The sequence below is a fragment of the Peromyscus maniculatus genome, chromosome 6, assembly GCF_049852395.1.
Source record: "Peromyscus maniculatus bairdii isolate BWxNUB_F1_BW_parent chromosome 6, HU_Pman_BW_mat_3.1, whole genome shotgun sequence".
NCBI lineage: Eukaryota > Metazoa > Chordata > Mammalia > Rodentia > Cricetidae > Peromyscus > Peromyscus maniculatus.
In genome coordinates, this window is record NC_134857.1 from 96,616,011 (window position 1) to 96,760,189 (window position 144,179).

The 144,179-nt window shown below is 43.0% G+C and overlaps 2 protein-coding genes and 1 pseudogene across 2 annotated transcripts; 1 reads left to right on the forward strand and 2 right to left on the reverse strand.

Moving 5' to 3' along the window:
* The first annotated feature begins 10,073 nt into the window (after positions 1-10,073).
* On the forward strand, positions 10,074-56,179 carry Frrs1 (ferric chelate reductase 1). Its single transcript, XM_042279805.2, has 16 exons — positions 10,074-10,200; positions 19,856-20,073; positions 21,697-21,833; positions 23,263-23,357; positions 24,810-24,957; positions 27,631-27,813; positions 35,150-35,248; positions 37,436-37,583; positions 40,864-40,977; positions 42,577-42,692; positions 50,453-50,539; positions 51,928-52,025; positions 52,282-52,340; positions 53,761-53,904; positions 54,383-54,444; positions 54,522-56,179. The coding sequence occupies exons 2-16, from the start codon at positions 19,878-19,880 to the stop codon at positions 54,612-54,614; spliced, it is 1,779 nt and encodes a 592-aa protein (XP_042135739.1). The 5' UTR covers positions 10,074-10,200; positions 19,856-19,877; the 3' UTR covers positions 54,615-56,179.
* Positions 56,180-69,843: 13,664 nt separating this feature from the next.
* Positions 69,844-118,295, reverse strand: Palmd (palmdelphin). Its single transcript, XM_006977834.4, has 8 exons — positions 117,877-118,295; positions 103,221-103,301; positions 98,693-98,817; positions 78,509-78,623; positions 78,341-78,374; positions 78,110-78,223; positions 74,702-75,799; positions 69,844-70,201 (listed from the first exon to the last, which is right to left on the reverse strand). Exons 1-8 carry the CDS (start codon positions 117,919-117,921, stop codon positions 70,158-70,160), a joined length of 1,656 nt encoding a protein of 551 aa, XP_006977896.2. The 5' UTR covers positions 117,922-118,295; the 3' UTR covers positions 69,844-70,157.
* Positions 107,355-107,445, reverse strand: LOC121830682 (small nucleolar RNA U3; annotated as a pseudogene).
* Positions 118,296-144,179: the final 25,884 nt, after the last annotated feature.

Below are 144,179 nucleotides of genomic sequence, written 5' to 3' on the forward strand. Positions count from 1 at the left end.
GGGAACCACGTGGTTGCTGTTTAAAGCTCATTTTTCTAAACAGTAATTACTTGCACACATACACACAGTTGGATCCAAGTTACACACATACATACATACAGTTAAAGCTTGCTTTCATTTTCAAGTCACATACCTGTATACATACACACATAAGCAGTTTGCAGAATCATTAGCCATTTTTAAGATGAAAACCAATAAGAATTAACGTTCAAATTCAGTATTTGCAGGTATAAGAAACCATAACAAACAGTTTACATCACATCCCCTCTGACCTTCTACGACCTTCCATGTACCCTCAGTCCGTTCCTTTGTTCCCTCAGCCATTTACTCCAGACAAATTGCGCTTTTTCTTTTCCTTTAAAACAGAAACTCTTACCAAAGTCTTTCTTGTGATTTCCCTCAGTACTCTAGAATATACTGTAAAGTTACAATATTTAAAACAAGAACAGAAATACATGCACATACCATAACAAGAATAACTCAATTTGCATCAGCACTGTACCACAGACAAACGGTTGGTGACATTTCATTCTTGGAGCCAGACCTTGATCAGGTTTTAGCCCCAGGGCAGGTCTTGGGAGCCCCACCCAACAGCATGGAAGAGGAGGACGGGGAAAGCATGCACCATGGAGACAAAAGATGACTCCACGCCCTGGCTGGGCCCACAGACCTGTAGGCCACTCCTCAGCTGTGACCCTGGAGGGGCAGTTAGTTCTCCACCAGCCCCCACACTGAGCTCCTTGAGGCTCATGCTGGCTCCTGCCAGCTCTGCCCCATGTCCACACAGGAGCCCAGCCAGAACCTGCCCGCCATATCTGAGCACCACAGTGCTCACAGCCCGTTCTAGCACAAAGCCATGCCTACTTCCCAAGCAGCCAAGCCTCTACTCCACAGCTTTTTGAGCGAGCTGGGGCCCGAACCCGCTGCATCTAGGCCCCGTGATGCTCACGGGCCGCCTAGCCCTCTCAGCGGCGCCCTGGGTCCCCGAAGTAGCAGCTGTGCAGCCGCAAGCTTTCTGCTGCCTGCTGCCTGCTGCCTGTGCTCTGGTCAGAGAGCAAGGAAGCAATGTTAGGTTAGTCTGTGCCAGTTCAACCACCGAAGGGGTCTCCATCCCTTCGGCTAGCAATTCGGCCCACAAGTCCCAATGCACACACAAGCTCAGGCATAAAACACTCACACATGTGGCCACAGTTCTCACACATTTATACATTTATGAAGGTATAACAAATAACACTGACAAACAAGATAGGCAGACAAAAAGGAAGAACAAGGGCCCTACAGATGGTCCAGGCAGACGAGAGTCCGGAGAGGGAGCCTCGATAATGCCAAAGACCTACAGATGGGACAGGGACAATTAGTCTCCCGATCCCCAGATGGATCCAAACAGACGGACCCCTCATGGGCATCTCCCGATCCCCAGACGGATCCAAACAGACGGACCCCTCACGGGCATCCTAACAGACGGACCCCTCTCGGGCGTCCTATGACGGGGGGACCTGTAAGGACCCCCGCGTCCTGATGAGGGGTTGGAACGTCTTCCAACTCCTCCAGCGTCACCTTACAGGCGCGTCCGCCAAGGTGAGCCTGTCAGATTCAACCGCCGGCTTCGGATAAGAGAATGAAAGTAACAGGAAAACACAGACAAGAAAATGGAGCGCTCTTACCGATCGGTGCAGATGGACCTCCGGAGCTCTTAGGTGTCCCGGCGGGGGGGTCTCTGGGGATCCCGGAGAGCCCCCAAATGTTGTGCCCAGATCGTGACCCCCAGAGAGACCCACCAAAGACGAGCATGCCGGAATGCAAAAGCAAGGTTTAATTCTGGATATCCAAAAGCAATACAAGCCTAGGCAGGGACTTCGTCCAATACATCCAACGCAGTGGAGGCTGGAGGAAGCGCCCACCTGTCTGCAAGCTCAGTTTTTAAAGGGAAAAGTCACAAGGTTACATCATTTAGGGGTGCTAGTACAGGTACAATTCTGATTGGCTCGCTTCTAGGGACTTCTAGAAATTACTTCTAAGGGAGTGGTTGCCCGCCACCATTTCTCATTGGCTGCCCTCAGGTGGAGGCATTTCTGTGATCAGTTACCCTGGAAACCAGGGAGAGGACATTCCATAGTCTGGCAGGCATTACCTCGTGACTATCTTGTGGCTCTGTACTTTTACACTTCCTGGTTTCTGGAATCTGAACTGACTGGTCTCAGTAACTTCTGGCCTGTTCCAGTAACTTATGGCCTGTAGCTAAAAGGAGCAGTCTTAGGCCTTTAGTTTTGGGGTGAGAGCATTTTGGTCTTATTTTGGTTCCTCACCTGGAGGGATCATGGAATTCCTCCAGAGGAAGCCAAATCCCAAGGAGTTTTTGATGTTACTTGGCTTGTTATATATCAGCTGTCTTCTGTTATGAAAATCATGTGTGCCTTCATAGTTTTCCCAATTGACTTTTCCCTAAGAAGGGCTAACAGTGTAGACTGATCACTCTCTGGACATACACATTCCAGGTATTTGGAGAACAGCCTCAGGAAAGGCTTTCTCTGGAATCAGATTATCTATCTCCCTTGGCCACTTTCAAGGACTACAGGAAACACCACCCAGGTGGGCGCCCATTGTTAGTCCCAGGTGGACTAACAATGGTAACAGCCCACGTGCAGGTCTCCTGACTTACGGTAAGTTCCACAAGGGGACACAGCCTAGGAGAGGTGGACGTTAATAGCTTTACACAATTTAGCTCGGACCCTCCCTTTTATATACTGGGACTTCCAGGGCACAAGAGGAGAAGAGAAAAGAGAATGGAAGAACTAGATGGGTAAGAACTTGAGAGGAACAAACTGAGATGGGGAAGAAGTAGATTGAAGTGCTATAGGAGAGTACTAGAGGAACGAGATGGAAGATGAGAAAGAGCCAGATGGGGAAGAACAAGATGAAGTAGAACGAGAAGAGGAGAGAGGAGACGGGAGGGGAGATGATATGGGAAGGAACAAAGTGGATGAGAACCTAGAAGGGGCAGAACTAGATGAAGGAATTAAGATAGAACCTAGAGGGGATCGCAGACAAGTGTAGAGAGAAATCAGGCTAAAGATGACCTAAATATGAGAGCAGAATATAAGCTTGTAACTGACACAGAATAATAAAGTATATGGACTAAGGAGTTTCGTGTACATAGATTCATTTCTTCTCATCAAAGATTAATTATCAGCTGGTTGTAGATTCTTCCCAGACCCTGGGAGGGGACTATTGAGGGGCTGGATCCCCATAGTCCTCAATAATTCCTTTTATATGAAAGTCAGCGTAGTTGAATCAACCGCATCTCAAAGCCGGAAGCTGGAAAGGGGCAGTGGATGGGTGCAAACGAGTCACAGGGATTTTGATTATGCAAATTAAGAGTACAAGAATGTATGTGGCTTTGCTGCTAAGGCAACAAATGGACACTTCGATGGGTTTTAGTCTCTGAGACAATAGGCAGGCAAGTCCATGGATGTCCTGCAATGTCTGGAAGTGTTGCAGGTATCATTAGATTTGAAAATGAAAACAATCTGAATTCTAGCCACTGTTGAGGCACACTCACGTAGCCCAGACGGTGTGAGCATTTCACGTAGTTAGTATTCAGTCAGTGCCTCACATGAGGATACTGGAGCTCTTTCTCTCTCTCTAGCCCTTTTTTCTCATATTCTTCTACTCCACTATTTGCGGGATTCTACTCTGAGAGCTAATTCCATTTGGTGCCTCTGCAAGATCAAGCTTGGGAGCAATGGTCTTGACATTGGTTTCTTCCAGTTCTTCCAGCCGTGGACAGAACAGGTGGCATCGCAACCTGTATTTCAGTGGGAGCACCAGGATTGAAAGGTTCACGTAGAGAAGCTGAGGCTTGGCACCATGTGGTATCATCACAGCACCTGAAGGGAGCCCGGGAGAGGCTATGGGTAAAGGCAAAGCCCAGGTACAATGGTGGCACTGGAGTATTGGAGATGCCAGGACTGTGGGATGACCATAAAGACAACAGCAGCTGTGGAGAGGAGCTGGCCTGAGCATAGGAGACATGTTAGGTGTGCTGTGGAGGGCAGAGCCAGAGAAGTGGAGCTGCCCAGGCCCGTTGGAGCCCGGAGATTGCAAGTGAATCCCGGATGTCCCAAACTGAACTTTTTACATTGTTAGATTTTGTTGCCCTGACTCTTCCCTCTTGGAATAAGAAAGAATTAAACTTGTTTTAATTTTATAAGGGCCCGCACTGAGAGACCTTGAACTTTTGAAGAGACTTTGGATATTTTAAAGAGGCTAAACTTTCAGAGTATTTGAATTTTAAAGACTGTGGGATTTTTAACAGTTAGAGTATTTTTTTTTTAAATTGTGATATTGACATTAATATGAGATCCTGGGGATAAACAAGAAAGTATATGTTCTTGTTTAATAGTGTTGTATTGTAAATAGCCTGTAAGATTCTGGCACACTTGACATAAACCAGGGTAATCCAGGAAAAGGGAACTTGAATTGAGAAAATGCCTCCATTAGATTGGCCATGGGCAAGTCTTTGGGAGCATTTTCCCGATTGATGTTTGATGTGGGAGGGCCTATCCCACTGTGAGCCCTGCAGCCCCAGGGAGGTGGTCCTGAGTTGTATAAGAAGCAGGCTGAGCAAGCCATAGGAAGCAAGTCAGTAAGCAGCACCCCCATGGCCTCTGCTTCTGTTCCCAGCTCCCAGTTCCTGCCTTGACTTAGTTCTTGTTCTGTTCCCCAAGTTATTCACATCGTCACTTCTAACCCAGTCGTTAATACCTCACTCCTGCTGCTCTTGAACTTTCTTATTTGGTTTCTTGCTTTAACCCACATTTCCTGACTGGGTGCTTTGATACAGGCAGCATAGATCTGAACTCCTTGGTTTGATACCCTGTGAGGGTCCCACATTTATATCTGCAGTTAAGTGTTATGCAGTTAGACACTTTTGGGGAAAGGCCTTTTGCTCTGTATTCAAGTCTAGGACACAGAGGGTAGAAGAACAATTGCTTTCTCTTCTGGGGTTGAGGAGCAGGAATCACCGTCCATTCTATATATCAGTGAGACACAAGGCCTCCCCCATCCCACGCTTTCTGTCTAGGATGCCTTTCTTCCTAACCACTGGGAAATTCCTTATTTTTCCTTCTCAGGGGAAGACTAACACAAGCACTAGGACTTTCTTTCTTGGCTTCCACACCTTTATATGGAAGTTTCTATAACAAAGAAGCAATCATTTACACTGATTAATACATTCCTGTCTATCACACTGAATGGGGCAGGGGCGGGGGTTTCCTGGGAATTGAGAGCTTGTCTTACCTCTGTGCTTACCATTAGTCACATTTAAAATTCTATAACTTTGAAGGTTTACTTAATTGAGGAGGAAAAGATTATTACAGAAATGGCTAAATGTGCTGCCAGAGCTTTAGTTATAAATGTTGCCTTGATTATGTAATGTTTTGGCTTAAAACAAATGACACTTTGCTCAACTGATAAACCTATTACTTCTTGCTCTTACTGTAAACGTGTGTAGTCTTTTTCCAGTATTGGAGACCACTTTACATTTTTATATATTAAAGACCCTCAAAATGAGATGAGTCATCTCATAAATAAATGACCTTTTTCACATAGTTCAAGAACCACTAAACAAAGTTCTGTAGTAAATCATACCATTCTTGTATTGTTATAATTTGGTAAGTAAAAAAAAAATGAGATTAATCCTGATTAGATTTAAATTCCATTTTACTTTATTAATTTTTTGGTTTCTTTTTTACATTTGCTTTAGCAGATTTATTAATAATAGGACAGAAATTTTAGCCCAGTGTAACTCTAATTCATAGGAAATAGAAGAGGCCACAGACTATAATCACCAAGATTTTTTGCTTTGTGTCATGTCTATAGATAATCAACCGAGATTTTATTATCTTCTTGGTGAAGCTGACTCAACTTTAATATTGCACTTTGGTCAGCAGTACCATGCCTGTAGCATTTCGTTACAGAATGTTCACATTGTCTGCCACTAAATTAAAATGGCAAAAGAGAAAACTGCACAATTAAAGAGGTTGAAAAATGTCTACTGTGCTTTCATCATGCTCGATAACACCAGCCTTCAAATGAACTGAAATTCAAAGTGAATGGGCGCGGGGAGCAAAACAAGAGGCTGCCTGTCTTCCTACTACTTAATTAAAGGAAGACCTATGTTTAGTGTCTGCGTTTTGTTTTGTTCCTAGAAATGAGACGTAAAAGTAATGATATAGTCCCTGCTGCAGGGGTTTCTTCTGATGAGTGTAAACTTCCATCCATTGGTGTTGACTCCCTGGGGTCATGTGCTGAGAAGTGTTCTGAAGCTATGTTAAGTAAGGTCTTGTGGCAGAAACACTGATGCCTCCTCTCAGTTCTAGTCCCACCTTCAGGATTGGCTTCCAAGCAAGGGCGAGAGGTGACAGGAAGCCAGGAACCAGAACTCTCTTCTGGCATTCCAAGGACAGCCTTGTCACATGCTGCTCACCTGAGTAGTTTCTATTTCCTCTTCTCAGGACTAATAGATTTTCTGTACCCTGATAATAGGTTTCTCAGCCAATGCAGTAAGCCAGATCAAGCCGAGTTGAAAAAGTATAAGAACAGGTTTATTTGAGCAAAGCAACTCCTGGGCAGGTTCTCTAGTCCCAGAGATCGAGGCTGGAGAAGTCACAGGCTCGAACTAAAGCAGGGAGCTTTTTATATAGCTTGTAGGTGAGGGGGTGATAAAGTGTCCTCCACAAGTTGGGTTAATGCCCAAGCATGGTCAAAAGCTGAATGCTTTATTTAGGTGGGCACCTGGCACCTTCAGGGGAGGAGCTGGGGCCATTGTCGCCAAGAGTTCGGAACTGGGGATTTTGGTGTCTTCCCTTTGTTCAGAGATTCTCTGAGTGGGTGGGGTTTGGAGAGACAGGAATGGAGCTATCTGGTTCATGCAGGGGCAAGCTGAAGGTTCTAACCGAACATTCAGGTCCTTGGATTGAACTCAGGTCATCAGGCTTGGCTGCCTTTTACCAACTGAGCCATTTTAGTGGCCTGTTTTCATTTTCTCTACCAAAGTACTGATGGATGTTGCCCAATAAGCAAATGTGTCTTTGAGGTTGTTACCAGATTTAGGGTCACAGGCTCTGCCTCACGCAAAGCCAGATTTGCCCATTCACCTTCAACATGTCAATTAGAAGAGCCAATTTAATAGTGAACAATAGAAAGATTTATTCAATGTGGCAATGCTGGGAAGAGGAGCGGAGAGACTCAGGGATCTCTCCAAGGGCATCTTTGGGGTCCTGGCAGGAGGGTTTTATAAATTAGTTCAGGGTTGCAAAGAAACAGACCACTATTCCAACTGAAGTGTCTGGACAAGGCAGACTTTTCTCTTTGATCTTCCGAAGGCACACACCTAGACAGAAAGTTTCGTTTTTTATTTGTGTTTAGTTTTTATTCTAACTCAGGTGGTGGCTGCGTATTTTCCCCATTGTCTGAGGTCTGAACTCACAATCTTATTCAATTGACTGGTTTGAAAACAATTGGCACACAGGAAATGAGGGAGTAAAGGGAAAGGTGGTGGTGAAAATCACTGCTCCAAGGAGAAAAAGTCACTTCTCCAGGCCACATAGAGCAGTGGGTTTTGTGTAAACAAAGGTTTTACTGGGTGGAAAGGATTACAATGTCTACATAAAAGTCTTACAAGGTGGGAGAAATAAGAAGATTTTATCATGGTCCTAAGTAAAAGTTGTATAGCATTTGATAAAAAAGACTCCTATTTGATATTTTTTACAAAGGGAGAGTTTACACTGAAGTCAAGAGATACGCATAACTAAGCGGCGTGGTCTTCTTCCATTCTGTCCTGTAAGGGGACAAGGACTAGTAAATATCTCCGGAGACTTGTTTCTTTTCTGGCTGCCCCCACCACTCCAGCCTTTTCCTTTCGCTTGAGGAGTTTCCTGGGAGAACTGATTTCTTGGGGTCCTTTGTCTCGGTAGTCAAGGGATGTAAGGCAGGCTAAGAGTTATAGAGGGCCCCTGACGGTGGATTAGGAAGTGCTGATTTGGAGCCTGTGTGGGGCCCTAGTAGAGAGAGTACTTCCAGGGTCTCGAATTTCAGGCTCCACTGGACATTTGAAATGAACTTGGCCTCTTTTGAAACAACTGATAAGAAGCTGAAGAAGGAACAGACTCTTGAGGGGAACAGCTGGGAGTGGGTGATAAGAGCAATCCAGATGTGGACTTGGAGGGAAGTGATAGGCCTGGGAAGGGTGTCTTTGGAAAGGGCTAGCCTCTTCACTCAGTTCCCGCAACAACTTCCATAAAGCGCTTTGCTACGTAAGAGTGCAGCAAGTTAATGAAAGTATTATTTGTTTTATAGACTTTTAGCATATTGCTGGCGTGCAAAGTGAACAAGGCAGGTCTAATTACAGCTGTAGCTAGCTAAGCCACTGCCTTGCAGCAACCAGTCTCTCTGCCCCGGATGAATAAACCTAAGGACATTTGTGCTCCTCCCTTTGGAGATCAAACTGCTGAAATTAGAATCTCTCCAGGAATATCCTGAAGGGAGCTGAGACAGTTGGAGCTCTGGGTGTCTTCAGAGGAGGAATTTGTCTCCAGAGAGAGATTAGGAACTTTACAGATGACCTTGTCAGAGAGATCTGGAGCTGAGAGACAGTGGTGGGTCGGGAACCACACTTTGACCCAACTGCTTTCTTTCTATTTGAACCCTATCCTTTTGTCCAACAGGGAAGACGAACATGTGTGTGTGTGTGTGTGTGTGTGTGTGTGTGTGTGTGTGAGCAGACTGCCTTGTTCCTCTTCCCTATGTAGTCAAGTACATTAAATAAATCTTGCCTTTTGCTCTTCATTATTAGTTCATCTTTTTAAACTGGCTTATGGAGGAAGGGTGGCCGAATGTGGCTTGTTGGGGCATGAGTTGGACCCCAAGCCTGTGGCTTTGAACTGAACATCAGCTGACTTAGTTGAAAAGTTTTAGTGTCCCGAGCTGCTGCCTTAAGTTGGAAAACAAGATCTGGACTCTCTTTAACTTAAAGCCTCTCTTTAATCTCCTTGGGGCGGTGGCTGGAGTGAGGGTGGGGGTGGGGGTGGGATAGGGGGTGGAGTGTTGGCTAATTGTTACTAGTTCTTGTTAGACAGTTCAGAGGTGGGTGTTCTTTCCTATCTCTTCTCTCTTCAATGGATTTAGAAGATGTACTGGTGTTGAGCAATGGGTATCCACAGGTCAAAGCATGCCTCATGATCTTTTCCCCCAGTCGGCACCAGTTAGCCAAGGTTGGAAAGAGGCGTGATTGACATTTTCAAATACAGTTCTTTTCCTTAGCCCTGAACATTTTCTTCTGCAATATAATGCAAGACACAGAGTAAAGGCTTAAGAGAAAATGGAATGAAACAAATCCCATGCATTTCAGGTAGCACTTTACAAAGTGAAGAAGTTCTGTCACATCTTAAAATTCGTGCACTCCTACTCCTTCACAATTTTTTATAGGTGACTGAACAGTTTGTGGAGTGCTGCTAGAGTTTTTTAAAAAAAGGTGTGGGAATGGGGTGGGGGAGTGGTGACAGGTCTTTAATCCCAGAGGCAGAGGCAGGCAGATTTCTGTGAGTTTGAGGTCAGCCTGGTCTACAGAGAGAGTTCCAGGACAGCCAGGGCTACACAGAGAAGAAACCCAGGGCTAACTGTAAATTCTCACGGTAAATTTGAATTCCATATTTAACCAATCATTCACACACACACACACACACACACACACACACACACACACACACACACACACTTTTTAGCATGTCTCTGATACCGCATAGTTTATACTACTCCCGCTGCAAAAATGATATCCCAGCGCAACCGGGTATCCTATTTTTTTTCTGAAATTGGCTACCTCGCTTAGACATAAGCAGGTGCCTTTTGTCTTAAGTGTTATAGGCAACAGGTAAGAAAAACAAGCAAACAAACAAACAAGTGAAATTTCTCCAGTGCAACAATTATTAGTGAGTATAAACCTAAAGAGCATTTTTCTTTTCTTTTTCTTTTTTAGAGACAACCCTTTTCCAAGCTGTCCAGTGCTTGGAAATCAGGTTGCGCAGCCTGGGTCACCAGCCAGCCTTCCCAGTGGGTTACTCAGTAAACTGGCTCCGCCCAGTTGGGGCTCGGCGGTGCCCGCGGGAGCCAAGGCGGAAGTCGCTCAGGCAGCCTCTGCTCAAGGTAAGAGTCCCGCTCTGTTTAGTTTTCGGTGTCAAGATTCTTGGCAAAGCTTATAAAAATCGAAGTCAGCTGGGCGACAGCGGCGAGCATCGGCACCTGCGCCGGCAGGGGCAGTCAGGAGGCGCGACGGGGGCTGCGCTCGCCAGCAGGGTTCTCCTGATCGCCCTTAGGATTTAGGTTCCTACGCCTTGTGACTCTGAGCGACGAACCCCAATCCCGAGAAAGGGGTAGTTACAAGGACTGATAAGTAGGGGGGCCTGCAGAGTACTGACTTTATTTGTGCACCGTAAGAGACATTAAACCACGGCAACTTGGCTTTTACATTGAAACTTAATGTCTTAATTGCCCATGTGAAGGTTACGTGCTGTGTGTGTGTGTGCGTGTGCGTGTGTGTGCGCTTGTGCGTGTGTGTCTGTGTGTGTGTCCCGGTCGCCTCGTTTTTTGTTTTTGTTTTTTCTTTCCCCCATTTTTGTTATGATGCCTAAAGTCAAAGGGAAATTTTCAACTTAGTAAATGTGGTATCTGGAATTTTTCTTAAGACAGCTAAACTTTAAACTTTCAGTTCAGCTACATTCTTCCTTTCCTGAATGAAGTAAGAGAAGAAAAAAAGTAGAGCGAGTGAGTTATACTTTGCTAATGCAGAGGTGGGATTTATCTGTTGGATTATTGTTGACAGAGCTGGAATTTGTAGAGGCAGGTTTTGTTCAGCAGAGTTTTAGTGGGCATTTAGCAGGCAAATGTATCCTTTTTGCTCTACATTTAGTGTCATACTTCTCTGTTTATGGAATGTCGGACTCTGCTGAAATTCAATTTACAAAAGCATTGAGGCATGTCTTTTTTTGTGGCTACCCGCAGGCCACCAATTGTGTTAACAAGTTTTGTGGTAATATTTCTAAGAGAAGAGCGTCAGGTTGGCACAGTGAGACAAGATTTCAAGGAAAGAAGCCTCTTTTCAATGGAGACCTGACTTATGGTCTCCCTAAGGAGCCCTGGCTGGCCTGGAACTTTCTGTAGCCCAGACTGGCTGCAAACTCACAGAGATCCACTGGCCTCTGCATTCTGAATACTATGACTGGAAGTGAGTGCCGCCATGCCTGGTTAGATGTTTTATTTAATTCTCACAGAGTCTTTGTATTACTGATGCTGCCGAAATGAGAAGGAGAACAAATAATTTGCCCTGGGTCACAACGGTGGTCCCTGCCAGATGACCTTGGGTAAATGGGTCAGGTCAGGGCAGAGGAGAAGGTTCAGGGAAGCTGGTGTCGGGAGTTCAACCTCCAGAAGCTACACTGTGGAAGGCGAAAACCCGCTGCACGCTGTCCTTTGACCTTTATGTGCATACCATAGCGTACCTCCTCTCCCCCAATAAAAATGCGATTAAAAAATGAACGGGCCAGTTTAAATGGATTTCAAGGTCTGTGTTGTGTCATAGGATGCAATGGTTGAGGGCATTTTAAATGGACACTGCAAAATGTGGCAGATGTTTTAAAACAGAACAAAAAAGTAAAAGTGACAGTAGATAGATTTGTTTGAAAATAGGAAACAAATCTAACTACTGTGTGATCAATTTAATGTCTGTCTTTCTTTCTTCCTTCCTTCTTTCTTTTCCTTCCTTCCTTCCTTTTTTCCTCCCTTCCTTCCTTCCTTTAACTTTTTTTGAGAGGTCTCTCTATGTAGCCCTGGATGTCCTGGAACTCGAAGAACTGAGTTGCCTCCTGAGTGATGGGACTGAAGGGGTGTACCATAAATTTAATGCATTTCTGAATAGTTATTATATAATTATATAATTCACACTTTGTAGTAGGGTTTTTTTTGTCTTTTTTTAAAAATTTTTTTTATTTTATTTTTTTGTCCTGGATGTTCTGGAACTTACTCTGTAGACCAGACTGGCCTTGAACTCAGAGATCTGCCTGCCTCTGTCTCCTGGGAATGTGCATGTGCCACTACCGCCCAGCTTTTGCAGTAGTTTTTTTTTTGTTTGTTTGTTTTTGTTTTTTTTTTAACTATAAATGGTCAAAACTGCAGAGAATTTAGTAAGGGATAAAACTGTATTAAATGTTGGGTGAGTCCTAATGTAAGGTGAGACAGGGAGGCTCCGTTATATAGAGCCCATGGAGCCTGGGCAGGTAATACCTGTGGCACTTTTAGGGGAGCAGAGCCCCTCTGCCTGGCCCAGAAGGGCAGCTCTTTAGCACTGGCCTTGTGAGAATGTGGGTTTAGTGTTACCTGACGGCTTGATTTCTCAGAGAACCCAGAGGTACAGATTTCTCTATGAGTTTTCCTGCTCTCCAAATATTCACAGCTGATTCAGGTGTTTAAAAACAAATGTTTCGCCAGGCAGTGGTGGTACATGCATTTAATCCCAGCACTGGGGAGGCAGAAGATCTCTGAATTTGAGGCCAACCTGGTCTACAGAGTGAGTTGCAGGACAGCCAAGGCTACACAGAGAAATGCTGTCTATAAAACAAAACAAAACAAAACAAAACTAAACAAAGCAAAACAAAAGTTTGTGTTGTGCATGCCGTCACAGCCCCTGTGAGTTAAGTGTACAAAGGCTCTGTCATGTCCGGCAAATACTATTTTGATGAGAACAGTCCACTACTTCTGGCTCTTACAATCTTTGTAATATTCCGGATCCCCAAATCTTTGGGGGAAGTGGTGAGATACAGATATCCCATTTAGTGCTGAGCCTCCACAGTCTTATTCTTTGAAGATGGGCCAGTTGTGGGTCTCTGTATTGATCACCACCTACAGCAAGTAGAAGCTTCTCTGATGAGGGTTAAGAGATGCAATAATCTATAGGTAAAAAGGTAAGAACTTAAGGGGTGGTTTAATAGAATAATAGTATTTAAGATCAAGCTGGGCCACATCCTAGCATGGTTGGGGGAGAGGTTTATGAAGTCCTACCCCTAGTTCAGAGTCTCCTGGCAACTGATGGGTGCTAGGGAAGGGAGAGTCAGTTTTCTTCAGGGATGTGGTCCCTGAATACATCTACTCATGCTTCTGTAGGTGGTCCCACACCGTCCTCTTACAGGCAGCACTAAGTGACTCAGTGTGTTTAAAACCAGCACATCAGATTGGTGGGGAATAGTGGGGGAAACAGGAGTAGATGGGGAGATTTGATCAAAGCAGTATATGCATGCATGAAATTCTCAGTAAAGAAGTATGGCTTTGGGCTAGAGATGGACTGTTTCTCCTCAGTTTACAGCCTGGACTACGTTCGCAACCTTGACTTCTGGCTGACCTTCTCGGTTCTCACTGAAGATTATTGACGCTGTCAAGGAGCTTTTGTTTATGTGGGTTGTGTCGGTATTTGTCCTATTAGAAATTCAAACTGGAACTGGGTATGGTGGCGTTCCCCTGTAATCCTAACACCTGGAAGGCTGAGGCAGGAGGATTGCCTTGAGTTTGAGGCCTGTCTAGGCTACATGGTAAGTTCTAGGCCAGTGTAGATTACAGAGTGAGACCCTGTCTCAAGAAAAAAAAAAAAAAGTCAAACTGAAATTTAAAAATTAAGTAGTACATATTAACATAAGTAAACTTTTAATGACAAATACGAGCAATACTTACCTAAAATAATAAAATAGTGCTGTTTTAGACTTTGAAAAGAAAAAAAGATATGTGTATGTGTATATATATAAGATATATATATATATAAAATATATACACATATATATTTATTACATATATTTATTTACGTAGATGTGAGTGTATGTGTGTCTATATCTCTTTCTGTCTGTCTATATCTGAGAAAGAGGATTAAAGAGAGGAAGTGCTCTCTACTTCCCATTCTGTGCATTCTAAAGAGAATGCCCACCTTTGAGAACCGTTAGAAGCATGGCAAAGCGCTTTTCTCCTTCTCTTTTTCCTTTTAAGAAATGTACATGTTAGTACACTACGTAGCATTTTGCAGTTTGCTTTGTTTTTGTTTCTCAAAGTGACATTAACATGGTTTCCCCCCTTTTTGTGTGTGTATGTGTTTTGTTTTTGAGACAGGGTTTCTCTGTGTAGCCCTGGCTGTCCAGGAACTCTAGAACAGGTTAGACTTGAACTCAGGAGATCTGCCTGCCTCTGCCTCCTGAGTGCTGGGACTAAAGGCCAGGCAGGAGTCATTTGCATTTCATTTGAAACGATAGCGCGCACACACACACACACACACACACACACACACACACACACACACACACACACACACGTCTGTGTATGTAAGCAGAGTGTGTGGAAAGTTTTATTTATATCTGTATGATATACATGTATATATACTTTTTTCTTCCTTTGGTTTTTTGAGACAGGGTTTCTGTGTGTAGCCCTCGATGTCCTGGAACTCACTCTGTAGCCAGGCTGGCCTCGAACTCACATAGATCCTCCTGCCCCTGTCTCCCAAGTACTGGGATTAAAGGTATGCACCACCATGCCTAGTTTTATATAAACATTTTAAAAAAACTTCTTTTTATTTTTTTTCTACCACATCGGTCCCGGAGGATTCAGCTCAGGTCATCAGGCTTGGTGACATGAGTCTGTGCCAGCTGAGTCATCTCCCAGGCCCTATGTACACGTATGTATAGATTTTTTATATATAGGCAGGAGATTGATGAGAAAACAAGAGGTCCCAATTAGGATGCAGAACATGAATAGAAGAATAAGCAGAGTGACCCTTATTATCTAGCTCTAGTGGATGTTACGTCATCAGTATAGTATAGAGAAAAATATCCTTGAAATTTGAATTAGGCTAAAAAGTATGAAACATGATATGGCTATTACTGGCACCCTTAGCTGGTAATTTCTGAGTAGGTGATGAATGGGGAAAGAGGAGATTGATGGAAATTGTTCTTTAGAAAACCATCTGGTGGGGTAAGGTAAGATTAGGGTGGCGTAATGGCTTTTCTTGGTTGTCAGTTTGGCTATATCTGGAATGAACTACAATCCAGAAATGGAGGGAACACCTGTGATCTGGATCTTGAGGCTGGGAAACACAGGCTTTTGATCTGGATCTTGAGGCAGGATGACACAGACCTTTGATTCAGATCTTGAGGCGGGAAAGCACACCTTTGTTCTGGGCCACACCTTCTGCTGGAAGCCTATATCAGGACAATGGAAGAAGGAAGCTCTTGTTCTTTGCCTGCCCACCCTTGCCTTGCCCTCACATCCGGCCCTTCACTGGCACTGGAGCCTACTTCTTCAGGATTCCAGCTTACACAGAAGACCAGCTGAGCCACTCAGCCTCGTGGAACTGAGCAAATACTAGACTTCCCAGTCACAGCTGGCCATTGTCGGGTTAGTTGGACTGCAGCCTGTAAGTCTTTCCAATACATTACACACACACACACACACACACACACATACACACACACACACACACACATATATTTACACACACACACACACACACACACCTGACTAATACAGATGGAGAGAGTGTAGAAATGAGAGTGCTTCATTGCCAGAGACAAATGAGAAGGGCTTCCGAGGCAAACAGCAGACAGCTGCCACAGAGGCAGGAAACAGATGGCAGAAGGAAGATGGACCGGGCCGGGCAGTTGTGGTGGGCTCTGCACAGCGCGGGTAGAAGACTGGGTGTGAATGAATGGCATCACATTCTGAGAAGTTGTGGTTTCGAGTCTTTCTGATTGGAAACACGTGGACAGGCGAGGGCAACCAGACACAAGAACCAGCCCAGAGGAAAAGGCGTGCATCTCATTCAGCAAGTTGACTTAGCGGCATTCAAAGAGACATTTGAGTCACAGGATTGTAGATGTGGGCTTAAGACAGTGGAAAGATTATGAAACATCCCGAAGGGCGTGGGAGTGATGAGCCAGTGAGGAACTGGGGTGAGAAATGGGAAGATGGGGGCCAAGGTTGACAGTCCCAGGGATAGCTGAGGTGGGGAGCTGGCTCAGCAGGTAAAGTACTTGTGGAAGTAGGAGGTAGAACTTGGCTTTAAAATGTAGCTGAAGATAGCCTAGAGCTTCTGGTCCACCTGCCCCTGTATCCCGAGTGCTGGGATTACAGCTGTGCATTATCATACTTGGTTTTATGCAGTGATGTGGATGGAGTCCCAGGGCTTCCTATATGATAGGCAAGCACTCTTTTTTTTTTTTTTTTTTTTTTTTTTGGTTTTTCGAGACAGGGTTTCTCTGTGTAGCTTTGCACCTTTCCTGGAACTCACTCTGGAGCCCAGGCTGGCCTCGAAATCACAGAGATCCGCCTGCCTCTACCTCCCGAGTGCTGGGATTAAAGGCGTGCGCCACCACTGCCCGGCCCCCAGGCAAGCACTCTTATCAACTGAGCTACATATGCAGCCCCAAATGTGTTTACGATGACTGTCTGTGACATTTGACCATTAGATTGTCCTTCACTCGTCCCCTCAAGTCCATTTTCACCTTTTCCTTTCTTTCTGTGATTTTTTTTTGTGGTTCTTATTTAGACCACACTCAACTGAAATCCTTTTCCTTCACATGCCTTATCTACCTAAGGATTTGACCTCAGAAGGTATGACAGACCGTTTTCTCACCACTCATGACTTTGGTGTCCTAATTAGTGCCTTAATGTAGACATTTGGGACTGTCCTGTCCCCCACAACCTTCTGGGATATTGTGAAGAATGAGTACTAAGACCAGGCTGGCTTCAAACTCTTGGCTATCCACTTGTCTCTGCCTCCCAAGCTCTTGGATTAAGGGCCTGTGCCACCACGCTCTGGCTTCTTAGAAATTCTTAATATTTCTAGTATTGTTTTACCCCATACCTGTAAATTATTCTAATGAATCCAGTTTGTTCCTGTGTCATCCTCATCCTAGGCAACTTATTTATTTATTTATTTTTTTTGAGTCAGGTTATCTCAGGTTCTTAAAAACAGCCCTGGCTGTTCTGGAACTTGCTACTCACTGTGTAGACCAAGCTGGCCTTGAGCTCACAGAAACCCACCTTCCTCTGCCTTCCGGGTGTCACCTTGTCTGCCAGTGTTTTATTTTATAAGCCCCCTGAGCTTCATGTGCCGCAGTAATAAGCCCCTGTATGTTTCTTATAAGGATTAGAGTCCATGCATGCACAATGTGGAGGGTGATGGCTGGGGTAGGACTGACATCGGATAAATGGCTACCCCAGGACATTATGGATGAGTGGGTTTTGCCTTTGTACTATTTCACTAACACCCGATTTTGATTTGAGAAGAGGATGGTTGTGATAGCCATATGGGATGCTGCAGACAAAAGCCTGATAGATTGAGATACTTGCTTCCCATCATTAATTCAGATGAGGAAGGAATATGGGAAAACCTCTTGCTGATGATGAGTGGGTAGGGACAGAAGCAGGAATAGACTGTGGCATGCGAGCTACCCCCTCCCCCCTGTCCCCCGTCCCCCCACCCCCATGGTTTTCTCAGCCTGTATCTTCATCTTGGATTTACTCAAGTTCTACCGTGGTTTTCAAAAATCTTTTCTAATGGTTAGATCTCACAGATCTCAGATTGGCATTCACTGGGCCACTTACACCCTTGGGTTTTCAGAACCTTCCCTGAAAAATGTCATAACTCCGATTGTTAATTTAAAAAAGTCATCCTGCTGTGAAAATGAAGTCTGGAACTTTTTTAAAAATCTGGGCAAGTGGAAATACTTGACCCAGTTTCTGATTTCCCTATCATTTGAGATTCAGCTATTGAAGTCAATTTATTCCTTGGTGTGGAAGTTCTCTGGGAAAGTGAAGTTACTAGAATGAAGGAGAGACAGTTTCTGAAATACTTTAGACGGTTTAAGCAGAAGTTTGGCAGAACCCGAGCTGTTAACCCCTTCAGTGTCTGGAAGAAGTTAGTGTAAATTGCTTATAATTTAAGAGTGACAACATAATGGCAACCATGTTTATCCATGTTTAAAAAAGACTCATTTTTATTTTTATTATGCGTGTGTTTCTGTGTACGTGCATGTGAGGGAGCCAGCAATAATCCGATGGTGAAGCTGTACCCTGGAGTATGGGCAGTCATCTTAGGGGAAGCAGATTGTTCCTCTCCAGCAGTGACAGCAATAATGTCATTGGACCAGAACTGACATTACGACCAGCCGGACCACTCTTGGACCTCTTGCTCACTGCCCCAATTCTTCAGATCACTGGACCCCTCTCTTGTTTCTCTTCCCGTGGAAGAAATGATTGAGTTCCCTGTCTCTGCTGTTTGTTACTACGTATCTCTTCAATGGGAGTGTTGGGATGGGTGGCTGAGCCTAGCCTGTTAGGGTGCCTGGAGCTGGGGTTTTCCCCTTAAAATTATAGTAACAGGTTTGCTCCTAACAAACTGCCTTAGAAGCCAGGATTTACTTGAAAAATCTCCAACTGCTCTGCTTAAGTAACAGTTACATTTGTTAGTATTCTGCTTCTTCTAGTCATCAGCCATGTTGGAAGTCACATGTAGCACGGATCCTAATTGGTCTTAATAATAAAAACCTGGAGCCAGATATTGGGGTAAATGCTGAAAGATCAGAGGGACAAAGGAGCAAGCCACAGCCACACTCTTACCTCGCCAACTCCTCAGCCAAAAGGGGGCTAAGGTCCTTTCTCCTCCCACCTTATATTCCTCTCGTTGCTCAGCCATATCACTTCCTGTCTCCACCTCCCTAGTGCTGGGATTAAAGGTGTGTGCCTCCACCACCTGGCTCTGTTTCTCTTTTAGACTGGATCAGTTTCATTAGACTGGATCAATTTTGTGTAGCCTAGGGTAGCCTTGAACTCCTGATCTCCCTGCTTCCTCCTCCCAAGTGCTAGGATTAAAGGTGTGTGCCACCACGGCCTGGTCTCTATGGTTAACTAGTGGCTAGCTCTGCCCTCTGGTCTCCAGGTAAGCTTTATTTGTTAGAGCACAAACAAAATAGCACCACAGTCACACTTTTTTTTTTTTCTAAGTGTGCCTAGAAGTATTATGCTTCCCATACTTTTCCTGAAGCTCATGATTGGTTCCTTGGTTCCATTTATCATATTTACAGAGAAGAGTTCTATATAACTGATGTTTGACAAAAGACAGGAGTGCACAGGACTCGTGGACCCTATGCCGTCTGCCTGGTAGCCCCCGAGATACAGTGTGTATCCCCCAGAACAGACACTGGCTTCTGACTGGACATGTGATATGGAAAATTCCATTTCTGTGGAGAATGAGCTGCCTCTGAGCTTTTCCGCCTGCAGCCTGTGCACAGCGTTAACCTCACACGGTGTCATGTCGCATGACCCTGCCGGTGGAGTACTGTGGATCTGGGCTTGAAGAGGATGGCATTGGTACAGAGTAGCTGGCTTTCTAACACACAGCTGGGAAGAGGAAGCCAAGATGAGGTGTGGCATTTAGCTGACAGTCATTTCTTAATTCAGAAAGGTCTGGGCTCTATCATATTGATAAAATCGCTCTCTTGGACTTTGAGGTTGTATTTTCATCTTGTTAAAATAAAAGAACTCATTTTTTTTTCCAGATAGGGAAATGGAATCTTTTGAAGTCTCACAGTTGGCGTTCGATAAAACTGAGATTTCGATCACGTTCCACACTCTTTTTATTACAGGCTGGTCTCGAACTCACAGAGATCCACTCGCCTCTGCCTCCCGAGTGCTGGGATTAAAGGCGTGCGCCACCACTGCCTGGCTCCTGCCCCGTGTTCTAAGGTGTCATATTGTAGTCTGATTATATCCGCAGGTGACGGGTTCTTCATTTGGAGATGGCGGCCCCGGAGTTTCCCGTGAGGGCCCTCGTGTTTGCGTTGCTCATTTGTTCCGTGGCTGGTTACCCCAACGGAAAAGTCACAATGTCCTGCGGTGGGATGACCCCCCAACATGGCCACAGCCCACAGTCTGAGCCTGTTCACCAAATCACAGTGAGTCAGATGAAGTTCAAACCCGGAGACCAGATTCAAGGTACCAGTGCTGGGTATAATGATTTGCATTTTGAGTTTGACTCTTTTTCTGCTTGTCGGGTTTTTACTATGACCGGAATGAAACCGTTTCGTTTTACCCTATTCACTTGAGTTATCATGACATTATCTACTTCCATTTTTTGTTCACCACAGATGTCTTATTATGTAAGTGGCATCTATTCCTTGTTAAGATCAAGGTCTAGCCGGGCGGTGGTGGCGCACGCCCTTAATCCCAGCACTTGGGAGGCAGAGCCAGGCGGATCTCTGTGAGTTCGAGGCCAGCCTGGGCTACCAAGTGAGTTCCAGGAAAGTCGCAAAACTACACAGAGAAACCCTGTCTCGAAAAAACCAAAAAAAAAAAAAGATCAAGGTCTAAAATAAGTTTTTTTTTTAGGGTACCAAGGAATACGTTTGTTTTATTATATTAACATTACATTAATTGTATACAGGAAAAAATATTTTATATTGTTTTATTTCTCCCCACTTTAAGAAGTAGTTTAATCTCTTATGGGTCCCCAATTCCTCCAGCAAAATGTAGGCTGGAGTGTTAAGGTTTATCTGTACCCAGGTGTGGTGGTATGTGTCTTAATCCTGGCACTCTGGAGGCTGAGGAAGAATCAGGGTTTGAGGCAGCTTGGACTATATAGCAAGACTCTGTCTCAGAAAAACAAAACAAAAAGTATGTCTGTCATAGCATTTGAAATTCCTGCATTTTACAATTATGTATTATAGAAATACATAATGTTAATAGGATTTTTTTGTTTTATTTATTTATTTATTTATTTTTGTTATTTTTGAGACAAGGTTTTTCCTTGTAACTGCCCTGGCTGCCCTGGAACTTGCTGTGATCTCACAGATCCACCTACCCTTCCCTCCTGAGTGCTGGGATTAAAGCCGAGCATCCTCACTGTCCAGCTTGTTAATAGAAGTTCTTAACAAAAAGGATGCATGAAGAAATAAATATGGAATATCCTGTGTGCTTTAGATATCTCTTAGAATTTTACTCTGCACAATAGAGTACTAATGACAGTCAGATTTGTAATAAAAAACATGTTCTTTTCGCCTAGAGTTTTCTAGATTAATTTTTCCTGTAGACTGTTACCTAGTCATCATCTGTGCTTTACCCTTTTGTGGAACTGCTATTAATATCTCATGATGCTGGGCCTAAAGGCACTGGTCTATAATCCTAGACACTCAGTAGGCTGAGGCAAGATGATTGCAAGTTCAAGGCCAGCCTGTGCTACAGAACGAATTCAAGGCTAGCCTGGGTAACTTACTGAAACTCTGTTTCCAAATAAAAACTAAAAGAGGATTGAGGATGTAGTTCTATGATGGAGTGGTTGCCTAGCATGTGCAAGGTCCTGGGTTCGATACCTAGTTCTACAGAATAAACAACCAGCCTACCCAAAACAAACAAATAAACAAACAAAAAAACAAGCCTCCCAAAACATGGCATTTGTGCTCTACACGACATAATTTAGACATTCTTCTGCAGTATGATTTCCATCCTATGTGTTTTGCAGAGATACACTCAATTCTAACTAAATGAGCTTCTTCTAAATGCTTTTTTCCTAGCATGTTACTAAATCTTTTACCCTACCCTCTCTTTTTATCTGTTGCTCAGTTACTGTATCCGGGCCACCATTTCGAGGCTTTCTCTTAGAAGCTCGTGATGCAGAGGATTTGAGTGGTCCTCCTCTTGGCTCCTTCACACTGATTGACAGTGAAGTGTCGCAGCTTCTTACTTGTGAAGATGTACAGGTTTGTAAGTGGTTTGAAGTTGGTTTCTATTGGTTCCTTTTGGCTGTTTTAAACTCGAGGGTGGTGACTAGCCCAACAATCACCATGTGTAGCATGCATTTGGACAGATTTACAGTTATCAAACCTGACCACTGGTTTACCTAGCAGCATCTAGGAGTGTGAGGGTAATAGCTTGAAGACTTTATACTTGGTGATGGTTATATTACATTGGCAAATATTGACTACAATGTAGGACAATTACATGCCTTTAATCCCAGCACTCGGGAGACAGGGGCAGGTGGATCTATGAGTTTGAGGCCAGCCTGGTCTACAAAGCTAGTCCCAAGACAGCCAAACAAACAAACAAACAAACAAACAAAAATCTAAAGACATTTTTGTGTGTGTGTGTGTGTGTAGGAGGAACAGCAGGGGGCATGCCATCATACATGTATGGAGGTCAGAAGACAACCTAGAGGAGTCAGTTCCCTCCTTCCATCTCTACATGTGCTCAGCTAATCAAACTCAAGTGTCAGACTTGAGTCATTGGATCCCAAGTGCCTTTATCTGCTGAGCTGTCTTGCTGGCCCTAGTGTACTGATTTTTAAATGATTTCAGCATTGAAGACACAGTTGTAGAATGGGACAGGGGTGTAAGGTTTGATGTTCATTCATTCACTCATTCAGTCAATAAACACTGTGTTGGGAGCTTTGCCGAGTACAAGGGATGTGGTAACAAATACAACTTACTCCTTTTTCTTGAAGACCTCAAACTCTTACACAGAGTTGAGAGCCCATGGCCACAGGGTAGCTGGCACAAGGGTGTGGCATACCCTTAGGACAGACACTTAGGACAGACACAGCAGTAGGATAGTATGAAAACTCAGGTTGGAGTGCATACAGAGTCAGGGAATTGTAGCAGAGGAAGTCACAAATCGGAGCATGTGCATTTTAAGTTAGGCTTTGAAGAATGTGTAGGAGTTTGGCAGGTGAAAGAAAGTGGGACACAGGACCGTTCAAAAGTAGGAACTGCTGAAATAGGATAGATACATGTGTGGAGGTGTGAGATTGGTGTTTTTGTTTTTTGTTCTTTTTTTTTTTTTTAAAGGAATCTTCTGTGTTTTATCCACGTCTATTAATGGGAAGAATACAAATTTAAAGTGTAAAATAAGGCAAAGAACAACCTTCAAATAACATTAACACACCCAATATTCATGGCTTCCTTCAGTATTTAAGTTTCTGATAACTTTATCACAGAATTGATAAATGTGACTGATATTACATTGTCATCCAGTGGGTATGAATTTACTGAGGACCTGATCTTGCTCTATGTAGAATAGTCTTCATCCAAATGCTCCGAGCATAGAGTGATCACTTATTTTGCAAATGATTGCATTCTGACTGTGCTGAGCTGTCCAATGATGGGATGGTTGTGCCTTTCCACTTTATCTCAGGGCTTCGCTGTGAGTCATACGAGTTCATCCAAGAAGACAGAAATTAAAGTATACTGGAATGCTCCAAGCAGTGCCCCAAATCACATACGATTTCTGTGAGTACGAGAACGCACACCTTTGTAACCACTGCCGTTGAGATGGAGATCATCTCGACATGTACCGATTTGTCATTGGCTGCTCACCTGTGTAGGAGAGCTTTAGCAGTTACAGTGTGCTGACGGAAGGTTATCTTGCTTCTTTCCTTTGCTGTTGTTTGAGACAGCGTCTTGTGATGCAGCATTGGATGACCAGGAACTCCCTATGTAGATGAGGCTGGCCTTGAACTTGTAGCAATCCTCCTGCTTCTGACTTCCAAATAGACCTAGCTTTTTTTTTTCCCCCCTTTCCTATAACAGCAAACTTTTAGCACATAGCCCAGGACTTTGCACTTTCTTTCTTTCTTTCTTTCTTTTTTTTAAGGCCTCTTCCTGCTTTTTCCTCCCACGTGCTTGGATAACAGGCATGCACCCCCAGGCCTGGCAGGACTTGGTACTTAAGGGGCACTTACTGGACATGGTTGAGTGAGTGAAGTATTACACTACTTTAGGACTCACAAGAGCCATCAATTAGTACTTGAGCATGTGGTGTGTAGAGTAATACTTCCAGTTTTAGTGTGAGAGTATAAATAAGACAGGGCTGAAAGTAGGGTGACTTCTTTGGCGGCACTACAACTTGTAGATAGCTTGTCAGGAAATAAATCTGCTGCATGCCTCTTGGAACTGTGAAACCAGAATTACGATAGGGTCCTTTTCCTATTCAGCGGCACAAGGCAGAATGGAATGCCATAAAGCCGGGTAATGATTCCCAAACGGTATTCCAGACGTATGTCTATCTTGTAGGAGAGAGTCTTCTCTGGACGTGTTTAACTTTGTCCACAGGCCCCCAGCACAGCGGAGCACTGCTTTGCACCTGTGTGTTAGCTGCTAAGATGGACCTCCATGACACTTAGCTTTAGGTGGTCTCTATGGTGCTTCGGTCGGTGGCTGCCTCTTACACATACACCCTTTGGAGGAGTGTGATGCATGCACGGTGAACCGACTAGGAGTGTGTTCTTGTCAGGGAGCGGAAGCCTATGTAGTTGAGTTGTACAACCCAGCGTTTGTGGCTGTTGTTAAGAAAAGAACACACAACCAATGAGATAAAAGGGAGGCAGGGAGAGAGAGCAATAAAGCTCGCCTAGTAATGGGTGGAGGACAGTCATAAGAACTGTGTTCCACACATGCGTGTTCTTCACTCACCTCTCCTCACACATTTTTCACTTAAAGTTTTTTTTTTTTTCTTTGAGATAGGGTTTCTCTGTGTAGTTTTGGTGCCTGTTCTGGATCTCGCTCTGTAGACCAGGCTGGCCTCGAACTCACGAAGATCCGCCTGGCTCTGCCTCCCGAGTGAGTGCTGGGATTAAAGGCGTGCACCACCGCCACCGCCGCCCGGCCTCACTTAAAGTTTTGATTTGCTTACAATGGGCCACTGCTGGCGTTTTGTCTAATCCCATGGGTACTCTATTTCAGAGCCACAGTTGTTGAGAAGTATAAGATCTACTGGGTGAAGATTCCCAGTCATGTCATTTCACAACCAAATGCTCCTCCCTTTACGACGCCTGAAGCCACAGCCCAGCCGTTGACAACGTCCCCTTCTGTCACCCACTTAACCAAGCCAGTGAGTAACGTTTCTGTGCCTCCACCCAATGCAACTGAGAGGAGTGTGCCTGGCAGCTGATCCTCTGGGTAGCATTAACTGGACTGCGCTGTGGGAGGGAGTTTCGGGGGTCTCTGTAGAAGTCTGAAGGAAGTCTTCGTTGATTTACAGGTTTGAATAAAGGGCATAAAAGTTTCTCCTTTCAAAGCGTAGCCGCAACACTCACAGTTAGTTTTGCTAACTGGGAGTGTGTACTCACTTGAAAAGGAAGCCAAGAAAACTTCCCCCCTTCTTCACGTCTCCTTCCTTTTTTTCCATTCTCCTTTCCTGCAGAATATTAAATATAGAGAGGAAGTTTCAGTTACATTTAGACAAGATTTGGAGAGGCTTGAAGTGGTAGTATAATATAGACTTTATCTTATTAAAATTATTAGAGTGTGGGGGGACTCTGAGGTATGACGGCAACTGCCCAGGATCCCAGCAGTTAGGAGGCAGATCGTTGAAAATTTGAGGCCAGGCTGGATTACGTGGTGAGTTCTAGGTCAGTTTGAACCATCTAGTAAGACTATGTCAACTCCCTTGCCCCCAGCAAACAAACAAATGACACAAACGACATAGGAAGTTTGAGGCCACATGAGGTTCTGCTCTCTGTGTCCCCCCATCCCTGAACAGGACCAGACAGTTCAGTGTGCTGAGTCACAGAAAAGAAAAATCGCTCGCAAATTGTGTCAGCTGCGATTCCATTTAGGCTGTCTGATTCAAAAGAATGATGACTGAAAAAAAAAAATTTGGAAAGGGTAATCATACTAGAAACAACAGGAAGGTTTTCACTGGAGGACATTTGGGTGAATTAGACTGCTTCTTGCAGACGTGCACACACAGAATGTGTCGCCATAGTTACAAGAACATGCTTGTGCCTAAGTGTTGACTTGCCTGCCTTGTGTGGGTCTTTGGGGGAAATTATTCCCGTGTCAGCTTCAAGGGGGAGAAACAATCATGTGCAGCTCTTTATGGCCAAGAACGGCCATCAAAATAATGAACACATGCTTTTACCTGTGCCTTGTGCCGCACAGATATGAGGTGAAGTCTAGGGCGGTGGTTCTCGACCTCCCTAACGCTGCAACCCTTTAATACGGTTCCTCATGTTGTGGTGACCCTCCCAACCATAACACTATTTTTGTTGCTACTTTGTAACTGTAATTTTCTACTGTTATGAATTGTCATGTAATTATCTGCAATTTCCCACGGTCTTTGGGGTTGCAACCCACAGGCTGAGAAACACTGCTCTAGGTCCTATTCTCTTTGCTTTTTGTCTGCATAGGTATCTCTTCTTTCCCTAAAAAAGGGGTTGGAGAGGTGGCTCAGCAGCCAAGAGCACTTGTTGCTCTTCTAGGGAACCCGAGTTTAGTTCCAAATCCCACATCAGGCGGATCACAGCTGCCTGTAACTCCAGTTGCAGAAGATCTGATGCCCTCTTCTGGCTTCCTTGAACGCCTACAATACATTTACACAGACATATATACAAATAAAACTAAAAATGACTAAATAAAAAAAACCATTTCATCTACATAATAGTGGTCTTATTTGGCATCCTGCTCTTCCACAGTTTTAAACACTTCCATGGATGTTGTCTTTGATCACATTGTAATGAATGCTGCACGTTTGTTTCCCTGAAAAGTTACTGAAGAGGTTATTATCTATATTAGCTTCCACTTCACTCTTAATACTTATTTAAAAGCTGCTTTAAGTAAATGAAGTTTTGTACAGCAGCTTCCTAATAAAAAATATTGCCTTTCATGTAGTCAATAAAAGGGGCCTATTCTTTGAAATTTTACCATGCCTCTGTGCCAAGGTGATAATCTTTAATTATAGGGAGATTCATTCAGAGCCCTGGTATTTCTAGGGTTAGAAGAGACCTCAGAGTCTCTTTTGGATTGCCAAAAGTAAAGAGATTCTTAGAGAATAGGTTCTTTTGACAAGTGGAATAGACCAAAGTGGAGCTCACAGACCACAGTCACATTTCCAAGCTCCTAGTGGCTCTATTAAGCCTAAGATGAGGTTGGGGTGGGAAGAGGGGCCCTTAGGTACCACACTGGAGGCGCTGGGTTCAGTAGTGTAGAACATTGGCTGTGCCTCCTGACACAGTAGAGTTACTCCTACAGTTATTTGCAGTGGTGGTATTTACAAGCATCCCATCTTGTCCTGTATCACTTAACTGCAAGCTTTGACTGTAAATTTTAAAAGCTGTTCCCAAGATGGATACATAAAGACTTGCCCATGTTTGACTTGCCTGCTTTTGAAAATACTACCTCTTGAAAATTAGAAGGTACCTGCTTAGACAAGATTGCCAGTGTAGACGTTTTCCTAAGAAACGTCTCAAATTTGCAGGGAACCTTGCTCCTCCTGGTCTTGGATGGTGTGAAGTATTTTATATAGTAAATGAACATAACCACTCCTGTATCACTACAGGCTGACTAGTGTGCTTTCCCAAATTGCAATTAAAACTAACTACATTTAAAAATCCACAGAAGCTGAAGAATGCTCTGATCATTTCGAATTTGTGAGGTGTCCTCTGTTCCCTTTTTTGAAGGTTTTCTTGTTGCAGCCCGTACTTGAAGGTAATGGCTGTCCAGTCCTGGGTGGTGAACTGCTCGTTTCATCATTAGGACCTTCCCCTTCTTGTCATTTCTCTAGTTCAGCGCCTCCGAGTGTGGGAACACGAAGTTTTGTGTCAGGAGTCCTTCGAACTGTGATCCAGAGAACGAGCCCTCCTGCGTCTTCTTGTCCTTCACCAGAGATGACCAGTCGGTGGTGGTTGAAATGAGTGGTCCCAGTGAAGGCTACCTGTCCTTTGCATTTTCTCGTGACCGGTGGATGGTTTGTATCTGTTGTTTGCATTTGGGATGACAGCAAGAGACTAACACCAGCAGTACGTCAGCTGGGTCTTCCAGATCTGAGGGTAGAATAGGAATAGGTAGAATCTGAATCTCAGTGGCTGCTCCGTGATCTCCATAGTTGGGCAGTAATTTCTAAGAGCAGGTCAGCTGCGAAGACCATTTGCCATCCCATGTTCTTGTTTCTTTGTGAAAAAGCAGGAATTACAGGCAAAAGAAATGTCTACATAAAATGTTGCGATTGTCACGCCCTTCAGACTATTGTTCACTCAGGCACCAGAACTAAATCGAGCGCCCCCTACTGGTGGTGTCCCTGTCTTAAAGTCATAGCAAGTTTCCCACCAATGAGGGCAGCGTGTGTGCAGGCCATGTTTTCTGGCTGCTCCTTTGTCTGATGTGTGGAAGGCGGAGTGTATTCTTCCTGATTCTTTCTCTTCTGGGAGGGGGGCTGCTGGATGGATTTAGGGATTCGGTAGGTGGCAGCCTTGTGCTGTTGGGGAAAAACAGATTGCTGCAGAAGTGTCCTGTTTCCCTGGGGAGAGGAAAGAGGACCCTTTGAGTAAGTCCTCTTCGTAGAGGATTGGCAGTGAGCAGAGTGGATGGACACCAATGTGACTCCCTCATTAGGAAAGGCAATCTTTGGAGACTTTCCTTCATGTCAGGGTCTAAACTTGACATCCCCCCTTTTGAGGGAACCATAGTTCAAAATAACAAAGCAAAACCAAGGAAAACAGAACTCTGGCATGGCTGTGAAAGAAGAACCAAGATTAATTCTAAAATGCACGCCACCCAAGTTGTTGGCACAGGCCTTTAATCCTGGCGTTCAGGAGATTAAGGCAGGATAACCAGGAGTTTGAGGTCATGGGGCCAGCAGCATGGGGATGTGAAGCCCCATCTCCAAACACAGAACCATAGTGACAAGGCAATGTGTTACCTCATGCACTTTCAGAAGGAAGAAAATTTCAACCTTTTCTCTTCAGAGTTACTTTTATGGGAAGCTTTATCCATTTTTATGGAACATAATGCTGCAATTGTGCAAAGTATTTCCCTTGCTTTCTCTCTGTAATTACCGTCAGACCTGCAGCTTATTCTTTTGGGTGTTCTCAGTACTAGCAAAAATGAATCAAATTTGGTGCCTGAGATGAATAATGAGGTTGAGATCAGAGTCAAATGTGACTCTAAAGCAATAAGGAAAGGCCGTGGTAATGCTTGTTATTCGAATGGGATGGAATGGGTTGTGAAGCAAATTCTGAAGAGGACTCCAGATAGGATTAAAAGGCCTTGTTGGATAAACACATAATTTCCTTGAGGTGGATCGCTGGGACACTGCAGTCACTTACATGTGTCAGTTATGCATTATTATACATGACATATTACATCATATTTATTTGTCATTGAAAAGTAAAAACAACTTATTCCTATAACTGTATAGCTCAAATTCATGCTGTAATGTAATAGCCCATTTCCTCCTACTGGCCACAGTGAATGGGAAAGAGGGAAGGGTCTTGTTGTTGAGTGTGATGGCGGACTTTCACAGGCAGGTTCGTTCTTGTAAATTGTAGGCAAGATGGCACAAAAGCATTTATCTCTAATTTGAGATATTTTTATCCCACTTAGAAATCTTACCTATTTCTCTTATAGTGCTCATCAAAAGTGTTTATAAAAAGACTTAATTATGCAGGTGCAGTTGGTTTACAGAGAGAAGCCTGCTTAATGATTAAAATCAGTTGTACACCTGGTTGCCTAAATTGGTGGAAATGGATCGTCCTCAGAATATACTTTAAAAGTGGTTATATCTATTTAAGGTTGTTATTTTCAAAACTTTAGTGTATTTTTATGAACATTTTTTTTTTTGACACAGGGTCTCACTATGTAGCCTTGGCTAGCCTGGAACGCTATAGACCAGGCTGGCTTCAAACTCCCATAGATATGCCTGCCACTGCCTCTTGATTACTGGGATTAAAGGCATGTGACACCACATTCAGGGTTCTGTTATTTTTGACTATATCATATAAGTTGAGATACTGAAGATGGTTGATATTTTAAATGCTGATTGGATAACAACCTAAAGTCTACCTAAAAAAAAAAAAAGGTTTCATAAATTGACAGCAATTGCTTTCATCACTGAAATTGAAAAGTATAATTTTCCAAATTTTTGTTAATACTGGCTTGCTTATTTTTGCATTTTGGTCTTCTCTGTGATTTTCATTATATAAAGTTTAACAAGAAAACACATTACTAGCTTCTCTCCCCATTCCTCTCTTAAGTAGAAAACAGTTAATTTCTCCAACTATACTCACAAATTGCTTCTGTGATCCTCCTAAGTGTGGGGTATCTTACCACACATCAAGCAAACAATTGGTTTTGCAGCAGGCATTCATTCTGCAGATAGTGTCAGACCCCCTGGGTTGAGGACTCAGTCCCCAGGACTGCCCAGCCCCTTACTATTCTTACCTGTGCTTTTGACTCTAGGGATGACAAACCAGTATTCCCAATGCCCCATCCTGGGGCTGGGCTATTCAACAAATTCAGGGAAGCACTCTTTTCTGTTTATTATAAACAATATGTCAAAGGATACCAAAAGAGAGGTGCACATGGCAAAGTGTGTGTGTGGGAAGTGGCAGGAGCTTCCGTGGCCTCCCTGGGCACACCATCTTTCAAACCCAGGTCTCTCAGAAGAGCAGCCAGTGCTCTTAACTGCTGAGCCATCTCTCCAGCTCCTTTCAGGAACCTCAAGTTCAGCTATCTGGAAGTTCTCCAAACCCTGTCCTTCTGGGGTTTGTACATACTTCATCACATAGGCATGATCCATTGAGTCTTTGACCATCGATGACCTACTTAACCTTCAATACCTTCTACTCTCTTGGTATATCAGGGGTGAGATTAGGGCCTTAATCTTTTAATCATGTGGGTATCATGGGCTGCCAGTCATCAGTCAACTCATTTACACCCCTATCCCCCAAAAGAAAACTTTTAGAGAGCCCAGAGGTTATAGGAGTTCTATACCAGGAGCTGGGGATGAAGACAGAATATGTATCTTGCTGTATTATATGTGCTGCATACATGATCTTTCAGTGACCAAACTCTAGGTTATTCTCAGCTCTGACCTTACTTGGGCCCTGGATTGTAGATTTCATTGTTGGCTGGTCTCATGCCAATGATTGTTTTTGGATAACACAGATCGACACTGTAACACTGAATTTATGATCATTTTTTTCTCCTTGTTTTCCTTATTCGTGGTGGCCGACAATTGTCACTTAGTATTATTGTGTAACGGCTCCTTGTCAGGTACAGTGTGAGGTAAATCATAGGACATCTTTTTTATGGCTATCATCATCTTCCCTGGTTTTTGGAAGAATTTTGGCTTTGATCGTGGCTTTGATTCCCTTCCATTCATAATTCCTTCTTCCTCCTGTCTCAAGCTTCTCTATCCATGTTGTTTCTCTTTTGCATGTTGGGAATCGAACTCGGGGCTTCAGTGCACATTACACAGAGCTGCATTTCCAGCCTCACTGTCCCTTTTATAAACTTTAAGGCAGAAATGCCAAAAGAATAGGCCAGTGAATGCCATTAATCATTCACCTAGATTTGCCCTTTTACCTTTCTTCTTCTATGTTCAGGTCCATTACTCTGTCTTAGTTGACTCATGTGGTGTATATAAATACAGTTTTCCCTCTTAAACTCTTTGAGAGGAAGTAGATATGACAGCATTTCATCTTAAAGATTTTGGCACATCTCTCCTAAGAACAAGAATGTTCTCTTGCAATTACCACAATTTTATCACATTGAGAAAATTTGATAATGAGACTATCATTTTGTGCACTGCATAGTTTATATTCCATTTTCCCAGTCATCCCAATAATGTTCTCTTGTACCTGGTTTTTTTTTTTAAAGAAATTTCTTATCCAAGAGTGAGCAATTATCTTTCAATGCATTTATGTGTCTTGATCTCCTTTGCTTTAGCAGTTATTCTACTTTTTTTTTCTTGATTTTTTTTCTTTTCTTTTTTTTCAGGCCAGTAGCTTTGTGGAGAATTCTTCTATTTTTTTTTTTTTTAAACAGGGTTTCTCTGTGTAACAGCCCTGGCTGCCCTGGGAACTCTTTTTGTAGACCAGACTGGCCTCAAACTCACAGAGATCATCCTGCTTCTGCCTCTCGAGTGTTGAGTGTTGGGATTAAAGGTGTGTGCCACCACTGCCTGCCTTTAGTGTTCTGCCATTTACATGGTAGATTTATATTAAAATGTAGCCAGAAGGTTTTCTCTGGTCCAGTCTGGCCCCGAGGTCCCACAGCCACTTATAAAATAATCATTTAGAGGCTCAATATTATTTATAAACTGTGTGGTCTATGGCCGGCCTCTTGCTAGCTAGCTCTTATATCTTAAATTAGCTCATTTCTATTAATCTGTGTTTTGCCACGTGTTCCCTGGCTTTGCCAGTTCTTTCACATCTTGCTTCTTCTGGCAGCGGCTGGTGTCTCTCTCCTCTGCCTCTCCTTTCTTGTCTCTGTCTTGGATTTCCTGCCTGCCTATAAACTGCTTTGCCATAGGCCAAACCAGCTTTATTTATTAACCGATCATAGCAACACATATTCACAGCATACAGAAAGACATCCCACAGTGTTAAGATTTTTGTCACAGGGCTGGAGAGATGGCTCAGCCATTAAAGGCTAGGCTCACAACCAAAAATATAAGAATTTTGGCACAATGGGCTGGTGATGTGGTTCAGTGGGTAAAGGTGCTTGCTACCAAGTTTGGTTACCTGAGTTCATAATGGCAGGAGACAAATGACTCTTAGATGCTGTCCACTGACATCCCCTTGGGTGTGTGTGTAGAAGTTAAGGTTTGAATGCTAATATGTTAGCAGATACTGTATCTTTCTGCGGATTGATTTTGAGGTGAGTTTTCAGGATAGGCAAGTACTCAGTACTGCTGAGCGACCCATATCTGCCCTCCAATGTACTTTTAAAAAACTTTATTATATACTTTCTTACTTTGTGTATGTGTCCCTGTGCGGGCACAGATGTGGGGGTCAGAGGACAGTGTGTGGGAATTTCTTCCACACTGTAGGTTCCAGTCCAACACGTAGGTTCTGGCGGTCAAACTTAGGTCATCAGGGTTGGCAGTGAGTGCCTTTACCTACTGATCTGCTTCCTGTCTGTGGTCTCCCCTCTTTATTTCCGGTAGTGTGTGCTTCTGTAACTCTGAAGAGTGGCGTCTTCTCTTCCCTTCATTTGGGAGGTGAAGACGGCGTTCTCTGCTCCCGTTCTCACCTGTTCTGTCTTCTCCGATAGTCAGGATGCCTCTCTGTTATCGTTAGTACTGGAGTTCTAATCCGTTTGCTTCTAAGTCAACACTTGGACTATATTATTATTATTATTTTTTGTATGCACACTTACTTGCTTCTTCTGGCAGCGGCTGGTGTCTCTCTCTATATTTAAAGATTTTTAAATTTTTGTTGTCTCTTCTGGCAGCAGCTGGTGTCTCTCTCTCTATATATAAAATTTATATTTTTATCTTTATAATTACATCATTTCCATTTCCCCCTTTCCTTTCCTCCCTCCAAACCTTCCCGTGTAACTCCCCACCCCCTGTTCTTCAAATTTATGGCTTCTTTTTGTTTGTTGTTACATACCAGTCCAGTTAGGGCATCTGCAACCCAACTCCTGCCCCTAAGGCTCAGAGATCATTGCAGAGAGGGCATGGAAAGGTCCTGGGAGCCGGAGGACCAGGAAGTTTGCTGGGAGATTTTGTCTCTTAGAAATGTTGGAAGCTATCCCCACAAAGTCTCACTACATGGCTGCCTGCATATAACCTGAACAAGGACAGCGCTAATAGGCATGCTAACGCGGAAGGGGGAAGCTCACTAGGCCTCAGCCCTAGAAAAAGAATTACAGGCAACTACAGAGAGCTGAGAGTGAGGGAAAGAGTCTTCCCTAGGGTAGAGCAAACCAATTGGTTATCCAGTATCAGATGGTCAGCCCTGAAAACATATATGTATGTATATATGTACATATACAGACAGAGCACATTGTGCATACAACACATATGTAATAACAATAAAGAATACAGAAGGAGTTAGTAGCTAAAGGGGCCCATCAGCTTAGTGGGATACGGACAGTGACTTCAGACAGACAGACATTTGCACCATTGCTTCAGTGTACTCTGAAGTCACAGCCTGACTTCTCAGAGCCCATCGAAAGAGGAATAACTTAACTTTCAGAGTTAAGGAATATTGGAGACTAAAGGATCAGGAAGAATTGTACTGATAGGAAGTTCCTACCTCAGCTCTGATATTTTTATCTCAAAATTCCACGTTAAATCCAGTGAATATGTACAATATGCAGCAATTATATATATAAATATATATATAAAAATATAATCCTGCATATTCACAGTCATGAATGTGTATGACGTGTATTTATTTGAAAGTCAGTCTCTCATACAGTGCTCACAGTGAAGTGATACACAGGCAACAGAACATATTTTCTCCTCTGAGAAGGAAGAAGCAGACAGATGCCAATGTTGGAATCCGTATGCATGGAAGTGCTAACAGTGGCATCCATTTGTGGGTATAGGAATAGGAAAGCATGCTGTATGTCTTTTAAAGAGAGCAATTCCGGGCCTTCACATGCTGGGCAAGTGCTCTACTGTTGTATACTACCTCCAACGTGTCTATTTTGATCTGTTACTTTAGGGATTTTAGTGCCCTTTTATTCTTTTTTTTATAAGAGATTTATTTATTTATTAGGTATACAACATTCCGCCTACATGTATGCCTGCTCGCCAGGAGAGGGCACCAGATCTCATTATTGATGGCTGTGAGCCATCATATGGTTGCTGGGAATTGAACTCAGGATCTCTGGAAGAACAGCGAATGTTCTTAACCTCTGAGCCATCTCTCCAGCCCCACCCTTTTATTCTTAATTAATCTTTGAGACACTGTGTAGCCCTGACTGGCCTGGAACTTGACATGTAAAGTAGGCTGGCTTAGATCTCAGAGATTGGCCTCCCCAGGGCTGGGATTAAAGGTTTGCGTCCCCACTCCCAGATATTATTTATTTTTGAAACAGGGTCTTACTATGTAGCTGTGCCAACAGGTCTCAAGCTCACAAAGATCTGCTTGCCTCTGTCTCCTGAGTGCTGGGGTTAAAGGTGTGCACCACCATATGTAGCTAAAACATTGTTTTTTTTTTAACTCATAAATAAACAGCTGCTTCTCTAGACTACATAGATCATTTACTGCTGAGTCAAGTATGTTTTGAAAGTATCAAATGCTACTTGATTAGGGGTGCCTTAAAATAATGCGCTTGTTTTCCAGGGTGACGACGATGCTTACTTGTGCATTCGTGAAGACCAGACAGTGTATATACAGCCTTCCTATTTGACAGGGCGGAGTTCTCCTGTGATGGACTCCAGGGTGAGTGTGAACATGCTGGCAATGCACGTGGTTGGTCCACCTTCCTGCTAAGTGTCTACCACTGATGTGGCTGTGTATGTAGCCAGTCTTGTAGCTAGCCTCTCACCCGGGCAAAGGTCCGACTGCAGAGTTCTTCTTAGAATGATCGCCAAGAAACATTCTGTACTTAGAAAGCACAGGACAAAATTCTCTGCTAGGAAGTGATCAATTATTGCTCACATCACTTAATTCCTTTTTGTTACATCTTATGGAAAGGTATTTTATGGCTTCTTGACATGATCAGAAAGCTTATAGGACAGGATTTTAAGATGAGACCTGGGGAAGGGTGTGCTGGGGATCAGTCCCCAGCATGGCATAAGCGGGGTGTGGAGGCGCAGGGCTGTGATGCCGGCACTAGGTGAGTGGAGCACCAGGATCAGAAGTTCAAGATCAGAACCCCCTGTGGGGGCCCATACCTTTAATCTCAGCACTCGGGAGGCAGGTGGATCTCTGTGAGTTCGAGGCCAGCCTGGTCTACAGAGTGAGTTCCAGGACAGCCAGAACTATTATATAGAGAAATCCTGTCTTGAAAAACCAAAACAGAAGAAAAAAAGAAAAGAGAAAAAGAAGGAAAGAGGAAAAGAAAAAGTTCAAGATTGGGACTGCAGAGATGGCTCAACTGTTAGGAGCACTTGTTGCTCTTGCAGGGGACCCTGATTATGTTCCCAGCACTCATGTGGTGGTTCACAACCTTCTGGAACCCTAGTTCTAGTGGATCCAGTGTCCTCTTGTGACGTCTGTGGACACCAAGCATATGCATACATATATGCAGGTCAAACACTCATACGCATATAGGAAAATAAGTAAATCCTGAGGGGGGGGGTAGTTTAAGGTCCATATTCCAGCAGCAGACAGGAGGAACAGCTCCCCGAGGGACCGTCCCCACACCTAACCATTGTCCTGACATTTGCCATTGAATGGTGACCATGCAGCCACGCCAATCACAGAAGAGTCAGCAGAAGCCAGAGTCACCGCTTGGAGTGAACTACAGACCATAATGCAGGGACATGAGTATTACATAACTTGGCCAACAAGAGTGTTCAGTTTAGGGAAATGAGATGTGAGGTTGGGGGATTTGTTTTTGTTTTTGTTTCTGTTTCCTCCCATCCCTAAAATATTTTCCCCCCAAACTTGGGGCTGGATGTAGACTCTCAGCCTGTGGCCCAACTGTGACCCCCAGAACTGTGGTTACCTCTGGTTTGACTTGTCCTACTCAAATTGAGAGCTTGTGGTCACATTCTCCAGTGGGCAAGCCTATGGGATGTTGAGACGGGGGAGAGGGACAGAATTCCACCTATTTGTTGTGGGCAAAGAATATTAAAATGTGAAATACTATAAATTTGAGCTTTGTCAAACATATGGTGAAGTTCAAGGGAAAAGACCAATACTTCTTAAAAATGTAAGGAGTCCTTAAGTACTGTGACCCAACTATTCCTGCACACGCCCCTTTCTACTTGGTATCTACACCTGCTCTCAAAAACAGTCAATCGAACAGACAAACAGCCAACCCTCTGTTAGTTACACAAGTGTTTCTTGGCCAGTAGGAAGGAGGAACACATGTTAACACTGATGCCCAGGTGGTTGCCTCGCTTGCCCCATGTTGGCATCTGTGCCAATGTGAACGATTACTTTTTCTGTAGGACAGATGGCAAGCCAATGTGCTATAAAGGAGCAGTAGGCTCTTCCTTAATGTCACAGTGAATGAAGTGTGACTGGGCAGTGGCTTCCCTTCGTGACGCCACTGCCACTGTGCCTAGCTTTCCTGTGGGGTCGGTCGGCTTGCTCAGAAGCCTGGGACTCCTGCCTAGATATGTGTTGCATGCTGGCCTCCAGGGTGTTCCTCAGGTTTTCTGTTGGTGTGCGGATGGCCGATTGGGGTTAGCACGTCAGTTAGATTTTCTCAGCTGGGTAGAGGAACTGTGAAGATCTGGCTCACAGTGAAAACATAATGTTTGCCAAGTGGCATAAAGACAAACTAGAGTAATAATAATAATAAAAATCTTGGTGTTCTTTGATAAGGAAGGACACTACAGATAAAACAAGCTCCTCCAACCTTAGAAAAAGGAAACGGAGCAGGGCAGGGTTTTGAGCGTGTCTTATTTTTTTAGCAAATCTTTGGAAAGTGTTGAGAAGCTCCTGTGTTTGTAGGGGACTCTCAAGGATATGGCCTGGAGGCTGGCGGATGGCGTCATACAGTGTTCATTCAGAAGAAACATCACCCTGCCTGGGGTTAGGAACAGATTCGCGTTAAACGAAAGCTACTACATCTTCCTAGCAGAAGGTGCTGCCCATGACGGTAAGCATTGGGTTAAATCCGTCTTTGCACATCGTCCTTTTTCTCTCTTCCTCTCCCCTCTCCCATGCAGATACCACTACAATCGCTCATCTTAAGGTATGGAAGGGATTCTCTTTTGATTTTGAGTTAGGTTTCTGGCTTAACTTTCATGCAAAGAATGTCAGCCCGGTTACAAAGTACCTGCTTTGTACAATGAATTGGCACCAGAACTGTGAGCTCCTTGCAAGAAGTTATGTGTGTCTTTGGGCTCTGCTGCACTTTCCTAGGAACAGTGCCTTTTGGATTGTTGCAAGAAATACCAGCTCCAATCTATATTGGACAGTCTATCCAATCTGGATCTGGTCTCCTTAGACACGAGCCTCTCCAGGAGGTGGAGTGCCAGCCCTGGCAGGGATTCCTGCTAGAAGGGGCTTGTGTCTGCTTGCTCTGCTGCGTCATTTCCTAAGTAAAATGGGTGCCCTGGGATCCCAGTATACTTGAGGAATCTGAATGTTTGTTTTGTTTTGAGACAGCTCACTATGTAGCCCTGACTGGCCTTCATGACACTTTCTGTAGATCAGTCTGGCCTTGAACTCATAGAGAGCCACTCTTCTGTCTACCGAGGGCTGGAATTCAAAGCGTGCGCCGCCGTGTGCAGCCTCATCTTCCTTTTCGTCACCAGTATCTTCTGTATCGGCAGCTTGGCCATCTTGTTTACATCTACCATTGTCTGTGACACTTCTGTGCTCTGAGTTACCAAACACTATTGATTCTACTGACATTTCCTTTCTGGTTTTCTAGATTACTGATTTAGTTTGCTTCTCTGATGCTCTGACCAAAAGCAGCTTGCGGGGATGAAGGGTTCTGTTTGGCGGGTTACTGTCCATCATCAAGAGGAACCGAGGTGGGAGCTGGAGGCAGGAACCGAAGCAAAGACCATGGGGAGGGAACACTGCATACTGGCTCGCTTCCTCTGCCTTGCTCAGCTGCTTATGTATCCTAGGACTCCTTGCCTAGGGATGGTACCATCCACAGTGGTCTGGGCCCCACCACATCAACCATTAATCAAGAAAATGACCCATAGATGTGTCCAAGGGCCAATCAGATGGTGGCAGTTCCTCAACTGAGATTCTTCCTTCCTAGGTGACTCCAGTTTATACCAAGTTGATAAAAACTAACCAGCACGGTTACATTTTGTTGTTTTAACTAAACCACAAATTAAATGATCACTTCAATCCTTTGTCTTTACTGTGATTACATCCAGGTGTTTTGAAGTATCTTCATTGTTAGCATCTCTAAGAAGAGTTGTGATTTTAGTTTTGATTTCCTGTTTAAACTAATAGCTTAAAAAATAGTGTTGAGGCTGGAGAGATGGCTCAGTTGCTAAGAGCACTGGCTGCTCTTCCAGAGGACCAGGGTTCAATTCCAAGTACCCACATAGCAGCTCACAACTATCTATCACTAGCTCCGGGGGAATCTGACACCTTCACACCAATGCATATTAAAAAAAAAAATCCAAATAAAATTAAATAAATTATTAAAAAATAAAAAATAGTGTTATAAATATCTAGCTGGATGATCTTCTCTCTTTTTATTTTTTCATTTTGTTATACAGATAATATAACCTGTATATTTCATAAATTTTTAAAAGTTAATTTAGTTAATTCAATTATTATTATTTGTGTGTGTGCAAGTTCTATGACCCACTGAGACATTCGCCCCCCCCCCTCGCCACCCCCCCCACCGCCTCTTGAAATTACTGTGATATGGTCTGGTGCCTGATAGCTAGCATTTGTTTTCAACAAACATTTATATATCTATTAAGTTTCTTAACTATTTTTGCTCTCACATATTTTTCTAAAAATATGTTTGTATGTTCTATAATTTATTCTATTCTAGTGATAGACATTTAGTTTATATTTTCTCTTTAAACAATATATAAAAATGTTGCAGTGAATATTCTTGTGCCTATATTTTTGGTTCATTGTGCAGAAGAGGAGGCAGAGAGATTGTAGGAGCCAGAGGAGGTGGATGACTTCAAGGAAACAGCATTTTCCAGCCACAACAGGGCTGATGACGAATGAACTCACAGAGACTGTGACAGCGTGCACAGGCCTGCACAGGTTCAAACCAAACAAAATCCCATCAAGGAGAAGGGGAGGTGGACATGGAGTCCTGGTTCTAACCCCAAAGCTATTTGCAATTGATAACTGCTGGGAAAGGGAAAATAGATTTTCTCCAATGCATTGTTACTAGGTATATTGATCAAATGCCCGGGTTTAAAAAGTTATGTTACCTGTAGAGTAGAGTGAGCATACACACACACACACACACACACACACACACACACACACACACACACACACACACGTGCACACACTTGGAATAGTCCCATATTTTCCTGATTTGATTTCATGTACAACAAATAGTAATAAAAGACACAAATAAGGGCAGACATGGTGGTGCACGCCTTTAATCCCAGCACTAAGGAGGAAGTGGCAGCAGCAGGGCAGGGGCAGGTGGATCTCTATGAGTTCGAGGCTAGCCTGGTCTACATAGTGAGACCCTATCTCAAAAAACAAAATGAAACAACAAAACCCCAAAGAATAAAAGAAAGGGAAAAATAGAAAAAAGATAATAATGTTTTCTCAGTTTTACAGAAAAGTTGTTTTAGATTTCTTTTTTGTTATTTTGCGTGTTAGGGTGTTTTTCTTGTGGGTGCCTGGTGCCCTTAGAGGTTAGAAGAGGACCTCAGGTTCCCAGGTCCTCTGCAAGATCAAGTGCTCTTAAGCACCAGGCCAACTCTCAGCCCTTCCCTCAGTTTTTAAATGTCACTGGTATACGAGACTTGGATTTGTTACTTCCACCCAGTCGGAACTGACCATCCGGCAAATTCTGTATCATCAAAATGCTTTTCTTAGCTGTCTACGCCTGGTCTTCTGTTAGCATATCCTGGGCTTTCAGAACGCAGGCTTGGTTGAAGGCTGAGAGCTTTCCAGTACATCGGTCAGTGCTGGAGAAGTACAGTGGCTATCTCCAGTGACTTGTCATCAGCCATCATTTTGACATTGTTTAACCTGTTAATTGCACACACTGGTTCTTTTCACTTTAACCCTTCCATTCCCAGTCCTTGTTTCGATTCATCTTGTTGTTGGTTGAACTCTTTCCTTGATTTTCAGGAAAGTCGCTGGCTCCTGAATGTATCTTTGGGTTGCTTCTACATGGGGATGTCAACTCTCCCTAGCCCATAATGTTTCATCACTGTAAGATGTTTTCTTTCTATTCTGTGTCCACCTCTCAGGCCGAATTTTTAGGCACTCTCAGCAACCTTTGATAACGTACGAAAAATACGATGTGACAGGCACGCCCAAGAACGTAGGGGGGTCCCACTCGTCACCCCTTTTAAAGGCTCATGGTGAGTTAACAGAGCATCATCATCACGATTTGTGGGATGCACTAATCAGCGAGCAGGCGCTGGCTGGATCAGGCTCGGTGGCAGGAGTCGCCCAGCAAATGTTCATGTTTCTTGTATCTTTCTTTCAACATTAGCATTTTCAAGTAGATTGTCTCTCTGAATGTTTGTCAGTTTTTATTAAAAGGGGAAAGGAAGGGACTGGGGATTTAGCTCAGTGGTAGAGCGCTTGCCTAGCAAGCACAAGGCCCTGGGTTCGGTCCTCAGCTCTGAAAAAAAAAAGGGGGGGGGGGAAGGAAATCTAATTCAGTGGTATGAACACAGGAGACACATTAAAATCAGCAGTGGGAATTTTAAATTCATCCGGGTTGAATATTACTGGATGAATGAAGTTAATGCTTTTGAATCCTTGATTTTTTTTTTATTAAAATAAATGCTAATTCAAAAGCGGGTGTGGTTTTGGTTGTTTAGTTGTAACAGTAGTTTGGTTTCACAAATGTAGTTTCACTCTTTTTTTTTTTTTTTGGTTTTTCGAGACAGGGTTTCTCTGTGTAGCTTTGCACCTTTCCTGGGACTCACTTGGTAGTCCAGGCTGGCCTCGAACTCACAGAGATCTGCCTGGCTCTGCCTCCCAAGTGCTGGGATTAAAGGCGTGCGCCACCACTGCCCAGCTAATGCGCCTAGTTTCACTCTTGTGTTAGCATTTCAGCACAGGAAGTACTCAGTGCAGTGCTCAGGTTTTGGCTGTTTGGATGAGGAATGTCACCCAAGTGGGAGAATAGTTGCTTGGATAAGGGCCTCTTCTATGCTTTGGCTCCACCAATGGAAGTTGATTCTATTTGCAAAGCGCGCTGGCTTACGTTGAAAAGCTAGGACTCAAAAGCAGGAACACAGTGCAAACTGACGGTGACCTCACGTTAGCCTCTCGGGGATTTTCCCACCACATTCTCCAGAGTTCTTTGTGGTGAGGGCGTTCCTTGAATTTATCACCACAGCTCACCTTGAATGCCACTTTCCTGTGTTCCGCTGGACTGTGCTCCTGCTGCACCTCCAGTTGGGCAGGAACGAGACTCGGAAGTCACACGTCTGTCTTCTTACCTTTCATGTGTTGTTTGGAGTAAGATTATGGGAGAGGAGAGCTGCAGACAGGCTGTTAGAGAAAGATGGTTAAGAACCCACTGCCTGTGGTCAAGCTGTTGGAGTGCTCTGTGCCTTTGTTTCCCCATTCAGCCAATTGGGACAATGTAAATACCCATAAACAATGGCAAAGGCCACTTCGACTAATACATGTAAAGCACTTGGGGTGCCTCGTACCTGCTAGGGTATGGCCTTGCTGGCTGTTAGCAGCAACAGTGGTGGTATAATAAGAACTATGATATAGTGTGTGTGTGTGTGTGTGTGTGTGTGTGTGCGTGTGCGTGTGCGTGTGCGTGTGCGTGTGTGTGTGTGTGTGTGTGTGTGTGTGGCGGGGAGGGAGATCATATTTCTGTCACTTTAATGTAGTTTGCTGGCTGTTTCTATTTTCTGAGCACTGGGTTTGGCCATCGATGAAGGAGCTAACTTACTCTGTGGTCTGAATCACGACATCTCTCCCTCCTGCAGGTGCCTTAATGTTTGTGGCATGGATGACCACAGTTAGCATAGGAGTGCTGGTTGCCCGGTTCTTCAGATCTGTGTGGTCCAAAGCTTTCTTCCTCGGTGAAGCAGCTTGGTTTCAGGTAGGTGACAGAAAAGGCTTAAAGCCATTTATTTCCATCTTGTTCAAACACTGCAGCGTGAAGTTGGTGTGCTTTTGATTTTACATAATTCTGTGTGTGTGTGTGTGTGTGTATGAAATCAGAAGACACCTTTTGGGAGTCAGTTTTCTTCTACCATGTGAGTTCTGGAATCACTCACTCATGTCAGCAGGTTTCCCAGCAGGTCCATTTACCCGCTCAGCCTTCTCTCTGGCTCACATTGCTTTCCTTGTCCTTTTCTCAATTACAACTATTGCAGGTCTTAGATCCCCCCGCCCCGCCCCCCCCCCCCCCCCCCCCCCAGTTTCCTAAGCAGCCGAGAGCCAATGCAAGATCCCTTACAAAGTCTGTCTTGGTGATGAGGCGGCCTGAATTGGAGAATGTGTCAGGGTCAAATGACCCTTCCTGACCCCTAGGCGTGTAGTGGGAGAAGCTGAGAGGTTCACTCATGGCACTAAGTCACTTTGAGGTATGGGGGGCTGGCAAACAGAAGAGAAAAATGGCAGTGCTCACTGTGTGTCTGTCTTCTGCTTGGTGAGCTGTGAGAGCTGGGATCTCCCTATTTAACAGTCAAGGTCGTCTGACTATGTGTGGGAAGAGAAACCGGAAGTGCTCTTTTCCAGCCAGGCGGTGGTGGTGCACGCCTTTAATCCCAGCACTCAGGAGGCAGAGGCAGGCGGATCTCTGTGAGTTCGAGGCCAGCCTGGGCTACCCAGTGAGTTCCAGGAAAGGCGCAAGCTATACAGAGAAACCCTGTCTCGAAAAAAAAAAAAAAAAAGACGCTTCCTAAAAATTATTGTATTATTATTTTTTTAATCTGTATAGTCATTTTGCTTGCATGTGAGTATGCATCACATGCATGCCTGGTGCCTGAAGAGGCCAGTAGAGGGCATTCAGATCCCTTAGAACTGGAGTTATGGATAGTTGTGAGCCACCATGTGGGTACTGGGAATTAAACCTGGGTCCTCTGCAAGAGCAGCCAGTGTGGAGTCATTTCTCCAGTCACTCAGTGAGTCTCTTGTTTGCTGTGCGTCGATTCTGTCTGTCTTTGCCTGTGACTCTTTATCTCTCATGCCTGCTCACGTTGTCTCACTCCTCCTCCTCCAATCTGCTCTGTGGATTTTCCAACTGGAAGACTGTGTCCTTTATCAGGCCAAGCCTTCTACTACTTCTATTCTTTAACATTTATTTATTTATTTATGTATGTATGTATGTATGTATGTATATATGTATGTATGTGTGCGGGCGGGCCACTGCACAGTCATGTGACTGTTGATGATGTTGTTGTGCCCAGATCGTGACCCTCAGAGAGACCACCAAAGACGAGCATGCCGGAATGCAAAAGCAAGGTTTAATTCTGGATATCCAAAAGCAATACAAGCCTAGGCAGGGACTTCGTCCAATACATCCAACGCAGTGGAGGCTGGAGGAAGCGCCCACCTGTCTGCAAGCTCAGCTTTTAAAGGGAAAAGTCACAAGGTTACATCATTTAGGGGTGCTAGTACAGGTACAATTCTGATTGGCTCGCTTCTAGGGACTTCTAGATATTACTTCTAAGGGAGTGGTTGCCCGCCACCATTTCTCATTGGCTGCCCTCAGGTGGAGGCATTTCTGTGATCAGTTACCCTGGAAACCAGGGAGAGGACATTCCATAGTCTGGCAGGCATTACCTTGTGACTATCTTGTGGCTCTGTACTTTCACACTTCCTGGTTTCTGGAATCTGAACTGACTGGTCTCAGTAACTTCTGGCCTGTTCCAGTAACTTATGGCCTGTAGCTAAAAGGAGCAGTCTTAGGCCTTTAGTTTTGGGGTGAGAGCATTTTGGTCTTATTTTGGTTCCACATTTCCCCCTTCTCATGTGCCTAATGGAACCCAATCATGGGTTTTGGACAGTTAGCTCCTAAGTATCCCTCTCTAATAATGGCCATGTATAGTTAGCCATCTTGTCTCTATGCCAGGGAGTTTTCTTTTGACCCAGCATTTCAGCCTTTTCTGAACAGGGAATATGGGTGATGTATTCTCTTCTGGAACTGCTTCGAGCTGGCATTGGGGCGCTGATATCGGGGGCCCCAAAAGGCTGAAAAGCTAGTCAAAGACTGGGCAAGGGGGCATTTGTCAGAAGATGTAGCTACCTGACCCCATAGGGACAGGGAAGAACCATGTTAGCTGGGCTGGTCCACGTCAGCTTTTAGCAAGTCTGGAGCTCACAGTTGTCTGAAGCAGTGGAGTCAGTGACTGAAACCTGGAGGTGACTGCCAGCTGAGTAGAAATCTGTTAAGACAAATTTAAACTAGGAACAGAGGTTAAAATTTATGAACTTATTTGGAACCCTTAGGTCCATACCCTTAGTAATGGGAAAAGCAGTAGTCCCAAGACCAGGAGAGAGGAAAAATACCATCTTTAGGAATACTTATCTGGGGTCCTTTCAACCTCTGTGAAATGGGTCTAGGTTTTTATGGCTCTTTTGATCCTTTGAGGCCTACTTACAAAATGACATAAAAGTTTTAGATACATTAGTATTACCAATCTGCACTGAAATCCATATTGTAGACAAAGCAGATAATGGGTATCTTATAAAACAGCAGAAGTGGACTCATACCTTTGAGTCCCAACAAGAACTACAGATTTGGGTTAAAAGCTTGTGCATTTTCCTTCTGTCCAGAAAGCCAGGTATAAATTGGACAGAGATTTTTGACCTGATGAGAAGCACTTTTAGGTTTACATTTAGACATATTTAGATGATATATAAAACAAATCCAAAATGTTGAGCTTGTGACTGAATAGTAAGTAGTCATTGCTCTACCAGCTCATCAGGGCTCCTAAATGTTAAGCTCTGAACCATAGAACAGGAGAGTAATCTGAAACTTATCTCACTTTGGACTCATATCTGAACCTTTATGACTTAAACTTTTATATCTTAGAACATTTTCCTAAAAGTGAGCTAACAAGAAAGCTATAGCCTTGCATGAGGATCTGGTTGATGCTGCCATGCTGACAAAGTTAGAGCTAGCCTGGCCATCAGTACTGTCAGAGATCTGAGAAGGATAAACTATATCTGAGTGCAGACCAAGAAGCTTCCAATCCTATAAATTACAGGGACCAATCCCTACCCAGGTCTCCACAGCATTGGAGGCATCAGTCAGAACATCGTCAATCTTCTTCTGCCATCAGGTCCATAAGGCAGAGTATTTTTCCTGTAGAATAGGGACATGGAAGACTGACCTTGATCAGGCAAAAGGGTGCAATCAATTCCAGTGTCCTACTGCTCATCCACAGTCTGAGCTGGGTCCTGGCGGCAGGCGTTTCACTGGGGCATCTTGCCCTGTGGTCAGCGTTGTCATATTTCAGGCAGAGACGTTGTGGTGCCTCATATGTAATCTTCTTTGGAGACCTTGGGTCACTGCTAGGACCTGGAAGCCTGTCTGATATAGTAAGCTTTTAGATCAACATTTAAATGCCATATTCTGCAGATCTCTGAAGTATGAGGGCTGTCCAGGTATATCTGAATAGACAAACTTTGTTTCTAATTACTTGTTTCAAGCTCAACCCTGAAAACATATGCAAGAGACTGAGTAAATGAGTAAACTTACATCAGTACTTACTTACCCTGACTACAATTAAAAAACTTGATTACTTATGACTGACTATTTATGTTCTCTAACAGTCTACAAAAGTAGCCTAAAAACAATGCTTTTAAGTTGAAGCTCTTCTAGCATCAAATCATTATACAACATTTTTAAGCCTGAACGTACCTTGGGTAAGAAGAAACATTTTTTAAGCCATTGGTTTTTAACTATAAAAACTGTTCTTAAAAGACTGAGATCTCTCAAATGTCTTCCACCACTGCAACTAGACTCTTTTTGGAACTCTAGTCCTGCCATACATTTGCAAACCTCAGCTGTTTCCTATGATTCCTTTATGTTGCAAAGTTTGGCTGCCAGAGCAAGGTATATTCCTGTGAATAAAAGCATTGATGTGCAGCTTTAATATTAATCAAATACCTTATTTATTAAACATATGTTGCCATCTATTTAAATTCTCTAGAAACTTGCTGTTGAACACTTGGTAAAGACATAAATATTAGGTGTTAACCCGAGTAGATCTCTATAACCTTAGTAAAAGATGGCTGCCAGCCACATGGCTGCCCATGAGATCACCAGCCAAGATGGAGGGAGCCACGTGGTTGCTGTTTAAAGCTCATTTTTCTAAACAATAATTACTTGTACACATACACACAGTTGGATCCAAGTTACACACATACATACATACAGTTAAAGCTTGCTTACATTTTCAAGTCACATACCTGTCCACATACACACATAAGCAGTTTGCAGAATCATTAGCCATTCTTAAGATGAAAACCAACAAGAATTAACTTTCAAATTCAGTATTTGCAGGTATAAGAAACCATAACAAACAGTTTACATCACTTCCCCTCTGACCTTCTACGACCTTCCATGTACCCTCAGTCCGTTCCTTTGATCCCTCAGACATTTACTCCAGACAAATTCCACCTTTACTTTTCCTTCAAAACAGAAACTCTTACCAAAGTCTTTCTTGTGATTTCCCTCAGTACTCTAGAATATATTGTAAAGTTACAATATTTTAAACAAGAACAGAAATACATGCATACACCATAACAAGAAAACTCAATTTGCATCAGCACTGTACCACAAACTGTTGGTGACATACCATTCTTGGAGCCAGACCTTGATCAGGTTTTAGCCTCAGGGCAGATCTTGAGAGCCCCACCCAACAGCATGGAAGAGGAGGACGGGGAAAGCGGGGGAAAGCATGCACCATGGAGACAAAAGATTGCTGTTAACCTCAGATTTTCAAGAACACGAGAATGACAGACTGAAAGTGACTCCATGCCCTGGCTGGGCCCACAGACCTGTAGGCCACTCCTCAGCTGTGACCCTGGAGGGGCAGTTAGTTCTCCACCAGCCCCCACACTGAGCTCCTTGAGGCTCCTGCTGGCTCCTGCCAGTTCTGCCCCATGTCCACACAGGAGCCCAGCCAGAACCTGCCGGCCATATCTGGGCCCCACAGTGCTCACAGCCCACTCTAGCACAAAGCCATGCCTAGTTCCCATGCAGCCAAGCCTCTACTCCATAGCTTTTTGAGCGAGCTGGGGCCCTGAACCCGCTGCATCTAGGCCCCGTGATGCTCACGGGTCACCTAGCCCTCTCAGCAGCGCAACCACCAAAGGGGTCTCCATCCCTTCGGCTGGCAATCCAGCCCACAAGTCCCAATGCATACACAAGCTCAGGCATAAAACACTCACACATGTGGCCACAGTTCTCACACATTTATACATTTATGAAGGTATAACAAATAACACTGATGAACAAGATAGGCAGACAAAAAGGAAGAACAAGGGCCCTACAGATGGTCCAGGCAGACGAGATTCCGGAGAGGGAGCCTCGATAATGCCAAAGACCTACAGATGGGACAGGGACAATTCAACAGAGTCTCCCGATCCCCAGATGGATCCAAACAGACGGACCCCTCACGGGCATCTCCCGATCCCCAGACAGATCCAAACAGACGGATCCAAACAGACGGACCCCTCACGGGTATCCTAACAGACGGACCCCTCTCGGGCGTCCTAACAGACGGACCCCTCTCGGGCGTCCTATGACGGGGGGACCTGTAAGGACCCCCGCGTCCTGATGAAGGGTTGGAACGTCTTCCAACTCCTCCAGGTCACCTTACAGGCGCGTCCGCCAAGGTGAGCCTGTCAGATTCAACCGCCGGCTTCAGATAAGAAAATGAAAGTAAAAGGAAAGCAAAAACAAGAAAATGGAGCGCTCTTACCGATCGGTGCAGATGGACCTCCGGAGCTCTTAGGGGTCCCGGCGGGGGGTCTCTGGGGATCCCGGAGAGCCCCCAAATGTTGTGCCCAGATCGTGACCCTCAGAGAGACCACCAAAGACGAGCATGCCGGAATGCAAAAGCAAGGTTTAATTCTGGATATCCAAAAGCAATACAAGCCTAGGCAGGGACTTCGTCCAATACATCCAACGCAGTGGAGGCTGGAGGAAGCGCCCACCTGTCTGCAAGCTCAGCTTTTAAAGGGAAAAGTCACAAGGTTACATCATTTAGGGGTGCTAGTACAGGTACAATTCTGATTGGCTCGCTTCTAGGGACTTCTAGATATTACTTCTAAGGGAGTGGTTGCCCGCCACCATTTCTCATTGGCTGCCCTCAGGTGGAGGCATTTCTGTGATCAGTTACCCTGGAAACCAGGGAGAGGACATTCCATAGTCTGGCAGGCATTACCTTGTGACTATCTTGTGGCTCTGTACTTTCACACTTCCTGGTTTCTGGAATCTGAACTGACTGGTCTCAGTAACTTCTGGCCTGTTCCAGTAACTTATGGCCTGTAGCTAAAAGGAGCAGTCTTAGGCCTTTAGTTTTGGGGTGAGAGCATTTTGGTCTTATTTTGGTTCCACAATGTGTGCATGTGTTATGCTCAGATCACGGGAACCCCCAAAAGACCACCACGGAGACCAAATCCCGCATGTAAGAACAAAGAGCCTTTATTCTTTTCAAGCTCCGAGCTTGGTCTCTCTGTCGGTCCAATGCAGCGGTGAGGGCAGAGGGCCCTGAGCTCAGGTGGAGCAGAGTTTTTATCACAGCAGAGGTTGGGGTGAGGGATTTCCAGGGTTCAGGAGCCTGATTGGCTGACAATTGTCTAGGGGTATCTGTATAACAAAAATAGGTGTGTGCTAGACTCAAGGACATCTGGCCATCTTATCTAATGGTTGGAATGTTCCTCATCCCTGGGTGGATCCCTGGGTGGTATCAGCTTAAGGCTTTTCCTGGATCTGGGTGTTGACTGCCAGTAAGCCTGTCTCATAAGCTGTGTCTAGGCCCCTAAGCCTGTCATGGCTGCTGTGTGGTCAAGCTGTTTTGGGTCCCTCCCCACATGGGGGAGTGTGTACCATCGTGAGCATGTGTGGAGGTCAGAGGACAATTTTGTGGAGTTGATTCTCTCTTTACAAAGTGTGTATGCGATATCCGTTCCTGCTGCTGTGAAGAGACAGAGCCTACCAGGAACTGAACTCAACATCAGCCTTGTGCACCAAGTGCCTTTATCCACTGAGTCATCTTATCTGTCTTTCTGCTGTTCTCAAGCATATGCTATTGATGTGTGTATATGTTCATGACAGTCACACATTCACAGAAACTTACAGGGTCACTATCTATTATACTGTATATCATATAGGGTAACCTTTTCCTGGAATAATTTTGCCTTAAACCAGTTGCCCAATACATAACAGTGCCCATTTTCATTCTTAACATTTTCTTGATTTTCCAAAAAGAATTGTATGTTCCATATAGTGTTCATTTATCTTTTCTGATTATACGATAAGCCCTGCAGGATACAGTGTTTTTTTTTTCTTTCTTTCCTTGCTGTCCCCCACTCTGCATGGTGACAGAGCTTAATACATACCTTTGGAAGGAAGCGGAGGTCTTGGCAAGTGAGCAAGCTTTGTGTGTGAGCGATCCATGCTTGCGGTAGGGAGTAGGCGAAGCCTTAGTGAGCCCTTTTGAAGGATGAGATGGCAGCATAGAGTTTTCTTGAGCTTAATGGTCTATGACATTTTACTTTTACGGTTTGGATGGAAGTGGAATGTATACCTTCGGTGAATCTCCCATGATTGCCCTGCTGTGACACCAGGTGTCTTTTATAAAGCTAGTCATCTTCTCCCCTTGCCGTCTCCCCTTGCAGGTGCATCGGATGCTCATGCTCGCGACATCTGTGCTCACCTGCACCGCCTTTGTTCTGCCTTTTGTGTACAGAGGAGGCTGGAGTCGGGTAAGTGTGCCTGCGACAGGATGTCTCCCTGGAAATTTGTTTTCATGTCAAAGCAGATTGCTACTTTATTCTCAAAGGTGGATAATGAGACATTTCTGTGTACATCCTTTTTTCCTTGACTTATCTGATGACTTCACCTGGTGGGGGGATCAGGAATGAAGAGAGGCTGTGAATACAGATTGCTTGGTACTGAAATGTGTTTTTAGGCCATATCTCATTTCTTGCATTCCTTTAGTGAGTGTGTTTTCCTTATAGAATGTTGAAAATTTGAAGTATGATGTCTAAAATTTATTTACTTATGTACATATCTATCTATCTATCTATCTATTATTTATTTATTTATTTATTTATTTATTTATTTATTTATTTATTTATTTATTTAAGATAGGGTTCCTCTGTTTAGCTCTGACTGTTTTGGAACTTGTTCTGTTGACCAGACTGGCTTTGAACTCAGAGATCCACCTACATCTACCTCCCAAGTGCTGGGATTAAAGGCATGAGCCATCATAGCGCAGCTATTTTTGTTATTTTAATAATTGTGTATGTGTGTTTGTGCGGCTCTGTGTAACTCCAGCTCCAGGGGCAAGCAGAGTGGTTGTGAGGTGCCTGATGTGGGTGCTGACTGAAGCTGGGTCCTCTGGGAGAGAGCGGCAAGCACTCTTAACCCCCGAGCCATCTCTCCATCCCAAGTGTGATGTCTAAGAAACAGGATCCATTAAAGTGGCTTTCTCTTATGATTATCATTAAGCTAGTAGAACTCGCATCTCTGCTCTATGGGCAGTCTTGCTAAGTGCTGTATATATACTATCAATTTTTAAAAAATTAATTAAAATATAATAATTACACCAATCTCCTTTTCTTCCTTTATTCCCTTTAGCCCTTCCCATGTTTCCTCACTCCAGCTCTTCACATTCCCCTCACTCCTCAAATTGATGGCCTTCTTGTTGTCTTTGATTATTATTCTCTCTCTCACACACACCACAAGCATAAAAATATAAATATCACCTTCTGTGTCCATTTAGTGTTGCCTGTGTACATATAACTTTAGAGTCGACACTTTGCATTGGATAACCAGTTAGGGGACTCGTCCCTGGGAGAGACTAATTCTCCCTCTCTCAGCAGTCAGTAGTTACCTGTGGTTCTCTGTCTAGGGGTGGGACTTCAGGACATTTCCCCTTTCTGTGTTAGCATGCTTGTTGGTGGTGGTGTTCAAGTCTTAGTCAGGCTGAGGGTGGTTTCTGTGTCATCTCTAGGATACACAATCTCACAGCCGACTTCCTGGTCCTCTGGCTCTTACAGCCCTTCTGTGTGCTCCTCCGCAATTTCTGGTTTTACATTTGATTTCAATTGGCAGGCAAGGCTGACTATTAACGATGCCCTTTGTTCAGCGCGCAGGCTACCACCCATATCTCGGCTGTACGGTGATGATCTTAGCTGTCCTTCAGCCTCTGCTGGCCACCTTCAGACCATCTTTACATGACCCGAGGTATGGACAGCTCTTACACAGAAATGCTCTCAATGTGTGTGTGCCATTAGATGGGCAACTAATTTCTGTTCAAAGTAGAAACACTTTGCATTTTGTAGCATGCAGTGATTGATTGTGTTTACATCTAAGGACTTTAAAATGGGTTTCAGATACCCAATTCCCTGGCAATAGGGAAATTGCATGCTTCTTATTCTCTTGGGGATAAATTGCTATTGCATCACTTTAAAGACTAGTGGCTGGTTCTTTCTTTTGGTAGGAGGCAAGTGTTTAACTGGACTCACTGGAGTGTGGGGACAGCTGCTAGAATAATAGCAGGTAAGTCCCTGCAATGCCACTTACTCATATATAATTGCTGGTTGTTTACACTGAAAGTTGTAATTTGGCTTAAATGATTTTAGATGCATTAGTAATTGGAGTAATTGGTTGTTGAGGAGAAATCAGCCTGAAACATTGAAATCTAGAAAGTAATTTCTACAAGTAACTATTTAAGTCATTATTTAAGCTTCAAGTTTTAAAAAATGACTTTAAAACTTTAAAACTCAGCCCTTTCTTTTCCATTTCCCCCGCATCTGCCTTTGCAAACAAATGAGGTTATGGTAGTGACCACACACAAGGAGGGCAAGTGAGGTCCCAGGGCCGGGAGGATGGAGTGTGCTGGTCCCAGGGTGAGGTGGATGGAGTGTGCTGGTCCCAGGGCCTGGAGGATGGAGTGTGCTGGTCCCAGGGTGAGGAGGATGGAGTGTGCTGGTCCCAGGGTGAGGAGGATGGAGTGTGCTGGTCCCAGGGTGAGGAGGATGGAGTGTGCTGGTCCCAGGGCAAGGTGGATGGAGTGTGCTGGTCCCAGGGTGAGGAGGATGGAGTGTGCTGGTCCCAGGGCCGGGAGGATGGAGTGTGTTGGTCCCAGGGTGAGGAGGATGGAGTGTGCTGGTCCCAGGGTGAGGAGGATGGAGTGTGCTGGTCCCAGGGCGAGGTGGATGGAGTGTGCTGGTACAAGCCCTCTGGCTCCAGCCCATCTCTTGACTGTCTGTCCTTGCAGGGCAGCTGGCCTCCAGAGGGCAGCTGGAATTATCTGACACAGTTTTTCTTTTCAGTACCGGGGACTCAGTCTCCAGGGCCTCAGAGAACACTAGCACTGAGCTGCATCCCCGGACCTTTTATACTTTTTGAGACTAGGTCTCACCAGTTTGTCAAGACTAGCCTTTAGCTAACTCTGTAGCTCAGATATTCTTTGAGCTGGTGGTCCCCCACCTCAGCCTCCCGAACACCTGGGTATAGAGGCCTGCACCAGGCACATCTGTTTGACTCCGAGGGAGGCACCTGTCGCCTTACGTTCTATTGCTTGTGGGATTAAGTGCGGGATGACTGTAAGGTCAACAATCTTTTCTTCATTTCTCTCTCTTTTCTTCATTGCAGACTTACATTTCTGGAAAGGTTAGGTATTTTTGTGGTTGTTATTGATGTTAGGTATCGAATCCAGGGCTTTTTAGGCCTGCTGGCTAGTGCTCTACCCCTGAGCTGCATCCCTAGTTCATGGGTGCTTTCTTAGCAAATCTTAGATCATAATTTCCTATCTTGTCTTATGTAGTCTTACAATAAGGAAGATCAGATTATCTCAGCCCCCAAGATTATTCTTTCCATAAATGCTTAATATATTCTAATTAATGTAATGCATCAATTATTCTTTTTCCTGGGCACTATATTTGAGTACATTTTATTTCCCCTCTTTTCTCCACAGTGGCAGCCATGTTCCTAGGAATGGATTTACCTGGACTGAATCTCCCCAGTCCACAGAAGACCTATGCCATGATGGGGTTTGTGGTCTGGCACATCGGGACGGAGGTGCTTCTGGAGATCCACGCTTATCGGCTCTCTCGAAAAGGTACCCAGCTTGAAAAGTCCTGCTGTGGGGCCGGAGAGATGGTACAGGGCATGCGCTTGCTGAGCAAGCACGAGGATCTGAGTTCAAATCTCCACGTGAAAAGTCGGGCATGATTATGTGTGTCTGCGACCCCAGGGCTGCGCAGGAATGGAGACGGGAGGATGGATGGCCGGGGTAGACTGGCTGCCAGCCTAGCTCCAAGTCCAGTGAGAGACCTTGATTGGAGGAAATAAGGCAGAGAGTCTCTGTGTGTGCTTGCACACGGCATGTGTGCAAACACACACATGCACATACACATATGTGCACGCACACCCCATCCCACCCAGGTACAGAAAGTTTGCAATATTTAGTAGCACGAATGGCCAAATCTACATCCTAGAAAATGGGGGACTGTTAGGACTCAAGTTTTACCTTATTTTTGTGACAACTAGTTTACTTGCATATCCCCATTCTTACAAACATACTTTGTTCTTGACAGTTGAAATATTGGATGATGATAGAATTCAGATCCTTCAGTCACTAACTGTCGCTGAAGCAGAGGTGAGATTCTCCTCTCTTTTTGATTGACACAAACCTTAATGATGATGCTTTCTGCTAAATCTCAGTTTTTATTTCAGGGCCATGTTTTTAAGAAGGCGGTGTTGGTGATTTACATATGTGGGAATCTGACTTTCCTCATGATATTCTTATCTGCAATCAACCAAGTATGAGCAAGCAAAGACTGTTTTTTTTGTGGGCCTGGGTCATAATTATCAAAACAAGGAGACCTGGAGCTTGTGCTGACTGCCAGGAATGTGTTTTAATTTGGAAGACCCATGGGCATTTCTAAAGGAATTCTGAAGTCTGGTTTATCCAGATCATATTCAGCCAGGCCATACAGCCTGTGTATTGATGTCAATCAAGCCTTTGTGTGTTACTGCATCTTAAAAGGAACATTGTACTCCAGGTGATGTGACTCTCAACATCCCATGCCATATTTAAAACAGTTAACTAGAATGATTAACAAATGAAGAGAATTACCTCAGGCAAAGGATAAATGGAGATTGTGTCTTTGGGAATGAGACAGATTTTGTGTAGCCCAGGCTGACCTCCAACTGCTGTGTAACCAAGGATAACCCCGAACCTATCTTCCTGCCTCTGCTTCTGGGTGGTGGGATTACAGGTGTGTGCCACTGTATCTGGTTTCAAAGGGACTGTAATTTTCATGACAATGCTGCTGTAGGAACTTTAAAGAAACATTTATGTTGACTAGTTTATTTAGAGATCTTAGATTTTTTTATCTTACTACATTTTGATGTTTTTATGAGCACACACATGCACATACACACACACTCCAAACAAAGAAAATCTATGAGAAAAAAACATGTTTTCTAGTCCCCAGTTTGGGACATGTTCTTTACCGTGTGTGTTGTATTACTTCTGGTACATTTCGTTATTAATTATATTGTGAATATTACATTTTCTTTGCTAGCAGTGAAATACAGTAGGCATCTTCTGCTTAGAGATATTCTTTATTTATTTATTTTTCATCCATGGAGCTGAAATGACATTTTGTTTTGTTTCAGCTCTAAGATGAGTCCTTCCTTACAGGAGAGAGAGAGATCAAAGCCATGAATTCCACATTTGCTAAAACTCACCCTTGTGAGCGTGTCCAACCGGTGCTCTCATGTCTTGTGAGGATAAAATAACGTGGACGGGTTCCTTTGGAACATCCCTGGTGCTCTAGTAACTCAGCACAGGCAGTGGGTGATGTTTTCCTCTTTACTTACCATTTCTATCTCGATGTTTGCTATGAGGGCTTACAGCCAGTGGGTGGCGCTGTAACACCAGAGGACTCATCTGTTCACCTTCAGTTTTTTTTTTTTTTATATTTTTCATTTTTTAAATGGGGCTATTTTCTTACACTCTATGGCTCTTATTTTTTTTTTTTCCTTTTTGGGTTGGGGTAGTAGGTGCTATAAACTTAAATTAGTGACTGGTGCTATTACATTCTGACAATTTAAAAAAAAATTATTTATACCGACTGTTTGATATTTTCTTTTATATTCCTCCAACCCTGTAGCAAATGAAGATAATTTTCTTAGGCAAAGGAAACAAACAAAACTGGACATTTGAAAAATAAAAGAATTGGGAGGGGATATATTTTATTTCTTTGAGTATTCTTCCGGATTATGATATAGTTTCTGCTTGGCCCCAGAACCCTATTTCTATCTCTGAGTAATGACTTCGGCATCATGTTTTTATTTCTAACAAATAAAGTGAAATTTTCCTTTTATTTTTTTTCAAGTAGCTTAGGGTTCAGATAGGAATTTCCTATGTTCGTGTTCAGTGGGTTCTGTGGTACAGTTAACACTATCCTGTGAGAACGTTTTTATTTCAAAAGGAAAAGGACTGGAGATGTAGCTCCGTAGTGCGGGGCTTGAGTAGCGTTCATGAGACCCTGGCCCTTGTACAAGACATTCTGAGTAACAGTTTAAATCTGCATGAAGACATTTTCTTTCGGGTTTCCATTATGAGCTGCTGAAGGCCAAAACATCTCTCTTAATAAGCGATGTTCAATACCTGACAAGAAAAGGTTCTTTTCAGGAAAAGGTGGAATTTGCCTGGGTTCTGTTTCCAGATAGGTGAACTTGCTGGATTTCTAGTGATGAGACCCATATTTTTATTAATTCTTCAAGGATTTCACATAATGTATTTTGATCATGTTCCCCTCAGCTCCCCCCAGATCTGCCACGACTTCCCTACGTCCAGACTGCATTTTTATATATGTATTATATGATTCTACTGTAGCTTGTGCGATCTATACACTTCTGGGTTGGGGGCCACCCACTGGGCAGCAAGGTCGATTTATCACACGCCACACTCTTAAAGAAAACCAACTCACCTCCACTAGAAGCCTGTCCATAGGTCCTCAGGGATGGGGCGCATGGACCTCTTCCCGCTCCACGCTGGAGTGCGGACTGGCTGGCTCTTGTGTGGGTGTTGTTCAGGCAGCCACAGTGGCCCTGAGTTCATGAGTGGAGTGGTCCTGTCAACTCCTGAAGACACTGTTTTCACCTTCTCCTTCTTCCCCAGCCTCTGGCTCTTACAGTCTTTGTGCCTCTTCCTCTGAGATGGTCCCGAGCCTTGGGAGGGGGGTGCTGTAGGGGTCCCACTTACGGCTGAGCACGTCAGACACTTACTCTCTGCACTTAGACCAGCGGTGAGTTTCCACATGGCATATTCCTTTTTACACATGGATGCTTGCTCTGGTTTGTTCCTCTGTTGACTTGTGCAGGGAAATCTGTGCCGCTTAATCCTAGTGTGCCTGTTGTTTCCCTGAGGAGCACATTACGACCCTTCGGCTCCCTGTGCTTACTGTCTCCACAAATGCTTCTTACCCCTCAGTTTCTGTAATAAACAAACAATCTTGGTAGTTTTATACACACACACACATACATACATATATGTATATATACATATATATATCTTTTGATAAGAACAATTGCTACGCTCAGTGATTTTTCTGTGTTAGGCATGTTCTCAAAAACAGTAAAATCATGTTTTCTTCAGGGATGTTCTATAAAAGAGGGATCAATATGTTTTTCATACAATAAAAAACATAGTCTAGGAAATCCTGGTCAAGGTAGCATGCCTAAAGCGAGGCTGGGGTGAGGAGATGAGACAGGACACAGGTGGCCTGTACCTTGCTGTTGAACATGTGAATTGCATTCGTGGTAGCGCTTCTCAGTTTGTGTCAGTCTTTGGAGCTGGAGGTTGGGTGACACCTCACCCTTCCCCCTCCGGCTGCAGCCTGGGAGGCTGTGGGATGGCCAACAGAGCAGATGCCAACCAGGAAGCCGCGGGGGCTGTGTGGCTCTTGGCTGCGAGTCTATTTATCTGCGTCGTCTTCTAGTGAAGTAAGGGGAACAAAGAACAAAGGGCCTTGTTCGAGATAATCCATTATTAATGGAAGCAGAGAAACGACTCTTTTAAGTTCTCTGTAAGCCGGATCAGCCTCCTCACAGCTCCCACGGCCTCCTTCCTTCCTTGTCTGGCCCTGCCACACTCTCTCCTGTGCCCGCAGCCTCGTGCTCACCCACCTGCAGTGGCCTTCTCTTCCCGCCCTAGCCAGAATCGGCAGATTTATGTTTTACTCTAGTTCTTTCGTCTTCCTGGTGCCTCCTTATCCCGGTGCCCACACTGTTCCCTCCTTGCCCTGACCATCTTTGTCAGTGGGTGGTGGGGCGGGAGGCAGATGCTACTGTAAATTAGAAAGGGCCAGGGCCTTGGAGGCCAGAGGAGACACTTTTGCTCCTGAGTTCCATGCTCACGGTAGGGTCGTTCGTGTTCTGCGTCCTCTTCAAAAGTCGATCTCACTAAACTTCGTGAGGGCTGAGCAAAACGACGCCAGCCTAAGGTGCTTGCTTTGGACATGTTGCTGGTAAGGTCTCTGCCACTTGGTTACAGCGTTAAACTTTAATAGTTTTGCATATGAAATGTGTTTATAAGAATATGTGATGCTCATCTTGAAAACGTTGTGCCACCATGAAATAGTCCAGACACAAAGGACAGTGGATTCTGTTGTGGGACCCAGCAGGGTCAAATGTGTAGAGAATCAAGGTAGAATGCAGGTCAGGGGGTGGGAGTTGTTACTTAAGGAGTAGGAAGTTTGTGTCTGGAGAATGGGTAGCGATGATCGTACAACTTTCTGAATGTATTTAATGCACTGAACTCGGCACTGAAACATGACTGACATGGGAATAAACAAATGAAAACCGAGAACCATGTTCACTGTGGTGCTGTTCACATCAAATGATGGGTGGTACAGCCCACATGCCCATCGCCAGACCATGGAATGTACACGCATGGGACATTGTTCAGCCATACAAAGGAATAAGGCACCGATACCTGCTATACTGTGAATGAACCTTCCAAATATGCTGAGTGAGAGAAGCCAGAGGCAAAGGTTAACTACTGTGTAGTTCCGTGTCTATGGAATATTGAGAACAGCTGAGTCAGTAGAAACCGGGAGAGTACTGATGCTTGTTAGGGGCTAAGTGAGGGCAGGGCGTGGGAGGTAACTCCTTAGGTGATGTGAACTTTTCTTTTGAGCTGACAAAATGTACTGGAGCTTGATAAAGGCACAAGATGAATGCCATGAATTGTCCATTTTCAAGACAGCTAAATTTCGTGTTGCTCTGGGATTTATAACATTAGGTGAAAAAGATGCGGAGGTCACGCTGGCCGTAAACTTAGCTTCAGTTCAGTCGCTTGTTTTGTTGTTGTCAAAGAAGTTACTGTGATTATACACTGACTGGTCTTTAACTCTGTTTTGGGGGTGAGGAAGGTCCGAACGAGTATACTAAGAAATTTGTCTTTTTCATATGACAAATGTGTCACATATAAAGAGAGTTCCACTGCTTCCCTGTGGGGACCTCAATAACCTTTAGCTTTTCATTCAGGCCCTGATAATGGTGATCAGAATAAATTTCCTCAAACCATGGATTCTAAATATCTGATGTTCATTAGCACGGTTTTTGGATGTTCAAAAAAAAAAAAAGTGTTTTGAGTAAGCCCCTGCCCAGCCCCCACAAACAGATAGACAAACAACTGGTGTAAACACTGAGGCCGTTAGTTTCTAGAGGAAGCAGATGCAGCAAGGTTCTGGTAAGGAGTGCACACTCCAAGGGGAAGCCCTCTGTTTTGGAGCCAGGGCCTTGGTTGGTTTCCATCACTTCAAGATAGTGGCAATCAAATGAATGGAAACACATGAACTATGAACCAAAGACTGAGGAGCCCCCAGCTGGATCAGGCCTTCTGAATAGGTGAGACAGTTGATTGGCTTGATCAGTTTGGGAGGCATCTAGGCAGTGATATCGGGTCCTGTGCTCATTGCATGAGTTGGCTGTTTGAAACCTGGAGCTTATGCAGGGACGCTTGGCTCAGTCTGGGAGGAGGGGACTGGACCTGCCTGGACTGAGTCTACCAGGTTGATTGCAGTCCTCGGGGGAGGATTTGCCCTGGAGGAGGTGGGAATGGGGGGTGGGCCGGGGGTAAGGGGAGGGGGTGGGAGGGGGAGAATAGGGGAACCCGTGGCTGATATGTAGAACTGAATGGTATTGTAAAATAAAATAAAATAAAAAATTAAAAAAAAAAGATAGTGGCAATCACTGTACTGCCGAGTGTCAGGGACCCCGTGGAAAACTAGCAGGGTCTAGAAACCTGAGGACTCATGGCTTGGAAAGCAGCAACTCCCAAGGAGAGGTTGAGAAGATCCTTCGGAAAAACGTTTGGGGGAGGAAGACCCTATTCCTGCCTGCGTGAATCTCTGGTTGACTCCTGACATGGAAGCACTTGGTGCGAGCCCTCTGGTAAGGTCACACTTGGAGGTGAATGACCGAACACTTCTCCCTGTGATGCAGCCCAGGAAAAAGAGCGTCTGGCCTCTCCACTTTGTCCCGTGTAGTTGAGGCTGAAGGAAGAGCACATGGGTGCCACAAACTCTTACACAGACAGACCTAAGAGACCCACGAACCAACCAACTGGGGCCCCCAGAAAGCTGATGGGGTACACAGCCGTTGCGTGGAAACCAACAGCATCTCTCCATGGTAGTCATGAGCATGAAATCTGAAAAATACAGTTCCCTTTACAATAGCGTCAAAAAACTAAGAATGCCTTTAACAAAAGAAATGCAGGACTACATGGAAAACTAGGAAGTCCTGCTGGAAGCAATCAGAGGATCTAATGGACTGGAAGTAAACACTGTGTTTTTGGATCAGAAAACAATAGAAGTAGCAATGTTTCCCAAATAGCTCCACAGTCAACACAGTCATGGCCAGGCTGCCAGCTGTCGCTTTTTGTAGGAATTGGTTAAATTGACCCTAAACTTCCTTTTAAAAATACTTTAGCGAGGTGGTGGTGGTGGTGGTGGCGGCGGCGGTGGCGGCGGCGGCGGCGGCGGCGGTGGTGGCGCACGCCTTTAATCCCAGCACTTGGGAGGCAGAGGCAGGTGGATCTCTCTGAGTTCGAGGCCAGCCTGGTCTACAGAGTGAGTTCCAGGACAGGCTCCAAAGCCACATAGAGAAACCCTGTCTCGAAAAACCAACCAACCAACAAACAAACAAACAAAACCAAAACTTTAAATATGTGTATAAGTATGTTGGTATGTGAATGTGCATGTGGATACCTACCCATTGAATCCCCCTGGAACTGGAGTTACAGGTTGTGATGTGGACACTGGTAATCAAACTCAGGTCCTCTTAACTACCGAACCATCTCTCCAGCTCCTTACCTTAAACTTTCTATGCAAAGATAAAGGACCTAGGATGCTACGAAAAAGGACAGTGAGGGAGAACACACACTTCCCAATATTAGAATCTGTGAAACCATAGTAATCCAGGCAGCCTGGTCTGGGTATGAGGATAGGTATTGGTTAACTGAACACAATGTGAGTTCAGAAGTAGAGTTTCACATTTATGATCATCTAAAGAAATTACTTTATGGTGGGTGTTTTTCCTGATGTATGTCTGTGTACCATGTACATACCTGGTACTGGGCAGAAGATGGTATTGGAATCCCTGGAACTGGAGTTACAGAAAGCTGTTACCCTCCATGTGGGTGCTGGGAATTGAACCCAGGTCCTTTGCAATAGCAGCCAGTTCTTTTAACTGCTGCCATCTCTTTAGCTCATATAAACATTCTTAAAAGGCACTAAGGTAATCTAAAAAAAGATTATGTGAAATTTCCAACAGAGTGCTTAGAAAGCCATGTCTATATGCAGCAGGATGACTTTAGACCTTTACCTCACACTAGAGAAAGATTCATTCAAATTTGATCATAGACCGTAGATGAAAACATAAAACTAATTTTCCTGGCTTTGAATTAAACATTAATTTCTTAGATAGAACATCAATAGCATAAAAGATGAAAGAAATAGAAAAATTTTCTGCTTCACATGACAATATCAGCACTATAAAGACCTAGTAGGCATGGCGGTTCATGCCTGGAATTCCAGTATTCGGGAGGCTAAAGTATGAGTATGGCTTTGAATTTTACATCAGCCTGGTTACATAGTATGATCCTGTCTTTGTTAGGGTTACGATTACTGTGATGAAATACCATGACCAAGAGCAGGGAAGGGAAGATTTGGCTTACACTTCCACATCACAGTCCATCACTGAAGGAAGTCAAGACACTAGCAGGGCTGGAACCTGGAAGCAGAGTTGATGCAGAGGCCATGGAGGGGTGCTGCTTACTGGCTTGCTTGTCATGGCTTGCTCTAATAAAAAGAGTTCACACTGCTCTTTTCAATAGAACCCAAGACCACCAGCCCAGGGATTGAATTACCCACAATGGGTTGGGCTTTTGAGGAATACTCCTTTACACTGTGTGAAGATGTATCCCTGTGATTGGTTTAATAAAGAGCTGAATGGCCAATAGCTAGACAGGAAGAGGTTAGGTGGGACTTCTGGGGACAGAGAGGACTCAGAGAGGAAGAAAGGTGGGGTTGCCAGTCAGACTCAGAGAAAGCAGCATGAACAGTACGGAGAGAGGAGGTAATAAACCACACAACAGAATGCAGATAAAAATAAATGGGTTAATTTAGGTTATAAGAGCTAGTGGGACAAGCCTAAGCTAAGGCCAAGCTTTCATATTAATAATAAATCTCCATGTCATTATTTAGGAGCTGGTGGTTCAGAGAAAGACTTGATACTTGGGCCCTCCCCCATCAATCATTAATTAAGAAAATGCCCTACAAGCTTGCCTACAGCTTAATCTTATGGAGGTGTTTTCTTTTTTCTTTTTTTAAAGATTTATTTATTTATTATATATACAGCGTTCTGCCTGCACACCAGAAGGAGGAAACAGATCTCATTGTAGATGGTTATGAGCCACCATGTGGTTGCTGGGAATTGAACTCAGGACTTCTGGAGGAGTAGCCAGTGCTCTTAACTCTGAGCCATCTCTCCAGCCCTGGAGGCGTTCTCTTAGTTGAGGTTCTCTCCTCTCTGATGACTTTGGCTTGTGTCAAGTTGACATAAAACTATCCGGCACAGATCCTGTCTCAAGTAAACTTAAAAAAAAAAAAAAAACCTACACAAACAAAACCAAAAACTAAAACAAGCAACCACCAACCAAACCAAACCAAACCAAACCAAAACAAACATCCCTCAAAGAATGTAAATATATCACATACATTGGGAGAATATGTTTTTTGCAAATCACATTCCACATATTCATGAGGAGTTCTTACATGTAGGTAAGGAGACAATGTAATTAAAAGCGGTCAAATAGATTGAATAGTGATTTCTCTAAGATCATGAAAAGATGCCCAATATGATTACTCATTGGAGATATGCAAACGAAAGCCACAATGAATGCCACAGTGCACTCACTCTAATGACTATAATGAAAAATGACAGGTAATAGCAAGTGTTGGCAAGGATGTAGAGGATTTAGAACCCCGTGCATTGCTTCTTGGAATGTTAAAACAGTTCAGTCTTATTGGAAAGTATTTTACGAGTTCCGCAAAATGTGCAGCATAGTTATGGCGTGACTCAGCAATCTTAAGTGTGTATGCAGCAGGAATGAGGACAGGTCCACCAATCGAGTTCATGAATGTTGATAATATTGCCTGTGCTGGTTAGTCTCTGGTCAACTTGACACAAACTAGGTGTGATACCTCAGTAAAACCCCCCACTCTATCCCCTACAGACAAAGAGAAGCTTAAACCAGGATTCCTAAGTGTAGATAAGAACTTAGACCCCCTTTCCCCAGGTGGCTGTATCTGCTACAGGGACTTTGGAAAACACAGTCAGGATATTCGACCAAAAGACTAAAAAGGGAGGCGGGTTAAAATAAATTATATGGTCTGTGCCTTTAAGAACTAGCCTCACAAAGAAAGGGGAGTGCTCCTTCCAACCTCCCTGCTGTGAGTGAGAGATTTGGAAGAGTCTCCCTGGAGGCTTGTAAACTCAGAAAACACCTTACTTTTGCATTCTGTACCTAAAGTCTCCAGTGGCGGCTTTGGGGACGATCTAGGCACAACAAGACCCTCACTCTGTTGTCTCAAAAAGGGGCCTTAGACAAAGATATCTCAATATAGATAGACCCAGGCCAGTTTCAAGTCCCCAGAAATGATGGTATCAGCCCCAGGAACTCAAAAGAACAGAGTCAGGATGTCTGATGGTAACCAATTAACCATGAGATGCCCCTCTCCGGAGATAACATGACCAGACCCCGGAGATGAGTTGTAAAACTCCTGACAGGGCAAACAGATAAGCTAGAATAAGATAAAGTCCAGGCCCGGGAAAAACTGGACCAATCAAGGACGGACCCGTACTAACCCTCTCCCCTCTAAGAAATTTTATGGGTTTTGCCTATAAAAACTAACTTCCCCAAGAAAGAGTAACTCTTCCCTGCCTCACTTGAGATGGCTTGAGTTGAGTTCCCTGTCATGACTTGTAACAGATAAACCTTGCTTTTGCATTCTGGTATGCTCGTCCTTGGTGGTCTCTCTGGGGGTTACGATCTGGGCACAACACTAGGGTCTTCAGGGAAATGGGAATCTCAACTGAGGAATTGCTTCTGTCAGAGGCTAGAGTGCTTACCTAGTATGTGAAGGTCCTAGAATCCATCCACAACACCACAAAAGAAAAAAGTGTGTGTGTGTGGGGAGGGTAAAGTGAGAAATCTATGGAATCTTCTTCTTCTTCTTTTTTTTTTTTTTAAATCTTTTTTATTATTTATTTATTTTTTTTTTTCATTCCATGGAATCTTCTTAAAGGGAAAAGGAATTTATTAGGGGAGAAAAACTCACTGCACAGAACAGAATTGTTGCAGGTTCTGGAATGCTGTTCAAGTCACCTGAGTCAGTCCCGCATCCATGCCCAGGAGGGAGAGAAGGGAAAGCCTGCATGCATCTTAGGTCATAAGGGTAGCTCTGAGCCACGCCTTAGGGGCAGGTACGTCAAGGTCACAGGTAGGAAGGGCAGTTACCTGCTACATCTGTAGGGGCGGTGCTTCAAGGTCCTGGGTAGAAGAGCTGTCTCTACTACGGGAGGATTACAACATACAATGTAAGAGGTTTCAATGGCCAAAACTTGAACAATTGAGCAGTAAAATATCTCGGCTGATAAATGATTTATTTGTTCATAGTAACTTAAATAAACTAACGAAAATATTGATAAAAACAGCTAAATTTGCCTAGAAGAATTGTAAATGAATATTGTGTAGTGTCTCAGATCTCCAGGAGAGGACTCAGACTCTACTCCTTCAAAGCGGACAGTCTTCCTCCCAAAGGGGAAGAGAATAGCTTTGATGATAGTCCAACACTCTTCTGAGGATTCCAGCGTATCAAAGGGAACATCAGCACTTGTCAATCATGTTGAAAGAACGTGTGCCCTTGATATGTGATGAAAATTTCATTTTATATTTGTAAGCTTCTCCAAAATCCACAGCCGCAGCTTAAACTCAAAAAAAAAAAAAAAACAAAACAAAAAAGCCAAAACAAAACAAAAAACCAGAAAGTATGTAATGGAGGCATGTCCTACAAAATACCTAGCCAGCAATTTTCAGAATTGCTGGTGTCATTAAAACAGCTGAAGTCTGAACCAATGGTCACAGCCAAGAGAAGGCCAAGGACACATACTAACTAAAAACATTGTGGCTTTTTAGATGGGTTCTGAGATATAAAGGAATGTTATGCAAAAACTGAGACTATCTGAAAGAACCATGTGACTTTAGTAACAGTGTGCTATAAGACACTGATTGCAGCAGGTGTACAATGGAAATATACAAAGTCAATCACAGCCCAGACTAGGTGTGTGGGGAGCAGGGGGAGAATGGAGAGACAGAGGCAGAGAGAGGGAGAGAGGCAGAGGCAGAGAGAGAGAGAGAGAGAGAGAGAGAGAGAGAGAGAGAGAGAGAGAGAGAGAGAGAGATGCACACAGAGAGGCAGATAGGTAGATTTGATTGATTGAGCCCAAGAAGTTTTGTTGTTTTGGAAGGCCCACCATTATTTGATCTGTCTTCTTCTTCTTCTTCTTCTTCTTCTTCTTCTTCTTCTTCTTCTTCTTCTTCTTCTTCTTCTTCTTCTTCTTCTTCTTCTTCTTCTTTTCTTGAGACAGGGTTTCTCTGTGTAGTTTTGGTGCCTCTTGCTCTGTAGACCAGGCTGGCCTTGAACTGACAGAGATCAGCCTGGCTCTGCCTCCTGAGTGCTGGCATCAAAGGCATGTGCCACTGCTGCCCTGCTTGATCTGTGTTCTTATTACAAAGGTGTAGTATTTTTTTTTTTCTTTTTGGTTTTTCGAGACGGGGTTTCTCTGTGTAGCTTTGCGCCTTTCCTGGAACTCACTTGGTAGTCCAGGCTGGCCTCGAACTCACAGAGATCTGCCTGGCTCTGCCTCCCGAGTGCTGGGATTAAAGGCGTGCGCCGCCACCGCCCGGCTACAAAGCTATAGTATTAGCAACTAGAGGTAAAATGTGGCATGATGGATATACTTGAATGAAGCTAGAGACTCCATCTGTCTGAAGGTCAGCACTTAAAAAGCAAATAGATTTTGAGCAAAAATGTCAAAGTAATTTAATGTGGGAAATACAGTTTTTAAGTAATCAGAGCTGCAGCAACTATGGTGGTTTGAATGAAAATGGCCCCCATAGACGTGTAGGGAGTGGCACTCTTAGGAGGTGTGGCCTTTTTGGAGTAGGTGAGGCCTTCTTGGAGAAAGTGTGCCACTGGAGGTGGACTTTGGGGTTTTCAGAAGCTCAAGCCAGGCCCAGTGTCTCTCTCTTCTGCTGCCTGTGGATCCAGAAGTAGAACTCTCAGCTCCCTCAGCAGCACCATGTCCACCATGCTTCCTGCCATGATGATTATGGACTAAACCTCTGAAATGCAAGCCGACCCCACTTTCGGTGTTCCCCTTTATAAGAGTTGCCATGGTCATGGTGTCTCTTCATAGCCATAGAAACCCTAACTAAGACAGCAACTGAAGACCTCTTGGGGAAGATTACCTTAATCTCTCTTATTTTTAAAATTCATTTGATTTTTGTTTTTTAATTTCTCAAGACAGTTTCACAAGGCAGCCCAGGTTAGCCTTGCATTTGAGGTGCCCCTGCCTTGCTCGCCTGAGTGCTATGGCCAAAGGCTTGTGCCCCACACCTGGCTCGCCCTACCTCTTGTTTTATTTACCCTTCCATAAACATTTATTTTTCTAACGTAAGCACTAAACCTATAAAACATCAAAGTGTACAACGAGGGGTGTTGTGGGGCTAGCCTTAGCTATGTGGCCTCTCAGCCAAAATTGACTATGGCTGGGACACTTGATATAGTCCACTGACTGACCTACCGAGTCCTCAGACAACCCTGCCGGGCATGTGACATCAACTGGCCTCATTTTCGAGATAAGAGACCAAGTTCAGGGAAGGTTGTTTGTCGGAGTGATAACAGCGAGTGTGGCCGGTGCTGTTGGCGGGTGTGTTGTCTCTGCCACGATTGCAGCGGACCGCCCCGAGAAAGCTGAGGCGCTGCCACGGTCTCCACGACGTGTCCTGTGCTCGTGTCTTTTTTCTCACTCGGAACCATCTCCAAGGCTGCAGGAGCCGGTGTGTCTTCATTGGAAGTGCAATCCGAAAGTGTGGGAGAGTCAGCCTCGACAGTAGGGACCCTCAAGAGGGAGCGGAGCTGTGGGTCGGGTTTCCAGCATCCCCCCCTTCAGACAGACATAGTTAGATGTATTCAGGGTTTGGAGTTCAGGTCCAAGCCAGCCTAGCTGCCTGCAGCGCTATCTTGCCCTACATTTGAGAACAGGCCGTTCTCACCTGTGTCTTTCTTCCTGCCGTTGAGATCATTTCTTCAAGACATCACTAGTTCCAGTAGGAGTGTCTAGTCACTGGTCAGATGGCAATGAAGGTGGTAAGTAGATGGTGACAGCCCCTGGCAGGCTGTGTTGTGACAGTTCCCAAGAACCACACTTGCACTGCATTGGGATGATAGGGGCAAACCCAGAACAGTTAGATCTGTAGTAGCTTTGAATTTGACTGGTTGGGACAAATGCATTGCCAAGGACTGACCTGTATGCAATTCAAAGTTATCTCCTTCTTGATAATTGTCTCAGAAATCTTGAAGAAAAAGAATTCAGGCAAGACTGGCCAACTATTGGGACATGCCAGGAAGCCGGAGAGGTCCCAAGGCATACCTAGCGTCATGTGTTGCAGACTGTGTTTAAAATAAAACTCATACTGCAAGCTTGGAAGTGGCAGGACCACACAAGGCTAATTTGCAGGTCACTCACTCATGCTAAAGCCAGAACCATGAAATGAAGGAGTCCCTTGAACCCAGAGTAGGGTATCTTTTGAGATTATCTCAGCAATGTAAACCGTTTGGTTGCCCAGGATCTTCCAGGCCGGCAGAAGGAGCTCTCTCCTGCCAGAGAACAGCTGGCCTTTGGAAAACAACTCATCTGAGACAGCTTCGTGGGCTAATGCTTGTCTTCCTGAGAGGACTTACTGTCCTTACCTCTTTTTGCCTCTAGAGCAGAGGTTTGCAACCTGTGAGTGGCCACCATAGGAGAAGACATATTTCGGATGGTCTGAGGAACAGAGACACTGCTCAGTAGCAAAATTACAGTTATGAAGTAGCAGTGAAATAAATTTATGGTTGGTGCTTCCTAAGACCATTAGAAATATGTGTTTTCCAATGGTCATGATCCACAGGTTGAGCCTTACCATACAGCATTCCAGCAGGGAAAGTCAGTGTCTGTCCTGGGAGGAAACAGGCTAGTCACTCAACTTGGAGGACCTGGGTAATGCATATCTGTATGACAGTCTAGGGAAAGACATGTAGAAGCAATCTTTATTTTTTAAATGTATTTATTTTTATGTGCATGAGTACTTTTGCCTGCATTTATGTCTGTGTATCACACAAACAGTGCCTACTTTTGACCATCTCTTGATCCCCTGGAACTGGAGTTACAGACCACTGCTAACCATCATGTGGAAGTAGGGAATTGAACCTGGGTCCTCTGGAAGAGCCAGTGCTCTTAACTGATGAGCTACCTCTCCAGTCCCAAGGGGGAGCAGTCTTGAGGATGTTAGATGGAGGACAGGATAATCACTGGCACAGAAATATTCTCTTTCAAATCAGGATTGAACACCTTGGAAGAATACCTAGGAATGACATGCTGCTATACATGCTCCTTTTTTTTTCTCTCTCTGTGTGTGTGTGTGTGTGTGTGTGTGTGTGTGAATTTGTAGCTACACTTAATGCATGCATACATGGAGTACCATCTAGAGTGCTATTCTCAGGAACATTGTCTACCTCCTTTGAGAATGGTCTTTCATTGAACTGGGACTCACCAACTAAGCCAGACTGGCTGACCAATGAGCTCCAGAGATTCTCCTGTCTGTGCATCTCCCACGCAGGGATGGCAAGCACCTGCCACCATGCTCAACACTCACATGGACTCTGGGGACTGAACTTGTGCTTACAAGTCGAACACTTTTACCAACTGAGCCATCTCCCTTCTTCCCCTCTTTCTAGTTTTAATTTGAAGATTCTAACTTGTGCACGTAGACCAGATTTGTGCCCTTTGAGACTATGGGGAGTTCTTTCTTAGTGCCTGCCCTTAAGCTACAATTGTTTATTGCACACTGGACTGAGTTAAAGAGAGGATGGTGATACCTGAAGAAGAATGAATGAGCCAGTTCTTTCCTAAAGGGTCATGTGTATTAGCAAAATGATCTAAGCACCACACTCTCAAAATGTAAGCATAATTGTTATCTATGCCTTTTGGAGGCATGCGATGGTTTGGAGTCCCAACTGAGCCAACTGAATTGATCTTTGGTGTGAGAATTCAGTTACCTTAAAGAGTTATTGACTTTTAGAGAGTCTGGGATGAGGTGCACCTATGTATGATCTTTGCGTTAGCAACATTACAACGCCAGTTAAGATAGTCAAGGTATGTTAAATAACTTTATTCTTAAATTTAACAAGCTCTTATTAGAAATGCTTTGGTATCAATACAATAAAAATATACTGGTTCCCCCGACCCACTGAGTCATGTCAAGTAACTGGAAAAGTTAGCATTTGTTTTCCCCAGTTTTTGGGGGTATTTTTCCACAAATAATGACTACTATTTATTTATGTGGCTTACTATAGGTATAATTATATATATATTTGGACTTTAGGAAAAAGAAATAAAAGTATTCAGAAAAGAATTTTTCAGGCATTTCTTGGCTGCTTCTCCGAAGGTTCCTCAGGTGGGCACTACAGCTCAGATTACCTTTTTCCCCAGTTTTGCCATTCTTATCCTTAAAGCTGTAAATTAAAGTAAAAAAAAAAGCAAGTTATAAAAGAATCATAATTTTTACTCTGAATGACCATTTCATAGAAGGCAGGAAAGGTGAGAACATACCTCAGATGGTTTTATCCAACAGCGTGAGCATTGTTTTAGTAGCATAAAAAGATAGTAGAAATAATGAGCTCTGGTTAACTTAGGGCAGGGGTAGGTTGAGAACTAGGAGGAACCTGCATCTACAAAGGTCACGAAAATGAGCAGAGTGAACACAGTACAGGTGGATGTTACATATTTTCACGATCAGCCTAGATACATATTCCTTTACATCAGTTTTGTGCATATCCTTAACTATGTACTATTGAACAAAAAAGATACTAATACTTAAACTATATTTAGTGATTAGATCTTTAAAAAAAAATCTCATTAAGCTTGGTTGTCCAAAGGCTCTCCGACCTTTGGATATGCAATGACAAGAATAAATTTATGTATGAAACAATGTGAACTAATAATTAAGCATTAATGTGTAATTATGTTTTCGAATGGCAGGTGTATCTTTGCATATGTCCTACTGCTGAAGAAGTGTTGACTGTAGAAAACATTTTAAAAAGTGTAGGTGTGGAATTTATAATACTCCTTTGGTGTCCTGGTATCACGTCTTAATATTTAGGGCCTTTGAGCAGAGCTGTCTCAATCATGTTCCAAAAGTTGAAAGATGCTTTCAAGGCACTGAGCAAGTGATTATATTAATTATGTAATATTACATTCTTGTGTAAAATGGCCCAAGAAACAGCCATTTAACTAATTGCACAATTTTGTTTTAATGAAACAATAAAAGGGAAGACATGTTTTTTTTTCTTCCCATCTCTGTGTCACACATTATTACCTAATAACCAAAGAAATGATCCTATCTCTAAGAGGCCTTTTACAAAAACCTAAGAAGAGATGGGGACCTGCTACTGTCTTGAGGTCATTTTCATATGTCTGTGACATAGTTTCATTTCAAGGAAGGTAAAAAGCATTGTTTTCCCTTGGAAGAGAAGAGGAATGATCACTTCTAACAGCAAGACCAAGAATATTCCTTTGACTTCAGGATGTGTTGAGAGAATTTCCTTTGCTCAGTCAGCAGGATGGGCTCTGTTGCTGGGAGCTGCTGGGTGGTGACCTCTGAGGAGCAGCCCGCAGTCCCACAGCAGACCAGGCAGGAGGCAGGGCTTCAGGAAGGGCTGCTCTTGGGTTTTGTGGCCCCTTGCATTACCAGTGCCGGGAGAGAGCAGGGATAAGGGATTGTTTAAAGGTCTGTTTTAAGGCAGGGACAAAAATCCTCTTCCCTATAGTTACGTCTCATCTCTCGAGTCTGGAAATAGTGCCCACCCTGTGTCCCAGGACCTGCAGTGAAGTCAGCTAGCCCCAGCATTCCTTCTTGCAAGCCTGTGGCAATAGTCCTAATTGCAGCTGGAGGTGTGGGGATGGAGCATGCCCAGACAATGCAAGGAGCGGCTCCCCAAACACTGTACCTCTGGTTCTCTTGCCCCTCTTTTCTGCCCTTCTCTGAATCCCAGTCCTGTTCCCTACAGCCACACAGACAGACACTTGTAGCTGTTTCAACTTGCTGGAAGAGAGATTTGTGGTTCACCCTCAGTCTTCTTCCTTGACCTCTACTGGCAGTTTCTGAATCAATGGTGTGTGAGTGCTCCAGAGCTAAGGTTTTTCTACCTCCTCATCCCAAAGTGCCGTTGACATCTCTAAGACCATAGAATATTGAGCTGGAACAAGACTACGGCTACTGAAGCAAGCTTAGCTGTCTAGTTGTTGTTGGGGTTAGTGGGATCTCATGGAAAACTTTTGGAACCCACACAATAGTGGGTGCGTCTGGACCATATCAAGCAGATAGGCATAAGATTACCTAAGTTTTTCTGTCATGTTTAACAGTGTTCAAATTTTTACTAAAATATACTGTCTTTAGACTATCCACACTGGACACATTTTCATCTTTCTTCCTTCTACATACAGTTTTTTTTCCAGTTAAAAACCACGTGTGTGTGTGTGTGTGTGTGTGTGTGTGTGTGTGTGTGTGATGCATGCACTGGTGTGCAGAGGAGGCCAAAGCAGGACCTCAGGTGGCTGCCTCTATCACTCCATGCCTTGTTGCCTTGGGACAGGGTCTCTCCCTGAATCAGAAACTCAATTTTGGCTAGGCTGGGTGGCCGGCAGGGTCCCGGGATCTTCCTGTCCCTGCTGCAACGGTGGGGTTACAGGCATGCGCACCCATGACCGGCTTTTTCCATGGGTGAATGGAACCAAACTCATGCCTTTATTTTATAGACCAAGTGCTCTTACCCACTGAGCTATCTTCCCCATTCCCACGAACTGCTTTTGAGACAAGATTTTGATAACTATATGTATAACAAGTGAAAAGATAATTCCTTATTATTGTATCTACCATAGCTATTAGCATTTAATAGGATATTTGTACTTTAATAAAGGAATTGACTTATATTGTGGGTTTTTAAGTACTGTATCATTTCTCTCTGTGTGTATGGGTGTGTGTATGTGTAATGTTGAAAGCACAATGTAAAATGTACTTGTGAAATTGAAGTACATAGGTAGCTATGTTCTTAATGTATGTAGATGGTCCCTGAAAGCATAATATGATTTATTTATTTATTTTTTGGTTTTTCAAGACAGGGTTTCTCTGTGTAGCTTTGTGCCTTTCCTGGGACTCACTTGGTAGCACAGGCTGGCCTCGAACTCACAGAGATCCGCCTGGCTCTGTCCTGAGTGCTGGGATTAAAAGCGTGCGCCACCACCGCCCGGCTTTTTTTTTTTTTTCTTTTTTTTTTTTTGTGATTGATTTATTTTGTAAAACTCACCCATACTAAATACCTCCACTCTAATCCATGGGATGATTTGGAAGGCTGAGACGTAGAACAACGTCACAATAAAATGTAAGGAATCCGGAGCATTCTCTTTACGAGATATTTAGTTTGATAGTACAAGACTTTGTATTGTTACTTTGTCTGGCATAGGTTTTCCTGTTTTCCTAATTTTAGTTCAGTAGCATGGTTAGTGTTGTCTGGAAATGTTAGTCACTTCCTGTCATTTTTCTAGGGGTAAACGTTAATGTGTTTAGGGGAGAAGGAGTAAGGGTGTTGGGGAGGAGCTGGCTAATATCCAAGATCAAAAAGGGAGTTTTTGCTTTTGTTTTTTACAGTGGTTCAGGTCTATGTAACTGACCATAAAATAGGGTGTTCCTTGTCTCTGTGCCTTGTGCATTGTTTTAAGAATGAATTTCAAAGGAAACATTTGACTGTAAACAAAGCTCATTCTCCAAATGGAAAGGAACGTGCTATCTGCAGCTTTCCATTGTGGGGAACATTACTCCAGAGTCTGAGGAAGATATACGAGTGGACATTTCTCAAGAGGGGAGGAATTCTTCAGATGATGAAGCTCACAATGGGTTCACCTAATTCAAGGACTTAGAAGAATGGAAGAATGTCCCTAATATTGTGTTATTAGCAGCACAAGATTGGGCTTATGGTTTGATGAGGAAGAAACATCTTGAATTTCTGCCACACTTCTAAAAAACTATCAAGTTATACTCACTGGGCTGTCTGCTACTGAGTAGTTATTGCTTTTTAATGGTCATTCTTCAATTAGCAACATTTAAAATTACTTTCCATTTTTAACATTTAGAACCTGTGTATTTGTGCAATTTGACTTAGATTTTTAGCTAGGGTTTGCTCAGTTATTCTAATTGTTTTTGTTATTTGCTATATTCGAGCTATAACAAGGAATTTAAAATTGAGGAGCTGTTGTTTTGTAGAAAAAGTGTTAGTTACTTTTCATTCAATATTGAGCTAGCTAAAGAGATACAAAGGTATAAAAACTTCATAGAGAATGAGAAATGTAGCTATATAGAAAATAGAAAAAATAAATCTGCTAAGTTGGAGAAAACTATGAAAAGTTGAGTCATAGATAATGCAAGATAAAGTGTCATTCTATGTTTAAAGTGTAGAAAATTAAAGAACCAAAGCTAATAAAATAAAAGTATAGAGAAAGGAGATATAGCTGAGTAATAAAATGAGAAGAAAATAGTACATGTTTTCTATTTCTTTGCAAAATTAAGGCTACTTGTTAACTTATTAGTAAAGTGTAAGTCACAGGAGGCACAGGCAAGTAGTCATCATTGGATTCTGCTGGGGAAAGTATGCTTCTGATGATCAGGATGTTAATTAGCATCCCCAGTTATTCACATATGGTATTGCTCCCTCACAGAAGACACATTTCCAGTAACTAAGGGCGGTCAATGCAATATTAAAACAAAGCAAGACACAGTTTTCACTTTCATTATTTTTTGAAGTGACTTACTTTGCTCTGATGATAATTCAGCGTTATTAAAAGCTGTCAGCACGTATTAGTTTATGAGGCGGTCATAGAAGCTGAAAGTCAGAACGCTCATTACCACAGAGAAGACTGTCACATGAGTAAACAGCAGTGGCATGCCTTGTCATTTTTATTACCTGTTAAGGATGGATCCTCAGTCCCATCTCCAGCCATTGGAACACCCAGGGGAGAGTGGCGGGCAGGGCTGCCTAAGCGTTCCTCTTGCTCTTTCAGAGATATGGAATTTTTGTGGGGAGATTTATGGTTTGTGTTTTCATGAGGACTAACTTCCGATCTCTTTCTAGGAAGTGGGGTTGGTTTGGTTGGCTGGTAAACCTGACTACAGGGAGCTACGGGATGGTAGGATGGCTTCTCAGCTTGTCCGTCCTCCTCCTCCCCCTCGTCATCAATCACGACCAGCTCAGCATGGATGACCCCGTCATATCCTGTCAAAAGCTTCTTTTCCTCTTCATTATCATCTGCCTGCTGGTACCCCATGAAAATCATCGTTACGGGTTCTGTGTTGTCCACATCAGAAGGCAGAGAATGAACGATGTTATATCTTACATCTTCAGCCTCCTCCTGGCAAGTGGGTGAAGAACCCTGGGGTCCTGACTTCCCGGGGCTTGCTCGGCGGGGGCTCAGTCCCGTCCTCGGAGAAACCTCATGTTCGTTCTGCCCCATGTTCGATTCTTCCCAAGGAGCCACCATCCTCTTGTGCCGGGTGTGGACCATCTCTTCTGCTGGCTGAAGGGATGCTCGCGGCTGAGGTGTTGGCCGAGTCGGGCTGGTGTGAGGGGCGCCATTGCTTCTCCCCTCTGAAAGCGCATCGTTAGTGTTGTGCATGGGTTCATTTGCATGGTTACCCAGTCCGTTAGCTTTCATCATTATCCTTTCTTGAAAGTTTGGTCCAGGGCTTACTCTCTCTCTTTGCGGGGTCACAGGCCTGCAAAACGGATTGGCATACACGGGCTCATGGTACTCCGTGGGTGACTTTGAGTTCCTCTCTGAGGCTTGTCTGAGGAGATCCTCCACTTCCACAGGTGCGAGGCCGTCAGTGCCATTGTAGCTTGGGTTCTGATTGGAGCTGACTGCGTAGACTGACTTCTGCCCATCGTCGTATACCTTTATTCCTGTACTTTTAAAGTCATCTGATGGGAGGGGGATTGAAGATAGAACAACGCTTTCTCCAGTCTTCAAGTCTTTTTCAACTTTAATTTCCATGGCATACAAAGCTGTTAAAAGACAAGTTTAATACAAATGTAAGTACTGGCTTTCTCTTATAAACCAGTCTGTTTGCTTTTACACCCTTTGGTGGTCTTTTAGGTGACATTTAGAAACTTCTAACGCAGCAGTGGTGGCACACACCTTTAATCCCAGCATCTGGAAAGGCAGAGGCAGGTGAATCTCGGTGAGTTAGAGGCCAGTCTGGCCTACAGAGAGAGTTCCGGGACAGCCAGGGCTACACAGAGAAACCCTGTCTCCAACAAAACAAAGCAAAATATCTCCCCCCAAACCCCTTCTGATTTGGATGCTGGAGAGATGGCTCTACAAGAAGGCCAGAGTTACATCCCCAGTGCCCAGGCTAGGAGGCTCACAACCTCCTATAATTCCATCTCCAAGGGATCTAATTACCCTCTGGCCCCCAGCGGACCTGCAGGCACACATGCATATATGCATAACAATACATACATCATTTCCTCCCTGGTTAGTTCTATAACAACCAACCATGTAGCCACATGGTGTCTTAGGAAGTGTAGAATTTTGGAAAAATGATTTGGAGGAGTGAGGAAGAGAGTAGATCCACATAGCTGGTATTTTTCCAGAGAACCAAAGTGACCAGCCAGACTTAGACTCTTTGGTTTACTTATTAATCTGCCTTCTTTGCTTTGGGAGGACAGTCACACTGTGGGCTGCAGCAGGTAAAACACCTAGCAGGGTAATTCCTTGTCACATCCCTGGGGCAAGCTCAGCTGTCTACTGACATTAAAGTGCTCTGAGGTCGTCACAGTATAGGGAATGCTTAGATGTGCCACTGTACCCGAAGAATGTGGAAGCCTAGAGTCCCATTTCTCTCTCTCCTTTAAAATTAAAAAAAAAATGTTTTATTTTAGGTGTATGGGTGTTTTGTCTGCACGTATGTCTGTGCACCATGTGTACGTCTGGTACCCGAGGACACCAGAAAAGGGCACCAGACCACCTGGAACGGGAGTTATAGACGTTTGTGAGCTGCCATGTGGCTGCTGGGAATTGAACCTGGGTCCTCTGCAAGAGCAGCAGGTGCTCTTAATCGCTGGGTCGTCTCTCTAGTCGCCTCCCTTTTATCCTCCTAATTTAAGACCACGTTCAAGCAGATGAAGGGCTTCAGTAGAGCAGTCACAACTGTGCTGAGACAACTGGAGGTGACCGGTGAATGTGTTGGGGGGAGCCAACGTCTGTCTAGTGAGCCAGGCAGGAGCCCCGCGGATGGAATTTTAACAGGGGAAGGGGACAGCATTCTTTGTAGAACTCTGGTGCGTCAGTCCTTGCTCTTGGTATGTCTTCCTATTTTCCTTCAGCTCATCTTACACTTCTTGTGTCCTGACGTGCCGCAGCTCTCCCTGGGTACCCAATTAAACCTGCAAGATCTCCACCCATCTTCTCCCTGCCTCACATCTCTACCTCCTTCTTCAGCATTGTACTCCCTGAACGTTTGATTTAGTGAATACCGACCGTGTGCCTAAGTGAGCTTGGTGTGGAGCAGTTATTCATGAAATATCTGTTGCGTGAATAAGTGACTGCTACCTGCAGACAGAGAGTAGCTTCCCCTTCAATTCTAAAATTCCAAGTTCTCCTCTTTGGCTAAGCCTTCATTTCCCAGGGACTTTAAAATATGAAAATCGTTATCCCATGAAGATAAATAAGGCCCAAGCTTTCCAAGGGGACATTTTCACTTCAAAATGTTTTTAGTAACTCAACATCTACTGGATGAAATTTTTGAGCAGAGAGGTTTTGAAGCGTTTCTTGCCTGTTTCGGACCTTATCTTACTTCTTCCTGCCTATGTTGGTAGGGAATAAATACTTCACCTCCTTCTCCCTAACTGTGCAAGTCCTGGAACTGTCCCGTAGCCCTGAGAACTTTGTAAAATGGACCTTAAATTGCCTAAACTGGAAACACAAGCAAGCTGTGAAGACTTAATATAAAATCTGAAATTGAGGGGTCAGGGCCAGGGCTCAGTGGGAAGAAATTTGCTACTCAATGACTTTAGTTCAATACCTGGAACCCAACATAAAAAAAAAGGCAGATGTGATGGTATGCACCTGTCCATAGGTGAGGTGGGATGTAGAGACAGGAGAATTGGCTTGAAACTCATGTGTCAGCTAGCCTGCAGTGTGCTAAGCATTGGCAGACACCAGAGAAATCCTGCCTCAGACAAGGGAGGAGGAGAGAACTGACTCCTGAGAATTGTCCTCTGACCTCTATGTGAATGCCGTGGCACGTGCACATCCACACTCAGCACACACTGAAATTGAGAACGTGGCATTGAATGCAGGTTCACAAATACCTTTTCTATTCTGTTCATCATCATCTTGTCCTTCATTTCTTTCCTTTCTTAATCTGGAAGGTACGTAGGAACTTGGAAGGTCAGGGATGTTAGCATAGATGTCCTCAATTGACTCTGTAAAGTTGATATGAATTCGAAATACATGTGAGATATCTCTACTAGTGAAACAAGGCCAGTGATCTTACGAAAATTACCTTGCTTTGACATGGAGCAGGTTGCTTAAAGACATACCTTCTGGGATTTCTTCCTTTTCCACCTTCACAGACTGTAAGATAAAAGATTTCCATCATAAACTTAGTTTAAAAAAAATAAAAATCTAAATCTAGAAATGCTTGGAAGACATGGCTTTTGTGGGTTCTTTTGAGAGGGCATCATTGTTTAAAACTGAGTCTCACTCACTCTTAGTATGTCTTCGGTTGTCCTCTCGATCGATTTTAGCTTCTTTAGAATTGCCTCTTCGTTGGCTGAGATTTGCAGTTCAGCCCTTTCAAGGTCTTGGATCTCTTTCTCAAGCCTGACAGTAAAAAGGATACATTTCTTAATGCTTAACGTGGTATACATGCAGGGGTCTCAGATGCATCTTTCTCACATGCAGATTTAGGAGCCAGACATCTTCCAAACATGTAGCAGCATCCTGTGGAGCATCATGGCTTTACGCCAAGTATCACATCTAACACATTCAAGGTTCCAGACACTTGAATAACTTTCAGTCCAAGTCTGCTTACTTTTATTTTGTTATTTTTAACATAAGGACTTTTCAGGTAGAAAGGTTAGTTTTGGTTGTAAATAGGATTGGAGAGTCCCAGGGCATTAACGGCGTATACCTTTGGGCATGTCTGTGAGGGGTTTTCCAGGGAGACTTAACTGAGATGAGGAGACCCACCGTATGAAAGACTGAGGACCCAGACTGAGCAGAGATGGAAAAAGGAAAGCTAACATGGCATCAATATTCCCCTCTCTCTCTGCAATGTGATCAGCTGCTCCATGTTGCTCCTGGTGCCATTCCCTTCCTGTCATGATGGACTGTATCTCCTCAAACCACGGGTCCCAACGCAGATGGAGTTTTCCTGTCCCAACCACCCAGTCCCAAATAACTGATTCAGAAGCTGAATAGGAATTATAAATGCTCAGCTGATAGCTCAGGCCTGTTACTAGCTAACTCTTACATTTTAAGTTAACCCATATTACTTATTTATACGCTGCCACGTGGCAGTACCTTTATTAATACATTCATCTCCTGCTCTTTCTGCATCTGCCTGGTGACTCCTGACCCTGCCCTTCTCCTTCCCAACATCCTTAGTTTGGTTACCCCACCTATACTTCCTGCCTGGCTACTGGCCAATAAGCATTTTATTAAACCAATTTGAGTGACAAATCTTTACAGTGTACAAGAGGATTATTCCAGAACATCTGAACATATCTTTCCTGTTTTAAGTTGCTCCTTTGTCCCGGTGATGAGAAAACTAACTAGCACAATAGTGAAGCATTCGGCTTTGGCTTTATTTTCTATGCTGCAATGAGTAATGTTGCTTCCATATAAACCAGAATAATTTATTTTGTAGAGAGACTTTTTTTTTCCCTAAAGATTTATTTCTTATGTATACAGTGTTCTGTCTTCAGGCCAGAAGAGGGCACCAGATCTCATTACAGATGGTTGTGAGCCACCATGTGGGTGATGGGAATTAAACTCAGGACCCCTGGAAGAGCAGTCAGTGCTCTTAACCTCTGAGCCATCTCTCCAGCCCCGTAAAGAGACTTTTAAAGCCGAATGTGGCAGCACAGAGGTGATTATAGCACTCAGGAGGCTGAGGCAGGAGGAATGAGGGTTTGAGGTTAGCCTGAGCTACAAACAACATTGTTTCAAAATGAGAGATAGAGGGTAGGAAGGAGGGAGGGAGGGAGAGAGAGATTAACTCAAAGAAATGGTACATTTGTAGTCGCATAGTCATTTAAACTCTTTTACTCAAGTGTCCATACATTTAAAATAGCTATTATTATTAAATTTGACTTAATAATCATAGATATTTAATGAATAAACTCCTTGTCTTTTTTTTTCTTTTTTAAGACAGGGTCTCATTATGTGGCTGTCACTGTGCTGCTGTACTGGAATTCACTGTGTAGACCAAGCTGGCCTAGGACTTACAGAGATCCTCCTGTCTCAGCCTCCTGAGTGCTGGGATTAAAGGAGTGTGCCACCACTCCTGACCTTAACATATTCTAACATCAAAAATGACATTGTTTTAAGCTCCTTGAGCACTGTGCTATTTTCCAAGTAGAGTGAAGAGATGGAAAAATGATCCCATTTCTGTTATAGAGACTACATATTCTGTGGTGTGATAGTGGATGGGGGGCACCAGGGGAGTGGCAGGGAGTAGATATGGATAGCCCGATGATGCATAAGGGAATTAGAAAGACAAAGAGACATGTAAGTGGAGGCTTTTCTCTGTCCCACACCAACCTGGAGAATTCCCACAACAGAGACACATTTTAAAATGGACTGTTACACATACACTGGATTCATAGCCAGCATTCAGACAAACCCCAGGATGCGCCATCATGACCTCTGTGTGGTGCCATGGACCCTGGCAGCTGCAGTTACTAAGGCTGGCCCTTAAGCCATGAAACACTCGTAGTCTTAGCCAGACACTCTGAACTCGAAAGTCAGCTGCCTCAGAGGATGCCTGATTTGATGTAGCAGCTGGTCCAGGAGATGACAGCTGTGGATATTCATGTCAGCTAACATAACTGTCAGTTCTCTTGGCATCCTTCTTAAAGACAGCCATGGGCCTGGCTGCTCCAGAATCTTGGGCTATTGTCACACCAATAAAAATCCCAGGATGTGATTGTCTTGGCCTTTCTATCCATTGCTTTAACTCTAGGTTCTGATATTGATGCTGCCTCTGGGCACCTGTAGGCCATTTATAGCTGAGAAGGTTTTCCTGCACATCATAGAACTTTAAGTGAATTATAGTACCCCTGGTTTCTTAGGAGTTGCCAGGAGATTCCCGTCATTCAAAACATTCCTCCCCGTCTCTGGTAGCATTTTCCCATCAGCGGAATTATAAAATGTGTGCTGAATTATGAAATGTGTCTTGGTCCAGTCTGGTAGAGTGGAAAACTAAAAGTGATAGCTTTTGCTACACATTGGAGTCAATTTCTTAAACCTCTTCATGGCTCAGTTTTTCAATGTGCATAATGAGAATAATGATATTTGCTGTGTTTTGGTCCCATGCTAGGTGGTAGGGGAGAGGATGAGAATGCACGCCAGTTGAACATGGCAGGTGGCAGGCATAAGCTTATTCAGGACCGAATTCTCAAGGCTTTCCACAACACAGTCTACCTTTGTCTCCTTTCTTCACCCACCAAAGAGTTGTCTTCCTAACATATGTGTTAGACATGGTGTATAAAGAGGAACCTGGGTAGAAATGAAGGAGGTTCAAATGACTACGGCTCCTGAGTTTCAGGACTCAGCTGTGGAATGAAAGAAATTTAGGCTTGAATTCTGCCTCATCTGTCAACTTCCTGTGTGACCTGAGACTGATGACTGAGACTAATCATTGCTGTCATTCACTTACGCACCCAAATAGAAATGTTTATTGAGCATCTTCATTGTACCAGGAACTCTTCTAGGATGGTGATATTCTAGCGATATGATAGCGAAGAATGGAGAAATTGACATTCTAGCAGGGAACAATACATTAGTACACAGGCTGGCAGGGTTGTTCTGTGAAAGACCTGATGCAAATGTCATCATACAGTTTATGTTAGTCCTTCATTCATTTTCCTGTTGTTTCTGCTGTATAACCCTTTAATTTTATAAGTGTGTGTGTGCGTGTGTGTGTGTGTGTGTGTGTGTGTGTGTGTGTGTGGTATGTACCTATTTTTGTGTTCATAAAAATACATGTCAGAGTTAGATGGATTCTAGGCCATAGTTTGCCAGCCCCTGCGTTAACAAGTGTATGCATGCGTGCATGTATGTGTGTTTGTGTATGGGTACACACACCTACTTTCTTATATACATATATGTATATTTATTATATGTGTATAATAAGTATATGTGCATATAAGCACATATATTTATGTGTGAGGAAAAATATTTCTGTGAAAAAAGAACAGGATAATCGATTACTAGGATTCAAGGCCCACATCGTCCAGGAAAGTCTCTTTAAACAAATATTATTTGTGAAAGTAAGTGGGGGTGGGGCATAAAAATATGTTCCCCAGAGAGCAGGGTTCCTGAAAATCTTGAGGTAAGAGCTGAAAGAGTAAAGAAGAAAGAGCTGATAAACGAGGAGAGATTGCAGGAAGGAGTATAGAACCTTGGACATAGGTAGGCTTGTGGATGGAGGGTCAATTGCCATATCACTCTCAAAAGCTGAGCACGGTCAGGCCTGTTTACTACTTGGCTGGGCGACCACACTGGAGAGTCAAACATGGAGATCAGTTGGTAATCGTCCGGAGGAAGATGACCTAATCTAAGGTGGTTGCTGCTGGAAGGGCGAGAAATGGAGGGGTTCTGGAAATATTTAAAAGAGAGAGATTCCAGAGTTTGTTGATGATTATAGAGTACAGGTGTGTGTGGGGAGATGAGGCGAAGGATGCCATAGTTAGGACCCGAGTAACTGGGAAACCACAAATGTAACTGGGAGATGAAGGCAGGAGGCAGGTGGCCTTGGTTAAATCTCAGACAGTCAAGTGTGGTGTGGAAGTGATAGAGTCTGGGCTTGAAGACATGAATTTGGAAGGAGTAAGTATGCATATCCGTATGCATGGGTAAGATTTCCTAGAAAGTAAAAGTGATAGATAAAATCTCCAAGCTTGAGACCTGCAGGATGGTATAAAGGTGCTCGCTGCCAAGCCCTGTCAACTGAGTTCAATCCTTAGGGCCCGATGGTGGAAGGAGAGAACTGACTCCTGCAGCCTGTCCTCTGACCTCCACAGGCATTCTGTGGCACACGTAGATCCCTATCACTCCCTCACAAGTAAATAAGGATGTATTTTTTTGAATATCAAGATTGATAGAGGCCTGGCCAATGTTAACTACTCCTCAGGGCCTAACTAAGAAACAAAAGACGTAGAGTGCACAGCAGGTCCTGCTTCCTTTCTGTCTCTGCCCCTTTCTGATTTAGCTCTTCGTCTGCCTGGCCAGCATCTTCTTTGTGAATTGTGATATGCACTGGCATCGGGTATTTGTTTCCCTCTGAAGAAAGGATGCTGGAGAAGGGAACGCTGTATGAGTCACATGAATGGTTTCAGAATAATATGGTAAGACTATGAGGCTGGAGTCTTGCTAACCCCGTCAAAGTATTTGTTAATAAATGTTTGTGAAGCCTTGCAAGTCTCAGGTGAAAGCCGCATTACTAGGAGGCGTCAGTTTAATGACACGTTATGACGAGTGTGAAAATTAAACAAAAACAAATGCTCCCCTCCCAGTCCTCATCCAGGACAGTAAGGAAATGTCTTGGTGGGAATTACTTAGAAGCCTCTGGTAGGAGGAGCTTATTGATGGAGAATTTCTTCTGAAGTTTCCACTGAGTGCAAAGCTCTGCTTTTTATTACTGTATCTTGATTTCTCACTCATTTCTCTTATTTATGGATGTTACCATGAAGAGATAAATGGTTGCGATTTGTTTTTTCTCTGAAAGCTTCCCCAAAATATCAGGATGGTTGCTTTGTTGTGGAAGCTAAAGGACAGTGACCGAGAATAAAGCACTAGAAATTCTCAGAGTCCCTCCACTTGCTTAGGACTCAGCAGTCTCCAAGAACTCAGGCCCCCTATGTAGGAGGGATGGCTGAGAGCAGGGTGGGAAGACATTCAGTCCCTGCTCTGGCCACCTGGAGGTCAAAGACAGCTTGACTGCTGCGCCACACATTACCACGAGCCCCACTCTCATATACAAAGAAGAGTGTCCCTTGTCATGCAGCCTAAGTCTGGTTCAACCAGCTTCCTTACCTCAGTCCTGGATGCATACATCACATATTAACTAAGCCTGCTTCCTCGTGGTGAAAGACCTTCTCTTCCCTTGAAAACCTTTGAGACTAGCCATGTTACTTTGTCTGGTGGGACTGAAACCTCTTGCTTTAGACGTCTGTCAAATTGCTTGCTTTGTTGTTAAGATAGCATTCACCTGAAAGACAGCTTGACTCAGCATCTCCTTCTCTTGACCTCCACTCAGTCTCCCTAAAAGCCTAACAAGAGAAGGCTGACAATAGAAAGGAGGCAGACATAAGGGAACCCACGGAGACAACTAACCTGGGCTCGAAGGAACTCACAGACACTGGACCGACAGCTAAGGAACTCCCATGGGACTGACTTAGGCCCTCTACATGTGTGTGGCAGTTGTGTAGCTTGGTCGACTTGTGGGACTCCTAGCAGTGGGAGCGGGGCCTGTCCCTGATGCTTTGGCTGGCTTTTGGAGACCTATTCCTCATGCTGGGTTGCCTTACTGAGCCTTAATACAAGTGAAGGGGCTTAGTCCTACTTCAACTTGATACGCCATGCTTTGTTGACACCCATGGGAGCCTGATGCCTTTCTGAACAGAAACAGAGGAGTGGATTCAGGGTGGAGGGGCAGAAGGGAGGTGGGGAGAGGGAATGGGAGTAGAGGGGGAAAAGGGAAACTGAAGTTGGGATGTAAAATAAAAGAACAAATTTAATTAATTAAAAAAAGAATGGGAGGTTGTCTGTTAATTCTTACATTTGATAACACACCAGGAGTTTGATAACCATCAAGGTGTATAATAGTATTACAACCAGAAGGCAAGAACTGTTTTTTAATATCCCCGGTAGAGTGGTTTTGAGGACTCCCAGGGATGTTTGCCAAGTCTGGAGATGCTTTTTGGTTGTCATGGTTGGGTGCTAGAGTGCTGCTGGAATCTAGTAAGCAGAGAGGGTGTTGATAAATTTCCCATAATGCACAGAAACAGTTCTCTCCTAAGACAATGCCTGGTGGAGTGTAGTCTTCCTGCTACATGTCTTATGAAAGTTGCATTTCTCATCTTGCTTGATGTTTTAAAATTTTTATCATTGCCTCTTCCTTCTCTAATTTTTTTCTCTTTCCAATATACATATGTGTGGATCTGTCTCCCCACTTCCCAATTAATGGCCATATATATTTTCCCCTTTCCGATATACATATGAGTGCATCTGTCTGCACCACTCCCCAATTCAATGGCCATATAAGAACATATTTATTTCTGCTTTAAAGATTAACTATGTAGTACTTACCTCAGGGACTCAGGCCAAACCTCTTCCAAATATGTATTTTGGAAAGAGAAAGAAATTAGTTATTATAAATGAGGTATTGAGGGACTAGAGAGATGGCTTGGTGGTTAAGAGCACTTATTGCTCTTGCAGAGAACTTGGGTTAGCTTCCCTAACCCACATGGTGGTTCACAACCATCTATAATTCTAGTTCTAGAGAATCTGATGACATTTTTCTGACCTCTGTTGAGTACTAGGCATGTACTTGGCACACATCTATGCATGCTAAACACTCATATACATAAAATAATGTAAATAAATCTAAAACAATAACTGAGATACTGAGAAGCTATATACATGTGCATATGCATACATTTACAAGCACATACATGTATATATAGCTATATATTCTATATCTGTACATGTGTATGTACATAACTGATATATATGCACAATACATGTAAGAGTTAATTTTTTTTTTTACAAGAAAATGATATAGGGATGCTGCTGAGGCTAAGTTTAACCTTCCCCTGACTACATTTCAGTGGATGGCTTAGAATTTCCTTAAGTGCTGTCCTCTGGTCTTTAGAGGGTATAACCTTTCAGAATGGGAACTAAGCGTTTTGAATTGCTGATTTGATTTAGAGAGAGGCAGGCAGCCTAGGAAAAACCCTCTCCTTTCAGGTGCCTCTGGACTGTGAGGTGGGGCCTGATGGATGAGTCAGTATCTCTCTTAACTTCTGAGAGATGGTGGGCAGGCATCATGCGCCAATTTAGATAAGTGGAGTCCATGAGAGAGCATTCTCAACGCTATCCATTATTGGGATCTTTCTTCTCCTTGCCCATTTGCTCAGGAGAGAAAGAGGGCTATTTCCAAGAGCTCCCTATGTGAAAACAGGTGGCTTTCATTTTGTGCTCTGTGGTGGTAATAACCTCCCTTAATGATTGGGAGATAATGTCTTCAATCCAATTCCAACAAGAAAACTTTTTTTTTCTCTTAGAGAAAAAGACTGCTGCACCTAAATTCTGTATATGTCAAGAAGAGGTAATTTCAGAAGGCAATTTTTCTGCAGCTAAGGGTCCATTTATCTCGTTTAGTTTTTGGTGGCATTAACAAGGACTAACAGTCTGATGAAGTTCACCATTAGGGACCAAACAGACTGGAATTCATGGGGAAAAATAACCACCAATCCAATTCATAGGTTTACAGCTGAGACCTTTCAGTACTGGACTTGTTAGTGATTAGAAAACTGTTCAACAAGTGCTCCACATTGACACTGCACTAACTGTGGCATAATTTGTTCTCACTGCCACCTATGAGTGGCTTCCTAGTTCCATTGGACATATGAGCAAGCAGGTCACCTAAAAAGGCAACGGATCCTGAGCTTCATAGGCAGCCTGAGGCTGAAGGGAATTTAAAAGCAGATCTCCACTTAGTCTTTCTCAGTTAGCCACTGTGGAGATAAGTCTTAAAATTGAAAATTTATTTCTGTGAGCTCAGATATAACCTTCATGTTGACTGGCAGTATAAAAGGGTTGTGTTATTGTTCATGGTAACAAAGTGAAGGTACCTCCAGCTGCCCACACTGTTTCACTCCCTGGGATTGTCCTAGATGGCCCACCCTGTCTCAGCAGTCAGAGGAAGAGAAAAGGGTAACTCGTACTTATTATGGAACTCCTCTACCCCAAGCTTTGTCCTTAAGGAGCTATAACACTTCTCCAGCATCAGCTTTGCCATAGTATTTGTTTGTGATGGAGTCTTTTAATACATTTTTTGCAGATAGAAAATCCTACTCTAAGTTTTCCTTTTTATTTTTTTGAGACAGAGTCTTGCTATGTATCTCTGCCTGGCCTGAACTTGCACGTAGACCAAGCTGGACTTCAACTTTCTACAATCCTCCTGTTCCATTTTCCAGTACTGGGATTATAGATTCATACCACTATATCTGATTTGACTCAATTTTGAAAACCTTATTCCCTCTGCTCCCAAATCCATTCCTCTTTTCTTTTTTAGTAATATATTTCACGGAGTTTCATCTGCCTCAATGGATATCTGGAGGTAGACTAGATGTTCCATTCTCTTGTGTATTTAGATGGTGTAGGATACTAGCAGATATCCATAGCTTTCAGATCATATCCTTAAAATAGAGCAGCTTGCCCTTCATCCATCTCTCCTGCTTAATTTGGAATGCCATGGTGAGCTGTTTTGAGCATATAAAAAGGAACAAATGAAAAGGAACAGGCTCTCTCTGAACTCTGAAAACACTGGTATCATCTCCTCTTGAACACTTACCAGTTAAGATTTTTCTGTGTGAGATAAATGAGACTTGCAATCTGATACTAAAAGGCATTTAGGTAGACTCCTTTAAATCAACAGAACTAATGTTCTAACCATTGTATAACTTCACAGGGGAGAAGTCAACATGTGACAGATTTTGAGTTTCTTTCATTGAGCTGAAGAATTCTTCAGTAGTATTTTGCATTTTGGGTAATGAACTAGCAGAAAAAGAAAAACAAGTCTTTCCTTCTAGTGATGAAAAGACTTACCATAGTGATTATATGATATATGATTAATGATATATGAAATCTGACATGGTTTATATTGACAGCTCATATACTTTCACTTAGCTATTTTTTAATTAGAATAAAACAACAGCTCAATATTAAATGGCTAAAACTTCTGATGAAAAACAACAATCTTTTAGTTTATTTTTCTTAAATCATAGTTTATGAGTGAATCCCTCTGGAAACTCAGTGGATGTTATTGATTATACAAAATTGATAACCCTAGTCAGATGATCTTCACTGGGAACATTAATTACTACTAGTGGGGCAATAGTTAAAGATATTGTGATGGCAGCCAAACTAGATTTTCCCAATAAAATTGAGAATATGATCTGGTACACTGGCTCATTCTGGTAATCCTAGCACCCAGGAGGAGAGGCAGGAATATTATTATGAATTTAAGGCCAGCTTGGGCTATAATGTGAGACCCCCTCCCCAAAAGAAGCAAACAAAAATAAAATTGAAGGTATGTAATCCAACCGAGGAGGAGATTTAAAAATTTATTTTATTTAAAAAATTTAAGCACTAATAACACCTCTACTAAGAATGTGATTACATGTCAAATTTATTTGTTTTGCTCACCTGACATGAAGGCATATCAAAAAGACAATGCACATTGCATAGACATGTAGTTACAGCTATGAACTGCTGTTCATTGTAAAAAGGCATGTGTATAATACAGAATAATAAAGAAGACCCATCCACTAGGAGTCCCCAAGTCAGAAAGAAAGGGCACTCATAATAGCAGACATGCAGTTTGCCCTGAGCTAGATCTATTGACACTAACCCTGAAGGTTTAAGAACAGGGCAAAGAACACAATGCAGCTTTCAGATGACTACAAGCTGAGAGGTAACACAATGGTGTGGGAACAAATATCAGTCTGAGGACTGGAAACAGCAGGTGTTTTAGAGAGCTAAATAATTTATGATCATATGCAGACCGCCTGCTCTCCTAATATACTGAACTCTGTAATGAGTCCTAACTATTGGAGAGGCTGATCAGACCACCATGATTTGCTACAGTTGCACAGACAAGTGACATTCGAACAGAGTGAGTTCATGGAGAAGCCTACTTGGTCAATCAGAGTAAGGTTTTGTATATTAAGAGTGTCAATTATCATAGAAGATAAGAAACAAAACTGGCTTTTAGAGAATCACCCACACCAGGTGCAAGTTATTAAAAAAGTCATTTTCAAATGGATGCCAATAAACACACACTGGAGGCTGGTATGGCAAATGGGAATTGGTTAGGTTGGGGCTCCTCAAATGATCTGGTAGGACAGAAGTGGACTGTGTAGATTTTAATTAGAGCATGTGGAGAATCCAGTAGTACTTGCCAAACACTTAACAAGAGCAAAAATAATTGTAATAATAATTAGATTTGGTCTCTGCCTAGGTGTCTTGAGTTTCTCAAGCGACTTCCAAGTACTGTTGCAGCCAGCACACCATAAGCTAACTCAAGATGGCCCAGCCATGCTTCAGCTGCTGGCCCCTCTAATTGTTATAAACTTAGGGAAGGGTCAGGCATGCAGGCCTTTCATCTCAGCACTAGGGAAAGAGAGGTGGGTGACTCTGTGAGATTTCAAGGCCAGCATGGTTTACATAGTGAGTTCCAGCAACACCTGCTTAATAAGGTCTTGTCTCAAGATCTTTTCTGAGGGGAGATGGAGGGGGGATGGATATGGGAGAAAGAGTAGATGGGGGTGGGGAGAGACCAGGGGAGGGGAAGCTTTGGTCAGGGTGTAACATATGAGAGAATAATAATAATAGTAAAAATCTGAGGAGAAAGGATGCTGACGGTCGTCTGAGGACAGATCATCTGTGACTCAGTTTCCCTTGCTCCACTTTATCTGCTTTTCCTCTCTGTGTTGTCTCTTCCACAAGTTAAATTTAGCTAATGTTTGTGCCAATACCGAGGGAGGACTTTAGCACTCTGTTCAAGTTTTCTCACAGGCATTCATTTCTTTTTAAATTATCATTCATTCATTCCTTCATTTCTGAGACAAAGTCTTATGTAGCCCTGGCTGGCTTTAAACTCCGTAGATCAGGTCAGCCTGGAAAATGTCATCCTCCTGCCTCCATCTCCAGAGAGTGGTGTTACAGGAGGGTATTACCCTGCCCAGAACTTTGCTCAAATTCTAAGGGCTGTGCTTCATTCTGCAAACCCTAAAAACACTTTTGCTGGCAATATAAGTCCGTGTTTTCATATTATATGTCAAAGTTATGTATTTTGTATAAGTAATAGCAATTTAACTACTTTTAAACATTTCAAATCAAATCTAGTAAACAAAGCATTTAAAATTATGGTGTGGAAAGGAATAGTCAGGGATCTACACGGCTATTGACTGCCTTCATTCAGAAATGGCTGCTGGCTTTGAGCCATGTAACCCTTAACATCTGTCTCTAATGGTGTCACAGAGTAGCTTCTATATTATCTGTGCACTTCAGTTTTATTTTTTTTTTAGAGTTATTGTTCTTACTTGATTTCAAGGAGAGGGTTTTATTATTTGAGGACCAACAAGTATAAATTCTGATCCTAATATAACATCTGACAACCAACTTGGGGGCCAGTCCACTGCGGGTGGTCCAAACTGACTCAGCAATGGTTGTCCAATGGCAGACAAAGGATGCTGTTGCAAGGGGTAGGCATGATCCATCTTCCAGTTGGTAAATACTCCCCAGAAATAGAAAAGCCTGGTACCATGGCAGCACAGATCCTTCCTCTGATGCAATGTCTCTGCTTTTGAAGATTTTTTTTTTCTGTAACCAAGACTTAAGGATGAATCCTAGAAATCAATTAACTTCCTGCTTTTTTCCCTGTATTTTCTTACATCATCAGAGCCTAAGATCTACACATCCTTGCAAGGCCCTTAAATTTGTGTTTTAAGACATGGAATGCCATTTGGAAAGAGAAAATAAATGTAAAAATACTTTGAAAAGTTATGGGGTCTAAATCTATGTGTTTTCTGGGGGGAGTCTATGACTCTGAAGTCACCTTTAGAAGAGTGGAGGGAAAATTCAAGGAAATGACTGAAGAACACGTGGGTCCAAAATCAGCCTTCTTAAGGCCTGGCAGTGCTTGGGATGCTGGCATCACTGGGCTGAAGGCATCATGAAAGGACCTTCAGAGGTTGTTCTAATCTACCTCTCTAACCACGGTGGTGGGTATGTATCCTGGGTCAGTTATCATTCAAACTCTGTTTCCGATGACATGAGATGAGACTGTTAGGGATGAGCAAGAGAGAAGGCATGGGGATGGGCTGAGAAAGCAAGAGTGTGAAGAGAGGGAAAGGGAAAAGTGATGGTGAAATGTTAAAAACATGCCATCAACAACTCAAAACCCCGGGTACCGCTACCATATAACCTTCTCTTGACCCAAAGATAATTGTGTGTTTATTATTTTTGTTTTTGAAAGAAGCTTGAGGAGGTTTTTTTTTCCAGTTCAGTACTATACAAGTTATTTACTATTCTATTTCTAAGTCTATCATTCATTCATCTATCGACCCATCTATTCCCTACTTTTCTTCCTATAACCTATATATTCAGAGCTATTCTTAGTACACGGAGGACTGTGTGTGGTATGTGTGTGTGTATTTGGTGGAACGGGCAGCCTTTGTTTCCTTCTTTGTTGGAAGTTGGGTTTTTATTTAGCTTATTTGGCTAAGTTAAAACCGAGGCTCCCGACTTAAAAATAATCGGTCTATCTGGGAAATTAAAAACAACAGCAGATGAACTATTACAAATCTGGTAAACCAATTAGTCAAAGATGGAGAGTGAAAAACATGCTTGGAATGATCCTGACTCATGTAATTGCCTCAGAATAACTTCTTAAGTGTTTCTAGGCAACAGAACTTTAATAGGAGACAAGTGGTGGGTTTCTCACCCCCCTTTTCCCTTTCTCTTCTCTCTGGTGTTGTCACAGAGAACAGCTTGACTATGTCCCTGGTATACAGTGTTAGATATACTTAGTTGGGTCAAAATAGGAAGGCAGAAACACTTAGAATGTGCTATTTTCATCCAAATCTCTCACTTATTTGGTGAGGCTCTAGTTTCATGAAGGTACAAGTGCCCTGCATTAGGTAAATAAGATCATTAAGCAGCAAAGAAGGACTGAACTTTATATTTTGGGTTTCCTTTTGTAATTGAATCTTTCCTACTATCCTCTGAACTGACCAAGTGGATTCCTGTTCTATGATATTGGGCAGAATGTATTGTCTCATATTCTATCCCCCTTCGTGGAGAGGTGTTTTTAGTGCTGTGGGACATGGCTTCAGCTGTTGTCCCCACCCACTTCTTGGCCTTTCTTATACTGCAGAGTCACACAGAAACCCAATACTTCACATGTACCTTTGCCCAACTTTACTATATGGATAAAGCAGCTTCTCACTATCTGGGCATCAGTGAAAGCTTTATTAACAGAAGGCAAAAGGTCAGAAGGGTCCTTGGGAATGTGAAAAAAAAAAAGCTTAGAGAACATTTAATCATAAGTAGCTTAGCTTATCCTTCTCAAAGGGAATGTAGTGTGTTTGCATCATTCTCCTTGGCAGCTAACCTTTTACATTTTATGCTTATGACATTTCTGTCAGGCACTCTGCATGTGCCAATTAAAGTCAGAGGTCTTTGGACACAGTTCAAGAAGTAGAAAGTGCCTGGAGAGGAGCTTGATTGAAGGCAATTTCGAGCATGGAGAGCCATAGGACAGGTGCAGGAAAGGACCCAGGACAGTAATAACAATTTGCTAGGAAACACAGCTCCTTTGCAGACTTCTTGAGTGTGTGTGTGTGTGTGTGTGTGTGTGTGTGTGTGTGTGTGTGTGTGTGTAATCCTGAATGTCCTATTAAGTGTGTGTGTTGGTGCAGAAGAGCAGTGACGTGCCAGAGAAGGACACCTACACAACCACCTAGGTTGTGTGCAGGGCGGTCTGGACCAAGAGTTCAGAGAAACTGTACCAGCAACCATAAAGTAAATGTTCAGAGGTCACAAGACAAGCAGGGATCCTTTAAGAGGCAAACCAAAGCTCTGAGTGAAGTAGTTTAGAAGATGTCTAATGTGGCTTTCTCCTGGGAACGTTGCCTTCTCAGGTATTAACCAGAGAACCAGGCAAAATACTTAGTAATATGTTCCTGGGCTATAGTTGTGATTCAGGGGCAGAAACCATGGAAACCCACTTAGTTTGTGAAATGTTTTCCTCTGGAAGGAAAAAGCCACAAGGATGAGTAAAAGCCACGGCTTTACTTAAAGGTTATATGTGAGTTTGGGGATCCTTGAGCCCCCCCCCTTCAGCTGTCTTAAATGCTCAGGTGAATGTCTAAATACTGAGACATTTGAGGGTGAAACTTCTGCTTGTATTGGAAATAAAAAAATGCTGTCAGAGTGTTCAGGACTTAACTTTGGTAGAATATTTCCCCAGGAATGGAGGCACAGTCTGTTTCATGATTAGGAATTGGAATTCAGATTAAAACCCGAGCTGCTAACTTTTTAGCAGTGCAATGAGGGGGTGAGTTAACCCTTATTAATGTTAATTTTTCTATTTGTTAACTACCACACGGGTGGGTGCAAGATTTAATGACATGCATGTGTGGAGGAATTTTCTCCATCAGGCTGATCTGTGGGGGATTTTCTTTACTGTTAATTGATGGAAAGGGTATTTGGGTTGTGTAAGAAAGGCGGCTGAGCAAGCTAGGGGAAGCAGGCCAGTTAGCATCTACTTCAGTTCCTACCACTAGATTTCTGCCTTGGTTTCCCCAAATGACTGTAACTTTAAGCCAAATAGCCATTTTCTTCCTCAGGTTGCTTTTGGTCATGGAATTAACTAGAACACTTGCACAGCAATGGCTTTAGCCAGCTCCCCATCCCTTTGATGTATACTTTCAATGAACAATGGTATTATATATCTCTCAATATATTTATATTAATCACCTACTGAGTGTCAGGGAAATCACTGTATTCCCAAGAGTCCTGTGATGTGACTCCAACTGTCCCAACTTACAAGCGAGGAAACTGAGGCAGAGAGTGGTAAAAGCAGACTAGCCGAGCTCACAGACTGTGGGTAGAGGAAGAGATGAAGAAGCTGAAGGCAAACTGCCACAAAGCCATGAACATAGAAGGAATGAACACTTCCCAGGCGGGATCTGGCCTTGTTGCGAACTCTGAGGTAATGGCATCATTTCTATTTTGATGTTCCTGTTTAACTCTTATCCTTTTGCTGAGGGGCCTGGCAGAGCGACAAATGTCACTCCTGGGCAGGCACCTAAGTGATAAATCACAGGCAGCACTTGGATTCTTTCTCTGCTCAGGGAAGGAGGCACAGCTTTGCTTCGTTTCGCTGTATCAGTTGGCTATGGGGAACTAGCAGGAGCTTACTGATTTCATTGGTAATAAAAGATTCTTAAGCGCTGTGGTAATTATTTAGGCAGGAGATCGAATTGAGAAACATGCACCTGATTATTTAGCAGCTTTAGAAATATCTAAGAAAAAACCCCTGTCCAGTGGCTAGGTTAAGCTGCTTGGCAATGTGATTTAACAGTGCAGAGCACTTGCTGGGCTGCTGAAATACAGACAAGGCACACATATTATTCACATTCATGTTTTGTTTCAGAACATTCTGTTCTTGCACATATTTAAAAAAAAAACAAGATAAACACACCTCTAAAGGCCAACAAAGATGTAGATTCTTTACAAACTTCTTGCAAATACATCTCTTTAGGATAGTTCCTTGAAAAGAGCTGTTTGTTGATTATTCGAGATACTTGCCCACATCAACTGTATCATTGCTTCCAAAACATTTCTACTTAAAGTTTTCTTTTTCTTTTATAGTTGCAGAATTCTGACTTTAGAGCTTGGCCTGCTTTCTGCAGGCTCCGTGGCTGGGCACAAAGTCCCATACCTTCTTTGAGCCCATTTCCTCATCTATGGCATGGAGTTATTAGTGTTTTCTTTTTAGGATTACTGTGACTGTTAAAAGAGTTCATGTTTGGGCAAATACTTCATAAATTTTAGGATGCCCCTTTCTTTTTTCTTTTTCTTTTTTTGGTTTTTCAAGACAGGTTTACTCTGTGTAGCTTTGCACCTTTCCTGGATCTCACTCTATAGACCAGGCTGGCTTCGAACTCACAGAGATCCACCTGCCTCTGCCCAAGTGCTGGGATTAAAGGCGTGCGCCACCACTGCCTGGCTAGGATGCCCCTTTCAAAGATTGATTATTAATATTATTTCTATCAGTGGACTAAATTCATCTGGTGCTCAATAAGGATCCCTGATGGCTTAACAGCATCCTGAAAGGCCAAAATTAAGTTACAGTGAGATGCTGGAAACAGGGCATATGAGTGACAATTTGATAAAGAGAATAGAGGGAGGTGGGTGGGGGTTTTCTGATAAGAACAAAGGGACAAATACTGCTAAAGTCTTCCTATGAGAGAAAAATACCTTTCTGTGAGAGACCTTTTGAGTCCCTAGAGGTTGCTGTGTGACATTTTGTAGTCACTGAGAGAGTTGGATGAGGGAATACCTGTCTGTCTGCTTTTTTTTCAGATCTCTCTGCAAAAGGTGATGGATGTCTTTCTCTAAAGGTTATTAATACCGAATGGGGACAGCATATCCTCTATACCTCATTAAACATCTCCTCCCTCTTTAAAATTCTTGCTGAGAGAGGAGCTCTGTCTAGACAGCCACTATCAGTATGGCTAGAAGCTATGTGCTTCTTGGAGCATTCAGGCAAGGCTGAAAGGCAATCAGAGAATCCTAGTAAATACTCTGGGATTACAAAGAATTGCTACGTAGACCTGCCCCTGAACCCTGATTGTACATAGCCACTTCAATTATCATCAGGTGCAGGGAGAATTGTAGGGGTTCAATATGTGGAAAGACTGGAAAAGGAGGTTCTGAGGTGGTGTCAGCATGGCGGGGAGGTTTATGGGGATTAGCCTGGGAGTCATTAGAGATAAGGATTCTGTGTTGGGGAATGGAGAAAGACATCACCAGCTTAAGCTGGATGGACTCTGGGTATGAAGCTTGAGCTAAAGGGAGCCTTCTTAAGGGATGGAGTGGTCAGCTGTAGAGGCAGTTGGTTCTTGCTGTTTCTTGGTTTTTAAGACAGTGTTTATTATCTATTGTTTGGAAGCATACTGAGCAAAGAACTAGTGTTAGAGGGTAATAGAATTAAAAAAATCTCAATTACATTACTGTTTAAGAGTTGTTCATTTAAAGACACCTAAGCAAGGTAGCACAGCCAAAAGTCTAATCTACTAAATATAAAATGCATGTAAATGAGCAAGTGCAGTGGAAGTCATCAGAAAAAAAAGGCTTTTCTCCTGAATTGTTTATTTTAGGACTAATGAGATCTGTTTGTCTTCTCTGGTGAGCATGGAGAGAATGTGGTCACAGCAGATCTGCTGAAGACTCTCACACCACACCTCCTGCTCAGCCCTTCCCCACTCTTCTTATTTTAGTGAGGTCCTGGAAGTTCCTTATATTTCAAAGAGCAGTAGACTTCAAATTATCATCATAATTAAACCACAAGACATTCCATCTTTGGGGGTTGGGGAGAGGGCTTAGTGGATAAAGTGCTTGCTGCACAAGCATGAGGACCTGAGTTCAAGTCCCCCCAGCATCTATTTAAAAGCAGGCCATGATGGTACACACTTGTCATCCCAGCAGCTTAGTGGTCAGTGGCCTAGCTGATGCTGTGAGACATCCTGACTTATAAGTCCTGTGAAACATCCTGTCTCAAAAAATAAGGATGGACCAATGACCTTCTGATTGGATTTAAGACCTGTTCCACAGGGGGAAATTCATGCTTGGTACTGTAAATGTGGCCAAGAATCCATGGTTGGGGAGCTCACAGATCCCAGGGTTGAACTAATTACTATATTCTGTTAAAGTTGACAGTATCAAATTGTCTTCAAAATGTGTGTCTCCCTACCCACAGATGAGGGCAGATCTCAGACTATGTCAGAGAAATTTCTTTGGACAGCACATAGTGGTTAATAAGGACACTTAGAACTGGTCCTAGTGCAGAGAATAAGTGTCTATGGAGTGCTAAACCACAAATAGCACATCTATACTACATCCTCTTCCCAAGGCTCAGGGACCATGAAGGAAGAAAGTGTGCTGAATAGGCTTATGTCAACTCGACACAAGCTAAAATCATCTGAGAGAAGGGAACCACAATTAAGAAAATGCCACCATAGGATTAGGCTGTCGGTAAACCTGTGCAACATTTTCTTAATTAGTGATTGATGTGGAAGGGCTCAGCCCCCGTGGGTGGTACCATCCCTGGACTAGGTTCTGTAAGAAAGCAGTCTGAGCAAGCCATGGGGAGCAAGCCTGTAAGCAGCACCCATCCATGGTCTCTGCATCAGCTCCTGCCTCTGAGATCCTGCCCTGTTTGAGTTCTTATCCCGACTTCCTTTAATGATGAATAATGTTGTGGAAGTGTAAGTCAATTAAACCCTTTCCTCTCCAGGTTGTTTTGGTCATGATGTTTTATCACAGCAATAGAAACACTAACCAAGAAGGAGGGGTTGGAAAGATTGCAAGAGCCAGATGTTGGGGAGGGTTGGAGTTAAACAGCATCTCTGGACATGACAGGATCATGTGTTCATGAGCACATGACAGCCTTTGGGGAGCTGAGGAAGCCCAGACTAAATATGCAAAGAGCAGATGAACAACACATCCATGTCAAGGACCAATGCCTCAGACCCATGGAAAATTGGTAAAGCCTTGTCCATACAGGTCAGGCTTAGAATGGCAAAGCTTTCCTGTGGCACAAGCTGGAGTGTTTGCAAATGATAGACCAGTGTGTTCAAAAACTAGCAACTGTAGCTTCCTGCTGCTGGATGTGTACAGCCAGAGACTGCTCACCTCCAGACACCTCCAATCAAGACCCGCTAACTGCTCCCTCTGTGCAGCACATTATAGACATGCTGAGGTTCCAGGCTGTTGTGGCAGTTGATGCAGCTCCTTCAGAACACACACACACACACACACACACACACACAACCCTCCTGATCCCAGCCTTTCTGCATGTGTGTAGGTTCTTTCTTCATTTCCACACTGTCCCCAGTCAGGTTCCAAGGACCAAGACACGTTGAACACAGCAGTTGAGGCACAAGACTACACAAGGTCGAGCTGGCCAACATTCTAGCATGGAATGGGAAAGCATCTTTGAGCCCACAGCCCTAAGTGAGGAGCTGCGGGCCATTTGTGGTTTTTGTGAGGAGATTCAGTTTTCTGTAAAGGTGTAGCTTCTGGCTATCTGACTACATTTCAGTGGAGGTCCCCACACCCAGGTTAGCACATGTTGGAGCCCCTGGCTTATTTAAAACAACAACAACAACAATAACAACAACAACAACAGCAACAACAGCAACAACAACAAAGAGGACATGAAGTCCTGGGGGTAGGGAGGAAGGGATTTATCTGGGGGGACTTGGGGGTGAGTATGATCAAAATACATTATATAAAACTCTCAAAAATTAATAAAATATTTAAAAATAATGGAAGAAGCAACAGAGAAAGGCATGCCAACATCAATCTTCGGCTTCTATCACACATAGGATAGCTATGTGTGAGCATACCTGTGCACACACATATATACATGCACACACACACACATAAAAGGAGAACTTGCCACCTATCTTCTGTGTATAGGTTGGAAAATAACTTCTTCCATCCCCTACATCTTTCTCCCATGATACCCAAGTTTGTGGAATCACTAATAATCCCATCTAGTACTCAAACTTTCCAGTTTTCTTCATGACTGCCAGCTTTCTTTTAGGGAGGGAGATTGGAGAAGTACCCGAGAGAGGGCTTACCTGAGGATGCTTTGCTCTAGAACCTGGGTCTGGTGCTGGTCTTGCTGATTTTGTTTCTTCATCTCTTCCTGTTCTTTTCCACTGCTGATTCCATCCAGGAGCCATTTCTCCCTCAAGGCTTTTTTCTGATGTCAGGAAATATAAATGTAAGTTCTTATATTTGCCAACAATTCCCCAAATCTCTTATTGCTTTCGAGTCTTATGAATGGCAACAGTGGACATATTAAAGAGGGATTATTTTTTTCCCACTGACTTAGCTCAATAAATCTGGCATCTTTCCATCTTTGTAAACTCCTTGGCCCCTGTCTTCTTTAAAAAGAAACCAAATCAATATTACAATAACTACAGATAACCAGTATGATCATGTAAAAACCCGTTAGAGTAAGGAGGTCTGAAGACAGATGCCTCAGAACCTGGGTTACAGACCACTAGATGAAATAAGAGCCCTACATCATCACATGTTGTTGACCCTTTCAGAATCTGCAGTCACTTCATCAGGCTAACACACACCACAAGAGCAGTTTGTGTTATTGTTCTGGGGCCAGAGGGTCTCCCCAGTGAATCAAAATCTTCATAATCATAGCTGATTAGTTGTTTACAAAACTAGTCCCTCTCCAGACCCAGTAATCAATAATAATATAGGCCCATGTTTGAGACCTGGGGGTTAAGACACCAAGAAAACTGATCAGCATTGTAAGAATTTACCTGGATTTTAATTAATTTTTTTTAATTGATAGAATTTGAGGATAGTTAATGTGTAGTAAAGAAGACATTTATTTCCTTATATATGTCAACAGTTTCAAAAATCTCTTGTTGCCTTCAAATGTCATGAATTGTAATAGTGGGCATGGGAAAGAGCACTCATTTTCTCCCGTTATCCTGCCTCCATGAATTTGGTGTTTTCCTTCTGTGAAACCTGTAGGCTCTTTTCTGAAGCTAGTTTTTAGACAGTTAAATCTTGTGTGTGTGTGTGTGTGTGTATGTGTGTGTGTGTGTGTGTGTGGTCTATGAGTGTATAGAAGCTTGTGTGTGTATATACTTGTGCATGTGACTATACATGTGTACATTTATTTGTTGGTACATGTGGAGGCCAGCAGTCACTGCTGGTGTCTTCTTCTCTCACTCTCCAACTTGGTATTTTTCAAATTGCATTTTACTTATTTTGTGTACACAGGTGGTGCGCATGCCTTGTGTGCTGATGCCCATGGAGGTGAGGGGACAACGGGCAGGAGCTGGTTTTCTTCCCCAACTATATGGGTCCCAGGATTGAATGTAGGTCACCAGCCTTGGCAGTAAGCAGCTTTCCTCAGTAAGTCATCTTGCTGGCTCTCTACCTTGGTTTTGAGGCGGGATTTGGCTCACTGATCTGGCCAGACTGGTTGACAGCAAGCCCCTGCCTCCCCCTCCTCAGAGCTAGGGTTAGACGTGTGCACTGGTGTGCTTGGATTCACATGTGTGTGCTGGGGATCCCAAGTTAGGTCTCTGTGCTTCTCTGGCAAGCACTCAACCAAGGGAGTCATCTTCTTTGCCCTTTAAATCTTATTTACTTGCAAATCCATGCTTACACATCAGCAAGTTCTAGTCTTGATGAATCACGCCTAAGGACAGTGCCATTTGCTTGCCTGTTGATCTAAGAAACACTCAGCTGGTGCAGTCCGGTGATGCTAAGCTAGATGAGCCAGGCAGTAATCTGTGATACCACCAGGTTAACCAGTTCATGACAATGAAGTTCAGAATCAAGAGCAGTATGGGCTGCTGATGTTGCTCACTGAAGACTGCTTGCCTAGTGTATACTAGGCCCTGGGTTTAATCACCATCACCACAAAGGCAGATAACAGAACCAAAGGCTCAAGTAACTAAATGAAAATAAAGTGATATAGTGACATACGAGCCATATTTGTCAGTTTTTATAAAAAGGTCTCCTGAAGTGTTACTACATTATACTCAGCAATTATAGCAGACTTGGAATAATTTTTTTTTTAACTGTGAGTTGAATGGACTTATAGAAAAGAAAAAAGTCTATATCGACTGTAATTTGTTTTTCCTGATGAATGCTATTACAGGCAAAGAGGTCTGCAGCATACACATTTCAGAATCATTTGATTGTAATGTAATGAATGCCCACGGAAATTTGCATGCATATTGTGGGTCCAAGCATCAGAAGACAATGATCACAGTGAGTATGCCAACCATTCTGGTGTGTGTGTGTGTGTGTGTGTGTGTGTGTGTGTGTGTGTGTGTGTTACAGGAGGAGAAGATTGCAAATGTCTCTGTGTACCATTGTGGTGTAATAAACTAGCTTGCAATTAGGGAAGCAGCGAAGGGTCATGGGAGCCTGGACAGCTGGATGGAAAAGAAAATAGGTAATAGAACTTTCAAGACTAGGCGAAATAGCATGAAATCGATTTTAAAAATACTTTTACACATTTTTGAGGCTGGTTTTGGAATTGGGCCTGGTTTCTGTTGGAATAGCCAGTAATTTCTGCAAACTTGGAAGAATGTTGAAATATCCACTCTTTGCCCTGTATTTCCTGTGCAGTCATTGCTTCCAGTATAGCGTTCATCACAGGACAAATGCCACTAGGAGTGGCATTTATCTTAAAAGGCACAGGGCAAGCTTTGTTATATTTTTAGGGTCTTGTATAGCACCTCAAAAGTAATAGGTGCTGTGTTCACTGAAAGGCCCTATGTGTACCTCGGTAAATTCTACTTACCATCTAAGGCTTTCTACTTTAAACCCACATCTTTATAAAAATTTTCTTTGACCTCCTCATATTGCGCAGTTAATGTCTATTGTCTAAATAGGAACACCACCATTTAACGTGTCTTCTTAAATTTAATCTTTAATTTCTCAAATTAGGACATGTTATTTCCCCCTCCCCCTCATCTCCTCCCTTTTGGGTCCTTGAAGGAAAGCAGAGAACATCTTGGAACAGAAAAAAGATGAAAATCTCTTGCTTCAGGTAGAGGCAGGCCCTGGGTAGAGGGCACAGCTGGCAAGGGGGCATGGGTGGGTCTTCAACGGCTCATTTGCAGGGTGCACTACACAATCTGCACGACGCTGGGCAGCCATCAAAGCTGGCACACACATTGACTGGGTCAGAAGATGCTCCTTGGTTTCAGAAAACACATGAATAGGAGAGGTTATGTATTCTTGTGGGGACTGTTTTTGACACAGACTGCCACCAAGGCCACCTCAGAAATGAATCTTTGAGGGAGTCAGCCTTTTCCTGTGTGGAACTTACTTCCTCAAAAGAGCTGAGGGAATGGTCAAACCCCTTTGGCTATTGTGAGCTCGGCAGTTACATGGCCTTCCATGCTGCCCAAGTAGCAGTCCCCGAAATCCAGAGATGTATCGTTTTCCTCTGGAGTAGCAAACTCTTCATAGCAGGACTCAAATTGGGCATGTGTGTCTGAGAGGGAAGGGGAGGGGAGCCAATAATTCTGAATCTATCTGGAACAGTTGAGAATTGACTGACTTCATATGAATTGCTAAGCTTTGTTTTAAATCTCGCCGATTTTTCTGGGCATACACGTTGTATCTCTTGAGGGTGTCTACTATTCAACGTGATATTTTGTAAGAATAGCAGGTTAACTATGACTTTCAGTCATCCTTCCAACAGTGGAAATACCACCTTCGATAGGAACACAGTAGTCAACAGAATCCTGAGGACAGAGGCTAACCAGAGTCCTGAATGATGCGTGCGCCTTTTCAGAGTTCAATAGTTTTTTCCATTACAGAAGTGGATGTAGCTGAATCTGGCAAGTTTAAGTTGGGAGAGTTTTGACTGCGTGGCATTGTTCATTGAGAGAATTCATTCGATCTATTGATAGCAGCCCTGCCAGATAAGAACAGTTTCCTGCTTGGGCCTATTCACAAGGAGCTCCTGTTTGTCCTTTCCTGGGATCCCCTGACCAAACTACGTAATACAATGTTGAAATCCTATGTGCTTTAATTACAGAATGACCACACCCTGTGGAAGATGTAAAGTCTGAGTTTTCAAATGGAGACTTATTTATAGTTATGATCTCATGTTCTGTCAAAACAAAATAAAATAGAAACCCAACCATATGCAAACAACATTGGACTCATTGCAGGGAGCTTTGGAACACAGGCATCCTTGACCAGGCGAGACAGTGTCTGCTCTGTAGCCCCTGGGGAAGGGCTGGCCTTTCATTGATTTCAAAAGGCACTTCCTAGCTGGATCCACTCCCCAGGGATGTTAAGCAAGGCTGTACCAGGGCCAAATTCTCAAGGCTGACTTCTCAAGGTTGCTGAGGAAGATTTGGAAACCCTGCACCCCATCATAGACGCAATAAAACTGTGTTCTCAACTTTCCTCTGGTTTGCCAAAAGGTATTAATCTCAGATGCAATTATCGGTAGCTTACTGGCCTCTTCTCGGGTGATTGGAATGGTGGTTGAGCTAACCTGGGAAGCCTTTCTCTCCTAAAGCATCTTTATGGTGGTGGGCTTGTCAGGCTCTTTGAACGCAAGACCGTCGAAAGGAGACGGAAGTCAGATGTTACCTTTAGATGTTGGTGTTTCGATTTTTCCTCCTCTATTTTCAGACGCTTCTGTGAGATTTCTTCCTGGATTTTTCTTTTATCCTGAAATTAAAGAAAAGTTCAAGCAGAGTTAATTTTAAAAGCTTACACAGGGGTGAGATCTGGAGGCTGTCATTGTCTGAAGGGATAGGCAGCGATACACTGTTGGCCTTGGGAAGAGGCCACCCTGGAGACTTGTGTGTTTCTCTCACCACCGAGAGAAAAGTCGGTGGTGTGTGTGTGTGTGTGGGGGGGGGGCAATGACAAAAAATGTGTTTTAGTGGAGAGGAAAAGTTTCACTATCTTCTTTCTTTTCACCTTGTTTCTCCCTTCACCATCAGGCTGGTGATATAGACCTAGGAGTCAAGTAAAGGAAAAAAGGTGAGTTTTAAGGAGGGAGTTTTGAGACAGGCAGGAGGAGACTTCTCCTGGCACAGGCTGAAGACCCTGCTGGGTGAAAGGCCCACTGTGTGGAAAACAGGAAAGATAGCCAGGGGCCGGATCCGCATCGAGGGAGGAAGCTGGAAAGTGGGGCAGCTTCCTCCTGGTGTCACACGCAAGACAATGAAGAAAGAGAGCTTAGATGTTACTCTGTCACTCTCCATCAGCTGAGGTGAACAAGAATAATGCGCGGCAAGATGTATTTTCCACCAAATTTGAACCCAGGACCTCAGTGAATGAGTCAATGAACCAAGCGACCAAACAACCTTACAATCGATCCCAGAACAGAAGAGCAGCGTCGTTACTGCTGATAGGTTCTGTTTTCTAGCGAACGGTAAACATGCTCAACAGGCAGCCTGGGTTTGGCTTCTGACTCTTCCATTTCTCTGCTCCATGTCATTAGAAAAAATTCCATGGCACCTCAATGACCTAAACTGTGAAATGGGGAAACTGAAAGCCCTTACCTTGTAAGACGTGGACACAGGATAAACTAGTACCCGTGAAAGTTCTTAGGGCTCTAGCAGTGTCTGTTCAGTAAAATTCAATAAATAACTATGTAACATTAGTATTCATATAGAAAGCAACTGGCTCATGCTGACAGTGTTTCTATTTATCCAAAATGCCCTAGAGATGCACTGGCTGGGATCGATATATTTGGCTATCCAAGTTAAAAGAAAAAAAAGTCTTATTTTCTCATTAAAAACTGAAAAAACACAAAAGCAAAAAACAAACAAAAAAATCCGAGGTGATATTATTCTTCATCTTATTCATGAGTTTGTCTTAAATCCACTTTCAAAACTGAAAATTCTCAGTGCATAAAATTTTGTTGCCAACAAAGGCACCTGGAAGAATCTGAGGCCAAGCCAGGGGCTGATGCAGAGGGAGATTATGAAAGTATTTGGCCGCGCTATTGGAAGTACACAGCTTCCTGAGGTGATCCCTTTGAAGATTAAAAGTCGTCTTTTTTGATGTGTGAGTTCAGGTACACTGGTTGAAGAAAAACACGTTGTCCCAGCTGCTGTGCTGGGCTTTCCCTTTGTGCGTAGGAAGAGTACATGACTTCACCAGCATTGCTATTGTAATTTTTATAAATAGTTCTTTTGGGAAAAAACAACCAGGCAACAAACAAGCTTGGGTCTTTAGAATCACTTTTTAAAATTTTAGGTTCTTTTTTTTTTTTTTTTTTTTTTTGCAGGAGTGTGTGTGTGTGTGTGTGTGTGTGTGTGTGTGTGTGTGTGTGTGTGTGATGCAATCTAGACATTGGTCACAAAATTCTGTAAACCTCTGTGAGCCAGTTCTCTATTGCTTGTGCAAGTATTTTGTTCAGTGCCTCAGAGACACTATTTAATAAGATGTAATAACAAAGACATCCCACAATAATTTCTTTTTACAAAAGGGAAGATGAACGTCTAGGGAGATGAACTATTCAAATTCTCCTAACTATTAAGTGATAGACAGGGCCAAGATTTGAACCCAGACAACTTAAGATTGACTTCTGCACTCTTAACCAAATCACTGTAGCCTTTTCTTAAGTAGGAAATTCCTTAAGCAAGCTTTGTTCTCTGCATTCTGAAGCCCTGTGGTTTGGAGGCAGCCTTAGAACAGCCAGCCAGAAGTGAGACCCATCATTAGTGTAGTTCCCCCAAGGGGTGATGCACCCTACCCTTCTCCAGGAGTAGCTCACAGAGAGGTGCACAGGATGTGTGACTCAGTGTCCGCCAAACCCAGCAATACCTCCCTAGTGTCGTTGGCTGCCAGTTTGTGTTGATTTTCTCTTGGGGTTAGTAATCAAATAGTGGAAGCTATGGGTTGAGGCTGGACTTCTAAAGTGTTTTGACAACACAGGGATTATGCAAGTGTTGCCTAGGAATACCAATGTTTTGTCACTTGGAGGCAATGTGATGCCTCGCTCCCATCAGTCAAGGCAGGTGGGAAGGTAATTTTATAATGTTATAGGCATGATCCTATTTTAAGATAGGAGTGGCTTTTTTTTTCTTATAAGGCATCAATCAGCATTAGATTGTTATTCCTTTACTAATTTGATAGTAATATATAAGCATTACTGAAAAATACTCTGGGAATAATTTAATTTCCATATTGCCAAGCTTAAGTTTTACAGAGCTCTACCGCTACTGTTCCAGAGGCTCCCAGCCAGCTAGACCCTCTGCAACCTCGTGTGAAACAAATGGATGGGAAATGTTACCTGCTTCCCCCACTTTCCCAAGCAGGAGACTTGGCACTCAGAGCATTTGTTATTGTGACTATTCTGAGTGACTTTTATTGCTGATGACTTCATCAATGTACAATTAGACTTCTTGCTCTACTAGACTTTCGCTCAGTGATCAACTGCCTGGGTTTTTAACTGCTTTACTGAGCTTATTTCACCCGGTGAAAGCCACAAATTTCAACTCTATAAAAGACTACCTTTTATTTTGAAAATTAATCTATTCACTTTGTGCAATTGAAAGTCATGATGACCATGTAGTATACAATGATATTGCCCCATCTCATACTTCACGAAAGTAAGCACTATACTTAAGAGCGTATTGTGGAGATGTTGATTAATTATTGATCAGCAATATTTATATATGATTGATTCTTCCAAGCAGGATTTATATTAAGTTATTTATTATTAATTTATCCAGTACTTACTTAGGTACAAATGTGATATTCACATCAATAGTAGTTTTACAGTGTTTCAAAAATACTGAGGTTCTGGCAAGATGTTTCAGTGGATAAAAGTGTTTGGTGTATAACCTGATGACCTGAGTTTGATCTCCAGAACTCACATTTAAAAGAAACCTAGGCAGGGTGCATGACTTTAATACCAGCACTCAGGATGCAGAGGCAGGCAGATCTCTGTGAGGCCAGCCTGTTCTACATAGTGAGTTCCAGGGCTACACAGAGACACCCTGTCTAAAAAAAAAAAAAAGAAAGAAAACAAAACAAAACAAAACAACAAACAAAAAACCCTACAAAAAACCCCCTACCAGGCCAGATATAATGGCACATGTCATTAATCCGCATATTTGGGAGGCAGAGGCAGGCAGATCTCTGTGAGTTTAAGCACAGGGCATTACTTGGTAGCCAGGGCTATAGAGTGAGACTCTGTCTTAAAAAATCAAAGCAAAACAAACAAACAAACAAAAAACCAAAAAAGCAGACGTGGTTGCACTCATTTGTAATTCCATCACTCCTCTGGTGAGATGGGGGACAGAGACAGGCAGAGACAGGGGAGACCCTCACCTTAACAAACTGGAAGGAGATAACTGACTCCTGAAAATAGTCCTCTGACCTCCACAAGTGCACGGTGGCACACATATTCACACATACACATCACACCCATATTATAATAAATAAATACATACTTCTGAAGTAGATACTAAGATGCTTACATTCTCATGAAGAAGAAAAATAATTTTTTTTTTTTTTTTTTTTTTTTTTTTTTTTTTTTTTGGTTTTTCGAGACAGGGTCTCTTTGTGTAGCTTTGCGCCTTTCCTGGAACTCACTTGGTAGACCAGGCTGGCCTCGAACTCACAGAGATCCGCCTGCCTCTGCCTCCCGAGTGCTGGGATTAAAGGCGTGCGCCACCACCGCCCGGCTGAAAAATAATTTCTTCGAGAAAGGACAGTCTGAGAAACATAGTGCCAGTCATTGCTTAGGCAAAAGAAAGTCCTGTGAGGTTGAGAAGAGACAGGCAGAGGTTGCTTCTAGCTGACATTATTAGTAATGAACTATAGAAATGATCCCTGAAAGTATAGTCTTCTAGCTGACATTATTAGGAGAGCTTCAGGACAGCATCTGAGTGGTGAGGTGGGTGATGGTTGGAGACTAGAGACCTGGGAGAAAGGGTACTCAAGTCAAAGGTTCAGTGTGACCCAGAGACTGAAACAGGAGCCCTGGACATTATTTGGAACAGCAAATATGGAATCTAAATTGTAAGATAGAGTAGCATGCAATAAACTAGGAATAACAGGAAAAGGACAGATTGCTAATGGAGACTCTGGAATTACCATGAGGAGGGGCTTGGAATTTATTTACCTTTGAGATAGTAAACAACGAGAAGTTTTCAGAGAGAAAAGAACAGTTAAAATCCTGTTTTTAGAAGTTGAACATGGCCTCATTGTGTAGTGAGGGAGAAGCTGAAGGAGAACCCTGGTTAGACTATTGCAGCAATACACAAGGCCGTGAGTGTTTGGTCTGAAGAAGCAGAATGAATGGGTTCTGAGAAACATGGAGGAGGGGAGGCAAAGATCACGTGAGATACAGTGCTAAGTAGCAGAGAAGAACATATCATTCACAGAAACAGGACATTCAGGAGAGGGCTAGAAGACTCTGGAACTCATACTGAGTTGGAGATGCCTTTGGGACCACTTGGTGGAGCCAGGTGTTAGATGCTTGGAATAAGGATGGAGGGAGATGAAAAGAAGATTCTGAGCTGGATATAAAGATTGGGACATTTGGAAGGGATGGATGAGGCATGTTGGAGAACTTTTTTTTGTCTTTTGTTTGTTTTTTAAATGAAAAGAGAAAAAAGGCTGAGGAAGATCCTTCCCGAAGCTCTTAGGCCTCAGGAATAGAAACTTTCACGTGGACGTTTATTTTAGATTCAGTCAGATATTATTTATAATAAGACTTGATGAATTGGGCCACATGACTAAAAGAAGCAACTGGAAGATAAACAGATTGTGAGAAGCAAGAGGTCGTAACAATAACTGTGCTATGGTATTATAAGATAGAAGAGATTTATTGCTCACATGGTCCACATACTTCACATGTAAGAGTTTACCTTAAGGAGTAAAGCAACTTGCTTAGTAAGCTTTTCTTAGTAAGGAAGAAGATCTCAGGAATTCTCAATCCTGGGGTCCATTCACTTCTCCCCGAAAGAGGGGAGCACGGATGGGAGCACTCATAGTGGAAGTAAAGGAAATCGATTGCACTAGATCCTGCCTGGGCAGGAGGGCATTGGTGGGGTTTTCCTAAAACCACCTGGAAGAGGCAGGCTAGAGCGAGGGGAGGGCTTGATGAGTCAAATGGTTTCGGATCCATTCTGCGAGAAGCCGCGTAGCTTGGGACATCATGACCGGTTCGCTGTTACTTCCAGCCTTAGGATCTGAAGAGCAGCAGTAGAAGTTGCTCATTTAAACACTACCAACATGCAGAGCGGGCAGAAGGTGTGTAAGGAGTGATAGCCCCGAGAGGGAGGCATGGGCGAACACACGGTTCTTAAAGACAAATTCTGACGCCGTGAAGAAGTTTGCTGGATTTTAGTGAAAGCAGACTTCAAGAATTCTTGGGAAAAGTTATTTAAGAAATTCTCGGGGCAGGTGTAGGAATGGCACAGTGGTAGAGCCCTTGTCCGGCCCGCAGGAGGCCTTGATCTTGGCGTTGGAGGCCAATTCTTGAAAAAAGGAACAACTATGTCAATGGGGAAGACAGATCACGAGACAAGGGTAGTTTGTGAATGGGAATGTCTAAACTCGATGAAAAACCCTCTCAGAAAGGAAGACAAGAAAGCCATGACACACATAAAACAAGGCAGATGAAGTAGTTTACTATCTAACTGGGACCTTCCCAATGACCTCACACAACCAAAGATAAAGATAAGATGGTGACAGCCATTTTTAATAGTATAAATACTGCAAAAATTCAGGATGACATGAGGATAGAAAACACAGAGCAAGTGTGTGTGTGCGTGTGATTGTGTGTGTGTGTGAATGATGCATTAAGCTGATAACAAAATAATAGAGGTAGTGAGATGACTGAATATATGTGTGTGTGTGTGTGTGTGTGTATTAACATGTATTACAATGACAGATAAAATGAGACTGTTCTACTCATATTTTGTTTTCATCTTTTTAATGTAGGAGAAAAATCTTGATCCCAGAAAGGGCAGGACATGAGTACCTAAGGAGAAGTTGATGCTTGAGAGGAAGTGAAACCTGTAACAGCTACACTAGGTTTCAGTCTCTGGTGGTTTTCATTTAGGAGGAAAGAAAAATTTATAAACACGACTGTAAAAATTGTATGATGCAAACTCCTTGGAATCTTGGCCGAAAGTGAAAGGTATCAAAAGACATAAAATGGCAAATGTCCCAATTTTTGGAGGAGGTATAACTATGTATTATGAGTATTTGAAGACTGATAAATTTATTGACTGTTCCCTGGCAACATTGTAGAACAGTTGTATTTAGAGAAGGGATGTTGTACTTAGATAGGAATGTCTGGGAGCCAGGGCTTGGTTCTGAAAACTAAAGACAGGGTGAGGATGTAGCTTAGTGTTACTATTTGCCTAGTATGTGTGTGGCCTTGGTTCATCCTCAGCACTCCAGAACAAAACAACGAACCCAAATATTTGGAGCTCACACCTCCCAGACCCTGTGTGGTTTAGTTATTTCGAGATCCAGAGATGAAGATTATGACAGTCCAAATAATGGCTAACACTGACAAAGTGTTAGTGTCAGGAAGCACTTAATGCATACAAACACGTTAATTTATTTAGTCTTCTTCAGATCTCTGTGAGGTTGGGACCATTTTATTTCTATCATGTGAAAGAACCCAGGAACCAAGACACCTGGATCACAGGGATGCAGTATTTTGTGGTTTCCCCATGGCCTTACACAAAGCCTCATTATATAGTGTGAATATGAAATGTTCTTCATCGGTTCCTGTGGTGATTGCTTAGCTTTCAGCTGGTGGTGCTAATGTGGGAGGTGGCGGGAGCTTAGGGAGATGGGGACTAGCTAGAGGAAGCAGGCTGCTTGGGGTAGGGCCTGGGAAGACTCTGTCTCCTCCTCAGTCCTTTCCTCTCTTTCTTCCACCACATACCTCTGCCATCATGATGCTCTGCCCAAGGGCATGAGGCCAAGCAATAGAGGACTGCACCCCTGAAACTCTGAGCTATAATAAATCTTTCTTCCCTTCGTTGTCCTCTCAGGTATCACAGCAATGAAAAGAAATCAAACATACTTGTGGTGGTTTGAAAGAAAATGGTCCCCTTAGGGTCACAGGGAGTGGCATTATTAGGAGGTGTAGCCTTGTTGGAGTAGATGTGGCTTTGTTGGAGGAAGTGTGTCACTAGGGGGCAGGCCTTGAGGTCTCAAATGTTCAAGCCAGTTCACTTCCTGCTGCCTGCCTATCGGGTGGCAGATAGATAGAACTCTCAGCTCCTCCTCCAGCACTGTGTCTGCCTGCAAGCTGCTATGTTTCCCGCCATGATGATAACGGATTAAATCTCTGAAATTGTAAGTCACCCCAGTTAAATGTTTTTACAAGAGTTGCCATGGTCATGGTGTCTCCTTACAGCAATAAAACCTTAACTAAGACAATGCTGTGTTGTAAGTTCCTGCAAATGTTAACAGAAAGGTATATTCATTTGAAATTGACTGTTGTGCTCATGTGCATGTACACGTGTGCATGTGCCTATGAAGGTCAGTGGCCAGCCTTGAGAATCATTCTCACATTTCACGCACCTTGCTTTTTGAGACATGATCTCTCATTGGCTTAGAGCTGATTGGTCATGAGACCCCAGGATTTGCCTGTTTCTACCTTCCCAAGCATACCCTACCACAACAGAGCTTTTATAATGTGGGTTCTGGGGGTTAAAATCAATAATGTCTACTCAGCAAGAACCAGCTAATTGAGCTACCTCCCTGAAATCAACTCTCTTGGTATTTTTAAAAGCAGTGCTCTGTAAGAAGACAGATAGAAATCCGAGACTAAATTCAACAGACACATAAAAGAAGCCATCCAGATAACTTTCTCTATCAAGTTTTCAAGGACGAAGTAAGCATGGACTGGGGTTTTATTATTGAAAATGTTTTCAGGAAACTTGAAAGCTCATTACGTGAAACTGTGTGGCCTCATTTGCTAGAGCCAAGGTGGATGAATAGAAGAAACAAACCCAGAGAACCGTTCTCACATGGAAGAGCATCCAGAGCCACTACACACCAGAAGTTCTAGATATGCAGCAACTGGAATGAATAAAGAGGATGAGAACATGGAGAAAGAAACCACTGATTTCTGGATCCTGTGATGATCTCTACATGTAGTTAAGGAGCACTTTAATTTCTTTCTTTCTTTTTTCTTTCTTTCTTTCTTTCTTTCTTTCTTTCTTTCTTTCTTTCTTTCTTTCTTTCTTTCTTTCTTTCTTTCTTTCTTTCTTTCTTTCTTTTTGAGACAGGGTTTCTCTGTGTAGCTTTACGCCTTTCCTGGAACTCACTCTGTAGCCCAGGCTGGCCTTGAACTCACAGAAATCCACCTGCCTCTGCCTCCGGAGTGCTGGGATTAAAGGCATGTGCCACCACTGCCTGGCAATTTTTTTTATTTTAAAAATAACATAGGTTGATTTTTATTTCATTTGTATTTATGTTTTTTTTGTATCTTTAAAAAATGTGTGTGGGTGTTTTGCTTCCATGTATGTCTGTGTATCATGTGTGTAGAGTCTGTAGGAGCTAGAAGAGGGCATTGGATCCCCTGGAAAGGGGGTTAAAGATGGTTGTGAGTCACCATGTGGATGCTGGGAATCTAACCCAGGTCCTCTGGAAGATCAGCCAGTGCTCCTAACTTCGAGTCTTCTCTCCAGCCCCAGTACCCTGATTTTTAGGTCAGCCATGGCAGTAGGGGTTTTGATTGTCACTACTCTTTACAGAATAAGTTCAAAAGCTCCACTTTCCTCAACATCATTTCACTCTGCAAATCTCTCCTCCTTTTCTAACCTTACAGGACACCAACAGCTCAGGCTCTGTTCTTTCACTTCTGTCTAACCTTGTTTATTCTAATGAAGAGTGACATCACAAATATGGACAATTAACAAGCACAAACAAGTCTCTGAATTATTAAGAGGCTATGGTAAAATTGGCTGGGTTTTCAGTTGAAAAAAAAAATCTATTAGTGGGCCACATGATCATCAGCTCGCTCCTTCTGCTTCACAGCCTGATTGTATTTGCTCACTCATTAACTTTTATTGTTATTATTATTATTATTATTATTATTATTATTATTATTATTATTGTGTATCAGCTACTGCTGAGCTCATTGCCGGGGTAGCTGAAAGATGCAAAGATATCCTGGCTTTCATAAGTCCCGGCAGGAGGGAGATGAGTGATGGCTGTGAGATGGGAGGAGGTAGAGGAGGCTGGAACAGTGTGCACTCTGAGAGTTGACTTGGAGTCCTTCAAACCTGCATAAAACAGTGCCAAGCGCTTCTGAAATGGCAGCAGAGTCTCTTTGCCCTCTTCTAGTCATAGCGGACTGAGGAAGGTGGGCGGAGACTACCGGGGTAGAGGAATAATCTGTGTTGGAAAACGGGGTCAGTGGAATCCACCAAGGATACTTCTTGCCCCACGGGGATGCACATGATGAGTATGCTTTGAGACTTAGAGATGGGAAAGTGGAAACTCGGTCTCAATATTAGCATTGAAGTAGGCAACATTTGTTTAGACTGTGGTTAAACATTGAGACTAGAGTTTGTTTGGATCATAGTTTTCTAAAGAAGTGTATTTTATTTTAGATCACCCAGTGAGGTCCAGAAAATTCTGTCAGTAGAGGATCTAGCAGAGCAGCTTTATCACTCGGCAGCACATTGGAAAAACCTTCCCACTATCAAAAAGAAGTTTCCTTAATGAGCTATCAAAATTATTGTACCTCATCACATGACCTCCTTTATGGGTGGGCTGTTATGTTTGGCAGAGAACGGTGGCCTGGCACATTTGTTTGGAGAAACCTCTCCTTCTCTGGAAGAAACATGTAATCTTGGTACAGCACGGTGGAAAACGGCAGAGCTTCATTGTTTGAACATTCTGGCACACGGTCTCTTTAGGCCAAGTGACCTGTGAAGTCACAAGAGCCAGTGTGCTGAGAAAGGGCCAGCTCTGATTCTAATATTTTGGTGTTATTACCTTGACATCTCAAATATTGGGTCCTTTTTGCATTTTGGTTGTGTGCTGGGACCCTTGCATTTCAACAGGACGTCCTGCTTCTGGGTGATCAGTGACTTTACTGACTGTTAGATGATCTCAAATATTGACAGAGGCAGAGCACACGGCGAGTGGGAGTGCCCAGGGACAGGGACTGTGAACTGAAGAGCTATCGAGAATTAGTATTATGTTATGATTTTAATATGCTTTCTTAAAACGGGGAGATCTCCTCTGCCCTATCCAAGAACTTCTTGCCTCCTAAATTCCTTTAAGTCAAGAAAATATTCACAGGGAGTGGAAAGAAATCGGGAGTGGACCCAGGGAGATGTGAGAGAGCCTAAGTATTTTGCGTCATGGGCAGCTTTGGCCTGCAAATCTGGCTCCGTTGCTCAGATTGCAATGCCAGGACTTTCTGTGGGCCCTTGCCAAACAGAGGGAGGCCTAGGCAGGTGCTGTGGCTTCGGATTCCTACTGTGGCTTAACTTTTGAGAGAGCCTACCTCCTTCACTTCTGTGCCCAGCTGTTAACCCTTTTGGGAGGCCCGCCCTCCCAAATCACACCACTCTATCACTCCACTCACCACTGCAGCCCTTTCCCATCCTCACACCTGATGCCCCCAATTTCTCCTCAGAAAACTTCAAATGAAATGCAAAAGACTCAGTGGATGATCAGCCTTTGAATAAAGGTGTGAATGAGTTGATAGGCACATCCTTAACCATCAAAGTTCAGCCTTTTAGTGAGAATAAATGTACCAGCTCACTCATTACCTCTCCTCTCCTAATTGGGTCTGTTCTCTGCAAATTGACATTAGTTCTCAGAATTCATCAGAACATTGTCCAGAAATACCCTGTGTTCCCAAGTCTATAATCTCCAGATGTGTAAGATCCAGTATTTCCATTTGAGTAGGGCAATGTTAGGTGCTGTGTTTTCTAACATTCCCAGAGGAAATAAGATACGGCAGTATATTCCCCGTGGAAGTGCATATGGACTGACTGGATTTTACTCATCTGAGGGGGATCTCTCTGTTCTCTAGGATCCTGTCCGGGATATTTTTCTGTTCTTCACTTTGAACTGTGTTTACTTCCGGGGAGTAGCTGTGTAGAGATCTTGTTGTCATCAGTGTGACATGCCATCCTGCACATCCCTCAAAGTACTAGAGAAACTGGTATCACCATTTCCAGTAACACTAAATATCAATCTCAAGTTGAGTGCATTGGCTCACACCTTTAATCACAGCACTTTGGAGGCCGAAGCAGGCAGATCTCTGTGAGTTCAAGGCCAGCCTAGTCCACATGGTGAATTCCAAGCTACCTGGGGCTACACAGTGGGACCTCATTAAAAAAAAGGGAATTAAAAGTCTACGTCAACAGCTCTTTGTCTGTATAAAAAAATCAGTTATTTGTTAAATGTGTACTAACTTGAAAATAGTCAAGAAACTTTTGGGGTTCAAAGTATAATATTTAGTCAGTGGAAAGTTGCCCTGTTTTCAAATTACAGTTGGAAATGGAACTCGTTAACTAACGAGTATTTTGTTCGTCAATTTAGCAAATGAAGAATTGCTACAGGGTAGAGCAGTGAAGGCAGAATGTGAGGGTGACTAAACAAGAGATTCTGTTTCGAGCATCCAGACTGAAAGGCCTGCCTTTCAACAGCTCTTCCCGAGTACTTCCATAACTCGGCCTTCACTGTTTTTAAATCTTTGAGAAAATTCACGAGTAATCTTAAAATTAAATTTACTGGTGTGAGAAATGAATGGCATCATCACAGGGTTAAAGTATTTTTAAAGCAATATTGTCACTTGGTTCAGCCAAATTATATGAGCTCTTGTTCAATTATTCACAGTAAGAAGAATGCCTTTTTAGTCACTTGAAACCCTGTGAAGTAAGTATAATAATGAAGCTTATTTTATTTATTGCTAGGAGTTAGAGGATCATAATTTAATAAAAAAAAAATCAAACTGCTTTGCGGCGTCGAAGTTTGATTTTGTTTTCTCTTCTCACAAAATGAAGTCTGTGTGTTGCTGTGTCTTGCTGCCTAGGAAAGTGCTTCCGGTGCAGTCATTGGAGCATCTAAAAAGGTATTCCAGTCTGGGAGAGTGGCTGAATGGTGATCTCTGAGTTTCAGTCTGGATCAGGGCCCCATAATTTTAGTGCCTTTCAGAAATGAGATAATTCTTGAAAGTTCCCTGCGTACTGTGTGTTTTCTTTTCCTAGGTGGGAAGAATAGCTGGGGCGGCTTCCTGGGCAAGGCCAGGGTGGAGAGAGCTGGCATTTCCCAGGGTGCCCAGGAGGAGGGCAGTTGTGCTGTCTCCATGGACACGGCAGTGCTTCCTTTGCCCTCTAGGTGGTGACAAATGGGACCGAGCCCTGTGCGGTGGAGGCTAATGGAAAGTCGCTCCTATAAACTTTGGCCAGTTTTTGCCCTACAGGCTTTAAGCAAGAATTTTGCTTTCAAGCTGAATTTTGTGACCTTACTTCAAAGACTTAATTAACTCTAATGGGATGTGTTTAGGCTCACAGGACCATTAAAAAAGTTTATTATTTTTAATAATAAAAATAGCTCTATATTCAGGAATTAACCCTCTCAATTCCCTTTTAAGGCAGTTTGACCTGCCTTCTATCACTGTTTGCATGTGAGCCCTCAGTAAAAATTCCTAGGCCCTCTGAATAACTGTATGCGGCCATCTGTTCGGACCATGGACTACTTCACCAAATGGTCTAAGCTACAAACCATATGTAACAAGACTTTAAAACGAGACGTTCCTCACTTCAATAGCAGAAGCACAGAAGAAGAGGTGTGCTTCATTGAGTCTTGGTTTCATCTGGTTATTTAGGAGTTGGAATTTTGGGGGTGGGTGGGGGCGGGAGAGCAGCCTAGTTCTAAACAACCCGGTTCAGTGAAGTAACCTTCAGACAACAGCTGTAACGTCAAAGGGCCATGCCAAGAACAACAGAGTGCGGTGGAGTTCCTGTCCCTTCAAGGGGGACAGCTGAGACTCGGGCTGGATTTTACAACAAAACCAACCAAACAAAAAGCCAGGCCAAGGCTTTTTGGCGAAAGGAAAAATACAGTGATTAGAACTCAGAAATTAAAAAGTATACTCTCTATAAAAAAGTGCCCAATCTTATCTGTGGACTCTTGGCTTCATTATTTCACTGGTGAAGAAAATATTTTTATCTATTGAGTACTTTCTGGGTAGAAAAAAAAAAAAACCCACTACCTTCACTTAGTAAAAAAAAAAAATCCTAAATTAGAGTTAGCTTAATTAAGATGGGAATTTGAAGAGCAAGGAGGAATGACCTCACGCCTTCCATGATTCAGTATCAGTTTTGAAAAAGTATTTACTGCTTTTTGACAGTCACTTTTCAGGGGCAGAAAATGTGGCACACAGGGGTGTGGATTTGCAAAGCTGCTTTTCCTCCAAAATGCCACCCCAAGTTACAGCTAATGATGACAGATGACTGGGCCGGGATTTCCAGGTTACTGCCAGATACAACACTCGGGAAGCAAAAGCAAAAGAATGATATCATTTAAGACAAGCAATCCTTTTCTTGCTTTGACTCTTTCCCAGAATAAACATAAAATGTGCTACTTTTCTTCCTGGCATTAGGGAAATATTTTCCAATCCATCTCATGCATGGCATTCCTTTATCGGGATCCTATCTGGGCTATGTCTACTCTGGAAACTGATCTCTGAGAATTATTCTCGTGCGTGGCTTCCCGAGTTTTCTCCCGTTTAACACTTTGCTTGAGTATATGCCAAGCTTTGCTTTAATTTGGTTAGGTTTTCTGGAATATGCTATGACACTAAGAATAAAAAAGTTTCAGATTTTCTTCCTTTTGGGATCCTCCTTTTAAAAAAAATTAACTTTTGGGGGCTTTAAAATTCACTGCTTTAAAATGTTTCATGATTGGGTGGCTATTAAAAATTTTTGTCAGCGAGAAGGAACTTGAAGGAAAAAAAAAACACATTTCTAATATTACACAGAAGGTGAGTGAGACTTTACAAAGTACTTAAAAACAAAACCAAAAACTCTCGACGGCTGTTTAAAACGCAAACACCATTTATAAAATCCAGAAACATTGTCCTTGATCTCAGGTTCTGAAGCCCCCGTGTCACAGCGGGTCCCAAGGGTTAAGAGAAACAGACTGGAGTCCATGAAGGCTGGCAGTTCTGTTTTTCCACTTGTGACGACTGACTGGGAGACAAGGACAGCTAGCCACGGTGCCGCTCATCTAAGCGGCCACCTTAATGACTTAAAACTCTGCGCAGACTTACTGTGATGGCCTGGAGTCTTCCCTTCACCAGCTCAGCTTCTTCCATTCTAGGAGTCAAGGACAGGCAGCCGCCGAAGGAAGTCCCAAGCTACCATAAATCAAGGTGCCTCCTTGGGGGAGAGGAGCTAGAGGTGACAGGAGAGACACGGAGAGAAATCTGCTCTTTGCACCCGGGAGAGAGGACGAGAATCCCGGCTTGTCAGGAGCGCCTCTGAGCCGAGGCACAGATGAGGCCAGACAGACACATGTAATGAGGGTGTGCTGGGGAGGCAGACGCTGAGGCTGCTGGCACCAGTTGACTGACAAGTTTGAACGGCAGCCGCACAAGCCCTTTTCCTTCAGGGGCTGCCAGCTCTTTGTTGTTCTGTGCACGGTTAGCGAGGAGGCACATTTTCCTATTAACTGTTCCTTACCCAAGTCATTATTTTCCAGGAGCGGCACAGGGAACTGCCGTGCGTGCGTGCCTGCGAGCGTGCGTGCAGAGTGTCAGGGCAGCCAGGGTTCCCGCAGCAGCAGCACACCTGGTGTGTTGTGAGACTGTGTGCTTAAGGTTACCTCACTTAGTGGACCTCACTCTGGCCGCAGAGCTGAGAGAGAGAGAGAGAGAGAGAGAGAGAGAGAGAGAGAGAGAGAGAGAGAGAGAGAGAGAGAGAGAGAGAGAGAGAGAGAGAGAGAGAGAGAGAACACGACAGAGAGACAGAGACAGAGACAGAGACTGGGGCATAAGTGCTAAGTCATTTGTCTGTGATCCTCCCCCTGCTTGGCTTTAGATAATAATGATGGCTCCTATAGTTACCTAAGCACTCCTACAGTAGAATATTGACATTAATCTCCGCTCCCCTCCCAAAGTCCCACCTCCGACCTTCTGTCACAGACCTTGGAATCTTAGGTCTGGGGAAAAAAATCAAAGGTGTTAAGGCGCTGATATTAAAAAGCTGGCTCCCTGGGAGTTCTTGGTGCCATCCTGGGATGTCTGGGGGAACGCAGCTCCTGTGTTTGGATCCCATTCAGAAATGACACTCTTCAATTTCGGGAGGGTGCCCGTTTTTGACCTCAGCAGTTACGCAAGGAAAAGGAGTGAGCCCGAGAGTGTGACCAGGCATTCTGTAGCCCTCAGCGGACAGTTCCTACCCTTGAGAGGAAGGCAGCGAGGCCCGGTGAAACTCAGGTCAAAGCAGAGACCAGGAAGCCCTGCAATCGACTTTTGTTTTCTTTTCCCTCCCTGTTCTTCAGGTGCATTTGAAGTCGTGAACCCCAATTACCGTCCACCACGTTATTATGTGTTTGGATGCTATCAGTCCCTTAATATCACCATTCAGCCGGAGAGGTTAAACAGACTAGCCTGGCCCTTGAATGAACACACGGCTTACATTTCTTTGTCTTTCTGATATTTGTCATAGTAGTAGCAAATATTTGTCCGTACACAAAAGCATTTCATCTTATTTATCTGCGAGGTGTTGAGTGATAGGTGCTATTATTCCTATTTTAAAATGAGGCAACAGGTTCAGGGGGATCATTTGCCGCATGGCTAATGAGTAGCAAAGCCGGGATGGGAATGTCAGCTGTCTGACTTTGTAACAGACGTCCATTAAGCAATGCCCAAGGACACAGGGCAAGGAGAGACACAGGCTGAAGGGTAAGTCAATCTTTATGAGGGAGCTGGACCCCAGCATCCTCCTCCACCAAGCTCCCAGGATACTTAACAGCTAGATGGAAAACTTTAGGCAGAACCCTACGTTATTCTGTTCTGGGGAAATTTACAGAACTTAGTGAAACAAGATTGCTTCATACTTTTATTCTGATCTTCCCAGCCACAGAGACCACACCCTGAGTCAGTCACCTGCACAGGAAGCTCATCACTTTCAAGAATCGGAAATCACAAGGGGTTTAATATCTATAATATATAAAGAACAGCAAAAATTAGACACCAAAGAAATAAAGTTGACAGTCGATAAATGGGCTGATGATGGAAACAGAAGAAATACAATTAAAAAAATATATAAATGAACAACAAGTATTTGAAAAAGCATTCTACATTTCTTGCCACCAGAAATACAAACTGAAGCAGTGAGGATGGCCACCATCAAGAAAGCAAGTGACAACCAATATGGTAAAGATGTACAGAAGAGGAACACATATGTGGTTGTTGGTGGTGTAAACTAGTGCAGCCACTGTAGAAATCAGTGTGGAGGGTTGTTAAAAAAAATAAAAATAGAACTACTATATGATCCAGTTATTCCACTCCTGGGGATATACCCAAAGGATGCCGTATCCTACTATTAAGACACTTGTATATCCATACTTAGTGCAATTCCTTTCATAGTATCAAAGACATAGAACAAGTCTACACATCTATCAACAGATGAATGGATAAAGAAAATATAGCATTTTATTCAGCCATAAAGAAAACCAAAGTAATGAAATTTGTAGGAAAATGGATGGGACTGGAAAACATTATTTTACGTAAAGTAACCCAGCTCAGAAAGACAAATACTGTATATTCTTTCTCTCACCTGGGAATTGTGGCCTCTGACTGCTAACTATGTGTATACGGATGAGAGGTGATATGGGTAAGCATGAGGAAACTGAAGAGTCCCATCCTAGTGACTGTTCAATTGCTGAGAAGAGACACCAAAGCCAAGGCAACTTATAAACGACTTAATTGGGGGCTGGCTTACAGTTTCAGAGGGCGAGTTCATGACCATCATGGTGGGGAGCATGGCAGCAGGCAGGCATGGTGCTGGAGTAGTAGCTGAGAGCTTACATCTTGTTCCCAGACTGTAGGCAGATAGAAACCTCAAAGCCCATCCCCAGTGACACACCTCCTCCAGCAAGGCCACACCTCCTAGTCCTTCCTAAAACAGTTCCACTAACTTCAGATCAAGCATTCAAATGTTGTGAGCCTGTGGAGGTCATTTTTACTGAAACCACCACAGGTCCCATGTGACTAGAAAAAAAAAAAAAAGAAAGGGGGATGAGGAAGAAAATAAAGCTAAGTGGAACAGGAGAGGACGACAGAAGAAAGGTTCTGCAAGGAAGGATAGGCAGAGAACTGGGGGCAGGGAGTGGAGGAGGTGAGGAACAGGTCAAAATGAACTGTATCTGAAGATCCTGTCTGGAAATACACTGCTTTGTAAGCTAACTTAAAAAAAAAAATCAAATCAAAACGAAGGAGTCTGGAGCCTGAAAAGATTGCTCAGTGGTTAAGAACATGTCTTCCTCTTCTGGAGGACCTGAGTTTGATTCCCAGCATTCATGTCAGGGGCTCATTCTCACCTGTAACCTCAGATCCAGGAGATCTGACTCAGGGCCTCTGCAGGCACCTACTCCTGTGCACCCCCTCCCATACACGTGATTAAAAGTATATTTCAAAGAGAATCTGAGACCGTACTGGAGAAAAATTGGTCTTTTTTCTTCTATTCTTGAGAGACAGGAGTAGAGAATAAGAGGCTGAATTAGGCAGGGATCAAATTTGATTACTATTGGATGGATGTTTAAACCAACAAAAAAGATTAAATCTTCAAAGCTTTTGATTTTGCTTATTTAACTGTAGATCCTGACTGATGTTAAGGACAAGAAAGCAGCCATGATGAATATCTCAAGTCAGAATTCTGCATTTGCTTGCCAAAACTAATGGGCAGCCACCCAATTAATAATGTGGATCATTTCCTAAAATCAATTTATCACCCAAATCTCATTTCTGCTGTAGGAAAACACAAAGATTTTTCTTCTTGGGTGAGGGAGGCAAGCAAGAGGAATCGAGGACAGAGCAGAATTTTGAGAGCTGATAGGTATTGTGTGTGTATTCATTCACACAATTAATATTGTTAAAACTGATAATTTTTTCAAGCACTTTTCAGTCATTTACCCTGCATTCATTTACTGAATGCCCCTCAGGTACTACTGTGCTAGGTGTTTGGGATTCTTAAACAAAATTTTTGTTCTCTAGAAATTTATCTTCTAGTAAGCAATAGAAGACAAATATAATATGCAATATGATTGTATTATTCTGGGTCCTCTGAGAAACAAATGCCAAGAAAGGCTATGTGGACAAAACTTTATTAGGAGAAATGAATATATGAGAGAAAATTGAGAGAGAAGCAGAAAAGGCTGAAACTGGATCAGTTTGGGAATCTGAGTGGAAGGGAGAGGGAAAGTTGTGTGAGAGCAGCTGGTTCTGCAGTGCTGTTCAAGGGACATTGACCATGACACTTGGGAGTCCTGGAGCCAAGGGCAACTCTCAGAAGTGCTCCTGTGTCCTATACGAATGAGCTCATATAAGTATTCTTGTCATATTCAGTGACTGGCTGGGAGTAGCCCCTGGGATACATGGCTTAGATACAAACCCAGAGGTGGAGTTCAGAGAACAGCAAACCAGACTCTTGCTCAGTCATGCTTCTGTACTTGATGTCCAAGAGAGATGCTTTCTCAGGACATAGTGATATTGCCATAGAGAAAAAAAACATGGAGGAGAATGAAGATTTCAGTTTAGAACTGGGTAGTTACGATAACGTAGATAAGAGGGGGCACATTTGAATAAGGCCTTAAAGGGAAGTGGGAGCTATCCATGAAGGTACTAAGGGCAAGAACATAACAGGAAATGCCCATGGAGAGACCCTGCAGCTAGCATTCTGTAGGATCAGTCTAGTGTCATTAGAGGTGGGCACTAAGGGAACAGTAGTGACAGGAGATGTGTCTGGGAACATGATGGGTCTCAATCCACGTAGTACCCTGTGAACCATGGTGAAATAATACCCTGCATCCTATATGACTCCCATGGATTAAAGCTAGATTTCAACAACAATAGAAGCAACAGAAAGCTTATAAACTCATGGAAACTGACTACTCACTACTGAGTGAAAAATGAGTCAATACATAAATCAAGAAGGAAATTAAAATCTCTTTAGAATTGAATGAAAATATATAATTTAGCTGTTAAGAACATTTGAAATTATGAATCTGAAGGTAAACAAATAGAACTAGAAATAAATCACTCCAAGTGAGACAACCCAGACCCCAAAGTACTGATTTTGTATGTTTTTTCTTAGATATGAATGTTAGCCTTTAAACTTTCAATATATGTGCTCTAATCTGAATAACCACAGAGTTTATGTACCTAGTAAGGGACTAGATGGGAGGAGAGGATCTCCCAGGGAAGGGGACATAGGATATAGTGTAATGGAGAGACAAATGGGGAACTAGACTAGGAGGCTTAGATAGGAAGGGGGATGGGAGTGAAGGGTGAGGGGGAGAATGTGGGAGGGACAACAAACACTAAAGCCCATTTGAAAACCATATGGACACCTCCTACTTTAGAAGCTTCCTAAAATATATACATATTTACATATTTGAAAATAATATAAATGGAGTCACTAAATAGTACGAAAGACAATGGCCCGACTAGATATCTTCTAGCACCAAGTAAAACCACTAGTCCCAGGAATAGGTTCCATTTTGGTGAGTTGTCAAAGGGGCCCCATGGAAATCCTCAAACCTCACAGGCTATTGTCTGGCTATTGATTACTCTCCACAACCTGATGGTAAGGCCCAATTGCTGAAGATAACCTGTATATATGCCATAGAACAGAGAACTAGAAGCTTCATACCTACTAACTCACATTCAAGGTATTGGAAGGTACTCTGCATGCTGCCAGAGGAGAAAGGTAATCATTAATATCACCCAGCTATGAACCCTATGACCTACAACAGTGACCTTCCTGCACGATATACTGATGTAAATGTAACAGAGGTACAGGTGTTATGGGAGTAACCAACTACTTTCTGATTGGATTTATGGTCCACTCCAAAGGTGAAGCCCATGCCTTACACTGCTAAAGTGACCTAGAACCTGAGACTACATAGATCGTGGGTCTAGGGGAAAACCTAATACTGGTATTTCGCTAAAGGAATAGAACATTAAAATGATTCCCAATGACAAACTGCTATACTTACAGAAGTGCCTTGCTCAAGCCACATTAGAGAAGCTCCTTCTTGCAGTAGATGGGAATTAAGACAGAGATCCATGACTGGACCATGTGCAGAGAGCAGAGGCTTTGGAACACTCAGTCAACAAAAGGATTTTTTTTTTCATCAGACCTCACTTTTTAAGGCTCAGGGATCTAAGCGGAAGGGGAAGTGGAAAGACTATAAGAGCCAGAGGTGATGAGTGACTCCAAGGAAACAGTGTTTTCCCAGACACAATAGCACAATATGAACTCACAGACTGTGGCAGCACACGCAAGACCTGCTCAGGATCAAGGAAGATGGGGTCCCAGCACTGAGAGGGGAATGGAACAAGGGATCCCATTCCTCACCGAGAAGCTACCTGCAATTGATACCGGCTGGCAAAGGCAAAACTGGTTTTCTCCAATGGAGCCTCACTGGGTTTATCAACCACAATTCAGGGCAGTGCCCATGCCCAGGAGTAGGTGGCCAATGCAAAACAAACCCAGTAATATTTTTGTGGAGTTTTGGTTTCATATTGCCTTGTTTTGGCTTTTTCCCCCTGTATTGTTCTTTTGCATGTTTTAATTTTAATTTTTTTGTGTTAATTTTTGTTTGTTTTTTAAAAGAGAGAGAGAGGAAGAAAGAACGTAATATTGGGTGGGTAGGGAGATGGGGAGGATTTGGGAGGAACTGGGTAAGGGGAAAATGTGATCAAAATACATTGTATGAAACCTTTTTTTTTTTTTAGTAATAATACTATAATACTAATACTACAGTAAAAAATAGGCATTGGGAGTACCTATGGGAAAATATTAAGACCTTGCTGATGATTGTTAAGAGGTAAAATACCCAGAATTCTCCCTAGTCTTCAGAAGGTCTGGACCAAGAAGCCAGGTGTGGTTTAAGCATTCCTTCAAAAATGAAGGAGGAAATTTAATCCATTGCACTTTTGAGAAGTAGACTCAAGGGCACCTTTGTGAGTCAGTACTACACTAGTTTAAAAAGTGTGTGCTTTTAATTATAATGATAACTTTCACCACTCTATGATATAGCCAAATGCTCCTGCAGATGCAACCTCTTGACCTGGAAATACTCAGTCTCCAGAACTATGAGCCAAATAAACTTCTGTTGTTTATAATTTACATTTCTAATTTACACAGTCTGCAGTAGTTGGTGGTAGTTGCTATAGTAGCACAAAATGTGGATGAATAGAAGGGATAAAGAAAGTGGGATCTTGGTGCTTAGGTATACATATAGATGTAAATATGAATAGTAGTTAATCACACACATCCTAGACTGGTTACTTCTAGGATGAATATTTGAAACATCTTTTCTGAATCTTTTGAAACAAGGTCTTGTATGAGGAAATGGACTCCTAACCTCTTCAGACTTCTGGAGGCCTCAATTGGTATAAGCCTAAGGAGAAGAGTTTAAAAAACTATTTTTTTCCCCCAGATAGGGTCTCTGTCATAGTTAGGGTTTCTATTTGCTCTGAAGAGACACCATGACCACCATAACTCTCATAAGGAAAAAAAAAACATTTAATTGAGGTGGCAGTTTGCAGTTTCAGAGGTTCAGTCCATCATGGCTGGGAGCAGGGCAGAGGGCAGGCAGACATGGTGCTGGCTACATCTTGATCAGAAGGCAACAGGAAGTCAACAGTGAAACTGGGAGTAGCTTGAGCATAGGAGACCTCAAAGCCCACCCCCACGGTAACACACTTCCTCCAACAAGGCTATACCTACTCCAACAAAGCCACACCTCCTAATAGTGCCCCTCCCTGTGAGCTTGTAGGGGCCAATTACATTCAAACTATCACAGTCTCAGTGTCTCAAAACTGTTCAAGGCCTAGGTTCACCTTGAAGTTGTGGCAATCTTCCCATGTCAGCCTCCTGAGTGTTGGGATTGCAGTCATGGGCCACCATACTCACTTGGTTTCCTTTGTAAATGTTTTGTCATTTTGAAAATTTTCCTTTATAGATTTTGTTTGGGGTGGAGTCTCCTTATATAGCCAGGCTGGCTTTGAACTTGTTATGGATCCCAGGCTAGTGTCCACCTCCTGATCCTCTGTCCCATCTGTCTACTCCTGGCATCATAGGTGTGTGCTACCACAGGGGGCTGAGGAGCTTCCTCCTTATGTTACCTCTGGAAGGGCTCATCCAGACTCTCCTGGAATCACAGGTTTCCACGTTAACCCTTCCTAAGAGCCAGCTCTTCCTGACTCTGTCTGACAGCCCTCCGACTGTCCTTCTCTAGTGGACCCCTCAAGGAGACTGAATTGCTATGGACAAGAAATACACTGGTCTGTGACTAGGGAAACCACACACACCACAAGAGATCTCTGATATTGGTGTATTCTCTTTTTCTTTTTCTTTTCTTTTCCTTTTCTCTTTTTGGTGTATTTCCACTCCAGGGCATTCTGTATTGTCAGAACTACAGCACTATTTATTTCTTTGCTAGGTAATTTGATCTTTAAGGTTGCTAGAATAAACACACTTTAGTATGGTCCACAGTGTTGGTGCTTATCTTACTTGAACGGTACGTAGTATTGTGCAGAGTCCATCCTTCTTCTCTTCCTTTCCTCTCTTGGCCACCTAACATCTCACTCTCTACTTTGATCCCTCTTCACTGGTGTCCCTTCAGCCTTCTTTTCTGGTTCCTTCTTTTATTTCTCTTTAAATTGCAATAGCTGGTGCCTAGTTGATGGTGATCTTTTTTTAAAAAAATCTGTTTGCTATGTGTCTTAACAGCATTCGTTGCAGTTAGATGCTAAGATGCCCAAGTGTATTTATAGCTCCAACTTAGACTTCTGCCCTAGGCTTCAGATATCATCTCTGTATGGAGTTCATGTGCCCACATGGCTCTGTGATTCAATCCCTTACTTTTAACTATATATTTTCCTGGATGATCTCTTCTCAAAGAGCCCTACCTTGACCACACCATGTAATACCCAAGATCTTTCTGCTAATACAAGCACCAGCAGCCCACTTTATTTCTTGTTTTCACCACAGCCTTTATTGTTTTCTACAGTATCATAAAATGTGTTTCTCTTGTTGTCTGTCTTCTTTATCTATAATGCAACTTCTACATAACAAGAATTTTTGTTTGACTTCTAAATGCTTAGGTAGATTTGATAGTTAATGGACACCAATTAATTGTCAAATGGTGGTCTCCTGATTCATTGGACTTTTCAATATGTATCAAGGGCTTTATAGACCTACCTAGTAGACTGGGAATTATAAACTTATTTATTTATTTATTTATTTATTTATTTATTTATTTATTTATTTGAGACAGGGTTTCTCTCTGTAGTTTTGGTGCCTGTCCTGGATCTTCCTCTGTAAACCAGGCTGGCTTTGAACTCACAGAGAGCCGCCTGGCTCTGCTTCCCGAGTGCTGGGATTAAAGGCATGTGCCACTGCCCCCAACTTTATTTTGTTTTTTTGAGATAGGGTTTCTGTGCATACCCTTGGCTGTGCTGGAACTCACTCTGTAGACCAGGCTGGCCTTGAACTCAGAGATGCACCTGCCTCTGCTTCCCGAGTGCTGAAATTAAAGACATATGCCACACCTGCCCAGTCATAAAGTTTTATCTTTAACAGACATATTCTAGTTGTGTTCATGTAGGGCACAGTATATTTGTTTCCATACATGAATATATTCCACAAGAATCAAATCAGGGTCATTAGCCCATTTATTACTTCAATCATTTACCATTTCTTTGAGATGAAAAGATGAAAAGTATTTTCTTCTGGTTATTTTGCAATATGCATTGTTAGTTGCTATGTACTAGAACTTCTATGGTTTGGGAAATTAACACTCAAGAAGATTAAAGTATGAACAGGTCATAAATATGGTGAGTTATGAATTGAGGATTAAATCTAGGAGCATTTAGCCCCAAAGCTTCATCTTAGTGCTATAATCCATCTCACCTCTAAGTTCACATATACATAATGAGATACCTCACTACGAGGTTAAACAATATATAATTATGTACCTTGAATAATGCATTATGCATGGCATGTAAATTTCATCATTTTGACAATTTATGAAATCAAACTTTTTAAGGTTGGACACGTCCATAATCATCTTTCTCAGACACTTACTGGAAGATGCAACTATTCAGTAAAGGAAGTAGTTTGAAAGCACACTGATGTACTAAAAATGACTACAATATTAGACTACTGTGTGTGGCTTAGCAGCCTGCTTTCTCTCTGAGCATTATTAATTACCTCAGACTGGGTTTCCTAGAGGTCAAAAAAAAAATAAGGGAAAAAAATAAGCTGGGAAAAGATATTTAATGAAACCAATTTTTTGACTGTATAGAAATAAAAGGTGCAGCTGTTTTCACCCTATTACAAATAACCACAGATAAAAACACAACATATTAACAAGCAAAACTTACACAGTAATTTCCCCATAAGCCTACTAAGCCAAGTGAAATGGTTCCTTATTTATTTCTCTTCCCTTGTCCACATAAACGAGATACTACTATTTAGCATATCTGAGACCCCTATGAATTTACTGCTCATCCATCAGCCCCTTGTACAGTGTGCACTGAGGAGGAAGATGGGAAGGACCACGTTGGTCCAAATCTGATTGTATTTGCTGTGAGCGGGAGCATTCACTGAGGACTGTTGGCCTGACTCACTCTCCTTCCTCTGCTGGCCGGGAAGGAAGCCGCCCTTCCCTCGGCGCTGTTCTCAGTGTTGGAGGTTTTCCAAAACGCTGTCCCACTGTGATACCTTCACTGGACACTTTCAGTTTGAGAGAGCCGATCCAATGTGATGTTTCAAATGTTTGTTTCCGAAATAAAATGTAGTTTGAATGGTGTCCATCATATGTGAGGGATCATATCAAACTGTCCTTGGTAAGTGCATCTCTGTCCCTCCTACATTTTAGCATCAAGTGAGACCCACACAGAACACCATTGCTAGGTAACCCGCATCCTGTTCAAGAAATTATTTTTTACTGTGCCTCTCCAGGAAAAAGTTGTTGGGTTTCTGTTTTGTTTTTGGCTGAGTAATTACAAACACTGTCAAGTTAATGAAAATGTTGGATTTAATAATTGAGTTAAACTAAAATTTAAAACTTAAATACCTGGATTGCTTCTGATAGTTTTTGACCTTTTATTACTTTTTAAAAAAGCTTTTAAAAACTTTATATGTGTGTGAATGTTTGCCTGCCTGCATGCATGTGTATCACACTCGTGCCTAGTACAGGCAGATTCCAGAAGAGGGCATTGGAGTTACAGGGGGTTGTAAGTTACCAGATGGGTTCTGAGAACTGAACCCGGGTCCTCTGCCGAGCAGACAGTGCTCTTAACTGCTGAACCACCTCTTCAGTCTTCTTGCTTTGGGTTTTGAAAAATTATTTCTCTTTTATCTCCAGAAGTCTGTGATTTAGTTTGATGAATAACTGATAATACTTTATAACATTTGAATAGCTGGAAGTTTTGGCCACAGATTTGCAAAAATAATTTCTTCTTCTTCTTCTTCTTCTTCTTCTTCTTCTTCTTCTTCTTCTTCTTCTTCTTCTTCTTCTTCTTCTTCTTCTTCTTCTTCTTCTCCTCCTCCTCCTCCTCCTCCTCCTCCTCCTCCTCCTCCTCCTCCTCCTCCTCCTCCTCCTCCTCCTTCTTCTTGTTCTTCTTCTTCCTCCTCCTCCTTCTCTTCTTCTTTTGTTTTACCCCAAAACAGTTTGTGTGTGTGTGTGTGTGTGTGTGTGTGTGTGTGTGTGTGTGTGTGTGTGTGTGTAGCCTTGACAGTCCTGGAACTCACTCTGAAGACCAGTCTGATCTCCAACTCTCAGAGATCTGCCTATCTGTGCCTCCTGAATGTTGGGATTAAAGGGATTCAAGGCATGCACCACCACTGCCCTGCTAAGTCCTTTCTATCTGGTTAAAATATTACATTCCCCTTTCATTTTTTTTTCTGTAACTTGAATTACATTTGCTGATGGTATGGCAAAAACCATCACCCAGCATTTATACAGAGCCAATAAAAGCCAACAGAGAACCTGGAACATATCTTTTAAGAGCTGTTTCCCCACGATCAAGTTGTTGATTCCATGACTCTATTAGCTTCTCAAAACTGGACTTGGGGATTCTTCAAATAACTGTAGTTCCTAAGAAGTTTCATAGAACGTTTTTTTTTTCCACCCCACATGTGAGCAATTTGGAAATTGGATACAGAAATGTGAAGAGAGAGCACTGCTGAGCAGAAGCTCACAATTCTGAATTCCTATTGCTTCCTGCTTCCATCCATACACCACACACTTCATAAACCGTCTACTGACTATGTAACAGCAAGCTGTGTGCTACAGACAAAGATAAACAAAACACTGAACTCACCTTAGTGAAGAAGACAGAGGGAATGGAAGACAGTAAACACAGAAGAAAGTGAAAACATCATTACAATCAGAGTTAGGGCAGAGGAATGGCCAGGTTCAGCCTAGCACAGAGGACAGAGGGACTGCTTGAAAGTTTTAGATTTGTACACATGAGAGTTAATGACGAGAATGAGTCAGGCGTGTTCAATGGGGGAAGCAAAGGGAACATTCCATAGTCACAGCCCTTGCTTTCTGAAATCTTCATAGAATCTTTCCAGGTTCCTTAGGGCACGATGGATGACATACTACCCAGCTGTCACATACAGGCATATAAATGCCAGTTTGTTACGTAAGGCATGTGGCTTTCAAAGTATGTCTCTCTGTATACTATATTACACACACACACACACACACACACACACACACACACACACACACACACACATGCATCCATACACATACATGATAAAGAATGTTTATCTCTATGTATTTATTAATGACACTCAAATCCCATATCAAAATCATGGTTCTCTTTGCCTGTGAACTCTTCAGTAGGAGGGAAGGCTGTGTGGAATGGGAGGGACTGCTTCCTTCACATTCCTGCCTTGATGTCTCTCAATGAGAGATTGTGACCTGGAGACATAAGCTAAAGTAAGCTGTTTCATCCTCTAAACCACGTTTAATCAGAGTATGCTGTCACCGCCATGGAGAGGAAACTAGAATGGACATCATTTTTCACTCAGTGCCTTCACACTTGCCGAGCGCATCTCTCTCCATGTACATGTCAGTACCATACCGGACTGGCTCAAGGAAAAGAGCACCCACATCCTTCTCCAGGATCAAGAGCCATCCAATGGTTTTATTCCGAACATGGGAAAACTGAAGCCAACTTGGGCAGGGTGCCAGTTCATTAAATGGTAACATTCCCTGTCCAGCAGATTTTCCATTAGACTGCCTGGAGATCTTGGGAGGTTGGGTTTGATTCTTTGTCATTATGGAAATATTCTATAAGCTTATCCAATTAGTTCAGCTTCTAGGCAGAACCACCCCTCTAAAAGCCAGGGTGTGAGCCAGTTATGTTAAAGTGGATTTACACGGCAGAGCAGACATGAGCTGGCTGTCAATGTGTCCACCCTTCAGCCCATTCCACTGGTGAGAATGAGGCCTGGGGCCGTGCTTACTGACAGACTGGGTTCCAGACCATTGTAATTCTTCTAGCTTCAAGATTTTTGGAAATAAGTGCTTTGAAAGATGCCAACTGAAAGCTTACTTCCAAAATATTTAATGGGTCTCTTTTTAGAGAGATGGATGCGTTGCCAGTGTTTATTATATATGCCTTACGTAGACCTTTTGCAAGGACCCTAAAAATGCCCTCCCCCCCAAATCCTCATCATTTTCCACTTGGAAGTTATACTCTAAAATAGGAAATATCTTTGTTGTTCCATCATTGAATCTATCATACAAAGTGCAATTCTTTTGGGTCCATACCCGTTATTTTCCTTCCTTCCCTTCCCTTTTCTTTTTCTCCCTCCCCCTCTTCTCCTTCTGTTCCCTTTTCTTTTCTGGTGAGATTCTAAGTGTAGGAGTTAGATTGCTTAATGTGTGCTCAGGGCAAAGACTGAAAGGATTGCATTATACAGCCATGCTGTGGTGTGGGTGGGGTGAGATTCTAAACAGTACCAAGCTCCAAGAAATAGAATCACCACAAACAGATCTGTAGGGACTTCCTTAGGGTTTAACCAGAGTCCACATTTCCTGTGGAATTTGAAGACTTAGAATGTCACCCAAGCAGTGACAGGGACAGCTGCCTGTTTATACTCTCATCACGTGTGTGTCACCCAATTCTTAAAACCCCAGCAATAAAAATATCTTCTTAATATATTTAATTGAAATGCTATACAAATACATTTTGAAGGGAATTTTTAAAACAAAATATAAATTTCTCGCTTTGTGAAATTCCTAAGGTCAGTCTTCCCCCATCCCTACCCCCCAGGAAACTTGGAATTCTTTAAGATGAAATCTGAGGCTGTTTGTGTGCCCACATCATAAGCAGCCACAGAGGTCAGTTCCTGAGTAGAATAACAATAGCAGCTCAACTTGGAAACCAAGGTCCACCCAGATAGCTATCTTCTGTTAATTTTGTTTAAGGCTTTATTGCTAAATGTTCTCCATTTGACAGTTTTATTCTTATCGAAGTGTATCCTTAGCTCCTTCTTTTGTTTAAATCTCCTCTTTGAAGGTGGGTAAGGGTGGAAACAAAAGAAAACAACAGCACCTCAGCCTTTTCGGGAGTTCCTTCTTTGAACTTAGCTGGTCCCTCGGTGTGAAGGGGAGAGGAGGTGCATCTCACTATGATGGAATGGAATGGAGTAGTTTCCTGGAGCTGGTGGAGTGAGTGAGCTTGTCAGGCCATGTGAATAGTTTCAGTTTTCATGAGCTTTGCGTGACTGTAGGGTCTTCCCCCTTCCCTATAAATCCACAAGTGCGGATGCACATGGGGACAAATGGAAGGCAAGCAGAGGGCGCCCAGTGGGTATACAGCAGGGGACATATGCAGAGGGATCCTTATACACTATTACAAATGGCAGCTGCCGAATGCCAAGCTATTTATAAAGAAGAGGCAGTGACTTCTTAGCACAGGGCACCAAATAAAGACAGGCTTGTGCACAAAAAAGAACGTGACAACTCAGTTCTGGGCATTCGTTTATTGATGATCTCCTTTTCCCCTCCTTAAGTCTTGACATTCCACAAAAAGCAGACTGCATGATCTCCCCATGGGGAACAACTCAGGATTTAGCTTTATTTATAAGATTCTTTATTCCAAAGAGCTAATGCTCTAGCTGACAGAGTACATGTTAAAGGCAGCCTACTGCCCTCTCTACTTGAGAGAAATATTTACTCCTACAAAGAAGTCCTAAATGCTAGCCAATTTGTAGTCAGCATTTCTTTTTGTATTGACCTAAACCATTGATTTTAGTTTACTCTTTTTTTTTTAATCAATCAAGTCTTTTCTCTGTTTTATGTAAGTTTCTTCAAATAAAAGAGCTCTGAGCTATTTGAGCTTTTACATTTCCTCTATTTGCTTTGAAGACCAAGTTCAGGCTACCTCAGTGTTTCTCCTTATTAAGAGAAGGATGAAGCAGAGCAGAGGAAAATATAATTTGAATCATTTGGGCCATGTGGTATTACCAGGGCACTTGCAGGTGGCATTCTAGGAGAATTGGGTAGACAGCCATGTTGTGTATTCTTTGACTCACGGGCTCTAGGAACTCCTAGCACCTTGAGTGTAACATTCACCTTGATGTGGGAGACTGTTGAAAAGACATGTATTTGAGCTGGGGATACCGATTAGTTATTTTTGGGAAGGATATTTTTATGTGTGTGACAGAATCATCCCAGATTTCAACATGAAGGAATCTGACTTTATATAAAGCTTAAATACAGGGTCTGGAGACATGGTTCAGTGTTAAGAGCACTGACTATTTTTTCCCAGAGGACTGGTCTGCATGGGCACTGTACGTATATGTGCAGATGATATACATGTAGGCAAAATATCCATATACATAAAATAAAAAATAAGTCTCGAACGATCAGTTCAAGGTGCTGCCTTTAAAGACAAAGAAGGATAAGAGACCTTTCTCCCAACCTTGGTAAGCTGTGAGTTTTGTTAAGTAGATAACAGAGAAAAGTCCAGCAGGAGGGACCAGCATCACTGAGTGAGCAGCTGATACAGATCACTAGAGGACAGATAGGCAGAGAATTCCAACAGAGGAAGAGGAGACTATGGGAACCTCCTGGGGCCAAAAGAAAGGACTTGAGCTTTTAGGAGTGTTCTGCCCTCCCTGGCTAGGAACAAGAGAGTCAAAGGCAATTGCAATTTCAGTTTTATCCTTCACGCTTTCCCTGGCTGTCTTGCTTGGACTGTGGCCTGAGGAAAGTTCTTTTGAGTGGGCAATGGCCTTTGTAATATCAAGATACAAAATGAAGCACTGCAGCTTTTATTCCCATTTATGTCAATAGCTCTTGGTTCTTTCTGCCAAACCAAGAAGCGCTAACACATTTAGAGCTTGTAGCCAATGTACTGACTCAAGCAGCATGCATAATTAATCTCATATCATGGCTGGTTTCATTTACTCTCTTTCCTCCAAACGTGCATAGATTTCTTGGTCATTACTTCATGTATCCCTACTACTTAACAAAGCCCCTCCCTCCACTTAATCATAGCCTTATTATTTTTAGGGAAAACCAGAAACAAGTCTAGGTATATTTATTAGTCTACCACTTCTCCAAGCATTTAGGTTAACTTGAATTATACATTTAGTGGTGAAAATACTTCCAATAATCTCAACGAGATGTGTATCAAATCAAACACTCAGACGCTGCTCTGTTGAGTGGCCAATCCTTTCACTAAAAAGCAATCTTCTACCTAAGGAAGTAGCTTGATGATCAGGCCTATAATAGAATATCCATTTTACCTACTATCTGTGTGTCAGTAGGTCGTGTGTTAGTGTCTGTGTGGTTAGTTGGAAAGGAAAAATTCAATGGCGTGTCAAATTAATTTGGTTTCAAATTGTTGCTGTGGGACTGGAGAAATGGTTCAGTAGTTAAGAGCACTTGTTTTTTGCAGAGGACCTGCGTTCAATTCCCAGCACCCACATGACCATTTATAGCCACTCATAACACTAGTACCAGGGGAATCTGACTCTTCTGACTTCCATGGGTACCAGGAATGAATGTGGTACAAAGACACTTATGCAGGCAGCACACTCACACACATAAAATGAAATAAATAATTCAAAAAAATTAATAAGAGCTTGTAAGGACCAAATAATGAAGGAAAGTTCTGAGAGCACAAAGTGAACGCCTTCACTGTCGTACATCTTAAAGTTGTGATTGCTATGGAGCAGTTGATTTTGTTCATGCAACAAATATTTATAAACTGTCTACCATGAGCAGGTACTAGAAAAAGAGCATTGGTAGAATAATAAGAAAAGGAGCCATTGTCTGCTCTTCTGGACCTCAGATTCTGTGGTGAAAGACTTTAGGCACAAATGAAATATTGGACTGAGTTAAATGCTACAGAGGAAACCAAGAAGGAATTTATACAGAATTAGTAGATAGGACAGTGACTTTGGTAGGATGTATCTAATTTAGATGGAGACACCAAAGAAAGATTTTCTTTTTTGTGGGCGCCATGGGCCCTGGCCCCCGACTGGGAGTGGCTGCGGCCTTGCTTGCTGACCTCGATCAGATGTCCTCCCTATTCAGATTCCCTGCCGGTATCCACCCTTCTGAATGCTTAAGGGAAGTCCCTTGTTTGTGTATCCTGCATTTTGGGCGTTAACTACTTAGATGCAAGATTGTAGAACATTGGGTCTGGAATGTAGACCATTGACAGCGAACTTCTGCCCTCCGGGGGTTCCTCCATTTGTGCTGTAAGCCTGTATGTATTTAAGGTTTCTTCCCTCTTTCAATAAACGGCATTCAACATCCAATCGTACGGATGACCCGCTGTCTCTTGTCTCTATTTTTTAATCCGCAGCCCTTCGCTCGGACATGGTGAACGGGTATTGGTAATGCTGGCGTTACCGCTACATTTTTCTTTTGGTTTTTCGAGACAGGGTTTCTCTGTGTAGCTTTGCGCCTTTCCTGGAGCTCGCGCTGTAGACCAGGCTGGCCTCGAACTCACAAAGATCCGCCTGCCTCTGCCTCCCGAGTGCTGGGATTAAAGGTATGCGCCACCACCGCCCAGCAGATTTATTTATTTTATTTATTTATTTATTTATTTATTTATTTATTTATTTATTTATTTATTTTTTAAATTACACTCATGATATTAATCACATTTGTGGTATTTATAGATTACATTAGCAGTATTCATTCAATTATATATATTATATATATAATTTTAAATGTCGAATGTCATTTCTTGAAGGGGGTAGGAGGACTTAAATACAGGCTTATAGCACAATGGGAGGACCCCGGAGGGCAGAAGTTCGCTACTGATGTTTTACAATCTTGCATCTAAGCTGTTAACGCCCATTATTCAGGATACACAGACAAGGAACTTACCTTAAGCATTCAGGAGGGTGGAACTTGGCAGGGAATTAGCATAGGGAGGATATCAAGGTCAAGGTCCGAAAGCAAGGCAACAGTTACCCTGCAGGTCCCCCTTTTATTAAAAAATGAGCTTCTGACTTGGGTTGCGTGGGCCCAGCAGATTTTCTGAAGAGATATATTTGAGTTTTCTCAAGGTGAAAATTTGGGTTCTTTCTGAGTCACATTCTTCTTTTCACACTCATGGACCCATGAAGTTTAGAGAAATATTTTATTTTACATATGAGTGTTGTTCAAACAATTATGTATATGCACCGTGTGTGTGTGTGTGTGTGTGTGTGTGTGTGTGTGTGTGTGTGTGTGTGTGGTGCCCATGGAGAGTGGAAGAGAGTGTTGGATTCCCTGAAACTGGAGTTATAGGTAATGATTATGAGCCACCATGTGGGTGCTGGGAGCTGAAACTACGTCCTCTGCAAGAGCAGCAAGTGCTCTTAACTGTGGAGCCATCTTTTCAGCTCCATTTATTTTATTTTTATTTACAGTTTTTAAATTAGGCCAATCTTTTCCCACCCTGAACCTCAGAGGAGTGTATATGAACATTCCACAATCATGTAGTCTCTGCACTGTGACCAGTTATGAGTCTGTAGTAATTGCTACTCACTGCAGAAAGAAACTCCTCTAACACTGTTAAGTACACTAATCTATAGGCATGAACACAACTATTTAGAAGGCAATCTGACAGGTACATTTTATCTACTTAACAGAACAATAGCAGTGGCTTCCTCATTATGACTTCCCCAGCCACAGGCCTTTGGCCAGGTATACAGTACCGGATATGAATTTTGTGCCTATGGAGCAGGCATAAAATCAGACTAGAAAGCTAGTGGTCACCTCATAACAGTCAGGCCTTTATTGCACAAGTATTGCAACTTGCATGAAGGGACCACAGCTAAGTGGAATTGTTAGGTACAGTTCTTTCACAGTACCCAGCACAGCATCTTGGAGCATGATAAACACGACCATCAAGAAAGGAGTTTCCAGTTCAATACCTCCTCAACTTCTTTATGTCCTGAAGCCAAAGTGTATGGTGACTCCCCCCCCCCACCTCTCCACCCCCCCACCCCGAGACAGAGTTTCTCTTTGTAGCTTTGTGCCTTTCCTGGATCTCGCTCTATAGACCAGGCTGGCCTCAAACTCACAGAGATCCGCCTGCCTCTGCCTCTCGAGTGCTGGGATTAAAGGCGTTTGCCACCGCCCGGCCTGTGTATGGTGTTTTTTTTTTTTTTTTTTTTTTTTTTAATCTGTGGGTAATTTTTTCCTGTTTCCAAGTTTGTTTTCCTTTTAATAAGTATATTCTAAGTGGGAAAAATTGCCTCCAGGTAATTGGTGGTACTTAAAAAATTGACTCAAGACTATAATAGCCATGGCCTACCTGTGAACATAGCTATTTTCAGACATAATAGGTATTTTCTCCCAGTGAGAAGCTACTTTGGTTTTTGTAATTCCATATACTTTTATGAGTATGATGGCTTTCCAAATAATGTATGTCAGCTCTTTGCAGAAATTAGTTGTGTGAAAAGGAGTATTAATTTAGGTGATGTCTACCTATAAAGTAGCCACACGCCTCCTAAGGAAACACTCTCTTCCCATTGTTTCTCCTACCACATCTACTGACATCTGTTCTTTATTCATTTTGATAACTATGTAGGGAATGGAATTCTGCATGAGCCTTTTAAGGGTGTCAGAGTCTTCTCCCTCTTTAATCCATTCCATAATTTCTGACTGACACACGTTGATAAGGTAGTTAATTGGCGCTCTTAGACCCATTTGCTCACTTCTCACCCTTGTAAGCCTCGCTGAGACTAGACCTCTCTGAAGCCCACCTTGAGGGACAGAATTAATCATTGTCTCACGTGTCTCCACACAGTTTAGGCCTAATTTTGTTATTAGTAAGTACTCTATGACTGTAAGAAATAATAATTATTAATAATATGCACTTGTAAGTAGCTATTATTTTTTTTATTACTTTGTAAATTGTAATTTCAGACACATTAGAGTATCTGTCTGCCTGTTAGAACATAGGTCTGCAAATTCAGAAGTTACAATTCCTGGTAGCAAATATTTGTTGAACTATTAGTATTCAATTCATCTGATACTTTTTTTTTGGAGAATTTACAAAGGCCATTTTGATAGCATTGAGCCTGATTCATTTCAACAGGTTAACACAGACATTAGGTCTGAGTATTTGGGCAGAGATACAGCTATCCGTATAACAGCATCATTTCTTTTTGACAGCAAGAATTAATTTCATCCAAAGACAGGAGTAGTACTATCTGGGAGAGAAGGGAGGAGAGTTTGAAAGTACTGTACTTCTTTCTCCCCCTCCCTCCCTCTTTCTGTCTCTCTTTCCTTCCCCTATGCCTCCACCTCCCTCTCTGTTTCCCTCTGTTCCTTCTGTCCTTCCTTCCCATGGCCTGGAGTGGAGACCTCTGGAGCACGAATCTGAACATGCACTGGACTCTCTAGGCAGCTCCCTTTCCAGTTCCAAGATTGTAGCATTATTATGACTAAGCAGGCAGTGTGCAGCAGCTGCTTCATAAGTGTTTGCTTTGCTCAGTTCATTTAACTCTTACAATGATACTATAAGCTAGGTACTTCAGGTTTTCTCTCCCACTGGATGTTGAGACTAAGAGCAACATAGAGATGTACCTAAAGTCACACCCACAGCCTGCAGCAGAACTAAGATTTCAGTTCATTTGGGCCTGAAGCTAGATACTGAACTCCGTTCACACACGGTGCTTTGAGAACTCCGGGTTGGCTTGGGATGTGTCTGTTGGGGGAACACTGGCCACCTCAGGCAGCAGTGGGTCCAAGATAGTGGTAGAGGCAGTTTAGCAATGCACACAGAATACCAGTTGGACTCTGGGTTAAATTCCAAGAGAGACAGGGCTTCTTTTAGTGTTTGACAATGTTTTTCTTGTAGTCTATTTTAATGCCACTCTTCATCCATCCAAAGGTCGCCCGATCTTGTTCAGAGTCTCCTCCCCGTCATCACTTTTTCTCTGTTTTCTTTTGTGGTGCCAAGGATTGACCCAAAGACCTCAGGCAGACTGAACATACATGGCCACTGAGCCACACCCCCAGCTGAAAATGTTTTTAAATTAAAAATAGTTTTAGTGAGATACAAATCACATAGCATACAATCCACTCAAGTAATTGTGTAACAGTTTTATAAAAGTATATTTGTATCACAATTAGTTTTAGAACATTCTGATTAATACCAGAAGAAATATCTAGCCTCTGAGCTGCCATTCCCAATCTCTGTACTCATGATCTTACAGATGTGACAATTCTGGACATTTTTGCATAAATGGAATTGTATAATAATTAGCCTGGCTTGTGGTTTATTTCCTTTCTTTAGCATAATGAATCTCATTCATGTTGTGATGTCATCAGAACTTCACACCTTTCATTGCCAAATAATATATCACTTTATGGATTTATCACATTTTACTCACCTATTCATTAGTCGATGAACATTTGGAATGTTTCTATGTTTTGACTATTAGTAATAATACCTATTGGAATATTAGTCAGTATTTTCATTTTTCCACTGAGAACTCCTATTTCTTCACATCAGATTTATGTATAGGGATTAGAGAACACTGGGCCAATTTAATGATCACAATTTGTATTATAGTATTGATGATTAATACACTGTTTTAGTTAGCTTTAAATAGACACAGCGTAGAGTCACCTGAGAGATTGTCCAGATCAGATTGATCTGTGAGCATGTCTGGAGGAAATTGCCTTGGTTGTTAATTGATACACAAAGGCCTAGCACACTGTGGGCAGCACCGTTCCCTGGAAAGATGGTCCTGTACTGTGTAAGGAAGGTAGCTAAGCACTAGCCTTCTAGCGAGCCAACAAGCAGCATTTATCAGTTGCTTCTGCTTTGAGTTACTGTCCTGACCTTTTAGTGATAAATTGTGACCTGGAAGTATAAGCCAAATAAATCCATTCTTCCTCCAAGTATCTTTTGGTCATGGCGTTTGTCACAGTGACAGAATGAAACTGAAACATACACTAAATGCATTTTATATTCCATTAAATATTTATTTTGATAACAAGTTGCCTGGCATATCTACTTTCCCCATTATATTTAGCTCATTAAATAAAACAAGAACTAATAATTATACAACCAGGGTATTTAGTCTAACATACTTGCATTGTAATTGTAATTTCAGCTAATATGGTACACCAATATGTAATACACTTTTATGTTACTTAAATATGTTTTAAAAGAGGGGTGTATGACCTCAATAAATGTCTAGTCTGTAAAACCACTGTGGATATTTTTCTTGGAGAAATAAAGTCCTGCAGGGCCTTTGCTGACCCTACCCACCATCTGTCATTTTCTCCACACACACGAAGTGCCCATAGAAGCAATTCAGCAATCTCAAGTTTCTGGAAAGCTACTAACCCACAAAGCTGTGTTAAAACCATTTTCATCTTCTTCTGCTTATATTCTATTGTCCTTTCTATAGTACTTTACCCTGGGAGAATCACAAGATCATTATCTTGAATGTTATTACTGCCTAGAACCACATCTCCATAATTTCTTCCCTAGGAGACCATTCTGTGTCTTGTTGGAAACTTTCCAGAGCCAGGGTCCCGACAGAATTCCCCATATCCCACCCAAATCTCTGGTCTTATGTCCTCCCTTTGCTCTCCACAAAACTTCTACCATTTTCAACCATTCCAATGGTTCCTGGTTTGCTTTGGTTTCAGGTTCCTGCTTGCCGAGGCTAGAAGCTAAGTCTATGTGTCTCTCCATAGCACATCTGCATGGATGCATCTTGGTGGGACTAGGAAAAACTACCCTAAGTATGGCGTGTGTGTGTGTGTGTGTGTGTGTGTGTGTGTGTGTGTGTGTGTGTGTGTGTGTGTGTGTAAACCAGATAACACCCTTTGGTGTCATTCACTTTTTTCTTTTTCAACACAGGTGTCTCATTGGCCTGGAACTTGCCAATTTAGAGCTTTCGTTTGCTGTAACACTTCAAAACAGTTGCCTCTGTGGCTCATTGAAATCACAACTATATTAAAGCTAATAATAAATAGTCAAGCCCAATGTGTCAAGGTAGAACATCCGATCTACAACTTTGCAGTCCTTCACCCCAGCTACCCTCCTCTGGTAATGGCAATATCATTCTTTAAATTGCTCAGGAACAAATCCTAATTACCCTATACTTTCATCTTTTTTACCGTTTCTAGTCGGAAAACCCCATTGCCCATTTTAAAATTACACTAAGTATTTTATATGATCATTTCTCCCTATCTTTATCATCAACACACTACTACAAGCCTCTTATTGCCTCTAACTCCTTGTTTTCCCTGATTCCATTTTTCCTCATTACCATTGGATTTAATAATGCAACTGGAACAGCTATTGTAAAGCATGAGATAGTGTTTCATTCCTCTTTGCAAAGCCCTTACTGTAAAAGCCAAAACACCAACGATGACCTGTACAGACCGAGTTTCCCTCAACCCTTACCTCATTTTCTACTGTTTTGTACCCCTCTTCCTATTCTCGAGAACTGGCATGCTGCACCTCAGCGTCCTCACACAGATCTCTGTCTGTAATGTTGTTCCTCCCTCAGCCATCTCATTGTTTGCTGGATCGCTTTCTTAGACAGCTTACTCAGACTCCTTGGTTAGAACTGCAGGACAGCTCCGCTCCAGTCTTTCCACTCAGTTGCTTCTCCACAGTGTCTGTTACTTTTTACACACACCGCATCATTTCCCTATTTTAAAAGTGCTGGGGAGACATCTCACTTGGTAGAGTGCTTGCCATAAAAAAATTGACGATCTCATTTCATTCTGTTGTATCCGTGTTACCTGTGTAAAAGCCGGGCGTGGGAAATGGACACAAGAAGATCCTTGGAGCTTATGGACTAGCCAAACTAGTGAAGTAGATGTGCCCTAGGTTTAGTGAGGGACCCTGTGTCAAAAAAAGAAAAAAAAAGGTGGTTAGCAATTGAAGAAGACACTCAAGATTGATCTCGAGGTACCATATGCACACGCACACTCATGTACTTGTACACTCAAATGCACAGCCCACCTGAACTATAGACACACCACACACACACACACACACACACACACACACACACACACAGAGAGAGAGAGAGAGAGAGAGAGAGAGAGAGAGAGAGAGAGAGAGAGAGAGAGAGAGAGAGAGAGGCTTTCTTTCCTAGCTTCATGATGCTTGGGATTTTAAACTATTTTGTTCCAAGCAATGGTGTACCACAGTAGCTTCTCAGCAAATATTTAATCAGTGGATTAATCTGAACTTGAGACTGGCATCAATATAGTTTATTAAATTTGTTGATCAAATTGCTCTACTAATTTACTGAATTACTCTACCAAATAACTTAAATTTACTAATCTACTCTACTAAATATCAACTGCCTTTGAAGTTTTGATGGTGGAATCATTATTAAGCATGATGCATATATATATATATATATATGTATACATATACATTTATCTTACAATATTGCTATATACATAGAAAGCATTTGCTCTAAGAATCTTTGGGTTTTTTTTGCTTATGTTGTATTTCTAACATCATTCTTTTGATAGCTGAAACCTTCTAAGTAACATGCATTTATTTTTAAAAGACAAGTTTGAAATAGTGGCATTAGCTTCAAGTCCTGGAATGTGGTGTTGAGGACTCCACGGAATTCTCCAACTGCTGCAAATCTAGCCGACAGCTGAGAATAACTTCGAATGTAAACGTCTATGGAGCCAGCTGTGCAAAGAATTTTTAGAAGCGAAGTGTGACCGTTTAGCATTGTCAGAAAGCTTGGGGAATCGCACTCTATCGTTTTAAGCAGTAGCTGGTTTTTCTGTGTAGCCCTGGCTGTTCTGGAACTCACTCTGTAGATCAAGCTGGAACAAAACTCCCAGAGACCCGCCTGCCTCTGTCTCCCTAGTAGTGCTAAAGGCCTGTGCCACTACTGCCCGGCTAATAGTGGTTGTTTTCAATGATGCATTTTATTGCTGTAATTTCAGGTGGGTAAGTTTGTAGGACCCTGTGCCCCACTGCCCACACCACCGGTCCTTTCATTTCTCGTATTCACGTATTCACTACGTTCTGAACTTTCCTATGAGAGAGCTCAGGGCAGAGAATGTAGCTGATTAAGGTCACGTGTTTGCTGCCCCAGTAGGTGGGAGCACTTTCAAGGCTCTCTAGAAAAGTACTTGGCAATTTTACTCAGCATGAGGTTATATAATTCATTTGCTCTGTTCTAGAACAGGGACCTTTATTTTTGTTTGCAGCCTTCAGAGCAGGTGGAATTTAGTCTGAATATGGGAATTGAAGTAATTTTGGGTTTGCTTTCTTGCCTCCCTGACCTTCCGGGACTCTCATTTCTCCTCAAAATCTCTAGCTTCTGGCTTTTTCCCTGGAGATTCCCTCTTCTTTCCTCTTCTGTGAGTGAATGATGCTCCGATGTACCTGCTCCTTCCGTTCTGAAGCAAACCTATTCTTGTTTGGGGGGAAATCAATACTTTATTTTTTTTTTAAGTTGATATCCTTTCCTGTTTGAAAATGTTGTGATTGCACACTTCCCTCTTCTTTATGAGCAAAATTGAAATTAAGGTTGCCAAAGGGAACTATTTCCACCATGCTTGTGGCCCTTCTCCTTCTGTTTGGTGGATTTCTCTTTCTCCATGGAACTGATTTGAACCTAAAACACTATTGTGCTTATAGCACATTTCATATGAGGTGGTTTGGTCCCAGGCCTTGCTCCTGCTTGTGAATGTCAGGTCCCTAACCGTCTTGGAAGGCTTGTGGTGGCTAAATACCCATGCATTTCCCAGTGTCATTAAAGGCTCGATTTTACAGCCAGCTCTGCCATGTAGCTCTACACTTTTGCACTCAGTATGGGCCATCAAGTCCTCCATAGG

Coding starts and splice junctions, on each gene's coding strand:
- Frrs1 (XM_042279805.2), top strand. CDS start 19,878: ATGGCGGCCCCGGAGTTTCCCGTGAGGGCCCTCGTGTTTGCGTTGCTC. Junction 42,693..50,452: donor GTGAAGCAGCTTGGTTTCAG/GTAGGTGACAGA, acceptor CTCCCCTTGCAG/GTGCATCGGATGCTCATGCT. Junction 50,540..51,927: donor ACAGAGGAGGCTGGAGTCGG/GTAAGTGTGCCT, acceptor CCCTTTGTTCAG/CGCGCAGGCTACCACCCATA.
- Palmd (XM_006977834.4), bottom strand. CDS start 117,921: ATGGAAGAAGCTGAGCTGGTGAAGGGAAGACTCCAGGCCATCACA. Junction 78,375..78,508: donor CAACCGAAGACATACTAAGA/GTGAGTGAGACT, acceptor TTTATCTTACAG/TCTGTGAAGGTGGAAAAGGA. Junction 75,800..78,109: donor TGATGAACAGAATAGAAAAG/GTATTTGTGAAC, acceptor GTCTTTTAACAG/CTTTGTATGCCATGGAAATT.